The sequence below is a fragment of the Poecilia mexicana genome, unplaced genomic scaffold (assembly GCF_051168715.1).
Source record: "Poecilia mexicana isolate PSO_F unplaced genomic scaffold, ASM5116871v1 scaffold_2, whole genome shotgun sequence".
Lineage (NCBI taxonomy): Eukaryota > Metazoa > Chordata > Actinopteri > Cyprinodontiformes > Poeciliidae > Poecilia > Poecilia mexicana.
In genome coordinates, this window is record NW_028263371.1 from 39,324,985 (window position 1) to 39,469,163 (window position 144,179).

Here is a 144,179-nt window from a genome sequence, read left to right on the forward strand (position 1 = left end):
CAGATAACAACAGCTGCTACTGGAAGCAAATGGGTGGGTGTAGGACTGACTTCTATTATATTTTAGTTTATTTATTACCTTTATTGGTTATTTACAATCATGGAGACAGTTTTTAATATTGATTGGATTGGTGTCTGATACAATTTTTCAATGTGATGCTTTCTGAATCTTGTGCTGTAGACTAAATGACAGTAAAAGGCTTTTGACCTTTTTTTTTATCTAAATATTGGAGACAATTTAGTATCCAAGATTTTGAGAAACATACAAAGCCATTCAATAAATTAGAATCTTGAAAATGTAATTTATTTCTTTGACTCAAATCACTAAGTGAAACACAAACTTAATTGATTAATGTGTTAACAGCTCTATTTTTGTTAATGATGATCTTCTTACAGTTAATGGAAACACAACATTTAGAATTAGTGCAAAATAAAACATCTTACAGCATTGTGGATAGGTTTTCCTATGAAATAAACAAGGGAATGAGGAAATGAAACCAGCAGTGATCGATGAAAATCTAGGATCTTACTTACTTAGTGAATAAAAATTAAATTGCACAGAGAACACCCCACAAGAAATAGCTGAGAAAGTCGACGCAAATGAACAAACTGATAAGGCAAGACCTTAATGACAATAACAAATAGCCGTAAGTGATAAAAATACAAATGTAAGTGAAAATCAAAACACAACACCAGTGGTTAATGAGACCCTAATGTAACTGCTGGCTGGGATGTTTCAAAATGCAGATCCTGATATTTGTCTTTTTATCTCACTCAGAGAAAACTTAATGAGTTTAACAGTATGTTTTGCGGCGAGCCATTGCTCACCTTCAAAACGGAGCCAGCAGAGCCAAAGCCATCCCACTCTGATTTCCCCTGGCAAGCACAAGCTGAGCGGCGCAGAGAGACGCTGCAGCAACTGGCTGGGTGAGTAAAGTCAGCAGTTTCGCTCTGAATTGCCACAGTTTAGCCATGTTTTTTCTGTGTCCTGCTTGATTCTGAGTTATCTCTTTGACAGGATTAAGCCGAATCCTCAAACTTTCCTTGTGACTGGAGCTGACTACTGGAAATACTATAAACGGTTTGGTTTGCAACCACACATTTTAATATTTTGATTTATATATTTAACTTGCACGTAGACATTTAAAAAAAAATGAAGACAGTATTTCTTGAGGTCAGACCCACCAATTCCACTGCTAATGGATGCATATTTTGATCCATCACAATAACATATATAAGGAAAAACAATTGTGGTGGTTTTCTTTCTTGATAGATGGGGCTTAGATTTGAGTCCAGTGAAAAATGAAGTTTATATAATTACCTCAGCATGCCAGTTTAAGCATCAGTCTTTACATCAATCATCTCTATCCGATTCCTACAAAACTCTAAAAGCAAAAAAAAGTGCATCACAGTTCTTGCTTTTGGCTGATGTGGTTATAGGTCTTAGTTTTAATTTAGTCAATGTTTAGTTGCTAATCTGCCAATCATAGATTAAGGCCGTTCAAAGAAAGATGGCTGATTTCAGTTTCTGACAGTGACTGCTTCTGTAAACACTGATATGACGTATAATCATATTTGTTTTCTCTCATTTAGGCCTTTGATTCCATTTGAACAAAAGTTCCCAACAGATGTTGTCTTTGAATTTGCAGAGTAAGTTGCCCAAGTTGCTCGAGTTAGATTTTTTTTTTTTGTTCCATCTGTGTCAGTGGCTTGTTTTTGTTTTAGCAGTAAGCATGCGCTCTTTTTTATTGAAAAATCACTGCAGGGAAGATTTTACAATCACTGCTAAGGAGCAACTGCCCGCTAATCGCTCTCTGGGGGTTCAGACGGACTTCAGAGAAAGCGAAACCCAGACTGACCCATTCAGTCCTGAGTATGTGGTGCAGCGTGGGATGACGCCCACAGAGCTCCTGCAACTGGCAACATTGACTTGGGGTATTAGATCAACTAACACCCTCCTAACGCCGCAGGTTTTCATTCTCAGAGCCGCACAATCAGCTTACCTCTGCCTCGTAGGTCATGGCTTGCCAGCAGGCCTTGCTGAGGTGGAAATGATAGAGCGAGCGCGTGAAAAGCGAATTTGGGAGACCATGCTGCCTCCTCGCCAGGACCTGAGCCAGATCGACAAGAGGAGGCGCATGATGGAGGAAATGGAAGCCAAGGAGTGGGCTTTCAGGGAAAGCGAGATCGAGAAGTGAGTTGCTGTTTTCTTAAAATGTGTTTTCGTTTTTTTTCACCTGGCAATATGAACAGTAACCAGAAGATCCAACGTGAGGCGTTATTTTGTTTTTCTTTTTTTAATTAAAAAAATCTGTATTTCAAAAAATATATATTAAAACCTACAAACTGATGTGTCCCTGAAAGATAGATGGAAATGTTTCATAGGCAGTTTCTGCTAAACAGTGATGTCAGAAAGAGTGTACGCCCTCTTACCAGTTTGTGCAGTTATGTAGTCCTGACATCTCCTCTACAAAAACGCAACAAACTTCTCATCTGTTGTTATCCGTAGTACAAACATGAAGCCAAAATGGGAAAAACTACACTCCACGATTTAATAGCATTTTAGAATCACCAAATGGCTTTAAGTGGTTTCTAATTATAAATAATCTTTATCATTGTGAAATAATGAATTCCAGAAATGTTTAGACCATATGCCCCTTTCCAGATAGTCAGAGTTACTTCTCGGAACATATTGCTGATGTCTTTCTGTCTTGGCTATGTGTTAGCACACAGGTGTGTTTACACACACCTGTGTGTTAGCACAGGTGTGTGTTAACACACAGGTGTGCTAACCTGTGTGTTCCTCACGATCTAAGGCTCAAACCTGCCTTCAGAGAGGTGGCCACGCAGAGAATGATCAGTTCATGAAATGCGGTCAATTAGCACCACCTGGCTGCTACTTCCACTCAAATATGAGAGTAGAAAATGTGTACTTCATTATTATTATTATTATTATTATTATTATTATTATGTACGTATGTTATACCATCTTGCCATTATTTTCTTGAGTCTGCATTTCAGAACTAGATCTGTTTAGGTTCTCATGCAGAAAAGTCTGAGTTTGAAAGAGGATGTACTTTCTTTTTCTATGAAAAGTTTAGTTATTCGAAGTGACTTTCCCAACTCAGGGTTTCTTTCGGGCTTGTTTTTGATGCTCTCTAGTTTTCAGAAAGAAAAAAAAGCTCCCTAATCTCTTTGTATTTCACGTAAAACCAAACCCAGAGTTATTTCTTTGCTGAGCAGAGTGCAGGAGACGCGCCTTGCTGTGCTGGAGGAGCTGCTGAGGCAGAGAGATGAAGCTCAAAAGGATGTTGCATATGACCGACTAACCCAATTGTACGCTAAGCACCTGAAGGACAGGGAGCTCGAGCTCAAGAAAAACCACCACAAATACATGAGATGTAAGACATCCCATAGTGTTGATGAGATCTACGCATTAATGAAGGCTTTTCCTCATTCTTCACACTCACTCTTATGTCTGCAGCTCTTAGAAAACTGGAAAAAAAGAGGAAGAATGTGGAGGGAAAACTGCAGCGACAGGACATCGTTGCTGATTTTCAGACTCACAATGACAAGTTCCCTTATGGCAACATGAAAATGTTCAACAGTGACTACATAAACACATATGAAGGTCTGATTAAGAATCTTAGCAAATTGCTACTGCAGACCCACAGAGCTGGTATATTGTTACAGTCTCTGCATTTGATCATACACAGGCTTACAAGAGCTAGAGACAGGACTAAAGGCGTCACTGAAACAAGTGACGATACAATGGAGAGACATTAAGAGCAGAAAGAAGTCTCCCGCACAAATAGCAGTGGAGCTACTGGAGGATTACAAGGTAAAAGTAAAGCTTAGTGAGCGCATCATCTAGCATCTGCTTCCATACTCATTACAAATTGTGGTTAAACAGGCCGTCAGGGACGAGGAGAGCCGGGAGATTACAGTGAAGGACCACCGTTTTCCGTTTCGAAAAGAGAAGCCACTTCCTACTCCTCCTCCCACTCCAGCAGTGGAAGTCCCCTCAGAGGTCAGTTAATCAGTTTGTAATCACTTTTTTTTTTTTACTTGTCAATTAAGAAATTGCAAAAGTCTTTCAAACATCTTCAACATTTGTTTGGTTGCAACCACAAACTTTAATGTTTGTCATTGGGGTTTTGTGTGAGAGAACAACAACAAGTGCTGGCAAACTGGGAGTGGAAGTAAAACAATTTGTGAATTTTTTAATTATTATTTTTAGACATTTTAATTCGAGTGTGCATATTGGTTCATGCCCTTTTATTCTGGTGCTCCTACATTAGTACGTCCAGTCTAACCAAGTGCTTTCAAAAGTCACCCAGTTGTTAAAAAAACAAAACCTTGACCAACCTATTTAATAGCTTCATTAAACCGTACAGGGTAAAAAAAGCAAACGTTTGGAAGAAGATGATCAGTTAGATGAGACAAAAATTTAGCTTTCTCACCTACGTACATGAGACACAAGTAAAACTGTATTAGAAATTGTACTTGTGAACTGACTCGTCATTCTTCATCAAGGAGGATGAGAACACAGAGATTGCCGTCATCTTTTTGCAGAAGCTACTCCGGGGAAGAAGCATCCAGTTTGAGGTCGGTATGAGCTGGCATCATGGCTCGTGATTTTTTCAAAGTTCCTCTAGAAACATTTGCATGTGTCTTAATATACAAAGCATGCAACGCATCCATCTTCTTCAATTTGTGACATCATCTAGATCTTCAAGGGCAAAGAAAACCAGCTGGAGCTCATCAGGGAACTTAGGAAAGTTCACGCTCTGCAGGCTAGGGAGCAGAACCTGCAGAAAGCAGAAAAAGACCGCATACTGGCGCTGAAGAAACTCAGAGATCAGCAGATGGAGCAGGTGAAGCTCATTGCAACCGGTCATAAGCGAGAACAAGCTCAACATTGATCCTGTCGCACCGGGTCTTTCTCCTCCCGTAGGCCGCGACGAGGGAAGCGCGTCAGGCCGCGGTGATCGGCGTGGACCTCGCCCAGGTGTTCTTCATCTTGTCCCAGGAGCTGATTCACCTGCAGGAGGAGCGTAGGATCCACGCTTTCATGCTCCTGGCAGAGAGAGAGCGCCGCCGAAGGGAGGCGGAGGAGAGCGGGAGGCGTCAGGTGGAGGAGCGCAGGCGACAAGAACGAGATGAGATCTTCAGAGAAGTGAGTACCGTCTTGTGTGACCTTATAAGAGAAGACACTATGCTGAGGTCTTGTTTAGTTGTTTGTTTCCATCTGAAATATGTAATAAAACAACATTGAATATCTCTACAGCTTTATATTCACCTAACACATGCAAACTTTGATGTGTCAGATTGTGCAGGTGCACCAGGAAAGTGTGGATATGTATTTAGAGGACATGATTTTGAGAAATGTGGATTATTTGGCCGAACAGCAAGCCAGAGATGAGATCCACAAGAAGGCACAGCAGCTCAATGAAATTGCTTACGCCATGGAGGAAAGGTAAACCATGACTTAAGTTCAAACTTTTTATTCAGAAATTTTAACCAAAAACTAATAAAACGTGTATATATTTTCTGTAGCATGGACAAATGTCAGCCAGAGGAGATTGTGTCAGAGCTGGTATACAGCTTCCTTATCCCCGAGATTGAGAAGATGAGAGTCAGGCGAAGAGGTTCGTGTTCACACATTTGGATGGTAGAAATAATTAAAAAAAGAAACTGATGTGAAAATGTCAGGTAACTTATTTTTTATTTTTTTTCTTGTTTGCTGAACATTCACGTTGTTCTTCAAGTTCAATTGAAGCAGCTGAGACACTTGGAGGCAGCTCGGAGGATCATTCATGGGTTTGAAGTCCCCACGGAGATCCATTCACCCGAAACTCCACAGGAGAGCGCCGCTGATGTAAGCACGTCCGGGCCGGCTGAGGAAGAGATGACGAGCCAAGAGAGCCAAGAGTAGCAGAGGAAACAAGCACAGCAGTCACAAAGAAAGGAGTAAAGGTTCAAATTTAACTTGTGGAGCTTTAATATCTGATGCTAAACTTATTTTCAAGGTTTGTCTGTCAGTCTAATAGAACTCATTCTAGATTTTTTTGGGAAAATGAGTCACGTAGAGAATCATTTGATCTAGAGTGATCAATATGGAGCACGAACTTAATACTTAGTTTAATGAAAACATTATTTTCAGCCCAAGTTTTGACGGAAACCTTGACTAAAACGTGATGGAAAATACAGGTTTGAAGTTTTTGTGTGTTTGTCCACCTTAGCAATTAGTAGCATGTTGGAAATTAATATTTGTTTGAGTCTGTACTACTGAGTGAAACTTGGATTTCATTTTTGTTGCTTGTATCTTTCAAATGTTCCCTCCTACAGAAATCTAGTAATCTTAGGAACAATTTCCCTTTTCTGGGTTTAAGCACCATGTGATTTGTACAAATCATATTTTAAGCCATTTTAAGTTCAGGTCCAAATAATGATTTATGTTAAACTTACTGTAACTACAGATTATTCTGACGATATATTCGATGCTGGAGAACCAAAACCACCACCACCAGATAAATGACATTGATTGAAGTGGCCACTTATGTAAAAAGACAATGCACCGGAAATCTTTTGTTTGCTGCAGATAAAGCTGTTGTGCGACTCATTGATGGGAGCTCTGTTGGCTTCTTTTTAAAAAGTAGTTGCCATGTGGTTATTGGGTAACGACAGATTTATGTAATGTAACTGAAATAGCGCTCAATGTCTGCGGTGCAATAAGTAAACAGAGAACTGAGGATTTCATCAGTTTCCCGGATATGGTTGATCAGGCCACCTTCCAGGTGTGTGTGAACATGTACAGACATTCTCCCCCAGGTTTTCAAAGCATCTCCTCTTTTCTGCCATCATCCACATCATCAGTATGTTCTGGACTTCATTACATCAGTCTGAGACTTCATAATGTAGCACTAATTAAACATTGGATTATTGTGGATTAAGTTATACTAGATTATTCTGGTCTTGGACTAAACCTGACCTTTGTGTAGTAATTGTGTGTCTACAATCTGGAGTTTGGGATTTTAGCCACTAGAGGGCAGAATGTTTTCAGTCTGAGCTCAAAGTGGAAGAGATTGGAGCGGGGAGAGAGAAACTTTTCAGATTCCGCCCTAAGAGGGAATAAAAAGTATGTTAAATATTAAAATAGACACTATGTATCAAACTATATTAACACTTTTTTGTTTGTTTATATATTTAAATATGTTTGCATGTTAAAAAGAAGCATTTTGCCTCATACAGAAATTCAGTGAAGTATTTGATGCAATTACATCTTTTTTTTACGGTTGTTGATGGAAATATACTGCATAAGTATATCGACAAAGAAATTATTTGCAAAAATTCTATATCTAAATGTAAAACTATTCAATAAATTAGAGTGTAACAGTTATTCATCTCTTTTATTTACTGGACAACCGATAAAACATAAGATGCTAAATGCAATTCAGAATTCAAATTAAACTATATTTTAGAATATAGCGAACATGGGCTATAAAGTCCCCAGATGTACCAATAAAACAAGTGTTAAATAGGTATTGATTACACTCTCCGTTTGATTAACTTTAATCTGGTTATCACGGAAAAGAATCCTTTTTTTCACAATGTGTAGATTTTTTTCATTCAGAAATATATCAAATCTAGGATTTCATATTATTTTGGATTGATAAATTCACCAATAATAAATTTCGAGTATAATAAAGATCGGATTGGGGCAAACGCTTTATTGGAGGGATCATCTTGGAAAAACTTTGTTATGAATTTTCATTCGAAACTGTTACATTAATGAACAAAACGATTACATTTTTACCTCTTTCATTTGGTCAAAATAGTAATTTCTTGTCAAACCGGAAACGTATCAGTCAGGAAAAGCCAGATCAGTCCTTTAAATACGGAGCATTTTTACTTCTTGTAAATTGTCACATAATTTACAAGAAATGATGTTGTGTCTTAAGTTCACGTTGACATTATAAGTTTAAAATAAAGCGTAAGTGGGGAAAGACACTATGAGCGTGTACGTGGCATTATAGTCAACACAGCGACTTACTTATACGTCAACACAGCTCCTCTGCCTACAAGTGAACGCAGAGTGGGTACCAAGGTAACAGCTGTAATCGGCGTGGGCGGAGTTAGACCTGTAACTCCGCCCTCCTGAGAAACACTTGTAGGAACCAGCCCCGAACAAAATCTGCAAGGCGAGCAACAGGTCCGACCAGCCGGGATAAACAAGCAGTGGCTCTCACCTGTGGTGCGCCCAGGGAAAAAGTCCTGAAATCCTGCGTGGGTCAGCCGCGGCGAGGCGAGGGTGTCAAGACCGCAACGGGCTGGACATCTGGAAATTCAGGTGAGAAACATGATTGACCCCGACTGTCTGTTTGATTAAAGATCGACCTTTAACCAGGTGAGGGAAATCAGGGTTCACCTCGACATGAACGTCACACACATACACACACACACACGCACATTGTATCGTTATTAAAGTCGAGGTGTTGAACAAATATGAAGCGTTTTGAAGCAACAGTGTGCTTCTGAATCAGTACTTTTACCCAAAACTGAAGCGTCCATGTCTAAACATAGCAGCGCTCGATTGGGTTGGTTATTAACGAATCACAGCATGACAGGGAAATGTGTAAAGTGGGACTGGACTGCAAGACGCGGGTCCAGAGTTGGCGGCTGTATGGTTTCTTTGGTGCGGAGGTATTAAAAAAAATAACAAAGGGGTGGAGAAGAGAAGAGATCTTTATCTTATGCAGGCTTTTGAAACGACTCACAGCATTGTCGTTTCAGTGGGATTATAGACTGGAAACTGTGAAGCAGTTTCACGTGGTGAGAGTGCTCACACTGAGAGCACTGCGTTGGTGAACAAAAGATTCAGAATAAAAGACAATCATCTTAAGTGCTGCACTTCGAGCTATTACTCATGCATTTTTCTATTTAAAGCCAGTCGCAGGTAGTTTTGCTTATCAGATCGGATGTTAATTTTAATTGGCAACAGTGATTATTTCAGTTCAAAACAATAAGACAAAACGTAACAGAAATATGACGAATGAAAACCAAAATAGCTGATTGCAAGACATCTTCTACAGCAATTAACTTTACAAATATCTTATTTCGGGAAATTAAATCCAAACTCAATAAAATTAGAGAGTACAAAACAAACAACAACGTCTCTTTCTCTAAATTAAACTATTTGGCCACACATTACTTTTATTCTGGGTATCTTTAATAACTGTATAATAGTATTTCTTACATGTTGTACATTTTTGCTTGCTCTAAAGCAGTGGTTCCCAAACTTTTTCTTCTGCGCACCCCCAGTGGTTTCCAAACATTTTCTGCCCCCCCCCCCCATGGATTACAAATGGCTGTCTGGTTGAAACGACGCGTGTGACGGGGGCATCGACTTTTTTCGGCGCAAAATGAATGTACGTAGCTGAAAATAGACACCAACATCAGTAGCCTACAAGGTACTTGTTAAGCTTAAGGTTCTGTATTGATATTAGCTAGTCATCTTTTAGCTAACATTACCTGCATCCAACAGCTTTACTCAACTCAGTCGGTTAGTTTGGAGGGAAAAACTGTGAAAAGTTCTTTGCGTTTTGCTGGTTTGCTGCCATGATTCTTACACACCTGTAGCTCTGCACAGCAGCAGCAGGTCTCCTTCACAGGTGGAAACCCAGCGCGAGCGTCGTAGCGCTCATGTTGCGTTTAAAGGCGGCTCGGAAAAACAGGTTACAACATGTTAACAACGGCTTAAACAGTTTTAACTGCTGATAAAAGTGACAGAGGACACATTTATGGGAAGTGTGGAAGCCTCTTCTGTATCAAATTGACATAGGAATAACAGAGAGTTGGCCATTCTAAGGTAAAAACCCAGCGCATACAGTGTTCATGTTTTGTTTTGTTTTCATCCAGACGGCTTCCCGCGCCCCCCCTGCAATGACACGGCGCCCCCCCTAGGGGGCGCGCCCCACAGTTTGGGAACCTCTGCTCTAAAGACTCTTATTTTTGTTTGTATGGATGTTCATGTTCCAACTTAATTTTTCCCCCCCTAATTTGCTACTGGTACATCTAAATTTCCACACCATGGGAAAACTGGACTTCTTATTTGTTTTTCTTGGACGAAAATCTCCCGTAAACCGTTGGACTACAATTTTGTTATCAGAAACTCTTAGAGTAAATAAAATGTAACTATTTCTTAATTTACTAAAAGCCTCCAGGCACACGTCACATTTTGTTCAAATCTACACAGATGGATAAAGCCTACATCGCCTGGAAGTGGAGAGGACTTTACTCTCTTTGAGAGACATAAGAAGTTTTTTTTTTATATTATTGCTCGTGGTCTTTGTGTTTTATGTCAACATATAAAATGTAAATATACCTATTAAAAAAACAAGAATAAAAGATAGATTTTTCTTTTCAGCCGAGAATGAGCAGAGAGGCTGCTGATATCCAATTTGTCTATGAAGCTCTCAACAAGCCACATGAGGAGAGCGAGGAGGAAGAGGATGAGGTGACAGAAGACGAGGAGCCCAAAGCCTGCGGCGTGTGTGGCGATCTGGCGAAGGGTTACCACTTCAACGCTCTGACATGTGAAGGCTGTAAAGGCTTCTTTAGGTAAATTGTAGCTCACATCTTCCTGTTGTGACATTATCTGTGGAAATGATTCTAATGACACATTTTCCTCCTCATAGTCCAGCTTCTGGTAATGAAATGCTGCACTTAGACACACTTTTAACATTGCAATACGATGATTCTCGGTGCAGCAGCTGCCACTGTTGCCTTGCAGCAAGAAGGCTTTGGGTTCTAGTCCTGATCAGTGGGCTTCCATATTGAATTAACATGTTTCCTCATCCACGGGTTATTTTGAGGTGTTCCAGCTTCACCCCTCCATCCAAACACATGCATCTGAGGGTTAGGTGCCTTCAAGTGTGTGCGTGTGTGCATGATTCTCATTGAACCTGTTGAGCTATTGATGGTGTACCCCTTCTTTTGAGAAAACAATCTTGCCCTAATTAAAGGCTTAAAAGGTTTTCCTCTGTACAACTCCTACCATTCTTGAGTTGCGATGCAAATCCTGCACAGAATCATCCACAATCGGCCCCTGCATTGCATTTTTGGCTCCTTCAGGTTGAAGCTCAAAAGCGCCAGAGTTCAGAAATCAGACAAAGTCAGCCGTGGAGTCGGGTCTTTAAGGGCATTGTTCAGAAACAGGTGGGCCATCCACATGACTGCTGACCCCTCTTAATGCATCCTAGCTACAACTCATGCATTTTTGTATAGGCTGCTGTGATTGTTTTTCCTTTGGTGGACGGACCTTCCAAGTCCATCCAGGGACGGTTGTTTTTCTTTTAGATTTTCCTCGATTGATGCCTCTTGTGCCACAGAAAGACGCTGCTCCTTAGCAGAAATTTGTTGCTTTTGTTTCGCCTTTGTGGAATGAACTACTTTAAGGTACATCAGTGTGCTTCTCCATGTGTAGTTGCAGGAACTTCAAAAGATAGGGAGACTGAAAGCTGTTGCTGCTGCCAGCTTTCAAAATGCCCCTGAAGAAGTTTTATTTGTTAGTAGGAATTATAAATTTTCAAAGCAATCATCAAAACTCTGGCACTTTAAAAGTCTATTTTAGTGAGTAAAACAAAATGAAGCATGTTTTTTTTATTTATTGTTTTATCTCTGTAGATGTGTGGCAGCCACCTGGCTCAGGGATGCCTCACAGTGGGGCGTGTTATTAACGTAATACCGTCTTTTACTTTTCTATATGACTTTTGAGATGACCAGTGTAACTATGATGGAACAGTCCAGTTTGTGGAAGTAATTTAGACTTATTTTCTCACTCGGACTCAAAGATTATTGTTCATGATGCTCTCTCATTATGTTGGAAGGCTGTTTCTAATTTGTAATTTTCTTAAAAATCAATTTAGACGTGCTATAAAGAGGTCGACGCAGCTCCGATGTCCGTTCCTGAATAAATGCATCATCACCAAAAACAACCGCCGCTCATGTCAGGCCTGCCGCTTCAGAAAATGCCAGGCCATCGGGATGCGGAAAGACAGTGAGTAACATCCGGTTATAATATTTCCATTGGTTGGTTAACACTTTCTTTTAAACATTTTCTTTGTTTTTAAGTAAGAATACACTCATGGTAAAAAGGATGTCAAAACTCTCTCTTGCACATCTTGGCCTTTAGATATCAAGACATTATATCTTGAACACGATTTTGTCTTCATAAGGATGTCAAATTATTTAAATCTAACATTAAGCATACAAAACCACAACAGATTCTTACAGTCGTGGTTTAATAAATCAAAAACTGAAAGGGCAATGCTGTGAGGAAAGTATAAGTACACAAGTTGTTCTCTCTCTCGCATCATTTTAGAGGAACTTTGTGCCACCCTCCTTCACCACATCATGCCCAACTGCTACTTTCAATCTGGTTGAAGTCTGGACTTTGACTAGGCCAGTGCAGGACCTCTGTTTGTTTCGTTTTCAGCCATTTTCTTTGAGATTTGCAGCTGTTTGTTCTCTTTGTTTGTTCAGGTCCAGCTGTAACTTGAACAGGAATTACAGTCGTTACAGTCGACTCAAAAACTCTGGTGTGAGGAAGAGAATATTGGCTGCAAAATGAGTCCAAATTATCATGTCTTCACCACTAGGATTGGTCATTTCTTTGAGGTCTCTTTGCCAACACTGTGTTTGATCGCTGTGCCTGATGGCAAAAAGAAAATTCACCTTGACTCATATGACCTCTGTCCTTCCAAACAAAACAAACTATTCAGATTTTTTTTCTATCCCATTATTGCCTTTAAATGTTTTGGATTTATTTTTTGCAATTTATGTGGACCCGACATTAATTATCTCTCTCACTATTGATTATTGGACTTCCGATTGTCTGGAAGTGACTCTACAACCCTTTCTAGGTTCATAGACCATAGTAATAATTCCATTTTATGCTCATTGCTGATGGTTTTCCTTCTTGGTGTGAGGCGAACACACATCTTCAGACCTGGAAAAAAAACTCCTGCTTTTGCACCAGTAGTCAAATGCTTTAATTAGTCCAACACAGGCGGATTTATAGAAACAAATTAACGAAAGTAAAAGACTTCAGTAGTAAATACATTCCTTTTCTTTGAAGGTCATGTTTTCATCCATCTTGACTTGCGTTTGACATTTCACTGGGATTTGTAAATCAAAGTACAGGTTGAACACTTCTGACATTGTTTCTTCGCTTCGTGTGCGGATGTGCAGTGGTCATGTCGGAGGAAGCGGTCTTGGAGCGAAGGATCAGAATAAAGAAGAAAAAGATGTGCGACACGTCCGCAGAGCTGTCGACCCAACAGGAACAGGTGGTTGAGGAGCTGCTCTCTGGCCTCCGCAGCACATTTGATTCGTCGTTTTCACGCTTCACCGGCTTTAGGGTGCGTGACTTGGCACGTGCGCTTAATAATGGGCATTGTTCTCGCTGTTGTTTGAGTTATTATTATTATTTTTTATTTTTTTACCAGCCCATGGACAGAGATGTGTTGACGGGGAACCAGCCGTCCAGACTGCGGACCAGCAGCCTGATGAAGAGCTGGTGTACGGCTGAAGAACATGGAGATGATCCTTCAGCGTCCCCTTACCCCTGCTCCCTTTCCGCCGCCTCCTCCTAATCTCTCTCTTCCTCTTCCGCCCACTCTTTCCTTCCCGGTTGCTCTGAAAAAGAAGAGGACAACGTCGGAGACGAAAGCAGCAGCGTTTACACTAACCTCCCGCATCTGGCTGACCTCACGACCTACATGATCCAGGACATCATCAGCTTTTCCAAAAGCCTTCAGGACTTCCGGTAAGCACATCCATGTTCAGGTAGAGATAAACGAGCTTCCCAGAACGGTTTTCCAACACCTTGAGTCTGAAATTATCAAGAAACTTTGATGTATTGAAAAATAGTTTGAAAATATCTTATTTGATAGCTGCAGCACACGACAAATAACCGCTGTGTATTTCCCTGCTAAGTATGAGATTTCTGCTGATTCGCCGACTTTCCATGTAGTTCTGTGATGTTTAATGCTCTACACTTGTTTCAGTAGTTGTGGATTTTAGTACTGCTAGTTATCCTTAAAGCCTAAAAGAAGTTGCTTGTTTTTCCGCTTTTGCTCATAAGAAAGCCTCAGTGGTGTTTCCCCTTGTTGAAACATATAAAGGCAGATTTTAGCCAAAAGTAAACAGAAATGATCCCCTTATTGTTGAAGATGAATGTTTACCTTTTTATCGTCTGAAGCACATGTGACCTCACTGATCATTCTGGCTGTCTGAGAGCTCAAAAGTCATGATCATCCTTCCATGGTTTCGGTTTCTGTTTACACGCAGGCATTTCATACGACTGCCTAAACTTTCTCTGCAACATTCTTCTCTATAGATTGAACAGAGAGCCGAGAGCTTCGGTTGCAGGATTTCCACCTGATTCTGAATTGCATTTACGTCTAGACTTTAATTAGGACGTTCTAACGCATGAATCCAACCATTAAATTGTGCATCCGACTGGGTATTTGGGATTGTTGTCCTGCTGGGTCCACCTTCAGTCCAAGAAGTCTGACAAGAAGTTTGATTTAGCTCCATTTTTCTCCACCATCAACTTTGACCTATTTGCTTGACTCAGCTGCAGCAATGCCCCCCCCCCCCCTCCCGCACCCCCACGCTGCCACCATGATGTTCCCACCACAAAGTTTCATGTGAAAGATGGTATATTAAGGTCAATGTGCTAGTTTTCTGCCACCTTCATGGGCTTATCTTCATACTACAAAGTTTCCATGTAGGTCAAAAATATGTATTTGGTTCTTATCAGAGAACCTTCTTGCATACGTTTGCGGTGTCCCTCAAGGTTTTGAGGCAAACTCTAAATGAGACTTATTGTTCTTTCTACCACTGAACAGTCGTGTCCCGGTAGCTTCACTCTGATTTTCAGATGATTGATTGAACAGAGAAAGTGGAAATGGTTGGAACTTTCTTTAAAAAAAAAAAGATTAACATTTGAAAAGATTTAAAGTCTTCTTCATAAAAGTCCAATAAATTATAGTGAGACGTCTGATTGCAATGGAACAAAATCTAGAAGAAAAAAATAATCCAAGCGTGCAAATATGTGTGCAAGACGAGACTTTAATTTTGACCCAAAGTTTCTGTTCCCGCTACGTCTCATAGAGCGTTTGTGAGAACTGAGGTGTGTGTTTCATCTCTCCTGCAGGTCACTAAGCATTGAGGACCAGATATCTCTGCTGAAGGGAGCCACGTTTGAAATAATGCAGATTCGCTTCAACATGGTGTTCAACACTACGACAAGCAACTGGGAATGCGGCTGCATTACGTACTGCATACACGACGCGTTGCGAGGTGGGGTGAAGCGCTGTTTTAATGTGCTGTAGTTGTTTCCAAACACCTCGGTTGCGAATATTTCCTGAATTTCTTCCTCTTATTTGGCAGTATGCGACGTCTGCTGTTAAGATGGGTAGTCAGGCTGGCTTCCAGATGATGCCGTCTACCTGCTGCAGCAAACGTGACTAGAATGAGTAATAATTTAAGCAAAGTAGCAAAGCATACAAAGAGTTTGATGCTAACTGGAAAAAAAGTAGCTCCCCAAAACAAAACATTTTAGGAATCCACACTGTTCAAGTAACCAAACCAGTTCAAGACATGTCAAAAGCTTCTGATTTTACAGAGGCGGCAGGCATGACACAACATTTTACTTAATTACTCTTTGTGTCGAGTGAATGAGTCACCCAGAATATTTTTTTTTTTTTTTGATCAGATAAGAGTACAACTGGGGGAAATCTGTGTGGTGGTTGTGCTAGTTTTTTTCTTGCCTTTCAGCACTTTGGCATTGCACACAAAACCTGCAAAATGCTTGTGTGCTCATTAGTATCCTGCACGGTCTGCGTGGTGACAGACATGTGTGCACATGCTCTGTCTGCTACTTGGTCTCTAGATTGTGGAATATCCCGACACCTGGAGAGGGAAGCTTTGGTAGAATGCAGTCAAACTGGACCGGTCGCTTTAAGTTTCGTGCCAAATGGAGGTCATACTCACATCTGTTTTGCACGCAAACGGTCTTACAGCAGATGGTTGATCGATATTCTCTGCTTTCTGGAGTCAAGAAAGAATTAGGGGGGCCGGGAGGGAGGGATCCTTTTCAGTTTGGACCCTGTATAAATAAGCAGGTTTAGACAACAACTGGATGACTGAACAGGTCGAACCGGCCTGAGCAGCTATTCTGCGGGTTTTTGAAGGAACAAGAACACCTGAATTTAAAGATTCAGGTTGATTAATTTAGGCCAGTGGTCTCAAACTCCGGTCATTGAAGGCCAGGAGTCGCGCAACTTTTAAATGCGTCCCTTGTTCTACACGCTTGAATTAAATGGTGAAACTGCTTCACTAACATGCAGTTAAGCACGACACAGAGCTCTGCTAATGAACTGATAATGCAGCCAGGTGTGCAGACGCAGAGAGAATCCTCAGTGTTGCATTTACTGGGAATTTGTTGATTTGTACTAATATGTTATACGAGTTACTGTCCAAGACTCTTGTTTTGCAAAACTGAAAATCTAAAATTAAATTAAAAAAATACGTTGCAGAAATGTACATTAATTTTAAGGCATTTTATAGGTGCTGATATGTGAATTTACCAAGTTGCATTGGTGCATTGGTTTCTGCTGCATATTGAAGACAAATGGTAAAACACACTTTTTTTTTTCTTTTTTCCATTAGACGTTACCTTCACTGCTTGTGGTTATGTCTAATCACTGTGACATTTTTGGGATGAGCTTTAAGTAACTATCAACTATCAAGAAAATATCTCTTTAATGTGCCCATCGCTCTGTTTGAATAACAGGAAATGATAAAACCGACGCCACAAAGTACTTCTTTCACTTAAATAAAAGCACTTGTATGCACGTTGAAACTTTCCAATTTGTCTTCCTTTGGTAACTTCTGCTGAATAAATTCAGATATTTTAGAAACGTTAAAACTGCAAGATAAATCATTTTAAAATCTCTTCTGATGAACCTCAGCGAAATGTTCACATCTTGAGTTTTTCTAGATTTTGTCATACTAAAACCAGATCTCTTTGGCTGGATGTAATGGTTCAAATGTGGAGGCGTCCAACATGTTTTACTTCTTTTCCTGGTTCAACTCACCTGAATCAAACGACAATCTCTGCTAAACATTATGGCATGTTTGGGAGGTATTTTGATTTTAAATCGGCTGTGCAACACAGTCTAAAAAAACAGAAGAAAACAATATCTTTAAAAAAAAAAGCTTTCCTACAGAGGTTTAAAGTAAAAAAAAAAAAAAATTTTTAAAATGCTTGAATTACTTTCAATGGAATGTCTATTGTTTATTGTTCCTAAAGGTTTTTTAAAACCACGTCATTTTATACATCCTTTACAAGGCAATTATTATTTTGTTTTTGCTCGATTATATTTCCATGTTTTCATGCAGTTCAGGTTGAATGTGTGCCACCTCGTCGCATCTCGTTGCCGTTCGTTGACCTGTTTTTTTCCTCACGTTCTCCCAGGGGGTTTCCAGCCGCTCCTGCTTGAGCCCCTCTTCAAATTTCACCACAATCTGCGCAAACTGGACCTGCAGGAGGAGGAGTACGCCCTCATCCAGGCCATATCGCTGTTTTCGCCAGGTAGCGGCAGAACCTCTGCTCCAATCAATCATTAATGAGCCCTGTAAATATTTAAACCTTACAAACTGCCTACGCTTGCAGCCGCACAGATGAACGTGAAAATATTTGCATATATTTAGATTTTTCCATTAAAATTCAATCCACCAGATCGTCCCGGAGTGCAGCATCACGCCGCCATCGATAGAGTTCAAGAAAACCTGGCGGAAACTCTGAAAGCCTGGATCGACTGCAAGAAAAAAGGCCCAAAGAAACAGTGAGTGAAAACCCACGGTTAAACATTTTATCTGTCGAACCTCTTCACATATTTGCAAACCTTTCCAGCCTGCAGTATCCCAAAATGATCGCCTGCCTCACGGAGATGAGAACGATGACGGAGGAGTACAGCAAGCAGATTCTGCAGATCCAGGACGTGCAGCCCGACACCATCTCTCCGCTCATCATGGAGGTGGTCAGTAAAAACCCCTGCAACAACGTCTGAGGCCCGACACTGGCCACTTCCAGCATTCGGCTCTTATTTAGCCTTTTGGGGGGGGGGAAACTGAACGTGCCCTTTGATTCGCTGCTATGTGAGGCACACAGGAAACGTGATGAAGCCATCTGCTTTTTGCACAATTTCAAAGCATTCGCTGGGCAGAAGCGAGCTTTACAGACTCACCGATCTGCTGGTTTCAGGTGCTTTTGTTGTGGCATTTTTGAGACGAAACGAGTTTTGATGTTTACGATGATTTTCACTGCACTCAGAATGGAGACTGCTCAGGACGCAAATGGAAACCGTCTTCTGGAAACATTTATACCGTCTCGCTTGTTACCTCAGGTTGTGTTCCGTTTTGTGTTTGTTGTGCTCTGTAAGACAGAAGTTTAACACTTATTGTAAATAGAACTGAACAGTAAAGTTGCTTTTTGAAATCTGTTATTATGTAGCCTGATTAAGATGTGTTAATTTATATTACGGTTCATAAACCCCTCAAAAGTCAGGCTGTCTGGTGATATCGAATCAATCTGAAGAATCTTTTTCACATGAAAAAAACAAAACAAAAAACACAAGTAGCTTTCTGTGCTTTTTTTATTTTTCAGGACATTGATTTGTTTAAGCCACAATTAAGATGTCATTTAAAGGTTAATGAATGAATCAAAGAGAAGTAATAATCAGGGCATAAATGAAACTAATTATTAATCAGATTAATTAGATTTGTTGACTAATTAAATTGGGCAAAGAAAGCCACAAGCAAAAATGCCACACTGCTTCTACTCTACGCGTTGATGAAAAGGACAGACGTTGGATAGAGAGCTTTCAAAATATTATCTAAACTGATTAAAGAGTTAAAGTTCATCATGGGTTTATCTGACTTTGAGTTCTAATGTCCGACTTTCACGTAAGAGGGAAAATTAAAAGGAAGACCAAATTCCAAGTCTTTGAACTACCAGGATCTGTGACCTTTCATGACATGACCTCCAGTAAAGGAAAGAACCAGATCTTCTGCTGTGACTTAAAGTTGCGCCGTTACAGATGCAGGTTGGATCTCGTGTTGTTTTCACACCTCTTTAAACTCCGAAACTGCAAGACGTTTGATTCTGGATGTCATGGTACTTTGAACTGAGTGGGATTCAAAATCAAAATGCTCTTACAGGAAGTGGTGGCTCAACGATTCCTAAACGGAAGAAAGAATGGACACTTGTTCAGCTTTACACGATAGACAAACATAAACTAGATTAAGACACAAACTCAAACATTTAATGTAACCAAATCTCACAGACTGATCAGGCTTTATGTGCTCCAGGGTTCAGACTGTCTGAACACAGCCCAGCTCAGGAGCACACTTCTGGGTACGGAGGGATCAGGAGGTGCTGGTCAGCCAATCACAGGCAGAATTTGGCTTACAAAGGCAGCACATTCTCCTTTAAAATACAGAACAAAACATCCAGGCACAGATTGAGTCTCAGCAACATCAACAAACTGTCATTTCAGACATTGTCTCATGAATTAGGCTTTGTGCTCTTAACAAAAAATATCTGCAACAATAAATACATTAAGCTTGATTATAAATTTTGATTGAACTAGAATTGTTTTTGAATGATTAATTTCTAATCTTGTGAGGTTTTAAATAACTTCTCGTTCATAAGGTTTATTCAGTTCTGAAACTCGGCTTGGAAGAATCGGGCTTATAAACGGTAATCAGAAACAGCCACACTTACAGGACAATAGAGCTCACTGACGTGATCATTAACGAGGTCATGGAGGTCACATTAGTCTGTGACATCAGTGGTCATCTCTATTGCCCTATCACTGTTGTTGTTTCTAAGCTCGACACTTCCAATCCAGGTTTCTGAATCCTTTTGGCTGAAAGATGAAACAAGAAGTCCAGCTGTCTTTACCTAAAGCTCAGAAGATTAACATGTCCCAGGTGACTGAGGATTTAAGCTGTCTTAGTAAAATCTAAATCAGAAAATAAGCTATTTAAAACTCACAAAATCTTTGGGTCTTTTACATTCACCAAGCTCCACTTTTTAACTAAAGCAGTTGGTCCCCTAAAATGGAAAACTCTTCTTTTAATTCACTCAGTTATCCCACATCAATTAACACTTAATTCAGTAAAGCACCCATGCAGAAAACAAAATCTAACTGCATGTTCTAAATGAGGGGGAAATGTGGCGCCACCTGGTGGCTAACTGGGGATGAAGAACCACAGCCGAATTCTACGAACCCCACCTGAAAGCGCCGGTGTCTATTTTAATAGTTTATACAAAGCAAAATTGACTTTTTTTTTTTAACCTTTATATAGTGTTGTGTTATTCCCTCATCAAAAACATAGAAAGTGTTGCTTTCATGCAACCTTTGCAGAAGTTGTCATGTAAGAAATGTTTCATGCAAGAAACATCTCAGTGCCAAGGAAGGTAAACGCAGCTCCTGCTTTGCAAACCTAAGCCAATAGTTTGTCAAGTTGCATTCGTTTCGGCATTTCAGCTGCCCAAGCCACATTTTCTTTCAGATATTTTGTCTCCTACTAAAAAATATGCTAATTTGTCTGCAAAATTTAATTGAATAGGCAGGAGTCTGCTGTAAGAATATTGATTTATGCTGAGAAATATGGAATTAAATATTAATATTGCAATTTTCATGTCCAAATTATTTTAATACAGCTTTATTTAACCCTCCAGCGGACGTAGTTTAAAGCTTCCATCAGACCATCAGTTCCTAAAGCCACGAAAAAACTTGTAAAAGCACACGTGGAGTCAATGTGACCCCGCCAAAGTAAAAAAAAAAACTCATGGGATCCAAATGACCTCCATCTCTTTTTTCCTTAACCAGTGGGCAGGTTCAGGTATTAAAGTACTAAGAGGACAGTTCAGAAAAAATACTTTTTAAATTCAGGGATATTCAACACAACCAAAACGGTTTGATTAAAAGCAAAATGGCACAAAATGTCACAGGGATTTCTTCAGAGTTGAGGAACATTTATACAAAACCACTTATTTTCTCCATGTATTGATTGAGTTTTCCTGTGCCTTGGCGTAAAGCTGCGGAATTTGTTCATGCCTTCTCCTGGCTGATGCCTTTGCAAACCTACTTCAAATTGACTTAAGCTTACTTACCAGTTAATTATACTTAAGATATCTGAGGACAATTTAAATCAATGACTGAGTCCATTAACTCTATCAAAAGGTTCTTGAATTAAGCATCAGATTTTTTTTGTTGTTTCAGTTGATTTGTTCATGTCATGTCAGGCTTTAAAGGTTCCAGTTTGAAGCTTTCCGATCAGGTCGACTGTAGGTGGCAGCAAACCTTGAATTAGGAATATAACTTCTTTAGACTCAGAGAGATTACATTTATTTTTGTACTTAAATTATTGTCCTCTTCTGTTTCACATTAGTAGATATTTTTTTTCCACACAAATACAGCAACGGTTGTAGCCATACTTTCTGGAAGGGTTCTCACGCAGCTGCCTTAAATGAGCCCTTTTATTGTAAAATAATCCAGATTGTCCTGTTCATTTTACTGGTTGTGCCAGAAATACACAGCTAGCACTAAAAGGAAAACCAGGCAGACAAATTCCTTGATCATTTCCAGGCTATCCTACTCTTTATTTGTTGCAAATTACAGTACCAGGGAACTATTCCTCGGAGCACGCAGAGGGAATATTTACAGAGGCGCAACATTTAGCATACCTTCACAGAAACGAAAGGAAAAAAAAAAAAATCAAAACAAAAAAAATTTTCAGTCACAAACAGAGGCATTCAAGTAGTAGTACTGTTATACAGGATGTATTTGTTGTATTTTTTTCTTTTACTGTGTTTCTGTCTCTTTAACCCCAGTTAGCATATGACCAGTATAAATGCTAGTATGACTTATACTAGTAGATATACTTGTTTTTTTTTTCTTTGTTTTTGGTAACCGTTTTGTTTTTATTGAACTGGGTGTTAAGGGTTGGGGTACAGTGGTCAAACCTTCTGGTGGAGGGAAGCAACACGTTCATGAATGCAAAATTACAGCAAGCAGGAGACGTGGGAGATAGGCTACATGACTCGACCCCCCCTTAGGTGCTACCGAGTCCTACCCCAACCCTCCCTGTCTACGTTTCAAGATATGCAGCCCAGAGACGACAGAAACATCCAGACAGAGGGGAGGAGAAAAAGAACAGAGAGTTATTGCCTCTGAGGATGGCTCATCACAACTACGTCAACGTTCGGCTTTGGTAACAGAACCAACACTGTGAGCGATACTGAATCTCTACTGTAGTCTATATTTACAGTAAGCGAGGCCTCCTGCTGCCTCATCGGTCCACGTGCGTGCCCGTGATAAAACATCTATCAAAATAAACACCTGTCTATATTGTATCTTCAGCTGTGGGGTGGAGGTGATGTGGAGGGGGGATCCTTACAATTAATGTCTGTATAATCCAAAAAGTGTGCGATGAAGGACGGGGGCGAGGAGGAGGTGGAGGCTCATGTGGCGGGACGCAGTTCGACAGCACCGAGGGGGGAGTCACGACATCGAGGGACGGGGGTGATGGAGGAGACAAGGCGAAGGTGTATGAAAGCAAAGGCACTCCAAACTATAGTTACACTATACATGACTAGTTCTTGTTACAATAATACAGCTGTCATCTACTGTACTGTACAGGTAAAATTGAACATATGGCTGGATAAAGCTGATCGTCGTCATCTAACAATATCCATAAACAATATCAGTTCAGCCCTGATTCTTTTTTTTTTTTTCTTCTTTTCTTTCCCAACTCTTTGTTTTCGCTCATAAACAGTACATGGGTCAGCATATATACATACCTTAAACACAACATGGGAAGGAAAAAAAGAATAATCCTAACATAAAAAACAAGATACAAGACGTACAAGTCAGAATTTTGGTGAGGAGCATTTATACTGTATATACAATTTTTTTTTTTTTTTTTTTTTTTTTTTTTTTTTTTTTTTATGTAGTGAGTGTTCTTGGTAAATAAACACATCTGGACTGTACCGAGCAGCTCTCTATGCACTACGCTGCGAGGACAAAGGGTGGTTAACACTTTAAGGAGCGCGCTCGCTGGAAAACAAACAAAACAAAACAAACAAACAAAAAAAAACAAACAAAAAAAAAACCTGTGATCATCTGGAAGAGAGAGGCGGATGCTGACAGGAGAACCGGTTCGTCGAGACGCTGCACCGTCGCACCGTTACGGAGTCCAAGGCAAAAAGGAATAAAGCAGGTGCTCTAAATCCACCTACAGCCTTTAATACACGCAACACAGGAGAGGAGCGAAGCTGCTGCTGGACTCCAACGCTTCCAGCAAGAACAGGAGCAACAAACAAAACATCAACTCATCCAGATCCGTCTTTAGGCAGCGGCAAATATTGCCGCTACGCTGCCAGATATGAGCTCACCATAAATGATTTCTGAACCATTGTAGTTATTATACATTTATCTATATATACTTTTTATACAGAAAGAAAAGTATTATATAAACTGTGTGTATGCTCGTTTTGTACTGTATGTATATATTATACAAGCACACAGGAAGCAGATACACATCACATCCGTCGTCGCACACCTCCCCCTCCCCTCCACCAAAACGCTGCCCAGGAGTAGAGAAAAAAAAAAAAATTAAAATAAAAAGATGAGTAAAACAGGCTGCTAGAATTAAAAACCCCAGGCGAAAGAAATAAACCACCCGATCTGCAGAGCTTCTTCCGGCGGACGTCATCATGCATCAACGTGTGCGAGAGGATGAGTGTGTGTCTGAGTGTGTGTAATACGCGTGCATGAGCCTCATGCCTTGTCTGCGGAGGTGAAAGGTCGTGGCAGGCCCCCCCTCTCCGGTTGGTCCTTCTGTACTTGGGTCATGCACTACAGGAGGAACCAGAGGAGGAGGGGGTGGATGCAGAGATGTGGTACGATAACGAGGGAGGGGCAGTCAGGAGGCGACGAGGGGCAGCAAAGGACTTTTTTTTCTTTTTTTTTTTTTTTTTTTACAGATTGTCCTCTTACAAATGTTAGGAGGTTACCATCGAGTATACATGTTTAGTATACTTTTAGTCGGCAACGCTTCTGCCCCTATGATTCCCTGTCGAAGGGAGCACAAGGGGGGTGGAGGACAGTTCAGACAGCTGGGGGTCAGAGGTGGAGGTCAGGGTGGCTGGGTTCGTGTGGTCGTGTCGCCGCTGAGCCCCGGGCCGCTGCAGCATCGCCGTGCCGCCGCCAGGAGCAGAGCTGATCGCAGCTCACCCCCTGGCCAGGGGGGGCGCAATGGAGAGGGGGTTGTGGGCCGGGGGCTGAGACCAGGGCGTGGGGGGCGAGTGGGGTCTGCAGGCTCAAGAGGTGGAGTTGGAGGCTGAGGCGGAGGCGGTGGTGATGTTGGGACCTCGCTCCGTGCTGCTGCCATCTGTGGGCAGGAAGAAGGTCGGTGAATGTTAGCTGAGAGAAACTGAGTAAAAGAAAGAAGAAGAAAAACTGTAGAAATGTGAGTTCTGTTTTTTCTATGTTTAAATGCTTCTTAGAAATAAAACGTATTGTTTTGAAACACCTGTCAAAGCTCAACATGCAGCTCTGCTGCCGACTACTGCTTGGTGTCTCCTTATACTGATCACACACTACTGTGGGACGCTGTCCCATTCTTTATCTGTTATTTTTTTGCAACTTGGTCAGAATGGTTGTGTTGAACTGCACAGGTAGATCCTGTCCCACAGCATGATACTTCCTCCACCACAAGCTTCTGGGAGTTGGCAGAGAGGATTTGCCAATTTTCCTCACTAATGTGAGGAAAATGAATAGATTGAAATAGAAAAGCTTTCCAACATTACCAAGAAGGATCATTACAACTACAAAGTAGCTGACAAACACTAACCAAATGCTTTAATTGACTTTTTAATTAAACATTTTCTACTTATAATTAATCTATCAAAGTGTAGCCTCTGCTCATTATAGCCTCATTTAGCCATAGTATAATAACGTTAAAACAGTAAATAAGGCAGAGACTGACCAGTATGATTATAGCACGTGAAAATTATAACTGATAATCATTAGTTCTGGAGTCATCAATTGTCAACCACAGTCTGACATCTACCTAACCTTACAGGTGCATTTTAATGAATCATTTAAATTTTTATTTCAGTAATTCACTAGAGAATTAGCTTGTAAGTTGCTAATGGTGAGGAAAGTCTGCTGAAAGAAGTGCGGCTCTGACCTGTGGTGGCAGACGCGTTGGTTGGTGTCGAGGCGACAGCCTGGTTGCGGGCGTGGGCAGGGATGAGTATGGAGGCCAGAGAGGGATTACTAGACAGCTCTGAAAGATAATGAACAGAAGTTATCAGGTCATGCTGCTGCACAGCTTCACTAAACCCTGGAGAGACACTCAGATCTGTCAAAAATGAACATTTCCATGAGCAGTGCGCACGGAAGCACGGGATTAACCGGAGGAGAAGCTGAACGCGGAAGAATCAGGAAATAGGAAAACTTCCAGAGAGAGGGGAGGCGGGGAGCGTCTGGAGCGTACCCTGGGTGGTGAAGTTGAAGAGCGAAGGCTTCTCTCTGCCGTTGGGCAGCTTGATGTTGGGGTCACGCAGCTCATCAAAGAAGGAGTGAGCGCAGGCCTCCAGAGGGGTGAGGCGCGCCGTGGGCGTGTACTCCAGCAGGCGAGAGCAGAGGGCGATGGCCTCCGGAGGGGTGCGAGGCCGGAAGACCTGGACAGCGGTCAGAGACAGCATCAACGTGTTAAGACTGGTCGTTATCGCCGTGCAGGCAGACGTCTGGACAGCTAAGGTACAACCAGGGGAAACAATTTAAACGTTTCTGTGATCTGGCACGTTGAGGGCAGCGAATTAAATGCAGCTGCAGAGAACGACCCCAACATGGGTCCCACACGTCCGTGGAGGAATTTATATTATTCTACAATCAATTTCTCAGCGATGAACCTGGAAACATCAGAAACTGGAATTAAGAAAGGAAAGAAGGAAGGAAGGAGACAAGGAAGGAAAGAAAGAAAAGGAAGGAAGTGAGGATTGAAAGACAAGGAAAGAAAGGAAGAAGGGAAGGAAAGCAAGGATAGCAGGAACTAAAGACAGAAGGACATAAGGAAAGAAAGGGCAGGCAGAATATATATATATATATATATATATATATATATATATATATATATATATATATATATATATATATATATATATATATATATATATATATATATATATATATATATATATATATATATATTCTTTTCCTTTATTATCCAGGCTTGGGAAAACACTATAAACGCATTCATTCTATGTTTTTCCAGACTGCGTAGGATCCCTGCAGAACAGAAAGGCCAGCGGCTGCCTGTTGATTGGAGGCTAAATTTATAAAGTAAGAGCTTTGTGTGAGGAATGGAGATAATGTCCACCCACTCCTTACAGCCTCATATTTACCGTCTGTGTCTCACTGTACAAGATAAAAAAGTAAAGAGTCGATCCTTAACCACAACCTGCAGAAATACTGATAGAAACCAGCTGTGTGAAAAGGGTTGCTGATCCAACTTTGCTCACAAAACCATTTTCTTCCCCAACCTGATAGTAATGGTTGTTAATAATAATAATAATAATAATAATGATAATAACCACAATAATAAGAAGTTTCAGTTTTAGCTTAACGAGTGTTTTCTTGTCCTGCTGTTCAAATGGTTTTTCATAAAAAATGATCACAGAATCACATTTTTCAGTTAACATGAAATGCTACACAGTGCATACAGTCCTGAATAATCCCTTATTTCTTTACATTTTGGGCTCAGGGTTTTTAATCAGGTTTGCTTGGCATCTTTAAAAGTCGTCTATCTGAATATCAGACACAATTTCAGCTCATTGTTATCCAAATACTTGCACCTGACCATTTTCAGAAACAACTGATTTCAAGTTTAATAAGCTTCCCGACTTTGACCTGTCAGTTTCTCGCAGATTTAATGCACACGTTTCTTTTTAAGGTCCCAAACTGATCCAGGCTCAACATTTCACATTTTATTCATTAAAATAAAACTACCCCTCTGGGTCAAAGCCAAGCTTTTATTAGCTACACCCTTGAGAAACATTCGTGTGATGTTTATGGTCTTAATCTCTGGATAGCGTGCTCTTCAATGAAACACACTTAAAAAAAAAAAAAACAGCCATCACTTATAATTTAACAAATAAAGTTCACACTCTTACCTTTCTATTTACATTTACTTAGCTCATGTCAGCTCAACATTTCCTGTTTTGTAGTAAACATTTCTTTAGGAAATGTGACGTTATTATAGCTATAATCTTCTATCTAAATGTCTCCATTCAGAGTAGTTGTTAAATTCAACATAGTTACTGATCTTTATTCTATATTTTTTATCATTTTGTCTTACATAATGATGGCTTTATGTAAATTAAAATGGGAACCAGCAAATAATTTAAAAATGTGTTATGTATACTAAATGTCAGCCTTAAAAATCTGTGATATTTACCAAAGAGCCTTTTTATTTACATGGTATGCTACATTTATGCAATGTTTTACATGGGGTTTTTTTTCGTCACACATTTATTATACATTTGTGGCAATAGAGTAAAACTTGGGGTTTGTACATTTTATATATAAGCAATGTGTAAATCACTCTGCTCCATTCTTTGTTCTTTCAATTCAGATTCATTTTTTTGGGAAATGGAACGGGGAAAATCACCTAGAAACTAAAATATTTTCTGATACTTTCTTTTTTTCTTAGTATTTCTCCAGGACAAAACACCAAACTTTTCCAGATTTTAAAATTTAAGGCCAAGAGGGAAGCAGTATTCAGTCTGAACAATATCTGAAAGCCATTAAACAGTCTTCAAGAACAAGATCTGAACCCAGAGATCCATCATCATTTCGCTGATCATCGACTATGTAAGAGGTTTTCAGTAAAGAACACATTATTGGTGATAAATACTATTCTACATTTGTCAAATTGTTCTACTTGATCTTCGCTATAGATTGATCGAAAAGGTGTCGTGTGTCTTGAAAAACAAAAATCATTTCCATGAAAATGGTCAGGAACTGTTCTGAAACGAGAGAAAAATCAGCAAAGCTCCTCAGAAAAACTTATTTCAGAAAGTCTGAAGAAAGATTTGTAACATTTAAAAGACATTTAAAAGACAGCTTATCTCACTGGATCTAACACACCAAGGCATTAGGGATGATTCAAGTCTGTTTGCATAATACACTCAGCTAAATGCTGTACTTATGTTACCAAACACAGGCAAAGGTGAGCAAGACAACAACAGAGCAGGCTTAATATAAAAACACAAATATTCACGGGCCACTTCATTAGGTACATCTGTTTAATCGCTTTCTAACACAAACAGCAATTTAGTCAGTCACATGGCAGAATCAGAACATTTTAGAAATCCAAACGCAGAAGACTTTTGTTCAAAGGGATTTGGGTGACTTTGAATGTGCCATGGTTGTTTGTGTGGATATTTGATCTGCTGGGATTTTCACACGCAAACTTTTATGGTTTGTAGAGAAGGGTTCTTTTTTTTTTTTTTTTTTTTTTAATAGCCAATTAAAAAATTACTAAATCACTTGTTACAAGCAGATGAGCTACAGCAGCAGGGGACAAACACCTGCTGCTCCAGAAATTGGAGTGAACCACAGGAAAGTATGGATGATGGTGTGATTGATATTTCCTTGAGTACTTTAGTACTAAACAAGCACCTACACCAGGTTAATGTTCCATGATATAAACCTCGTAGTCACCCGTTACACTGTTGTTGTAACAGAAGATTTGCATAATGAACATGCAGAAGAGAAATCTGCACCGAAGGGAAAAGGAGGGATCCAGAACTAGCCAGGTGTACCTTATAAAGTGGCCAGTAGATTAACATGTCACAGTCTTATGCATGATGATGTTCAACATGCAATGACAAAAAAACGAAACACAAGAGCAGTAAACTAAAACCTACATTTTAAAAAAATGAGTTTAGTGAATGCGAGCAGCTAAAAGAGGAGCTCTTAAATCAGCATGCGGCTCCGGTGGACGGATGTTAGATGATGGGATGGCAGAACAAAAGCGGTGGGATGTGGCAGCAGAAGAACGTAGAAGTAAAAGTGCTGCTGTACCTGCTGACTCACCTTAGTCCAAGGGTGGGCCTTGATCTGGGGGAATTTGAACTCAGTGTAGTTGGGGTTCATCTCGCGGATCTGTTCTCGAGTTGGAGTACCGAGAACCTGAAAAGAAACAGCGGAGCGTTGTTAACCTCAACAGCCTTTTAGTCCTGGAATCTAAGTGCCGCTCGCTCAAACAGAGTGAGCTCAGCATGGCCGGCTGATTCTCACCTTAATAATTTCCACAAGCTGATCCACCCCACTGTCTCCAGGGAAGATTGGCTGTCCTAACAGCAGCTCTGCCAGGACGCAGCCAGCTGACCACACATCTGCAGGAGTTAGAGGGAGAGACAAGGAGGGGTCAATAATAAGAAAAACAGGTCAGACGCCACAACACACACACAGCCAGATCCCTAAGACTGGCTGGGTCAGCTGGGGTGGGCGTACCTATGCTGGAGGTGTAGTCAGTGGCACCAAAGATGAGCTCGGGGGCCCGGTAGTAGCGAGAGCAGATGTAGGACACGTTGGGCTCTCCACGGACCAGCTGCTTCGCGCTGCACACACAATAAAAGCACATCGTGGTCAGACTCACCACCCACTTCTGCCAAAAAGAGAGGAACATGAAACCAGTGTGATCAGAGTGTATTTATAGGCAAAGGGGCTAAACTGGGATTTGATGTGTGAAGTGGGGGGGGTGTGAGATTTTTTGCAAAGGGAGCAGAGCCCTCAGCAGACATGACGAAATAAGTGAAACAAGCCGACACATCCGTTCCCTAAAGACAGAATGGTAATCCTAGGTTCTTGATGCCCAGATCTTTAACGTAGATAAAAAAAAAAAAAACCCTCTTAGATGTTTCAAGATCTAAACTCAAAATCAGATTAATAAGTCGATTTTCTGGTCATTTGTGAGGTTTTCTGAGCCATTCAGACTTTCTGGTGTCCAAGTGAAAACGAGCTTAAAGGTAAACTGATGGCTGAGGTTTTATGCTAAAGAGGAGAATTATGACCAGTATAGGAACCGCAGACCATCACACTACCACCATGATGTAACCAGAGTGTTCTCTGGTTAGTTTCACACCAGATGTAAAAAGGTCCACTTCTGCCTTGTAACTATATTTCTAAAACAAATTGGAGCTTTAAAAAAAAAAAAAAAAAAAAAGGAAAAAAAAGTTTCTTTAGTGTTGTTTGGGTCAGCAAGGGTTTCACCACAGATTACATTTTTGCTCTCTCTCTCTCTGTTTCTAGTTAAATCATGAACATTAATTTTAATAGATCAATTAGGCCTGCAGTGATTTCTTCAGAGGCCTCCTCCTGGACAAATCACAAATTTGCTCTTGAAGTAATTTCAGTGAGAAAGTTGCCCACTGTTTCATATTTTCTCCACATGAGAATAAAGGCTCTTACTGCGGATTTGATGGCATCCCAAAGCTTCAGAAACAACATTTTAACACATTTCAGACTGATGGATGTGGGTCTCTTTGTTTCTGTTCTTAATTTGTTTAGACCAGGACATGAAGGTTTACATTTTTGAGATGTTTAAACATGCTTCATGTTGTCAGATGGGTTTTCTGTAAGTGATTTCTTTAAGTGACTTCATAATTGATGATTAATTGCATTTAATTAATGGGTCAACAAGGCGACTATTCACACTGGGAATCCTTTTTTTTTTATCATTTGAAAACTGCAATTTATGTGTTCTCTGGTTAAGATATTGCTTGGAGAAATTGAGATGTTTGTATTATGGAAACTGTAAAGGAAACAACTAGTTTCCATACTCTACTTTGTTTTTAACATACTTATTCAGATGTGGAATAAAGACCCCCCACCTCTCCAGTCACACCACTCATACCCAGCTTGACAGCTAAATTGTAACTAATGTGTTTTTCGTCTAATGACTTTATTACCATTTAGTCAGTAGCTTTTTCTTTTCTTTCCGTCCTCACCCTTTGCGTTTGCACTGGTGCATAATATCGTTTACATCTTGATTAGTTAAATTTTCACACACAGCACTTTGGTGCAGCTTGTGCATGTTAACAAAATGCTTTTTAAATTAAATTGACAGTGACAATTCAATCAGCCCAACAGAGCTGCGCTCAGTATGTACTTACACAGAGCAAGTCGGCACTGTGTGCTCAGCTGAGTGACAACAGCATTGTTGATTAGAGCAGCGTGCTGCACCCATCGACCCCCCACTTCATACATAAATGCCAATATGGCTCCGTGACTGCCTCCGTTGCCGACTCAGTGGCACATAACAGGCAGATCAATTTAAACCTTCTCACTGCCTCTGTAGTTTAACAAATGAGGCAGATGTGCGGCAATCAAGTCTAGCCTGAAAGTATTGTTAAAAGATATTTGTTGACACATTAGCAACATTGGAGCGCTGCTTACTTTTGGGTTGAGACAACAGATTGGGTTTCTTTGGTTAACTCTGTATCTTTGTTGTTTTTTGTTGTTTTTTTCCTACAGCGCAGTCTACTCTGTTTCAGACCTGTTAATTCAGTGGACGCGCCGATTAACCTGCATCCATGTTAACAGCATGACTGCGTCTCACCTGCCAAAGTCGCAGAGCTTGAGGACAGCCGTCTCTGGGTCGAGCAGCAGATTCTGGGGCTTAATGTCCCGATGGCAGATCCCAAACGAATGGATGTAAGCCAGGCTCCTGAACAGCTGGTACATGTACAACTACGCAGGGAAGAAGACAAGCAGATGGGTCACAACTGCAGAACAAGCAGCCACCTGACATTACAAGGTTTATAGCAGGTAAAAAAACACACACAGGGATGTTATTTCAGTCCGGTCAAACACAGGACATTTTATTATCCTGTCACGCTGCCTTTTTTAAAGGAACACTGTTAACTGTGCCTTGCAGAGATAAAACAGGACGGGTTTCATCAATTGCAAAGTTGCAGCTGCAGTCAATGTCAATCAACTAATGTTGAATGAAAGAAAATGTGGACATTTACCAGCTTAAATAGAAAAAAACGGAATAAAAAGTTTTTAAAAAACCATGACAAGATAGATCTATCTTTGCTAATTTTGCTACATGTGATCTTAGCAGTATTTTCTGTTACACAAATAATTTTGAACCAAAGCAGAAGTAAAACACATAAATGATGGTACACAATACCTACAAACGATTTAAAGGCTCGACTCTAAACAACACAATGTTCCACTTATTTCCTGTATTTTATCTATTTTTGCATGTTTAACCAATGTGTGTTCTTAGGGAAGTATCACTTTGTTTATATCAGGCTAATTAAGAAATCAGCTGGTAACCAGGTCTAGAGAAAAACAAATACGTTTTGATTTTTAGATCACTAGAAAAATACACACAGCTGCACAGCCGTGTCTTATCCAAAGTCAAATGGTGATTCAAGTAAATCACATAATTTTAGGCCAAATCATGTGTTTTATATTTAAAGCCCCTGATCTCAAAGTATCTCTTAAATGGAGTTAGATTAAACATTTCTGCAAGACCAAGAGTCATCTTGGCCTGAAACAAAAAACAGAATCCACTAAGATTCAAATATGAACATAGCAGTAAAAGAAAATTGATGCTAAGAATAAATGATTATAATAAAATTACCAAATAATAAAGGAAAAAGTCAGAAAAAAAATCCAACTCTGGTTTGAGATCTCCCCTTCAGAGTCTCTGAAAACCAACGACGTCTGCCTCTTCCTGCCATAATGGTAATAAAATCCCAGACTCGGTTATATTTACCTTAACATAAACCATGGGCAGCGTCTGTTTGGCTCGGCTGTAGTGTCTGGCCACTCTGTAGACGGTCTCGGGAACGTAGTCCAAAACCAGATTCAAATACACCTCGTCTTTCTGTTGAAGAGAAGACAAAACAAGGACACTCGAGTTAAAACTCACAATCAGAAAAACCAAACAGACATTAGCGATGTGTATCGACAATATAAAATCATATCCAGGCTCATCTCAGTTGCCTGTTAAATTTTTCAGTGCGTTATCCGTCTCTTTTGCCTTTTACAAGCCGATAAAACAGATTTTAATATCCTATACGAGAATCCATTGCATCTTCCTGAGGGACAGAAACCATCCGGGCGTGAGTCACAACGGCCGGAGCTTCACCAGCGGCCACAGGCAGTGACATCATTTCTTTGCTTCCTGGTTAGAATGAAGCAAGTCTTGGAGGGCAGACGGTTCTCCACCCAGTTATTGTCACACTTCCTTTTTCCGCTGAGTGCGACATCAGCTGCTCAAAACCGAGCCATCGGACCATTAATGGAGACTAATAAATAAAAACTACAAATTATGACTCAGAAATGGAACAGTTGGAGACGGGACAGCAGAGGTCTCCATTTTCCTATTTACCGTCTAAATGCTGAAACACTGAAATCATGACTGAAACAATTCCTCTGAGGTCAGAAACGACGTCACGTTTCATCCCTTCATAGCTTAAGTGACTCAACTCGACTCGCAACGCTTTTGTGACGCTTAAATATTTATTGTGGGTAAGGATCTACATTTCAAGACAAAATATTGCAGAAATTAGCTAAATAAAATATATTACTCATGAACTGAAAACCAATGCAACCTGTGCAGCCCCTGTCCGAGTAATCTGCTTCAGCTGATGCATTTCTGCCACCTTGTGGTAGAAGTAACGCATTACGGCTAGCATGTGAAACCAGACTTTTCATTATCGACGACGCTTTCAATATTTACAGACAAGAGAGACATACGGACGTAAACATAAGATGATTTTATTTACTGGAATTACACTAGAATAAGTATTTGAAACTTCGGCAATCTCTCATCCCTTATCGAGTGAGGGAATAAATTAAAGTTTGACTTCCTATATTTAGCTCTGTGCTTTAAAGATAACTTTCAGAGACTAATGTTTTAGGTTAGTTGATGGAAAAGTTTTTAACTCGACTGTAAGAGTTAAACCTCGGCTGAGCAGGTGGCATCACACAAATGGATGAGAAGCTGCACCAACCACTATAGTCGCCACCACAGTTATTTTTTTGGGAACGTCATTGTAAAGGTTAAGAAAAATATTAGCTATCTGTATGTTTGATTACATCCACATATTAATAAATCCCAAATTATTCTATATTTTAAAGTGAATCCTGGAAGCAGCTGATTTTATAAATAATTGAAATCGTAAATTACACTATTTTAACGATTATTGGGTCAGAAATCAACATTTGAACCAGTTTGACTACCAAGCTGCAAGACATTACGCAGTCAGGTAATCTTAGTAACATGTCTAGCTGTCAGAAAATTCTTAATGTAAAAAAAGCTACAGGAAAACAACCTGTAGGAACCCTGATGGATCTGTGGAAAGAAAGATTAATCTACAGAGACGCCAACATGTGATCTACATAGCTCAAAGAAATCTAACACTACTGTCTCTGTACTGGACATACATTTCTCCTCTCTGTGATTTCTACACAGAGCTCTGTGTTAAATAGACAGTAAATGAAATGAGATGAAGAGCCCAAGAACTCAGAGTCAAGACAACCTGTAGATTAACATTTTCCTACAATTATGTTCACACTTTGGCAGTCAGCGCTTCCCTTTCCCAGGCACACATGCACGTCTGCAGCCATTCCCTCCATTGATAACATTTGTGACGACTGGGGAGCCTTTTCCGCCTCCCGCTAGCGCCATCATTGCTATATTTAGCCTAGCAACAGCAATGACTCACTTCCTGCCTCACTGCAAAGCCACTTCCTTGGCTTCTTCCCAGAGGGATTGCCATGCAAAGCCCTGATTGGCTCCTTGTTAACTCCCAGCTAAATAATAAGGCATCTGATTTTGGGGAGAAAAATGCCCGCAGTCACCTGAACAACTGGGAAAGCTTGTTTTTTTTTTTTCCATCAATAATAATCTCCAGCTATACTTTACTAACGTTGTGCAGAGCTTATTTCAGCAGGTGTGGTTGTGCTTCATGTCATATGGACACGTTGGATAAATCAGTTCTCAGGAAGCAAATGGGAATCCATATGATAAGGAAAATGAGCACAGCAGTACATGTTAATGAGATCAAAAGGACAGGGAGAAGGAAGGACGATGAGTGAGTCTCCACTTTGCCACACACTAATGAAGATGCTTCCAATGTCGCACTTTGTGTGTAAGGATAAATCACTAAACATGAGCAGAGGACACAGTTTGCCTCACACTGTCGTTTACTTGCCTAAGTTAATCTTGTGCCAACTCTACTGGCTTTCTAGACCTCGACTAACCAGAGGTGGTGCTGCTCATTCGCATTCTGTCTGCCAACATCTGGGTTTCTGGAGTAAGAGCTGAGAAAGAGCTGTGGTCTTCTGAAAGCCACAAACGGATTAATCACATCTACCGTGACATGTAGGAGTAATGTGGTGTGACCGGAGGAAATAAGAACAGTTGCATGGTAGCGAAGGTGGCTCGGGGTCTGGCAATAGGAAGGTCGAAAATTTCCCCCGCTGCATATCAAAGTGTCAATATTTACAGTTCAGCTCAAATGAGAGAAGCTTGATAAATTTGGGTTTATAGCAATTTTTACCAACATGCCCAGCCAGAGTTCTGACTTAAATTAAATAAGGAAACAGGATGAGGCGCTAAAGATTAGAGTGATGGTAAGGAAGCCTCCATTCTGGTCAACAAAATCCTAATGAAACATTTTTTTTACTTTATGTTTTTTTATGTTTATCTTACTTGGCTCGATAAATGGAACAAACATTCTGCAGATATATTTTCTAGGTGACAGATGTTCTAACCTGATGTGTAATAAGCCCATTACTACCATGACTCAGTCTCTTTATGACTCAGTATGACTTTAGTCCTTCAATAAACATAAAACATTGCTCCATCCTTATGAGCTAAACATACTTGCATAGCTGATAATTCTATTTAAAAATGTGCCAGTTCTTCTAAATAGGCTGACAAAATAAGCTTTTACTAGTTGTGGGCAACATGACGCCATTAGATCGGGAAGGATTAGAACATGCCGACGATCTGCCAAAGCAGCGAGACGGTAAGTGGCACTGAATGTTCAACGCTCTTGCTCAAATTAATAAATTTTACTTTCCTGCTCTTCCTGTCCTTGTGAGGTAGGGATTAAATGGTTACTGGTTTGAGATGTTTGTCCTGGAAATGGACCTTTCAGATGTTTCTCTTTGGAGACGAGCAGAAGGCAGGGCTATTTCAAACACCAAAAAGCAAGAGTTTAATGTTGAGAATTTTCGTACCAGTACATCCCCATTATCTCACCGGAGTGCCCTTTACCCAAGTGATCGTTGTTGTTTACCTCTTAATGCTGGGATTATAAAAATCTGATCGCTTGTACTTGAAACATGCTGCTAAAAGTATTTTCATTATGCACTTTTGCACATGAGAGAGAGTTGAGATGTGTGATTGTGAGCTGCTCTGCACTCTTAGCTACACTGCAATGATTAATTTGAGGCAGATAACGTTAAGGGCGACCGTTCCACTCGAATGCCGCATTAAAACTTCATATTCTCAGGAGGTAAAAGTCAAGCAACTATTTGCTTACAGCCCACGCTATTTGGAACAGCGGCCTTCATTTTAGATAGTCTTATACAAGAGGTTAAAGGGTAAAAGCTGAAGCACACCATGTGCTCCGGGCCTGCCACATGTCAGTAATTGCATAAGACTACCTGTCCACATAATGACAGCTGTGGCAGCTGTAGTTGCGTGTCTGACAGCTGCCTCCCTGAAAGATGCATCCAGTGTGAACTCTCACTCCATGATTCGGGGTCTTCTTATTAAAGACCCTTCCATCCATCAGCCTGTCTGTAACTTTCCATCCATCGTCTAAGCACTGACTTTACCTTTCGCCTCCTTCATGAGCCCTCCCTTCTTTTTCCCTGCTCACTCTAGGCTCTATGGGTGGTAAATCCTCATACCAACAACATGGTGCCAGTCTCCATAATTAGCCAAGTGACACGATGAGAGGGGATAGAAGGGGGTAGGGGGGGATAAACGAGCAGGAAAGGCAACACGGTAGAACTGAATGTAAGCAGGAATTTTATGGATGTGATGACAAAATCAATTTGAGATAAAAAAAAAAAAAAAAAAAAAAGAAGGTCTTTTTAAGTGTTACATGGAGAGCGGCCGTTTGTTTCTGGTAGCCCAACAGTCTCTGGAAATAAATGATTAGCCATGAATTCCCAGAGGTCACTGAGCACATGAGGTAAGAGGAAGCACTGAGGTGGAGTTTAAAGAATAGAGGGGACAGCTTGAGTAATCTATAATTAACCAACAACCCCTGATCTTACAAAGTTATGCCTCCTCGCCCCATTCCCACCCAACCACCTCAGTCAGCTTTCTTCACACCAAAACTCAACTCAAACCCAAACCCCATAATCCTTTCCTTTAACTTTGGTAGGTGTGCTGCAGAGAGCATTCCGGGTTGCGATGTCATGGGTATAGTCCCCACAGCGTGTGTGCCAAGCCCATGTGTGTCTATATTTGACACGCAGACCTCGGCGGGCCTGTTTGTCAGCCGGCTGAATGACACCTTCCAGCCTCTCAGTCTCCAGGAGACCCCCGACAGGTCGACAGAAATAGAAAGCAAGACAAAGAGGTGACTTTCCTGTCCTGATGGACGCGATCTGCTGTTGGATTTGTCAAATGCACTGCCAGTCAGACACACAACAATTCTAATCGACATAGAGAAAGTAATCAATTAAAAGCTTCAACAACATGTATTTTCCCTGAAAATTAGCACCAGAAGATAAAAGGTCAGTTTTTGATTTTTTTTTTTTTTTGTTTGTTTTTGTTTTAAAGCGCAGGTAAATAAAAGCATAGCAAGTCCACTTTTCAAACTGGTTGCATTAGGACTAATAATATTCAGAGTTTATGTTTTTAGCATATAGATACAGAGATATTGTTAGTTGGCTAATACATTGTTTAATACGTTATCTTCCAAAAGCATTTATACTCTAAATTTTTCCCATTTTGTCACTTGACTCTAAGTTGCCTACTGACCTGTGTGTGTGTGTGTGTGCGTGCGTGCGTGCGTGTGTGTGTTTGTAATACTTTGTGGGGACGATTTTCCTGACATATACTACGTTGTGGGGACCAATTGCTCCTTGTGGGGACCGGAGCCTGGTCCCCACAAGGGGAAACCCTGTTTATGGGTCAGGGGTCAGAGTTAGGTCTAAGGTATGAATTGAGTTTTGGTTAGGGTTAGGTATGTGATGGTTAGGGTTAGGAAAAGGGTAAAGGTAAGGTTTAGGCTGTAGAAATGAATGGAAGTCAATGGAAAGTCCCCACAAAGATAGCCAGACAAGCGTGTGTGTGTGTGTGTGTGTGTGTGCGTGTGTGTGTGTGTGTGTGTGTGTGGATTTGTGAGAGCATCGGGGTGAATCAGGTCAACATGACTAGAAAAGGCCTTTCTCCTCCCTGAGCGGTGCATCTCTGCAGTAGGGCTGTTGTAAACGAATATTTTAGTAATCGAGTAATCTATCGATTATTCTTACGATTAATCGAGTAATCGGATAAAAAAATTATAAAATGAAATATTGGTAAATCTGGCATAATACCGGTGTTACTATCAGATATCAATATCAGTCCAATTTTTCATATTTGAGCATCCCTAACAGTTGCTTTTTTGTAGTTTAGAAAACTAACCTGTAACAATAATAGCTCACTTTCTAAGTTAACCAGAAGAAAAGTTATAGAAAAATCTGAAATTATATTGAATGTAATAACAAAGAGGCAGGCTCACAAATATGCTTATAAAAAATGTCTACAATCCAGCTTTTAGTTTATGTATTCATCTTAAGTGAGTTTAATAGATTAATTAAACTCACCTTGCCACCTAACCTGTCACGCTTTGGGTTTGAAAATACGGGAAATGCCGCCTGGAGTGGGAGGAGAGGGCGAATGAACGAACATGGGGTGGAGGGGAGGAAATAGACCAGCGGACTGACGAACCGTTAGACCGGGGGACGAACACGGGGGGAAGCAATACGGGATATTTACGACACCTTCACTGGTCACACTCAGAAACTCATCTACCAGCCATGTACGATGCGCTCCGCCACCCGTTTCTTCAGACCGGGATATGAAATTTATTGTGCGGTTCGTCGGTAAAGCTACATTTACACGGTAAGCATCAGCTACTCAGTCGCCCGCCCTGTTCAGTCTATCCTCACCTCAGCGCTCTTCCCGCCGTTCGCTTTCAACCAGCAGCCCCGGAGGAGAAATGCTGCCGTACTCCAGGCATTCCCCCAGTCATTTTAAGGATGCTTATTGGTTCCCCAAAAACGATAAAAAGTCGGGCATTATCATCAATCCATAAAATCCCCACGGGCCAATCTTGAAGATTGGACTTTATGCCGCTGAGACTTAGCTTTTGTCAACAACTCAGAGGCGGAAGTGAGAGCTCCGCGCAACGCAAATGAAGTCCCGGCCGGAACACGGTGCGCTAACTAATAAAACATAAATTAACGAAGCTTCGAGGCAGGTAAATTTTCCTCGAGGAATTTTAGTAATCGAGGTACTCGAACCATTCGAGGAATCGTTTCAGCCCTACTCTGCAGCTCCTCCAGTTATCAGGGATCACTTGGCTGTTTTTCCGATCAAAGCTATCCTTGTCGAGCCAGTCTGTCTAGATGAGCGGCTACGTTTTGGAATGTTTGCTGTTGTGCCACGCTCTTTCCGTTTTCAGACGGTTCATTAAGCAGTGCTCAACGTCCTCCCTGGCCTGTCTGCTTTGGCCGTTCATGATGCCGACTGTCCAATAATGTCTGACAAACCTCAGAGTCGCTCACAGAACAGGCAGATTCACACTAAGATTCAATGAAATAAAGTAAACTTTTATTTAATAGAAAACTACTATAGATAACTGGTTGTTCTGCACGTCATTTAGAGTTGGATGAGTAAAGGGGGCTGAATACATAACTCATGCCAGTTTCAGAGTTTTATTTGTCAAATATTGTGAAAACCATGTCTCCCTTTTTTTCCACTTCAGGGAAAATAATCCACCACAAAAGGTAGCAATAAAATACACTGCGGTCTGTTGTAGCGTAGCTGAATGCCAACAAGTTTTAGCGGTGACTATACTTCTGAAAATCACTGAATGTTAAAGATGTGTCCCATTTCTAAAAGAGCACATTTTGAAGTAAACAAATAAAAAATTAAATCAGAAAGTATATTTTAGTGGACTTTAATGCACACTAATAAGAACAGTAGAAACCATCTTAGCACCATCACAGAAGCTTATATCTACAGTTTTTCTTATTTTCTCTCTAGGAGCTACAGCCAATTAGCAAATAATTCAGTTATATTCCACATAAAAATCCAAGAATACTGAATAAACCACGAATAGGCAGGTGTTCACTGAATAGCTAATGACAACAGAATAAAACGACAAGTAGAGGAGATACTTTTCAATGTCCTGAAATCTTCAGAAGTATATATTAAAACCAACTATGGCAAATTCCTTGACTCCTCGAAGAAGAAGCATGCATATGAGTTGTGTTCGCCAACAACTCTGACAGCTACAGGAGGCTACAGACGTGCTTCCCCTCTATGGATCCAACAGACATATCAAACCAGCTTCTTCAACCAGATGAATGGGAGCTGAAATGTTCATCTCTGACTGACCTTGTCTCCACTGGAGTAGAAGAAGTAGCGCAGGCGGACAATGTTGCAGTGGTCCAGCTTCCTCATGATCTGCAGCTCACGATTCTGAGAATAAGAAATAAAACCGTTTTAATGATAACGAATCAGCATGAAGTATCAGGCTTGTTACTTTAATATGTCTTTGGGAAGGTCTGCAGTTTTCAGTTAAACCAGAAATACTCGGCAATAATTTATTTTATGGATAACTACGCAACACAGAGATGGAGCTGTTATATGCCATTGCAGTAGAGTTGAGGTATATACGCAATAACCTTTATGAAAAACTATAAACCCACAAGATACAACATCAGAGAAATGTGCCAGCCAGCAATAGTAGCATACGATGGCAATTGGTTAGCACAGAAGACAATTCTGAGGAGAAGTGCTTCAACAAAGAGAAGCCAACTGGATTCAAAATGTAATCACTGGGTGATTGGGGTATCCCCACAGAAAGTAACTGTACACTCAGAGCATTTCCAAGTGAGGACAAAAATTTAAAATAATAGAAAAAGCGCCAACAGCTCCTTTGCAGATCATACTTTTAGCACAAATCTCCATTTTCCTCTCCTCCTTCCTCCCTTTAATCTCAGGGCTTTGTGGTGGCTTGATCTAAAGTGCTTGTATAACCTTTGCAGGCTGAGAACCCCAGTGCGGAAAAACCCCCACAAATGCAGGGTGGTCGGATTCAGAGAAAACAACCCAAAGACCACACGAGGAAGCTTAGAGCATGAACGAGGTCAGAATCCGGCCGGTTGCATAAAAATCCAGCTTTGATGTCGGAGTCGTATGCAACGGAGCATTTGGCCTGCTGGTTGCTGGGAGACGCATAATAATATCTGAAACTTTATTGATAGTAGTCTTGTATACATGTGAGACTTTGATTCCAACAACAATCTCTAGTGGATTGAAATAACTAAGAGGGTTTTCTCTGCGTTTGTGTTATAAAGTGTCGCAGGACATTTTCACCCACAAGTAGAAGAAACAAACATGGCGTCATTTCATCAGTATTACATGGATGACTAAATGAACAAGGAAATATCTGAGTCCAGACCTAAAGCAATAACTGTTTAAATATAGGGTAGGGTAAAATTGACTTTATGGAAATTTATCACAATATTTTGTGGCACTGTTGTGATAGTAAAAAATATAAAAGAAAAAAAAATAGTTACTTATTTTTTAGGTAACTGAATGGTTGTGACTGAATGTCTGCATTCATAGTGCCACCGACAAATATTCTTTGTGAAAAACTGCCATTTGAAATAGGCTTTATTATAACATTTACCTAAAGAAGTGTGTTTTATGTCTCTAAACTGCCCATATTAAATGTATTTAAAATGTTCAAATTTACTGATATGTTTTCATGCTCTTGTGAGTCAGTGAAGAGCATAATAAAATAATATTTCTGGGGTTTCTAAACATCATTAATTAGAATTTATTGAGACAACGATAAATAAAAATTCTCATCATAAGAAATCTTTTACGATAAATGATAAACAATATGATAAACCACTAATATCACAAATATGGTTCTTACAGATTTTTTATGTCAAAATCTTCCAGAAACAAATTTCCATTTCTCTCAGGGTTGGATGAACAGATGGATATACTAATGATAGGATGGACAGATTAAAAAAGGCATTAAGTCTTGAAATAGAAATACAGGTGCTGGTCATAAAATTAGAATATTGTGTTAAAGTTCATTATTTTCCATAATGTCATGATAAAAATTAAATTGTCATATATTTTAGATTCATTGCACACCAACTGAAATATTTCAGGTCTTTTATTGTTTTAATTTTGATGATTTTGGCAAACAGCTCATGAAAACCCAAAATCCCTGTCTCAAAAAATTAGAATATTATGAAAAGGTTCTCTGAACGAGCAATAAAAATAATCATCTGAATCAACAAAGTAACTCTAAACACCTGAAAAAGATTCCTGAGGCCTTTAAAAACTCCCAGCCTGGTTCATTACTCAAAACCGTAATCATGGGTCAGACTGCTGACCTGACTGCTGTCCAGAAGGCCATCACTGACATCCTCAAGCAAGAGGGTGAGAAACAGAAAGAAATTTCTGAACGAATCGGCTGTTTGCAGAGTGTTATATCAAGGCACCTCAGTGGGAAGTCAGTAGGAAGGAAAAAGTGTGGCAGAAAACGCTGCACAACGAGAAGAGGTGACCGGACCCTGAGGAAGATTGTGGAGAAGGGCCGATTCCAGACCTTGGGGGAAGCAGTGGACTGAGTCTGGAGTAGAAACATCCAGAGCCACTGTGCACAGGCGTGTGCAGGAAATGGGCTACAGGTGCCGCATTCCCCAGGTCAAAGGTCAAGCCACTTTTGAACCAGAAACGGCGGCAGAAGCGCCTGACCTGGGCTACAGAGAAGCAGCACTTTGGACCACTGTTGTTCAGTGGTCCAAAGTACTTTTTTCGGATGAAAGCAAACTTTGCATGTCATTCGGAAATCAAAGTGCCAGACTCTGGAGGAAGACTGGGGAGAAGGAAATGCCAAAATGCCAGAAGTCCAGTGTCAAGTACCCACAGTCAGTGATGGTCTGGGTGCCATGTCAGCTGCTGGTGTTGGTCCACTGTGTTTTATCAAGGGCAGGATCAATGCAGCAGCTATCAGAAGATTTTGGAGCACTTCATGCTTCCATCTGCTGAAAAGTTTTATGGAGATGAAAATTTAATTTGGTCTGGAATCGGCCCTTCTCCACAATCTTCCTCAGGGTCCGGTCACCTCTTCTCGTTGTGTAGCGTTTTCTGCCACACTTTTTCCTTCCTACTGACTTCCCACTGAGGTGCCTTGATATAACACTCTGCAAACAGCCGATTCGTTCAGAAATTTCTTTCTGTTTCTCACCCTCTTGCTTGAGGATGTCAGTGATGGCCTTCTGGACAGCAGTCAGGTCAGCAGTCTGACCCATGATTACGGTTTTGAGTAATGCACCAGGCTGGGAGTTTTTAAAGGCCTCAGGAATCTTTTTCAGGTGTTTAGAGTTACTTTGTTGATTCAGATGATTATTTTTATTGCTCGTTCAGAGAACCTTTTCATAATATTCTAATTTTTTGAGACAGGGATTTTGGGTTTTCATGAGCTGTTTGCCAAAATCATCAAAATTAAAACAATAAAAGACCTGAAATATTTCAGTTGGTGTGCAATGAATCTAAAATATATGACAATTTAATCTTTATCATGACATTATGGAAAATAATGAACTTTATCACAATATTCTAATTTTATGACCAGCACCTGTATGTCTTGTTTTAGTTTTCCATACTAATCCAGACGCGGGACACATTTCATCAAAATTCATAGTTTTCCAGACTGCATAAGAACTCTGCATTTAATCAGAATAAATCAAAAACAAATCGAGTTTCAAGTTAGTGCTAAATCAGAGAAGAGATATCAAAGATGCTGCTTCAAATCAGGATTGGAGCCGTCTCAGTCAGTTTTTCCTTCATAGTTCATCTTTTGTATTGGTCTTCTTTGTGTCAGCAGCAAAGCATTGAAGAGCGTACCATAGCTCAGCAGCCTTGCATAGATAATACTCTGAGTCACTTACAAGCAGACTTAAATTGTCTATAGCCCCCTCCATCCCGCCTCCTGTCTTTCTGACTACGACCAACCCACTCAGAACCCCCCACTACTCCCACCACGACGTGACATCACTGCACATAGGTCACAGACCAGACATCGAACTATTGTGTTCTGCAGCCAACGCCCTCGTCTTCTTGCACTGGACTGTCCCGGGGTGTGTCTTTGTCTGCGTGAGCATGTGTGTGTGCATTATGTGCGGAGGGGTGATGGTAGCATATGGAGGAGGAGCAGGAAGACTGTTGAGTAAAGCCCAGCTCAGCTCTTGTTGTACTGCAGTCTGTCCTCCTGACCCGTCGTCCACCAGAGTCTCAGCAGCGCAGACACAGAGTGGCACAAATGGGAGACGAAGCCGGTGGAAACTGGAGGGGGAAAAAAATGCCCTAATTGCAGGCTGCTAAGGGGTGCTACAGCTGAGCACTTCATGATGCTGATGGGACAAAACCACATCTAGTAGACTGAGCACATAGACCCAAAGCTTATCACCTACACAAACATACTTCAATTTCCTCTTCTGCTTAAGGATTAAACTGAATGCAGCCACAAAATAACTTGAGGGCATCATTTTTTAATACTGTGACTAAAACCTTAAGCATTTCATTTGGTGGTAATAAAGCATCCCACATAGTCATTCGTCTGTTTTTAAATCTATATACCGGTATTTTTTCTGAAGCCCCCAAAAGAGACAGCTAATGCATTTACTGTCCCACATTGTGTTAAGAGTTGAATTAATTAAACAGTTTTCTATCAATGAGACTGATGGGTCAATACCATCTATGGTATGTGACAGATTCTCATTGGCCAAGACCAGCAAGTTCTGGATTTCTTAATCCACTAACGCAATGGCTGATAATAATAATAATAATAATAATAATAATAATAAAAAGACAATTTAATTTCCATTTTATGCTTAAATGTATTAAACTACGGTTTAGAGACATTCAACCCCAATCGTATTAATTTAACTATCAATTATTTCTATGTTCTCTTTCTCCTTCCAGGCTTATCTGAAAGTTTTATAATCCAGTTTAAGTGAATAAAAACAGCTCTTGGTAGGACGGTTGGAAAAAATATATATTTTCAGTGCTGCTCCAATATCTTCTTGTAATACAGTTGAATCAACTTACAAAGAATAAAAATCTGTATCAGCATTACAAACAAACAGCTTCTGATCTCCTGCTTAAATTTAAAAGAAGAGGAAAAACTTCTTAAAAAGCAGAGTGCTGCACTTTGTATCACATCAAAGTAAAAGTAATGGATATTAATGCATTTCCTGGGAAACTATTTTATGTCTGTTGCACATTAATGAACATTTGGGTTTCCATTAAGTATTTACAGCAGCCTCAAAATAACTTGCAGCTTCTGCCCTGGGTGTGATGAAGAAATGCATCTGCAGCCAGGCTCAGAAATGCAATTTTTCCTCATTTCAAACAATCGCATCAAGGGCCTGATGAGGCATTGATCAGATTTCCTGAACTTCAGCTGACCTGGGAGCTAACAGCAAACGCCATTGTTCATTAATGTTGCCAAAGACTAGCTGCCACCACTGATGCTCCAGCTCTTAGTGAGCATTCTGATGTGAGCATCCATTTTCCAATAGGCTGATATGCGATCCCTCAAATGGGAATAGGAGATGGAGCCTATCCCATAATGCACCACAAGCAGACTGTAACCCCCACCAGAACCGTCTCACACTTTGTCTCATCAGCTTCACCCTAATGCAGATCCCACTCATGTGATTACTTCGGCTTTGTTCGCACGTAAGTGGGGGGGGAAAAAAAAAAAAAAACTTTTTAGTCTCGCATGGCAAACAAAAATAAATTGTCAATGAGAAAAAACAAAAATAAAACGTGGGGGAAAAACACTTCTGTAAGATTAATCTGAAGGTGATGGGTTCTGTTTGTGTGTGAAACTTGGTGTGCACACTATAGCGCATGCTTGACAGTCATGTGAAGAGTCTTAGCTCTCATTTGCCTCATATTTCCTCACCAGCTGTTGGCGAGGAGGACAGGGCTGAGTGAGTAGAAGGAAAGGGGGATTCAGAGAGCCAGGAGGGGTGGAGGGCTGATGCAGAGGGTCTGCTTAACATTGGAAACTATACAATACAACAGCATGTGATCTTCAGCTGATCACTGGCCTGCTTCAAGAAGCAACCCACTAACCACAGGCTCACAGAAAGCAGGATATGACTTCATCACAGCCAGTATGCAGAGTCACAAGGAGCGTGCGTGCGTCTCTGAGAAGCGCTGTGAATTCAGCAGCAGATGGTCGACCTCCATATCATTAAGTGACATCATTCTTCTTGTCTGGTTTCAGAGTGTGCTGCACTCGCACAAACCCTCAGAAAGGTTAAAAATAGGCCACGGCTCCGCGGAGGCGTTCAGCTGAACCGGTTGGCTTAAAGCGCCACAGGATTCAGCTAAATTTTAACAGCTACCGTGGCAAATGGAGCTGCAGGTTGGAAAACCTCGGACAGAGCAGTGAGCGCAGATCTACGCCGAGGAGCCGGAGAGGGGAAAAAAAAGGAACAAAGAAATATCTTATATCCATGGTAAAATCAGTAAATTGAATGTTTTTGGAAAATTTCTAATTGTTTCCAGTGTTGTCGTTCTGTTATGTTAAGGTGTAAACTGTTCTGGTAAAACGCATTATAGGACAAAATGTGCCTCCTTTGAACACTATAAAAACAAAAACAAATGATTCCCTCAGTTATTCCCACCAAATATTTACTGGCAGCTGCTGTTTTCAGTCACATTTTTATGGTTAAAATTATCCCATCTCAAAAGCAGTTTAAAACTGTTGACTCACTTATTTAGGTATTTTTAAGGTTTCAAGCAGTTGGTCAGTTGCGTCACTCAGTTTTTGTTCTCTATCTTTATTTTTTTTAAAAAACACCCAAATTTTAATTATTGCATCTTTTAAATGGGGATTGAGAGTTTCTGTTAACATCCCTCTAAAAACAGATTCAAAATTGAATTCAGGTTTGGGCTTTGACTGGACCATTTTAAAACATGAATATCCTTTTATCTAAACTAGTCATTTGTAGCTGTGGTGGCGTGTTTAGGGTCGTTTTTTAAAGATGAAGACGAACCTTCACCTCAGTCTCTACTTTTTTTTGTAGCTTCTAACAGGTTTTCTTCGAGTTTCATCGATCATCTAACACTTTATTACTTCTAACTAGCGTCATTATAACTGCTGAAGAAAATCTGTCAGGCTCCTGAACAAATAAATATTAAAAAGTTAATGTTTGTTAGAGAGAGAGAAAAAAAATCTCCTGGCAATTCCAAACACACAAAAAATACACTCCTTTGACACACATAAGCAATTGTGTTAAACGCACAATGTTTTCTTTGTTGTTTTCTCTGGTTTTGGATGTTTTTTTTTTTAAATCTCCCTGTAAGTGTAAAAGATCAGCATATTCACATTAACACAGCAAGTGTTTGTGTTGGACATGTTGTGCAAGATGGAAAGAAAACATCATGACTAAAGTTAAACCCGAGAGGATGTTTGCACATCCTGCTTTCCTTTGCCTTTTTGTGTGCACATCTTTCATGCATGTCTCACCTTAAACCTCTTATCTTGTAGGACCTTCTTTATCGCCACTAGTTCCCCAGAGTCGCAGAGTTTTGCTTGGTACACGACGCCGAAGGATCCGTTGCCAATGACCTTTGTGTCTGTGTAGCTGACCTCCTGTGGCCTGTCAGGGCCTTGGCCAGGAGTGGCCACTACTGTCGTTACCTTGCTGCCGTCTTTGTCTCCTGCAGAAGGACACAAATGGACATGCGGGAGTTTATGACACAGTGGTGAAGCTTTTACAGAGAGCAAAGAAAGAATATGACGGCTTAGATATGAGAGACAGAATGAAGAAAAAAAAGATTTATTTTAAACAGATTCTGTGACAAAACCTTATGTTACACAAGAACTAAGTCTTTGAGAACAACATCAGCGTTCATGAAGAACCACTGGATGCTGTTGACCTATTTTAATATCGGACAGTCTGCAGAGCCCTTTTTCATGTCAGTGATGCATGATTTGCTGGCTGCCATCACACATTCTCTCCAGTACTCTGATTGGTAAAGATACCAAAACTGTCAAGAACATTGTTTGGCTATTTCAAACGCATAGTAAGCTACATTTCTGAATTTTTCATTACATGTTCTGATGTTTTCCATCATTTCACAACAATTCTTAATAAATTCATGATAACCACCACTCATTTTCTGATCGCTTCTGATTAATTCAGGCAGTTTATAGTATTTTTCTGAGCTGAGCCATATTATTGCTAAAGAGAAAAAAAAACATAATTCCTTAAATTGTTACATGTGTAAGGAGCAGGTAGAAAACCAAATGACAAGAGACAAACAAATAGCATGAATGAAGAAGTGAGCACTTGAAAAATAAGTGGATGTTGAGGAAAACCTGGATCCTGGAGCTGTTACAGGTTATATCAGCTGTTGTTATGGTTACAGCTCCAGAAGAGGACATTGGTGGGTATGAAAGTAATGAACCTAATGATGGTGATGTAGGATGATCTTCGACGGACTTTAAGATTAACATTATGAAGTTGGAGGGCTAGTGTAGCTCAGACTCCACAGTAGGGCCGCACGAAATGGCTGAAAACTTGTCACAAGATAAGCGTTTCATAGCAGACAATGGATAATTATTTGTTTTTTGTTTTAAATATCTGAAATGCTGCCAAACTGGTGGTGTGACATTTCCAGTTTTATCCACAGTTTTCACACCATGCTGTTTTTTGGGGGGGGGGTTTCTAAGCAGTTATGAGGCACGGTGGCGAAACCTGAAACTGCTGGTGGGCAAGTTACTCAACAGGTTGTTGCTAAGTAACCAAAGAGTGAGTGAGTTAGTTGATGCCACCAACCTTACTTGGCTTGCTGTGAGAGGTTGAGCAGCTAAAGCCTTTCCTCTGCCTACATTTCCCAAAATGCTGCAAGGTTCTGGATCGGAGTTCAGTGAATATTCTATACAATAAATATTCTACCAGATGTATCCTCTATTGATTTTGATCACGTGTCTATTGTGATAGATAGATAGAGCTTTATGGTAACTTCTTACAGTTTCAAGTGACGTAACATATTGGTAAATAAAAGTGGTATGATGTCACACTTGTATCTTCACTGTATCTATACTGTACTGTGTAAAGTACAGTATAAAATGTCAGAGGTCTCCACAACAACCACTGTTAAATAAAGACAAATTTAGAGCAGGAGTACATTCTCCAATAAGTTTTAAAAATGTCCTGCCTCAGACACTACCAGGCCTTCCAGTTTGGCAGCTTTAAAGTTTTCACGAAGACTGTAACATCAATAAAAATACCAGGAATCCAAGTCGGTCGTTCCAGATTTCACACGAACTTTGACCAGCTATCTTCTGAGTACAGAGTACAGTCAATATCTGACTGGTGATGAAATGGATCAGCCATAAGGCTCGTTAGCTTGAAATACAACACTGACCTCTGACATTACAGGCACGCCTCGCATACATTTCACCCGACTGTTTTCTGCTGGAAAGAAAACGGCACCCAACTGAAGTAGTCGCCATTAGACATAGTCCAAGTTTGACTTTAACACTTCAATAGCAAAACTGAGATGAGAACTGGAACATAAAGTCAGCAGCTTCAGTTCTTTACAGGTTTGAGTCTTCTGAGAGGTGCTTTATAATCCTGAGGAGACCCGTTTAACTTCAGAATTACCTGAGAGATCTGGAAACATTCAGGTGCTCTTCGATGTTTGTCTTTCTCTGCCAAATCAAACCTATGGAAAAAGCATCCAGTGGGATGCATGACTCTCTAGGCAATTAAGTTTCCACTCAAAAATAATGAGTCAGGCCACTGATGGAAGAAAGTAAAAGTATTGCTGGCAGCTCATACCGGCAGATAAAGGGAGGACAAACTGATCAGGATGCTGACTCAAGCATCCACAGAAGAAATCAAAGAGGAACAAATATTATGTGAGGAAAGTCTTTAATTGGATATAAAACAAATGTTGGGAGAAGACTGACAAACACATGGACTGGTAGAGTCAAACTGAAATAAAGTCAACATATTAAAACCTTTACACCCCTTGTCCACTAATGACAGTAACCACAGAACAAAGTTGTCTAGTAGGTGTGAAGCGGTGGGCAGCACAAGCAGTTATTCATTAAAACTAATGACGTTTGTGTCACTAACGAGCTTTGCGATTTGTGCTAACAACGTGTGGTCATGGGATGTGAGCACCTTGCCTCATTTAGAAAGAGGGGGAAAAAAAATCAGGGGGTTTTCCCCCCTCGTTTGTCCACAGTACACAGCTGACTGACAGCTTACAGATGGCACAGAGGCTGCACTACTCTTATGCTCTTTACAACCAAAGGAAACTCTGCATTGTATATCTGAACAAACAGCAGGAGAATTACCACTTAAGAACTTTTCTAAAATGACTCCTTAAAACTGAGGCATTGCATTAAACTTTAAACAGGCAAATGCTGAAGTTACAATCATGGTCCTCTTCTATGTCTCACCACAAAGACCCAACCACAAAGCCAGTTTGTGTAATAGTGTGATTTGTTGGAGATAAGTCCATCAGTGCCCAGGCCCACTTGAAGTCCACCCCCACCTACAAATAGGGCTGGTACTGCACACATAGATCATTCAGAAACCTCTTTTCACTACAAGCAGATTCAACTGGTTTTCTTTAATTGAATATATAAACCAACAACTTTTACATTTCAAACAGTGCCATTTATGTTGTGTGTAGGTTGTGTGTAATACCATTATGGTGATGATGTATTTGTAAAAGATTGTGTCATTTTCCATCTTAAATTTGGCTGAGAAAGCGTAGAACTAAAAAAGAAAATTGAGGAGTTCCCAATATTTTATTGGTCTCTGGCCTCCAGCTCCTGACGAAAGTGGTTCTTTACTCAGGCCCAGCCAAGAGATAACACCGGTTTCTCTGTCAGAGGTCACGGCGGTGGAAACAGAACTGGCGCTACACAGAGCTGGTGGAAAAACCCTCCTGCGCTGTGCTACGGGGTTTGATTTGAGGTTGAAACTACATTTTTTAGAGAAATTAATATCATACAGAAGGACAAATGTCAAAAGACAACATTTAATTTCAGCTAAGATACAAGACACAGTACACACAAACTGGGAATACATCATTTGATATTCCTGATCCACAGGGGCATCATATCTTGAACAAGTGTTGCTAGGAAGCAGCAAAACAAGCATAAATCTGGTATTAGAAGATAAATGGCCCTTTAAAAGGCCAGTTCAGAGGTTTCTCTCCACCTGCCTCCCACAGTCTTCCCTCACTGCAGCAGAGCTGAGGGGTAAAGTCCACATTAGCTGGCAGTTAAAAGCACATTTATCCACTAGTGGGTTGCAGTACGTGCTGCCTCACACCTGCAGTCTGTGGAAGGACCGAAATTAACCCCAAAATTACCACAAAGGATCCGACCACCGCCGCAGCACATGTTCAGTCCTCTCTTAATCATCTTGCACTGGAAAATGATCGGCTGAAACAAAATCTATTTCACACGCACATAAAAATCAACAATTAAATGTATTACTTCAAAGTAGTGATTATTTATTCCTGATAGTTTTAGTCAATCAAATTGATTCGTTTTACCTCAAATATTCTGAGAATATGTTCAAATTTAAAGAGGAAAAGAAAAAAAAAAAGAGAAAATCAACATTTTTACTGAGACTGTAAGAAGTGCGGATGTTTACTGGTCTTATCATTCACCCTCACTGGCTGGCTGGGGTAATTTTCCAAGAGGGTTATTGATTCTGACACAAACAGGGCCTGCATGGGCAGACTTGCAAATGAGAAAGCAAGTACCAAACAATCTTGTCACATGTGTGTTTTCCTGTTTATGTGTGTGGGTTTGTTTTTGCCAAGGACTGAGCAGTCAGAACATAAAGTCTCAGCGAATGTGACTAAAAATCAAAGTGCGAGAGAATAAAGAAGAAGAAGGGAGGTCAGAAAGACTTCGCTCTCCAGAAAGGAGCCTACAGAGAGTAACTGAAGGCAGATTTTGGAAGAACAGGAGAGTTAGTGTGCGTAAGAGGAAGAAGAAAAAAATTTCTGCCTACGTATTCCAGCAGGGCCATTTCTATGACGCCTCTGCACTTCCTCAAACCGTGAGAAATGTCTGCCGACTCTCACACACACAGACAAGTATGTAGAGCTCACAGTATGATCACACACTGGTGCCAACCAGGGATGACCATGCAATATGACCGCATTTTTCTATAGCTCGTTTTCTGCTTCAGCTTCTTTGACTGACTGGAAGCCTCGATTATGCAACAATAAGAAAAAAAAAAAGCCTGGAGTTACTTTTCCATAACCGCTAAATGAAGGATTGGCCTCACTACTTCTACTAAATTAAATGCCCATTCTGCCAAAGCAATGTTTTCACCAGAAAACCATATGCAAACATCCTGAAATAAATAGAAGTTTCCACAACCCTGAACTTGAAGCATTTCTGCAATCATGTTATAAAAAAGAGAGGAAAAAGAATATCTAAAATATAATTTCATCCACATAAGCCCTACAGCTCTGGTGCTAAGCAACAGGGACGGCCTGTGCAATTTCAGACCAGATCCATCAATAGTCAATTAAGGTCACCAGGCTAGCCCAGGCCACAGCTGGAATCGGCTGACACAGGAGCAGCAGAGCCGCTAGGCTGAGAGACAAAACTGAAGCAGGGTGTCATTCAAAGGCACCACTAGCGTCACAGATGGAAGTGAGTCAAGCTTTCTTCTATTGACCTGAGCCTGTCTACACAGGAGGAAAGTTTCAATCTAATTGCATGTATTGGTTGAGATCAGATCGAGGCGTTTCGCCATCGATCCGTACTGAGGGTCAGAGGGTACGATGTCTCTGATGCATGTTGATTACGACAACCACGACACGATGTAGCTGAAGAGAAAATGATCAAAGAGGTAAAATTAAAGCATTTCTGAAGGTGATAATGGCAGAACTCCATTAAATGCATCCATTAGATACATGTGAGGTCAGAAGGCTGGGCTTTTATTGTGAGTTAATGATACAAAAAACAAAGTTGTGCATATTTTTGAAGTTGGATTAAAATTATACTTATATAAAAATACTACCAAAACATGAGGCTTTCCATTTGTAGTCACCTCATCTTATTCAGAAATCCCAAATTGAAATTCAAGGCAAAGAAGTGCATCATTAACCCAAAGAGCAGCCAAAAAAAAGCCACTAGCAACTCAGGAGGAGCTGCCGAGAACCAAATCTCCAGTTCAGACAACTATTAGTTGCTTATTCTGGGCTTTACAGAATATTGGTATGAAGAAAAATTTACTTGTAAATTAAAGATCTATTTTGGGCTTAAGAGAGCACAAAATACAAATTTCTGGCTTCCCTGCAAAACACTATATGATGCTTTACTGGGAAGAGTATCAGTAGATGGTACAATGGAAGGAGCCATTGTGGAAAACCCCCCATACAGGCTGCAAAGACAGAACTATGGGAAGAGGCTCACATTTCAACTGGACATCTCTAAACATAGAGCCAGACCTACAATGGAAGTGTTTATATTGAAGCATAGTCATGTGCTATAATGGCCTACTCAAAGTCCTAACCCAAAACCCAATCCTAGATTCAGAATCAGTGAAAAGACTTCAAAGCTGATGTTCAAGAAAATCCCTGTCCAGTCTGGCTCAGCGTCAGAAATCCTGCAAAGAAATGGAGAACAGACGTGCAGCTGCAGCTAATTCCAAACAAAGCTTATTTTAAAAAAATGCAGTCTCTCAAATTCTGTACAATACTGCATAAAAAGGGATTCATTCCTCTGATGCACTGAATTTTAATCATTGTTCCATAATGCTGAGCCTCAGCCCTCACTGAATAGATTTGTTACTAGATCAAACAACACCGCTTCCAAGAGACTTTTCTGCATGTCAAGCATCAGTATATGTCAAGAAAATATACAGGAAACATTTGAAATGGCTGAGCAATGGGTGCACTTTATGCAAAGCCAAGAATATAAGCACAAAGTGTGATGATGTTAAAAAAAACTGTTCAACAAGAAAGTTATTCTCACTCTTTTGAAGTGTACCAAGCTGCCAAGAATATACATTCAAGCATTTTTAAAACTATAATGGTAAAAGTGTGAAGTAAAATGCAAATATGGTACTCAGGTCCTGTTACAGCTGAATGTTAAATTATTTAATCAGTTTTAAGTAGATCACAACTGATCAGAATCTGGTCAGATCAGTGTTTGGAAGATTAAAGGCCAAAAATATATGTTTTTTTTTTCTATAAAGATTATGTAAATAGAACAGTACTAAATATTTACATGTCTAATTTCAAAACGCCGGATAAGTGCCAAAATCAGAAGTAGAAATAGGACAAAAATATTCTATTAAAACCCAGATTAAATATCTAACTTTATTTAAATAAAAAAAAGAGTTTAAACCCAAAACTAAATAGTCACAAGAAAACATAAATCAATATCTTTCAACGGCACATTTCTGTGGAAATGATGCAACAAATAAAGTAAAGAATAGTCTCCTGTAATTGCTGTCGTAGCTCTACTGTACGAGGTAATCTGAGCGTAATCCTTCCAAACTGTTAATAAAAAAAATCCACATGGATGTTTTAATCCCCCAAACCTTTGCTCTGGAACCGCGTATGATTTGTGCCACATATGCCATAAACTGTTAAATCATTTGTGCAATGTCAATAGATATTATATTGAAATTAAGATGGTTCTACCTTTAACCTTAAAGGCAAAATCAGGGGTAAATAAGTGTGACAAGGCCAGAGAACTTTGATTTATTAAACCAAACAGATGCTGGATAAAATGAAATAATGAGGGACAATTTTTTTTGGGGGGGTTGTGCAAATATCTAATAAAAACCATTCATTTCATAAAGCAAACAATGATAAAAAGCTAAAAAAAAAAGTCAAAGTACACAAATAATTTGATTGAAATGCATGTCCCTTCTGCCTGGCTTTCTACTCACTAAAGCTTTCATCATCTACTTTCAAGGCGCTGGATGATGCCGAGACTTTCCCACCTGACGTATCGGACTTCAAACCTTTAGCTCACAAGTGGGTGATGATTTACACGCCTGAATTACAGCACGAGCAGACGTGTGCAAACACCATGTTGACGCGTGGAGGCAATCATGTCAAGTTGCCGGTGTCCACCTGATGAGACGATTCACTGCATTCCTGAAACAGGAATGTCAGTTCTGACAACAAAGCAAACATGGTCAGGCCGTACCGAGATGGAGACAGAGAGTTCTGACAAGACATGACGTGGGTGCATAGATTTTTAGATATCGCAGCAATGCACAGCCACCGAGCTGACTGCACCACAAACGCCAAGCTTAACTTGGTCAAGCCAGTTTTTTTTTTTTTGTCTGTTTTCCTGTTTGACGGTAACAGTTCTCATCTTGCCTGTGAGCCCTGCTGTTTCAATCAGAATCAAAGAGTATAATTAGTTCATTTTGTTCTCATTATCACTTGCAAAATGCAAGAGGGGGACAGCAAAGGCAAGGAGGGAAGGGGGAGAGAGCTGCAGCTTTGAAATGCTAAACAGGCCTCTCATTGTTCTTGGCCAGCTGCTTTAGCCCCCCAAAAACAAAAACCTACGCGTGCCCCTGTGAATGTATGCACACATGTATGTGCACGTCTCCATCTGCCCGAGGGGGCGAGGGGGGCAACAGCATTCTCTCCGTGATTATACACACATGCTACGGCTGCTTTAGATCATCTGCCAAAGTATTCACACGAAAGCATGCGCTGTACATGTGTAGCAGTGTGTGCACATGCAGCAGCATGGTGGAGGTCAGGGTAACAGAAATGAGCTAAACGCATCCAGTCAAATAATACACTCTGCTATCGTGCAACTCTGAAGGAGTTTAAGACAACAAGAAACATGAAAAACAGCATCATAAGTTTCCTTTTGGCCACTTGTTACTCAGCACTTTGAGAAAACATTATTTAGATTGATAAACGACTTACTGATGTCTTAAATAAAATGAATCCAACCACTAAATATGGACGTTCTCTGAAAGCGTAGCATCTTGCTAACAAGAGGCAAGCAGATGATATTCCTCATCTAACCCTAATGATGTCTTTTTTTTTTTTTTTTGCACTTTTATCAATACTATATGTGTCAAAGCATTCACAGTACTGAGCAGTGAAAACATCATGAGCCAGCAGAAAAATACAGCAGAAACTCTAAAGCAGCACAGCTAACTACCTGCTCCTGTCACGAACCATCTAACCTGCTTTAGCTGTCCAATCTGGTTTAGCGGTTAGTTATTCTGCGTCTTCAGTTTCTCAATTTATTCTTACTGCCACCACTGCTCGTGGGAATATTCAGTTTCAAGACTTCAACAGAAGTTGCAAGAAATGACATTTATTTTTGCAACTTTGGAGCAGAATGTTGATTTTACTCGACTTTTCTACTACCAATTCTTCAGACCAGAGAAGGGAACTATGCAATACAAGCTCACACACGTGGACAAGATTTTAACGAATAAAAACAATATAATTTGCAGGATCTCATTATTAGCGTTGAAGTTTGACTTCTACTGCATGTGAAAGAATGTAGAGTAATCTAAAGAACCAACCAATGAGGAGAGATTGTTCAACTTTAGAGATGCACTAATCTGGCTTTTACAAGTCACTTCATTTTCAGTATTCTGGAATGCAGATTCCAAATTTGGTCATTTGTGGTTTTTCTTCAGAAGGGATATGAAAACACTGAGGTTTTACCATATGCTTACAAAAAAAATACACTAGAAAGAAAATATTATCTAACAGCATTTACTTAGTGGTATCAAAATATATTTAATATCACAAGTATAAAACTGTCATAAATAAAACATCCTTAATTTGAGCTCTGCACAACATAATGCAGAAAAGGCTATTCATTCTGACTAAAATGTCATAATGTAAAAAAATATTTAAAAATAAATCCTGGAAACTACAAACTCACATTGGAAAATACCTTCACCTTCTGCTTGGTACATTTATCATGAAATAAATGCCTCATAACTACAGCTTATACATACAAGTCTTAGCACCAATTACTTTGTAAAGGACAGAGATAAAACTAAAGATTAACTGAGTGGCAGCCAGTTTGGCTTTGACTGGGAGACGCACTGAGTGACCAGAAAAACAGCACATTCAGAAATCACCATAAACTTCAACAAACCTTAACAATAAATAATCACTGACTGGGGAAAAAATGCAACCATTGATTCTTTATTTCAGCACCCATTGTGTGTTTCCCATTCTGACATTGTGGCGTGTCCCAGGAGGGATTACTGCACTAAAACTCTGAGGTGACCCCCAACCTAACCTTCAGGCCAGATTCTACTAACATACATCCTGATCGCATCTCAGCTGCAAGGCACCTTTAACCTTCCCTAACCGACTCGTTTTCATCCTGACGCATTCCTGAATGAGGAAAAACAGAGCAGGGACAGTTTTATTTTGCATATTCAACATTGCAGATGTCACCATCACAGTCTGGTGTGTGACACACACTCATTTTACATGATATATTATCCATACCCTTAGCACTAAACTGTTCCCCTGTCCCATCGCCATCAACTTAGGCATAACTGGGACACTCCTTTACAAAGCTGACCCATCATCACTCAATCAGAGCATGTCGTTTAACTTGCCTGGTTATCAATCAATAAGATAATATTTTTTTATGCTTCTTAAAGAAAGAGGGATTTATTACAGAATAAAAACTATAACAAGCAAATACCTTTAGGATTATCGAATATGTCTATCAAGAATAATAAAATAAAATAAAAAAAACCCATTTATGTTTATTAATTGTTTCAAAATAGTAAACAGAGTACACAAACCTTTAAAACTTCCCTAATGGGGATGGTGGGAAGACAGGCTGCATCAAAATCATCTGTGTTTACTACATTTATTTCAAGACGAATCGTGAAAACTAGATATTTGTGTTTTTATGCTTTTGTTCTTGTCGTGACATATTTTCAAATGGAAACATTACATTATTTTTGAACAACTAAAACAAGAAACATTTTGGATGCATTTAAGTAAATATTCTAAAGGTTGTCAACATGGCAATTTATTTAAACCGAGAAATATTTGGTATTTGCTGTTTCCTGAAGGCATTAATAATGACAATAAGTCACCACTACTGAAATTACATTGCAAGTTACATTTCTAAGAGTTTTTGCAATGAACGCATAAAAAGTGTGCCTCCGAAAAATCTCTGTTTTCATAAAACCCTGCTCCTACCAAAACCCACCAGTACGTGGGTATTGGTTGCAGATCATTGCAGTGGAAATGATTCCGTGAATAAAGGAGAAATAAATAAAAAAAAAAACCGAAATATCCAGCGTGCAAGATTTATAAATGAAAATTTAACAATTCTTCCTCAGAGTGTGTGCAGCCCTCCATCTCCTCAGTACTACTTCATTTGTCTCGTATATAGAACAACATGCTGGACAGCTCCCCGCCTCCCCTGCTGCTCATGCTGGGCAGCCTTCTTGTCTCAGTAGCTGCTGTTCCAGCATGGCGCTGTCCAGGTGCTTTGGTCCACATTTGAGGTGCTGCACGAAAGAGAACCAAACCAAGCGAAGGTGTGAAATCTTTTGGTATTCCACACCCAAAGGTGCAGGAGGTAAAATGGGATTAAGCCACCGCCTCACCATTGGCTCTCAATGTATTAACAGCTGATATTTTAGCGTTGACGAATCTGCTGCTACGCTTTTCGCCCCAATGGCTCCGTTTGTGATTACGCTAGCGAGTGCAGTGTTCCCTCAAAATCATCTTTAAATTTGCTTTGTGGGCTGCAGTATCAAACATTTTCGATAATAATGCAAAATACAAAAAATATTCTTTTTTTTTTTGCATATGAAGCAACATGGCTGGGCTTATCAAATGGACTTGGTCAAACAAATGTTTAGATTTTTCTGAAAAGTAGAGTATTTTAAACGAATTATGTCTTTAATGTAAAAAAAATAATAATAAAAAAATCAACCAATCAGATCTGTGGTCCCAAACTTAATAATTACCTTGTGCAAAATCCATATTATACCAAAAATTAGAAAGCCATAACTTAAAATAGTATGCTACAGTAATAAACATGACCTTTTGACTTAATATGGAACTATTACAAATCAACAGAGAAATTTAGGTTTATTACTAAAAAGGGGAAAAGAATTAATCACAGATCATCGCTGTTGATGGTTATCTCTATACTCACGAGGGAAATTACTTTGCAATATCAGCTTTTAAAACGCAGTCATCGCCTTAATTTTTAACCTATGCACAAGATCTTGGCATCATTTAAATTGCAGCCAATGCTCCTTCAGAGGAATTTGGTTTTAACACACAGCTCCTCTGCTTGCATACCTGTTTCCCAGCCCTGAAGCACCACATCAACATTCCTTACGGCCTAAATTTTCACCATTACTCATGGTTAAATAGGTGAAAGGTGAAACAGGGGTGTAGTTCAGCATGTAAAAAATTGCTCCAGTCAAGGTTCAACGTTTCAGGTGTGCTGTATAATTTTAGAAGCAAACGACCATGTCATAAACACGTTTTTTAATGCTTTAGTACCCCTTGTTTTTAATGACAGAAGCGCGTAGGTGGATTTATTTTGAGATTCCTGACACACACCAAATTAGATCAAAGCCCTGTGTCTGGATGACCACTGCCAGCCTGACAACCCATGGCAGGTAGGGCTTCATCTCCGCGGCCATGAATCTGATTACTCTGTGTCCACTCGTCGAGGCTGCTAGTTTTTAAACAGGCCCACAGAACCCAGCAAACCTGGATGTTCAGAGACAGAGTCTGTTTCGCTCGAGTCAACTATGGGCGTACCTTCCGCTCTGCACAGACACTTGCGTAATACAGACCGGCCCTACGGCTTTAACTCTGTTGTAGAAAGGAATTCCGCTATATGCTGTGATCTAAATTCAGACATGTATTATACCGGATCTCCGGGAGTAGGAAAGGGCTTGGTTGATTTTTTTTTTTTTCCATCCTGGGTTGGTGCCAAGCCAACGCTTCACTCTCCGGTGGCCCAGCCCAACCCTGCCCCGGTGCGGCCTGCTGCACTGACCGGCCCCCGGTCAGCAGCAGTGTGCGCCGCTGAGCGACATCCAGGCTAAGCTACTCTGTGCTAGCATGACACTTGGACATGTAGAAAAATGAGAGAGAGAGAGAAGGTAGCCCACACCGGGGGCCTATGGTGCATGCAGGGGGGGGAAGCAGCTCTAGGATTACAGTAAGGTGTACTCACGGCTGACTTTCATGCTGCCGAAAGCAGAGGGCTGCGGCACTGGCTTGCAGCTCTCGGCGAAGGATGTGGTCCTGGGCCGACCCGACATGATCCAATCCCTTTAATTCTTTCGACTTGCTAAACGGCAGGGCTGATCGAGTCGCCGAACCTTCTCATCCAAAGAAAAAATAAAAAAAGGGGGAAAAAAAAGGCTGACGGTAAATTAATATCTGTGTGTCTCGGAATAGGGGCACAGGCAGAAAGAGAGCCCGTTAGAACAGTTTTATAATCACAAAATAAAACTGTCCAATCTTTCCCACCGACGGTCAATCAAAGCATCATTTCCCTCCTTTATAGTCCAGGTTCTTTCAACGGGCCTCAAAAGACACGTCTCCGACTGAAATAGTCATGAATCTGGCCTCTCCCCGTGGCCCCGTGTTTGATAAAAAGTCCTTTTCAGGGTGATTTCCACAAAAATGAACAACGGTCAGCTCGGTTGTCGGTCCAGAAGCAAAACGAGCCGTTTGCTTGCCAATTCAGGGACACATGCAGCTCCTCTTCATATCCCGATGTGGAGCCTCAGTGATCCGACTGCCATGGCGGCTCCCTCACTACACCAGAGCCTAAAGATCTTCTAACGGAAAACCTGTCCGTCGCCGCAGTCTTTATGCGGCTAATTTACACACTTTACGCTGGTGCTAGCTCCGGCCTCACCGTCGTCAAATTTCGGCGTCTGTACCTCGCCCCTGAAGCGGAGAGCCCCTCAGAAAATGATGGTCTTAAGATACAGAATGCGACGATACCGAATATCTTTTTTTTTCACTCCTTCCCCATAGGTTTCAGGCTCGCAGTCTTTGTCGCTGCGTATTTTACGTAAGTAAATTTCGTAAAGAAACACATGTCAAAGAAAGGAGTTCACGCCGTGAACGTAGCTCGCGACGCTGAATACGAAAACCGTGAACGCGCACACGCTGGATCTGGGGTGTTGAGTTTAGCCAATCAGAGACAGTATCCTTCAGAAATGGGTGTCAACCGCGTGCCTGTGGTCCAATAGCAATGTCGGTCTTGAACACCACATGGCATAATTTGCTCGCTGCCCTCCCTCAAGACTTCAAAGGCTTTTTCCAGTGCCATGACGGGGACAATGGGCGGGGTTTTACACAAGATTGATGACCTTTTCGACCAATGGAGCTTGAAAAGCAGGCTGTCAGTTCAAAATCCCCCCCAGCTGTCACAGAGCACCGGTGGTCATGCAGCACTGTTGCTATGTTAGTCACAAAATCCTATCCTCTACCTTTCATGGACAACTTTTTTTAAACGTCCTCTTGGCTCCTTGTTGCCATATTGCCGAGTCATTCTAATGAAGTTCATGCACATGCGTGTATGAATACAGGTTTATTTTACATTTATTTTACGCTTATTTGCAGCGGTATCACAGTTGTATTGTAAAAATCACTATATGTGTTTGCTAGAACTTAATGTTCTGATGATCATATACCATCATGATAAAAATCATGATGGTGATTATTATTATCAATATAATTATTTTGTCCTCTACAGGAATATGTAATGTCCTTTACGACATAAATACAAGCCATAACATGTCATAAAATCATAATAGTCCTAAACTTTTCAGTGTTATCTATTTATATTTCTTCTCTAATTAATCTCACTGTGGTCCGGTATTTTTTATGGATATTTTTCATTAGTTGGATGTGATGATTAATGGTTATTTAACAGTTCCCAATCAAATAATTGCAGAGCTCTGTATAGACTTGCTCTTTGTATTAATAATATAATAAATTATGGTAGGACAAGTAATGAAAGATAATCTTTTTTTAACTCTGAATATTCAGTAAAAAAAATCTGAAACATTAATAAATGATTATCTTTTTCTAATTTTCTTTTGTCCATTAAATCTACATTTATTTATAGAGATTTTAACTTTTAAAATGATCATTTAAACAATGATTAGAAATCTAATCTTGTGAGTAGAGCACAATATCTGATTAAGAAATATTCTAATTGTTTGATGCGAGTATGGCACATCTAAAAGAGAATGCATGCAAATTACTGCTCCTAAGAGGAGAATCTTTCCTTTATGCTGACGTTAGTGTGTCGGCAGTCTATCTTTTGTGTGATCTATTTATACTTTGTTGTGTCATATATCAAAGGGAATTTCTCTGAGGCTGTCCTTCAATGATTCGTGCACAGTAAGATTTTAAATGCAGGCAGCTGAGCAGAAGTAATGAAGGAAACTGCTTTGTCTTCATAGCAACTCATCCCCTGGCAGCACAAGGGGGGGGGGGAAATCACAGAGGAACATAGATAAACAACAGAGAAAGCAAAACCAGTGCTGAGAAGACAAAGTCCAATTAGAAAGAGAAGAATAAGTGTGGTGCTCTGCAAGAGAACAGCCTTAGAACATTTTTTTTAGATATGGACTTTGACATTTTTCATTTTATTTAAGGTGTGGAATTTGACTGAACCATTAGTGCATAGGTATGTGTCTTATTCTAAAACATCACAGTTTTGGTTGTGTGTTTAGAGAGCCATTGTCCTGCGATATGGTAGATCTTATCTGCACTCTCACATTGTTTTGCAGCCACTTAAAGGTTTTCTTCTAGGATTGCCTTGTATTTATCTTCATCCATCTGACCATCAACTCTAATTCTTAATAGCTTTGTTGTCCAGAGTAAAAAAAAAGCACAATACAGCATGATGCTGCCACCAACACAAAATGTAAAGATAATGTGCGGTATTGCTTTTCATCAGACCCATTTATGCATATGAGTCAAAAAGTTCAAATTGAAGGAGAGCGCCTTCTTCCACAAGTTTCCTGTGTCCCCCAGTGGATTCTAGTGAACTGCAAGCAGGAGGTCCCATGGCTTTCTTGCAGAAATTGCACAGATTCTTCCACCTGAGTTGTGGATCTCTGCTGCTCCCCCAGAGTTATCGTGGCCCTATTGTGGCTGTGAAGGGTCATAATGTCCCCAAGTTTAATACAGAAAACAAAAAAGGTTAATGTTTATAACCCAAAAATGCAAGATAGCTCAGGATTCATCTAGACTCAATTACAATAATATTAACAGCAGGCAATAAGCCTAGATATTGTTATGAATTCAAACATCAATTTTAATATTCAAAATAAAGCCCAAATAAAATCAGCCCAATCCCTTCTTAAAAGGTAAGAAATTTTATTATTTTAATGGCTTAAAAGTACTGGTTTCTGGGAAAAAAAAAAAAAAAGTATCTCCAGCTGCTGCAGCTCATCTGACACCCAGCAGCCAGAATCATCTCCAGAATCAGTTCACTACCACAAAAGACTGTTTGTAAAAGGGTCAAATTATTAAATTGCGTCACTGGTCTTGAGTGATCTCAGAGGTTCTTCTCAGGTGATTCATCAGCACTCAGACACTTGCTTACTCAATGATTTTAGGGCCCAAACTAAACAATGGGAGGCAGTGTTTCGTTTCAATACTCCTCAGCTGTGGAATAAATTCCCTGAAAACCTGAAACCTTCAGGAACTGTTGGAGGCTTTAAATCAGGACTGACGACATTTCCATTCACCGCAACTTCCCATCAAGATCAAGTACAGTTTTAGGCATTATTTGTCTCATATTTGTGCATCTTCTTTTTATTTCAAAATTATGAAATGATAACTATGAGAAGTTTGAACTTCTTTTAAGACTTTTCAAGTTTTTTGTCCTCAGCAGTCACACAATTGCTGCACACTGAAAAGTTCACTTTGTGATTCTGCCTGCTGTGATTGGATCATTGATATAGAGAAAACACTTTTTTTATATTAAAGATTTATAAATAAATATAAGAAATTCAGCGTTTACACAAAAGGTAACTGAATGTACATAACCATCTACAAAATTCTATTAATTTTACACCTTTTTATGCTTGTTCTAATGACTGTTTTCTGTGTTAGCATCATGTTTAGAACAATAACTTAAAGGTAGTTAATAACATTATCAAAACATCAGCAGTTTTGGGCAACACATTTTCATAGATCTAAAAATCTTATGAGCAAATAGACAGAATTCAACAATAATGCTTTCTTCATATAAAAATGGAAAAACAAAGCATTTCTTACTGAAATTAGAGCTACATTATCTCCAAGTATAAAAGTTCATCTTCTTTAAATACAATAATCATTAAACTGGTGCTTTAAGAGTCAGTATGCTGTACTGCGAATAAAAGTATTTACTCCCTTAAAGACATATTCTATTTATTTTTGTTGTTTGTTTTTTTTTTATAACACTTAAAGGTTTCAGATCATCAAACAAAGTTTTGATGATCTTAGAGAGTCTAAGTAGCTACAAAACTGAGCTTTCAAATTATGGTTTTGATAAAGGCAAAAATAAATAAATATATAAATATTGTATCCAAAAAAAATATCCTTATTAATGTAATTTACTGCTTTGTTAAACCATGAGAAACTTTGATTAACCAGATTATATGATTCAGTTTCATTAGTCACACCCAGGCCTGATTGCTGTCAGACCTGTAAAATAATGAAACAATTGAAAAACAACCAGTCTGACAAGATATATTACACCAAAAAATCTTTAAAAAAAAAACAACATAATTCCTTAATTTAAAGACTGTTAAAAAAATAGATGAAAAACAAAAGTTCCTGACAAAATATATCAGTCTGGAAAGGCTTACACTTAGACTTTGGGACTCCAGCAATTGAAGCTGAACAGAACCTTTTGTGGTTCCTGTTACATGTGGTGTACATCACAGCAACAGCCAAACATGGCCATGGTTTGATTCTTTGCTGCTTTGGGATAACTTGCCATAATTGAATAAAACATAGATTCTGTACCTAAATGAAGATGTCTGGGCATGAATTTGTGACTCTAAACTCAAACCCACTGCAGCCAAAAGTTAAAGTTTCCCAGTGGTCTAGTCAATATCTGAACTATTGAGACAGAGCAAAGAGACTTTAAATTGGCTTAATCATGATTGAAAGGCCTAAAATGAAGCTGATCAAAACTACTCTGTGAAAAAAAAGTGGTATAAATTCCTTCACGGTGATGAAAAAGACCCAATTTCAGATTTAGCAAACATTTCATGCCTGTTGCTGCTGCAAAGGTTAGCTATGGAACCAGTAGGTAGGTTTAGGGAGAAACTAACCTTTCTCTTATGGCAAGTTTGGGGTTGCTAGTGGGTTTCCTTTAATAAATAAAATTATTCTGTGAAAACTGCATTTTCTGTTTATTCTAGTGTTAGAATGGGTTCAATTATCTGAAACGTTTCAGTGAAAACAAACAAACAAAAGAAATGTATAAGAAAGCAAATGATTCTTCACAGTAAGTTCAAGTGGTGGAAATAATTAAATAACACATAAAGTGCAGTAAACATTTTGTCATACTAAAGTAGGTTTGAGGTCATCTTTAAACACAACGGGCCGCGGGGGGCGACAGAGGTTGGTGTAGTCCTCGTACTCGCTGTCAGACGAGTCCGAGGAGCTGTCTGAGGACAGGAAGGAGCCCCTCTGCAGGCAGGAATCACAGTAAGGACGATGGTAGTAGCAGTAATCCGTGGAGCTGCTGGAGTCTGAGTCCCAGTATCCACTCGAGTCTCTGATGCATCGATGGCGTTGCTTGCCACTGTCGTCTTCTTCCGCACCGTGCTCAGGTGAGCAGTTCTGTCTAGCGCAACGCCAGAGTGGGCAATTGTGAGACCGCGAAGCATGTCTTTGACAGTTTTTCGCTTCCTCCTCTTCCTCTTTATCACCCTCTTTCTCCTCTACTGACTTGTCTAAGTCGGTGACGCTGCAATCAGCACGAAAATGTGTCTCATCTGGGTTTTGGTGTTCACAGGTGTCCCTTTTCAATTCACAAATGGGAACGTCTGAGCCTGTGTAGAAGCAGGACGAGGACAAAGCTCTCCTGGAGGGGTGGAAGGGAGGCCGACGTTTTCTCACGGCGTGCGGAGAGACGCTGGGGTATTGGAAGAGAGAATGAGAGGAACAGAGCGACAGAGGGGACAACGTGTTCAGTCTCGGTTGAGACGACGTCTTAGACGCCTGACCTGGAAATCGAAGCGCTGTCTCCAGGACTGCGTCCATGCTCAGCTCCTGGATGATCTCTTGCAGCTTCTCGCTGCTGACGAAACCAGTCAGTTTGGGATTTGGTCCCACCTGCATTGGCAGGCCACCATGACTGGCAAATTGTTCAACCCGAGAGGGATTCAGTCGTCTGCGGTTTTGAAGAGAGGTGACAAAATGAACAGCCTCCTCCGCTGTCCTTCCTGGAAATGTGGGGGACAGAGGCTGCTTGGCATTCCCTCTCACTGTGGATTGAGCTGTCTCTCTAGTTGCAGAGTTGGGGACATCTTTCCGGCTCCCACTCAGGATGTCATCAGTGAAGGGGGAAGAAGCAGGATGGAGGTCCATTGAGTTTTGACTGGAAGGTATCCGGAGTACATTTGAGGGATCAGGAGGTAGAGTGAGGTTATGAGGGGAAGGAGGAGGCAAACGTCTGGATTTTGTGTCTCCCTGGGATAAACAGGAAGAGGAGCTTCCTTCAGATGGAAGCTCAGTGGTCTGGGTAGAGGAGGAGTTGAGATAAGCAGCAGAGGAATCAACGTCCTGGTCCCCCAGGGGCTGGCTTGCTGTCATGAGCCTCAGGAGTTTATCCTTGGCGTTGTTTACCTGCTCTTGAAGACTGTCAATTGCAGCATTCTTCTGAAAAGTGAAAAGAAAAAGCAGAAGTTTAAATATTTGAAAACAAAAAATGATAGATATTACCACTTAACTGGAGACATTTCCACAACTTGTTCAGATTTTAGTGTTTGGCTCATGTTCCTGTCAGGGCATTTGTAAATAATGGTGTTCGTGAAACTAAAATCCTAACACCCTTCCTTGGTGTACTGTCTTTAATTTCATGCTTGCAGTGAGGCATCAGTGAGCCATGGCACTGCCTTTACAGCAATTTCCATAAATCATAACATGTTTTGTTACTACAGGTTGTAAGACTATAGTGTAGAAGATACACAATCTCACAAATCTGGACTTTTGACCAATAATTTGTTTTTTTACCCTTTACAATAATGTTCACACTGAACATTACTGGAGCAGCTTGGTGTCCATCTGGGAGAATGAAACTATTCAACATCTAAATCAAGTTTATGAGGCAGGAGAGTTCTTCTGTCAAGTTTGGTCCTAGTTGTAAAGAAATGCTTAACAAGTTAGATCAATAGATAGAAAAAGCATGCTAACATTAGCCTAGCACTTCACCAAACTGCTCCATATGAAAACATTGTCAAGAGGAGGAAGATACGAATTTATCAAAGACAGATACATTGTAAATAGTCTGTACTTATAGCACTTTATTAAGTCCAGAGTACACTACATTCAATGGTCACAGGACAAAATCCTGTAACCTGTGGGTAGGAAGGTGGGTACCTTTCTGCCGACCGTTGCTCAGTAAGTGGCTCATACGGTGGCTCAGAAGGTAGCAACGGTGGCTACCTTCTGAGCCACCGTTGCTCCAGATAAATAAAATCGCTTACCATAGCTTTTTTAAACTTAAACACCTGAATCTGCATTTTGAAAGTCATTGTTAGCTGGGTTAAAAGGGACCCATGAGCCCACCGAGACCTCTGACTACGGCAGAAATCGTCAACAATGGGCTCATGAGAGTCAGAGTGGTAATAGTAAATTTATCCTAATTAAAATATTCAATGAATGCTATTTGACACACAAAATCATCTCTCAATATGTAACAAGTTAGTTTAGAAGAGTTTTAACTGATTAAGAGAGGACTGAACGAGCTAAACATAGAGCTTAGAGAGGATGAAACTTGCTAAGGTTACAAATTATGCTTTTACTGGCCTGGATGACCATGAATTTTAAATACTCTGGCCCTAAAAAGGAAGCTGCATTCTGATCAAGTCAGCTAGGTAGTTTTTGTAAAGAGAATTTTAATTTACAGAAGTAGACACACTGATGAGGCACATTATAGCTCAAAGAAAGTGTCTGCATTAAGCAGCAAATCAAAAACCCTCAACAGCTTTTAATTACATCAATACATTTTGTCTTCAGATAATGGCACCGTCTAATTTCTCTGGCTCAGTTTTTAGGGGCCATCCTCTTGTCCTGATATGGTCATAGCTGGCTCCACAAAGTAAAAGACAAAGACAGCCATTTAGAAACCAACTTGTTACATAACGACAGTTAAATTCACTTCTGTCTGACTGCTCGTCCATGAACAGTCCTACACTCTGACAAACTCTAACAAACAAGATGATGCAAATGTTCCCAAAGAACTTTCATCATTTTGACCAAAGGAGACGTTTGGATGACTGGTGCTCACATGCACTGAAATATTAAAACACACATGTAAAGAATATAATCTCTGTTTAAATTAACCACTTTGTGCATTTAAAAAAAAACATTACATTACCTCATTCAAGAGCTTTTTCATTGAGCTGTTCTCCCCCAGCAGGAAGTAGATCTCGTCCTGGCTGTAGACAGATGGCTGACTCTTACTGGGGCTGCTGAAATATTTGGCCATCTGACTCGGGTTGTTCTGATCCTCCTCAAACTGTCGCCATTGGGTCAGCTGCAATAACACAAGTTTGATATTTAGGAGTTTTATGTGCAGCAGCAACACTTAAACCTCTAGGACGAGAAATAAATCCTTTCAGGGATATCTCTACGAGGTGCGCTTTAGAGCACTGCTCATTGTTGAACTATTTCCTTCCCTCTCGCTGCAGACGCATTCCTTTATGTTAACATAAACCTGTTGTTAGACTCTCAGAGTCATAAACCTGTTTGCAGCCTGCAAAGATTTGACTCATTATCAGGACTTCCTTGTGAGTCATCTTCTCCTGACAGACACCGAAACTTCATCCATCAGTGCAACAAGCACATGTCAGGTTTATTGGTTTTACCCTAAACCTTCCTTTCCATCTGTTACAGTTTCTCTTTGTGGGATGGATTTCCTCATGACGGACCTTAAAAAATAAATAAATAAATCTTCTCACATTTTGGGATTTAAGCAATAGATAATGAAAGTGTAACCAAAATTATAGACAACATGACTTTATCTCGTGTTTTTTGTTTAAACTAATTACAATCTAAGCTAATATTATAGCTTAAATTATAGTCAGGGATCTGCTAGGTTTGGTCTCTGACCTGTGGCACAAACAGCATGCAGTTAGTGGCCAGTGTGCAGATGAAGATGGCTCCAGCCACTGTGCTGTAGACCAGGTTGGGCCAGGCGTGCAGGAAGAAGAACACAGGAAAGGCCACAGCAGAGGAAAAGGTGACGAGAGTGACGGCCGTTATGATGGTGGGAGACTGGTTGACTGGAGGGTGGCTGACGTTGCTGGTGAGTCCAGCCAGGTATGTGCCATAAAGGAGGAGGCAACCCTTGATAAAGAAGAGCAGAAGTCGTTATTTTCACATGCTACTGTTTTACTAAATGTACTCTTTTGTTATGCTTTGTTTTTTTATTCACTTTTCATTTTTTAGTATTTATTTAGATTTAGATTTAAACTGTTTTATTTTAGATTTGATTGATCCCATATTGGTGAAATTCCCTTGTCAAAGTTTTCTTGTGTACTGGATGGGGAAATTCAAAATCCCGTCGTGGTAATTTTGACATTCTTTTATCTTGTTGCATGTCAATCACTGGGAACCTATTTTTATTCAGTGGTGAGCTTATTATTCTAGAAATAATGATGCAAATTATCTGCTAATTTGACAGCAGAAGCCTTGTTTGTATATCTAAAAGTAACATTTCAGAAAATAATTTCACTCAGGGATTTGAGCAACTTCCAGGATAATTAGTTCAGAGTTTTAAAAATGTTTCATCAGTGCAAAATACCACATCCCATACTTTTGGTAAATATGTGTAAAAAGCCTTAAAATGAATTCCTTTTTAATTGCACTGGCAGAAACTGTGCTTTTTAATTAAAATGATCATCTTTTTTTTCCACATAATCACTACGCCAAACTTTTGAATACATTATAATTTCAATGGATGTAATTATTTTAGTAAACTATTGTCTGCCACTACGAGTCAATCTGAGTGTCTGGGGACGTTTCAGAAATAATACGACTGCCAGTCTCGGATCTACGTAAACATGACACAAAAGACAATTTATATTTGTCACCCTGTAAAACAGTAAAGAAAAGACAACATGCCATTCAAATTCAGCAAGTGGGTATTAATCTTCAGAGGTCAGGAAGGTAGCTGCTTACCTAAGTGTGCTGCAGTCAGAGTAAAAATTAGAAAGTATAAAACATCTGGAAGATTGCCACTATGAACAATGAAGAGGACTGAAATGGGGGGAAATTTGTCATTTTGAGAATATGTTAAACATAAATTTGCTCATTATTCCCAGAGATACCAGTTACTGTGGATGGAACTGTATCGACCTTTCCAGCTTAGCTTTGGTCTTTATTTCTAAATCTCTGCTGGTTTGTTTTTTTCTAAACTGCAAATGCATTCTTGGAAAATAAATTGCATAAAATATGTCACCATCAAAAAGCATTAAATGTAGTGAGTCAGTGGTGTTGTTGCTGTGTAGAAGCATAAATGAAATTGCTGAAGCTTACTTTCTGAACAGCAATGATGATGAGCCAAATATTTGAGTATTCTGAGGAGCAAGAGTCCAGCTGTGACAAAGAGTAGGAGGTGTCTCTCTCAGTCGCCTACATGAATGGAAACCAAATATTACATCAAACTTGACACATCCACGCAAAAAAAAAAAAAATCACCTTTCGTGTACTCTGTTTAATCAAAACACATCTAAAAGAACAAAAAATTCATACTCAATCATGACTCAGTAATATATTGCATATGAAATCTACCAAACAAATCAATGCAGAGCTTACTAATTATTCTCACCTTGGCAACAGCTCTGACAGATTGCGAGCATCTCACCGGGTCTGTGAGATTCCAGGTGGTGAGAATCAGAATCTCCAGTAGAATCAGCAGAACCACCATGCCAATCAGCTGGATGTCTCGAATGATCTGAGACGGAAAAAGAAGCAGGAATAAAGATGAACTCTTTACACCTTACAGCTTTGCACCATCCACACACAGAAACATGATCAGCAGATAATAAAAAAGAGCTCAGAGTAATTACACACCGAGGCTAATTTAATAAAGGCTCTATCTAAATTTGACAGTATTCAATTATTCAGAGCAATGTGCAGCCATGAATTACTGTTGTCAGGTTAAATTACTCAAAAATACTTCATTAATTACTGAAGAAACAAAATACGTGAGCGTCCGTTGAAATGGTTTATGTGACGCAAACCTTTTATGTGGAATACATGCTGTACAGGGCAACGGAAAACTGAACCAGTAAGGGAAAACTTATATATATATAAAAGGAAAACTCTGTGAGAATCAGGTTGCACAAGTGTGCACACTCCTGAACTAATACTTTGCTGAAACACTTCTTGATTTAATTTTGGCATTTATCACCAGCCACCATCTTGATTTGACAATATTTTGTCATTGTCTTGTAAATTTCCATCAGATTGTCAAGGCTCTTCAGGTGAGCAACACACTTAGTTCAGGATGCTATTGGACTTTCAAAAATGTAAATTTTTCTAACATGATGCCAGTCTTTTGTTTATCTGTATGTTCGATTGGACTTTTTGTGATGCTAAAATCTGAAACCCAGAATCAGTTTAGGGGTATGGATGGAGTGGGATCTCTTCTGCAGTAACGGGGAAATTGCTCTGGTCTGTCGCAGTGAATAAAGAGCTCAGCCAGTGTCTGACCCCTAACTCTGGTAAAAAGATCATAGATCATGACTCAGCTTGGATGACCGAGAGTCGGTTGAAGAGGTTCAAGTATCTGATCAGGATGCTACCTAGGCTTCTCCCTTTGAAAACGTTTTAGGTACTGCTTTCTGGGAGAAGAGCCCATGGGAGAATCAGTACTATACGAGGGACTGCATATCCTTTCTGGCATGGGAATGCCTAGAGATCTATTATGACGAGTTGGAGAATGTTGCTAGGGAGACGAATGTCTGGCTTTTTCCTCTAGACCTGTTACCCTACAACCTGGTCTTTGATAAGCAAAAGGTAAAGAATGGATGGATACAATTTTTTAAAACAGATTTGTTCAGAATATATGTCATATTAAGAGAAAGAATTTTAAATAATTTATCAATAATTTATCAATAAGTTACACAAATTTGGGATTTTGAATCTGGTAACGTAGTGTTTTCAGTAAAAGGACAGTGGATAACAGCCAAAAAGCTGCCTTTTTTATAACCACTTTGCATCTCAGTGTATCATGAGGTGACATGAGATTACATACTAAGACAATCAATTTCTATATTATTAAATTACTTTCAGGTTTGTGTTATTGCGACAGTTTGTTCTCAATACAGTGATACAAAAGAAGAAGACAAGAATGTGCATGCCAACGAGACGAGCACAAGGAAACCAGAAGAGCCTGCCTACCACTCTCTTGTCAGGAACTCGCTGAGTGAAAACTCTGTAGAGCCTCCAGGTCTTTCCCAAAATTGGCCCAAAGACCAGGGTGCTTCCAACGCAAAGCATCCACATCCGAGCCTGGAGGAGGGAAAACCACAAGGATCACCTTAAAATGTATCCTCAACGGTATAAAACTGCAGCTACAAGGATTTTAGATACTTACTTGAAGCAAAGTAATAGACACTTCAGCTTGTGCGTGAGCTCGCTCATCCATTGCAAATAGAAAGCCGCTGATATATGTGAGGACACTTCCAAGGAGAGTCAGAACGTTTAGGTTGGGACTGGACATCTTCACTATCCTGATGGAACAACACAAGCAGACTCCGTTAACATGACAGTTAAATGCTAGCATTTAACTACAAAATTATTATTAAATACACTTCCGAAATTATACACTTTTCAGTCTACCTGTTGTTTTTGAAGCGCAGGGTGAAAACCAGAAAGCAGAACGCCAACAGGATGCCAGACGATAGCATTGTCCAGACAACTGCTCTGAGCGCAGGAGACAGGGACCGCCTTGGGACCTCTGCTGCCAACTACACACACAGACATGGACATTTATTCCCCATAAAGTCCCAGCCCCTTCTGGCACCCCTATGGAAAAGATATTTAATCCTTCAAGTGGTCCAGAGTCCAGGTGTCTTCAAATCCCAGATGTAAAAATTAAAACCAAGCACAAATTCATAAGGCAGAATTTTATTGCAAGGAAAAAAGCATAAAGCATTACAAAACAGATGTGGAACTATAGCTTTAATCAGTAATAAAGTTTGCTGAAACATCTGGCAGCATCGTAAAAGATAGTACATTGTGAAAATTTAGATATTCAAAGGCAGGATAATGAGAGGTGCTGAGTTGACCCCACTGTGATTCCGTCGCGGGTTGAAGTAGGGGAAAAGTCTCTCACTGAAAGTGTATCCGGTGTACGTGTAGATATGAGAGTGAGAGTCTGAGTTGTAAAATGAAACCTGCCCTGCTTCCATGTCCACGTACACAAGGACTGTCTGTGGCTTTTCCATCAGTGGCAGTCTAACAGGAGGACTGCTGAGTGCCCAGTAACTTTGATCCTCCCTCATTCCCAGAGTCCAGTAGCCTCTTTCAGGGTTCAGCAGATTCCCTCCTTTTCTATTGACCGACTCGAGTCCCACTCCGATATCCCACTCTGTCTTCCCTTTCACCTGAACCTCATAGGAGAATCTCCTGAAGCAGAAGCCCTCCTTCCCCAAGACACTAACACAAGGGTAAAATCTCGCTGGATTGTCAGGGAGGTTCACAGCCATGTCGCTGTGATAGATCTGCTTCCGGTTTTCTGAAAGAACGAGTTTGGGGTGAGCTGTGTCTGGATCCAGCGTCACATCCACAGCGTAGGCTTTTACTCGCTCAAATTCAACCTTGCAAAGCCTCTTTACCTCTGCCTTGACGGTTTCCTCAAGCTGTGATGCTGCTCTCCTGAGTGCCCTCCTCACCGTTCCCACATAGACTGCACTTTCTACCCAAATCTCAGACCAGTCTTTGATGGGCAGCTTAGTGGAGAAAGCCGGAAAGCTCTGGAGAAGGTAGAGGTCATCGTTTGTCTGTGAGAGCAGCTCCAAATCAGTGTTCCTGGTTGTCAGCTGATTAATCTCTTGCTCAACATCCAATGTAATCTCACTAGCCCTGCTTTCGACACGCCTCTGCTTTGCCAAGATGGCCTCAGCCACTTCAGCTTGGACTGTCTTAACAATTTGAAGCAGTTTGTTGAAGACCAGAAAACTCTCGTCAACCTCTTTTTCAGTGTTTCTTTTGCTAAGCTCAACAGCTTGACCGATCTCACACATTTTCTGTAGCCTACTGTGGATGCCTTCTTTCACTTCCATGTTGATACTTCTGATCTGATCTCTCCTGTCTTGGCTTTCATGCTCTATAGGAGCCATACGATGTGCCTTGTGGTCATCCTCAACACAGACCTGGCACACGTACGTCTGGTCTGTGTGGCAGAACAGGCTCAGGAGGCTCTCGTGTTTCTTGCACAATCTGTCTTGCATGTTCATAATTGGGTTGATCAGGGTGTGTTTCTTTAGGGTGCCTAGAACGTGATGGGGCTCCAGATGTGTCTGGCAAAATGAAGCCAAACAGTCCAGACAGGTTTTAAAAGCTTTCACCCGTTTACCGACACACACATCACAAGCGACTTCTCCCTCATTGCCTGACTTGTCCATACTCCCGAGTCTGTTTTTGTATTTCATTTCCCCATGGTCTTTAAAGTGAGCAGCCACCTCGGATATGAAGGTGTTGACTTTGAGGTCAGGCCTCTTGTACAGCTTGTGTTTACACATGGGACACTGTGGCAGATTGGTACTCTGCCAGTATCTCTGGATGCAGTCACGACAGAAGTTGTGCCCGCACGGAGTGGAGACCGGCTGGTTAAAGACATCCAGACAGATGGGGCAAAGGAGCTGCTCCTTGGACAGAATGCTGGCGGCTGTAGCCATATCTGGGAACACATCCAGAAAGAATAAGAAAACAGGTGGGATTTTATGGAATACGTTGCCTCAGCTTCTTTTATTTTTGGCTTTCCACTATTTTACAAGGCATAAAAATACTTGTGTCCTAGTTAGCCATGAACAGTAACAAATGCACGGTGTTATGTTTCATTACACCGTGTCACATGCTATCAGGGTAGTTCTTATGTTAGCCAGGAACAGCTAGCAACACCAGTGAGGCATTTTATGGACAATGCAATGAAAAAACTAAAACAGAACATTTGCTGGATTTAGATGATGCATTCACACAACAAAGCTCACACAAAATTTGGTTCAAACTGTTGACTTGCTTTAAGGTAATTAATTGCACCAGTTAACATCATGAAGCATGAGAAGATTTCTAAGAGGCACCTCACCTTGCTTCTTTTTGGTCCTTTGAAGAGAGAGAGACTTGATTGTGTTCTTTGTCAAAGTGTTTCTGCTGCTTTATCTTTTATTTGAGAAGTCTGTTTACAGTATCTCCCGTCCGGCTTCTGCTGTTGGTCTGTCCTCCCTCTTCTCTTAAAGGTATCGGGGACAGAGGGGATTCTAAACATAGCTTCAGTCCATGCCCATTACCTTTCCCGATTTCAGCTGTCTCCATCAACTGGAATGGTACCATAGTTCAAACAAGCAAACGCGGTGCATTTAAAGGAAATATGAGGAGGCATAAAGTTGTTGTTAGGACTGCATTTACATAAAACATAACCTTTCTTTGACCCTGTCTTTGGCATAGTTAGAGTCAAATTTTTGTCATGTAGCCTGGTGACCTAAAGATGCCACTTCTTGTTGCAGTTCTCCAACAATGACCTATGGAGAGATTTATATTTTTCTCACCTCCCTTATGTTGCTCAATGTGTCGTACAAGTTTAAGAATAATCAGACCCACCATTTGTGAAAACTCAAAACAGTGACTCAGCATATTTGAAGTTTTTAAGGCCAGTAGGAGGTGGACCAGAATGTTCAGGATAGCTTACAGGTGCTGGTCATAAAATTAGAATATTGTGATAAAGTTCATTATTTTCCATAATGTCATGATAAAAATTAAATTGTCATATATTTTAGATTCATTGCACACCAACTGAAATATTTCAGGTCTTTTATTGTTTTAATTTTGATGATTTTGGCAAACAGCTCTTGAAAACCCAAAATCCCTGTCTCAAAAAATTAGAATATTATGAAAAGGTTCTCTGAACGAGCAATAAAAATAATCATCCGAATCAACAAAGTAACTCTAAACACCTGAAAAAGATTCCTGAGGCCTTTAAAAACTCCCAGCCTGGTTCATTACTCAAAACCGCAATCATGGGTCAGACTGCTGACCTGACTGTTGTCCAGAAGGCCATCACTGACATCCTCAAGCAAGAGGGTGAGAAACAGAAAGAAATTTCTGAACGAATCGGCTGTTTGCAGAGTGTTATATCAAGGCACCTCAGTGGGAAGTCAGTAGGAAGGAAAAAGTGTGGCAGAAAACGCTACACAACGAGAAGAGGTGACCGGACCCTGAGGAAGATTGTGGAGAAAGGCCGATTCCAGACCAAATTAAATTTTCATCTCCATAAAACTTTTCAGCAGATGGAAGCATGAAGTGCTCCAAAATCTTCTGATAGCGGCTGCATTGATCCTGCCCTTGATAAAACCCAGTGGACCAACACCAGCAGCTGACATGGCACCCAGACCATCACTGACTGTGGGTACTTGACACTGGACTTCTGGCATTTTGGCATTTCCTTCTCCCCAGTCTTCCTCCAGAGTCTGGCACTTTGATTTCCGAATGACATGCAAAGTTTGCTTTCATCCGAAAAAAGTACTTTGGACCACTGAACAACAGTGGTCCAAAGTGCTGCTTCTCTGTAGCCCAGGTCAGGCGCTTCTGCCGCTGTTTCTGGTTCAAAAGTGGCTTGACCTTTGACCTGGGGAATGCGGCACCTGTAGCCCATTTCCTGCACACGCCTGTGCACAGTGGCTCTGGATGTTTCTACTCCAGACTCAGTCCACTGCTTCCCCCAAGGTCTGGAATCGGCCCTTCTCCACAATCTTCCTCAGGGTCCGGTCACCTCTTCTCGTTGTGTAGCGTTTTCTGCCACACTTTTTCCTTCCTACTGACTTCCCACTGAGGTGCCTTGATATAACACTCTGCAAACAGCCGATTCGTTCAGAAATTTCTTTCTGTTTCTCACCCTCTTGCTTGAGGATGTCAGTGATGGCCTTCTGGACAGCAGTCAGGTCAGCAATCTGACCCATGACTGCGGTTTTGAGTAATGAACCAGGCTGGGAGTTTTTAAAGGCCTCAGGAATCTTTTTCAGGTGTTTAGAGTTACTTTGTTGATTCGGATGATTATTTTTATTGCTCGTTCAGAGAACCTTTTCATAATATTCTAATTTTTTGAGACAGGGATTTTGGGTTTTCATGAGCTGTTTGCCAAAATCATCAAAATTAAAACAATAAAAGACCTGAAATATTTCAGTTGGTGTGCAATGAATCTAAAATATATGACAATTTAATTTTTATCATGACATTATGGAAAATAATGAACTTTATCACAATATTCTAATTTTATGACCAGCACCTGTATACCGTGTGAATAAACTGAGAACAGAGAGACAGTAGAAGATGTAGGTCAAGAGAAAGATTACCGAGTTTAGGATGCATAGTCTCCGTAGGACGTCCTGGCCTTCCTGCCTGCTGAGTCCAGCCTGGATGAGGCAAAGTGGGGAATCACACACAGAGCTGCAGTTCAGCTCAGGCTCCATGGCTGGCCCCAGTCTGTCCACCATCACAAACACATTCTGTGGGACAATCAAACAACGCAGCTCATAAGGTCACTCTTGGGAAATAAACAATGGACTTTAAACAAAGCAGTAAATGCACTTAAAATTCTTAAATCATGTTTGGTGCTTCAGTTGTTCAGTTTCACTTAAATTGCGTTACTTGAGTTGCAATCATATAAGAATATGTCACAACACATCAGCGGTTGCAAGACCTAGGTACACCACAGTGTGGTGCTATGACAAAAACAAGGAGGAGTGGGGGGGAAGCAGATAATTTTGCATTGTGCTGGTGGCAGAAAACAACCTCAGAAAAACAAGAGAAGCCTTTGAGTTTCTGTTTGTCCTCATTGTTTCACTCTGTCATCATAGAAATGACCTGGTATATAGTCAGCTTTCAATTATGTCGACATATTCTGCAGTCAGCTCAGCTGTTTAGTTAGAGCGTCTGAGACTGACTTTACAGGAACAAAAAATGTCAGTGCTGCCACGGGCGTTTTTTTTTTCTTCTTCTTTTTTTATGAGGCTTCACTTAGGTTGCTCTGACATGCTGGAGATTGGAAAATGAGGCACATCTGATACTCGGAGCTGAACCTAGACTTTAGTATGATGATTGTAATTGCAGATGTGACTCAGCCGCATGATGCCAGGGCGGGTTAAAATCGCTTTTATTGATACATATTGGCAGACAGGTGTGTGTGTTTATGTGAGCAGGGTGAAATCAGACGCAGCACGTCTCATCCACGTCTGCGGAATGACTAACACAGCCAGAATGGCCTCGGATGTGCTGAGTAATTGGACATCCAGAAAAACATGGACTGAAATGTTCAAAATGAAATGACCCAAAGTGAGAGAAATTCAAAGATATAAACTGTTAACTCAACACAGCAGCCCTACTTGTTTGGGAAACGTCTGAAGTTCCTGCTCATGTCCTGTCGTCACTTTCCCAGTATAGATCACAGCCCAGCTTCTTCCCGCAGGAAAAGCCAGAGGAGTAAGGCATTTCCTCTAGCTTTTCAAACCCTCCGCCTGAAACGCTGTTGTTTTTAACTTGGAAAAGAGCCCACCACTGTACAGGTGTCAGCGAGATCTACCCAACATCCAACTTTGGGTGTGGGGCGACAGAAGGGGGTCAGTGTGTGAGCAGAACAAACAGTTTGTGACTTCAAACTGTCTTCCGTTTTTCTGGACATGTTTTGACAGTTCACAAAAGTCATGAGGAGTGTCTTCTAAAGTCCTGAAGGCTAAACCGCAAGTAATACCTGAGCTACCTGTGTGAATGTGTGTGTGCGTGGGATGGGCCTATATCCTGTGTAAAGTTTAGCTTGAATCCCAGCTACTTTATCTTTAACGTAACGACTTATTGCGGAGGGTATACAAATATTGTCATATTTTTGAGGTAGAAAACAAACAATTCTTAAATGCATGGAACACAAATAAATCCCTATCAGTCTTGTAATTGGTTTTTCAAGTAGATGGATCATTTTAAAATGCTGCCACCTCACACAGAAAAAGCCTTTCCAGTATTGCCCTCAAAAGCAGATGCGCTATTCTTTAATTGCTAGTGCCGTAGAATATGTCACCCAACTGTTTCTCATGATAATCATGGCACAAATTGTTTTTTCAACCACAACACAAAAATTTCTTAGTAGGGAAAAATTCAAATGGATGTTTGGTGACTCACTGGCAAGGAGGCAAGGATACAGTTAGCAAATTTGCTACAAAGACAATTGGATTTCTGTGGAAGAAAAAAGATGAAGAGGAAAGACTTCCCCTCAATCAACCAAAGACGGTCTCTATGTCATAGGATTATGAATTGATTTAAATTTGGCTTTAAGGACAGCAATAACTCAAACCTGAGTTCACAAACACAGCATAGTTCACACGCCAAGAGCAGAGGCAGGGCATAAACAGCCAGACCACAGAGGAGACTGTAGTTATTGTAAGAAAAGTTTTTTTTTATTGAAAAGAAAATGCCTTCTTTAATCGTAGCTTTCTTGAGCGGCATGAGAGATGCTATACTACCTAGTTGAAACCTCAAAAGTAAATTATGGACTAATTATATGAGGGAAAGTGTCACTTAACCAACTGATGCCTTGCAGTATCCCAGGCATACTGCAAGACATTAGTATGCCTTGCAGTATGCCAGGGAGTACAGAAGAAACTCTGTACTCTTCTGTACAGAGTTTACATGTTTGCCTGAGTCCAGGCTGTACCCTGCGGCCGCCCCCTTGCAAATCCACCCAAAATAAATGGCGAGAGACAATGGATGGCTGGTGACAACTATTTAGAGAAATGGAAATGTCGGTGAGGACCAAAGCTGAAATTGTGTCTTCTTGAACGCTGCAGTTCATTGTGTCCTGAAATGTGTTTCTTAATCCAAGGGTGGGATGCTGGTTTGTTAGATCTCCACGTTACAGCACTGAGACAACATTACTCCTGATTTCCTCACTGGATAAATCTCTGTATAGATTTCAAGTTATGAACTTAAATTCAAGCTGGGGATTTCCCTATCACTACTTACTTCTTACTTCAAATTTCAGATGTAATGTGATCAATGTTTTTGCTTTAATCTCAAACAGAAAGAAAAAACTTAAACTACCGGTACAATCCAAATTGAAAAAGAAAAGCAAAACTGATGGCATGCGCCCTTATAGGCTTTCCTAACAGGTCGCAAGTCTTCGCAACACTTTTAGGGAAGTTTCTTAAAAATGAATAAAAAAAATAGGAATAAAGAGATTTATTATCCTATCAAACATTAAGAAAAGATTAGAGCTGCAACTGCCAGATTTAGGCCCGATTCAGGGGCCAAAATTGAAACATTCTTTCTGAGTCAGTAATCCGTTTATAAATTTATTCTTTAATCTGAGTTAGAATGCAATTACAGGCAGTCACAAAAAAGAGCTCTTTGGATCTGGTGCACACCACACGCAGAGGATATTAAAGTGTGTTTTAAGCAACTACTAATTTGTAGTAAATTCACCTGGATATGTGTTACACATGCAGTCTATGCGGCGGCGTCGTCGGTGCTGAATGAGACTTCAAGAAATGCAAACTGTACAACTCCCAGAAAAAAAAAAGATTGTTGAATCCCTTTTAATTGTATTTGATGCGAATTTTAGGAGTGATCCCCAGATGCGGATTAACCTGTGTTTAAGCGAGCCTCTTTCTTTTTTTTTTTTTTTTTTTTGGTTGGAAGAAATCTTTACGCACTGCTTTACGCACGCCGGACTACTTCAACTCTGTTGTAAAGCCACTGATTTAAAACCCGAATATAAATAAGAATTTTAAAATATATATATTACAAAATTGTTACGTCTGATTTTAAGAAATTAAAGCTGCAAACCTCGGGCTTCAGTGAAAGAGGACTCCTCCATTGCGACGTCTTGCCTCAAATTCCATCGTTTACGCCTCCAAAAACTTGTGAAAAAAGATACAAATGAACACAAATAAAAGTGATCCAGCATCGCTACATGGTTTCCAAGGCTGCAGACTTGATATGATCCCACTACACTTGACCTCGCCGTCAAAACTGTCCAGCCTGAGGATCCTGTCACTCATGAAAAATTCTCAGCAGACTGCAGGAGTTTCCATTTGAGCATGACGGGAGGGAGGAAGGGCAAGGGTGTGTGTGTCAGGAGAGGAGGTAACTTTTCCCTCTCCAAAAAAACAAAAAAAAAAACAAAAACGCTCCTCCAGCCACTCATAGTGTGATGCGGCCGTGCGGTGCGGGAAGGGATGTCGCAAATAAATTCCTCTGGGGACTCTGGTTGGCGTTTGGGACACGCTGGGCGGCACATCATCTGGGCGCCAACGCAAAGAAACAGGCTGCTTGTTTAAATGGAAACACAAATTATAACTGACTTGTTGTTGTACAGCAGGCGTTTCTGATTCTCCGAGCAAAAAAAAAAAAAAAAAAAAAAAAAGTTTCTGCAGGCTGACAAATCACATCAGAGCGTGAGCTGCTCGCTAATGCACCAACGCAGATATTCGCGCATTTGTTCCGCCGAGCTAGAAGAGGTATAACGTTGTTATTAAGATGTCACAGAGATTTACTGTGGGAGCCTTCACACACACACTGTCATTCCTGATGAGGGAGTGCCACGGCTGACAGCTGTGAAGAGAGGAAACGGAAGATATGCCCGGATTATGACCTACAAAAGAGGACAATATGTGGATTTTCACTCAAACGCTCATCAGTCAACTTTCACTGACTTCTAATGTCTTCCTTCAGTGTTTACCAGAGGGATGTTATTTTTTCAGTTTAGACAAGCATTCAAATGGGTTTTTTTCCCAACACCATAAAAGTTGTGTTATTTAACAGTGAGTATAAAGTCTTAAAATGAACCTATAGCACATATCTGGAGGCATGATGCACCTTGATAAACCTGCTATTCAAAATCTTGCATGTCTTCCCTATAGAGTTGATGGAAGTGTAAAATCTCACATCTACTGCATCGCCTAGAGGAGAATTAAATTAAGAGCATGTACTCTTGGGGACAAATTAGCTGACTGTAAAATCTTTGGCAAATCCTCACCGCCAAGCTCCATCTGTACTTTGTCCAGATTTGTCAGTAAGACCACAACAAAAAGGTCACACATTATCTAGTTTTTCCATCACTGTTCTTATATCAACAATGACTTAAACGTTTCTGATTGACCATCGTCAAAAGGAAACATTTTGATGGCATAGGAGACCCATAAGAAGAGGCCAGAGTTGTCATTAATTGTCAATGTTTTACTTGGGAGTTTCAAATTAGCAAAAGACAGGGACTTAACCTGCTGCAGGTTAAAGTTACTTCGCTACACCAATCAGAGCCTAAAATATGTTTGAGGCATCGCTGATCAGACCACAGGTAACAGTGGAGATGTTGCAAATCCAGTCTCTGAATACAACAGAAGTGTCTCCAACTGAAAACGAGTGTGGAGGTATCACCAATCAGACCCTTGGACTCAGGGATGGAGATATGGGCGATACCATCTTTGCCAGTGAGCCTTGAGCAGGAGCTGAAGGCGTAGTACTGGGTGAGGTTGCTGTGACTGGAGCAGGTGCACAGGATGAGTTTGATTTGGCTCCCGAGACATTGTAGACAAAAATCAAAGCACTTTAATTCCCAATTTCCCTAAGAACCAGACAAAAACCTAAAGGTTATCTGCCAGTTTCCCCTTGAAAAACATCCCTTTGTGCACTGGTGGAGACCAAAAGAGTGGCAGCAGCTGACTGAGAAAACCAAATAACACTAAAAGAAGAGAGAAAGAAGAAGCTAGAAAACTGAACAAGCACAGTTTGAGCTCCTAAAAGACAATAGGAGACAAAGAAGCACAGAAACAGGAGCAACAGGAAACAAGAAGAAAAGAGAACATAAAAAGGGAACAACTACAAAAGAGCGACTCAGTAACTATGACTAAACAAAACAAAAACTAAACAGAACTTTAAATTTAAGCAAGTCCTTAAAACTTGACTGTGCACCCCCACATCTCCACCAAAAGGCAGAGGAGGGGCCACATTTGGCTTAAATTACTGCAATTAGGTTTTAAATTATAAAAAATTCTAACTAACTAACTAACTAACTAACTAACTAACTAACTAACTAACTAACTAACTAACTAACTGAGCTATATTTAGGTCAAATGCTAAGTAGCTATCTACATTTAGCTTTCATTTATTTTACCCCTGCGTCTCTGCTAGCAGCTCTGTTACCCGCTAAGCTTGGCTATCATTCTCGGGTTTCATTTGCGATCAGGTTCAGTTAGACGACAGCAGCAGGAGGCCGACAGCAGTTTTACTCAGATTACTGGGGTCTTAAATATTTTAACTAAGGACAAGGAGATGCTTCTCAGACGGCACAAGTCAAAACACAGAAGCTGCCCGAGGAGGATTGAAACAGGACACATGTAGCTCTACTGAGGTTACCAGAGATCAATCAAACATTTAGACTTTATAATTACCAAATAGAGGTGTCAGTAACAGCCTCTTGTTTCACTGGACAACAAGAGGCTGTTACCTCCAGCCGACATGTGTCAGCTGGAGGTAAACCTAGCAAAAATATGCAGCAAAGCTTTTAGGCTCATCACATGCTGTTTCCTGTTGGGCCACTCCTGGTGGGCTGCACCTCTGCTTCCTGGCATGGAAGCATCTGCAGTTGTAGTTTACCACCCGACCACAGTGCCAGTGAGTCCCACCTCTCTGTGGTGTTTGACTTTGTGTGGGTGGATAGGGGCATTGTTCTGTACATGTCGTGAGACATCACTGAACCCTTTCAGTTTGATGTTGGTTGTTTCTCTGGCATGCCCAGGTTTGTCCACCCTGCACAGAGAAAACAATCCTTCCCTGGAACAAAGCAGTTCTTCCTTCAGTGTTGCTGTGGGTCTTAAGTAGCAACACTTAAATTAAAGCTACCAAGCAACCAGCTTGTTTTTCATTGCACATGATTAACTCACATCAATGTTTGCAAAAGTTATTTTACAGCATGAAGAAGCAGTCTTGCAGATCCCGACGCAAAAACGGCAAGGTAATGAGATGATTGATTTGGAGAGCCGTTTAGGTCCAAGAAGTAGACAGTAATTCAGATGATAGATGTTTGGTTATGCTTATGAGTTTTTGTTCCAAAAGTCCAGAAGTCCTTTACTTTCACCTGTTGGGAACATTTATTATGGTACGTGCCCTTGAACAAGGCACTAACCTCAAGTTGCCTTATTATCTCCATACAGGTGTGAAGGTAAATGCGGCTCTGACCACGTTGAGTGGTCAGTGTGACAAGAAAAGTGCTGTATAAATAAATTCCATTTTGCATTGAAAAGCTCACAGGCTGCATTAAATTTTTTTTAAAAAGTGCTTCAAGTAACTGATTTCCTTACGTAATGTTGCGTTATCTTACCCCCCCCCCAAAAAAAAAAAAAATCTAATATGTAAATCTGAATTTAAGAATCTGTTGTCTATTGTTATACAAAATTGCTTTTGTTTTCAGTGATGCTAATTTGGATTTGCAGACTGACTCAGCAGATTTGGATGGTTACTCGATAAAGCAGTTTTCCAATATTTTCAGATTAATTGCTTTGAAACTCCAGTCCTTAAGGACTGGTGTCCTGCAACTTTTAGATCTGTCTCTTCTTCAGCACACCTGAGTCAAATAATGAGGTAATTAGCATAATTCTGCCATTTGATTCAGTTACGTTGGACCAGGGACACATCTAACAGTTGCAGAACACCGGCCCTTAAGAACTGGAGTTGCAGACGTCTGGCAAACCATATAGCGATCGCTTGTGAAACCGAAATAGAATAGAGCCACTGTTGAGGACGTAAGGCCAGAAGTTTACTTCAGCTTGTTCACTATAAACATCTCAATTTCTTTTCTCTGATGAAGACTTTATTTTAAAGTTAGTACAATGCTCACGTTCATTTCTTAATGTTAACATGTGTGGCATGGTGCTAGAGCTGGAAGCGGAGGGACATAAAAACGGGGCACCCAGGAGAGAACATAAACACCAGATCCTCTAGATTTACCCAGAAATGGTTTCTAAATAGTTTCCTGTCGGTAATTCTCTAAAGGCTGTTTTTGTTTACCTTGTGTGTTCAGATACTGCGGCTCCTTCAATCTACATCGTGTTATTTACGTTGACCATTTATTTTTCTTCGTATTTGTTGAGCATCTTTATGTATTGTTGCATATTTGCTAATATTTCTGATTATTGCTATGGGTAGTATTTTCTTTTTTTTGTTAAATGTTGCTCAAATTTAAATTGCTCTATCAAAGTCAATAGTTGATGCATCCGCTTGAAGCTAAGAGATAAGTTTGCTACTTTGCCATAACATAAGAGCTTAATGAGATAGTAGATGCAGATAGACTGGGATTCGAACCCTGGACCTTCTTGCTGCAAGGCGTCAGTGTTATAAATTTCACTTTCATCATCATCTAAGTTTGCACATTGTAAACAGAGAATGTGTATGTAAAGTTATCCCTCTTCCACTCACTTCATCAGCCCTCATTAATTAAATTAAAATGACTTTTTGCCAGAAATACATTCTCGCACAGAGAAAAACATCCAGCTTTTAACTTCAGTGTCCAAAAATAGCACACACCAGGAAAACCTGTATGAGCCACACGTATTGTAACTCTTATTAATTTCCCTATTTCCAGCCTTGCTGTGCTTATAGTATTTTTTCTTGAAAGAGAAAAAATAAAATCCCAAAGCATCACAGATCCTCTCCCATGCTTACCAGTAGCCTTTTGGAAAACTCAACCTTGGTGTAATGTAACTAAAGCACACAGTCCCAGCAAAAGCCCCGTGCTACATTTGTGCACCACTAAATCCTCTACTTTTCCAAAGTGTGTAGACTGTCTTTATTGTAAATGAGTGCTATAAAATGTCTATACATTATAAATACTGTTGTTATGGTATATCTCTGTTAAAGCTCTTGTACAGGCAAAGTGAAGGTGTTCACAAAAACAGCGACACGAATGCTCCACATATAGACAAGAATAGACATATTAAACTGTGTCTTTTTTTTTTTCTTTTCCTGGTTGCTTTTTCACCCCATACTCCACCTCCTCCTCCCAGTTTGCGATATAGAGTTTCTCCCTGAAGGATTAGCAGAATAACTTTAAGGACAAGGCCTGATTGTTGTCAGGGTGTCTGCAGTGTGTGGCTGTCGTATGTAGTGAGCTTGAATTCGAAGCTAAGTCATGTGTGAGGTCTGGCAGGCATGTCAACGCACACTGGCAAAGTGAGCTAATAAGAGCTGGTATGCCTCTGACTTAGGATGATAAGAGGATTACAGTATCAGTACATCAAAGAGTTTCCCTGCAGCTCTCTGATCACCTGAAATACTGTATGCATTGGTACCGTCAAGGTCAAGACAGGTCACACCCACCAGGCATGTAGCGAGTATTAAGCAGTTTCCAAATTCTTGGCATTTAAAGGTGCAGTACGCATCTGTATGCCTCCTGACAGATTTCTTCACTCTCTGAAGGCAGCTGATTTTCTAATTAGTTTCTAATGATCAAAATAAATAAAATCAGAAAACATGATCTGACTTCTTAAAAATTAAGTTTTCAAATATAAGTGCTAAAAACCTTTCCAAAACAAAATGTTTGGTCTCTTAAACATATTAGCTGATTATGCCACACTGGGAGCAACAACTCTTCACAGACTGAGACATCATCATCTCTGTTCCTCATTTGTTCCTGAATTGCTTCTTGCTGACGCGAGGTGTGCTACTCTTTCAGATCGTTTAGCCTACTTCATGTTGTCAGACAGGTTCCAATTAAGTCATTTCCTGAATCTTCAAGTTTGACAATAATCATTTCTGGTTGTGGCTTATTAATAAAGTAAAAAAAAAAAAAAAAAGATTAATCAAAGTAAATTTATAATTTAACAATACAAAATATAACTTTTGTACTTACTAAAGTTATATTTCATACACAAGTGTTTAAAAAACAAAAACAGAGGAAATCTGGAAGGGTGCAAATACTTTTTGACAGCGCTGTAAGTTCCAGGTTCCCAGTGGGACGATAATATATTATTTAGTTTACTACGTGACCACAGCAGAAGGTGAAATTACTCTCTTCGCTTGCACACCGTAGCGGTTCATCTTCAGGTTGCACTTGTAGCAACGTCTTCCTGTTTAACATGCAAACCAAGCCAAGTGGACAGAGAAGTGATGTCCATGGTGGGGAATGTTTCTGTGGTGTCTGACTTTTCTGAGGACAAGAAGAAAAACAGTAGAACAGAAGAACACAGCTGTGATTTGGAAAAAGACCATTGAAAACAAGTAGAACGCTCCAACCATTATGCATTTTTAACCACTAAAGCTAAACAGAAACTGTGAAATAAAAAGAAAATTCAATGAAAGGAGAGTACAGGGACAGATATGGGAAAAAAAAGCTCTCAAAGAAAAGGAAACAAATGAGTTTCTGGTTCTTGGCAGGAAATCTGAAGGGATTAATGGACTGTGTGAGGTAGAACAAGCGTGTTATTGAGTCTATTAGTTCTGGGTTAATGAAAAGGTCAGACTGGAGACTGAACTTCATTTACAAATGAAATCACTTGAGCCAAGATGTGGTGGAACTCGTGCAAAATACACAATCAAACAAACATCCCAGAGTTTGTGTGTCTGCAGAGAAGAGTGAGCTGGCTTCTGTACGTCTAACTGGAACCTGGGGAGTTTGGAGGCTTCATTAAAATATCCAACTGTGTTGACAGCGGGACTTTTACTGTTGTTGCCATGCAGGCTGGAGATTAGTGTGAAAAAAGGATGCAAAACTAGTTGTTACTCAGTATGAGCGAAAACCTTGAGCAAGTTTTCAGACACTGTGAGATTTTCCCCCAACCCCCGTCAGAAACCACTTAGTTCTGACATGCGTCAACCTGGCAGACAACTGAAGGGTGAATCACGTCACAGGTCTTGTTGGGTATTTGTCGGAGTTTTTGTTTTTTTCTGTCTTGTCAAAGTCAGTCAAAACATTATTTACACACCATTTAAGATTACTAACACCCCTTAAGTCTGTTCACATTCTGTCAATCAATGTCCTTTAACATGAGGAATGATGCTAAAGAACATTAGCGGAGAAACATCTTCAGCACCAATGAACACGGCCTTGTTTGAAGATAAGTTGGTGGATATTCTCATTTAGTTTAAAATGAAGGAAACTAGGCTCATCTTATCTTAAACACTTCAACTCTAATTCTAGAGATTTTGATAGTTCCTTTATTAAAAAAAAAAAAGGCAAGTAGAAAGTAGTACGTGTTCCTAATTTATTTTAAGAAAACAACACACAATGTGCTGTATATGAATGTGAGATAATGAAAGAAGTCCAAAATAAAATGTTGGATAGATTTTGAGAATGTATGTGATAAGATATCTGAAAAGAAACAATTGGGCTTAACCATCTACAGAAAGTGACAAGAAAATAAATCTGATGCATTATAATCTTTAAACTGAAAATTTAACATATTTTCCACATTTCACAGGCTGCAGATCAAAATAATCACAGTCAGACTGAATCAAAATCCATTAGCAACATAAGGCAATAAACCGTTTTATTCCTTTCTGTTCACTTACATCATGTTAGGAGTAAACCCACATACACTCTATAGGTCAAGAGATTCTGAAGGACATTTAAATTGTGATAGTTTGACATTACAGAATGCTTTTATAAAAGCTCGTTTCGTTACAAAATGTTTTTCACTGGTTAATTCATGTTCATAATACCTCTTAATATTAGGTCCATCACATTTTAGGGTGAATATGTAGTCACAGCTTTTATTTCTCGGATTACTTGTTAGAAATCAGCATTAATAAGGCACATTATTAAAAATATTGGTGCGGTTGTAACAGAGTTCTTCTGTTTTTAGTTTTTAAAAATAAAGAATAAAAAAAAAAAAGAAAGCGTGTGAGATAAAAAAAGATTTCTCAACACAAAGCTTTTAGAAAAAAATTGTAAACAGAAGACCATCATCTGACATAAAACAAAAACAATGAGATGTGTCCGAATGTGTCGAACAAGAGAAAGCCAACCGCCCTGAACGCACATGAAGGCTGAAACTCTTCAATAGCTATTGTTTCCGTGCTCACATAGTTTTCCCTGGTCCACCCCACGTCCACTTCCTGTAAGTAAGCCTGTACAAGCACACTACTGTACGACTGTGTTAATATAATAAAACTAAGCCTCTGTGCTTCCAAAACACGGTGTATGAAAATATCGCATTGCTAAAAAAAAAGAAAAAATTGCAAAGAGCTTAAAAACAGGTAGGATACCATTAGGTTTATAAAGGTCATCTTCCGTACTTTAGTGCCAGAACTTGGTAAATACGTCCTGACCAAACATGTTGATCATTTGGTCGCAGAAATGGAGATCAACTGCAGCTCCTACAAGAAAAGATTCAGATCCATTCTTCAAATACAAACTGTGACATATTTACTAAAAAGGTTGCAACAAATTCAGTCCTTCAGTCTTTATAGTCCTATGAGAAATGTTAGCGCCCCCCTGTGTTCAAACACAGGAAAATAGGTTCATGAGGTTGGGACCCGGAGCCCAAATCCTTCTTTTAGTCAAATGTTAATCTGGTGAGATGAAACAGACCAAATCCAAGAATTGAAGCTTCCCAGTCTCAGAAATGACTAATATCCTGTGCGTATAAGCAGCTGAATGTAAAACCTTTACTGTGTGTGTGTGTGTGTGTGTGTGTGTGTGTGTGTGTGTGTGTGTGTGTGTGTGTGTGGAGAGGGTTGATGGATGTATGTGCGGCAAAGTTTGAGGCAAGCTCTGTGTTTTTTTTCCCTTCAGTATTCTCGGTGTGGGATTATCCCAGCAGGACCCTTTGGAGGCGGTCTGCAGGGACGCTGTTCTCCTCCTCAGACTCTGCGTCGCTCTGAGGGTTGGAGCTGCAGGGAGACGTGCACTCTGGGGAGCACAGGTAGTGCATGAGGGGCAGCCGGTACTTTCCACAGAAGTCAACGAATTTGATCTGTCGCACGCATGAATCAAAGTAAACACCTGGGGAGAAACAACAACGAAGTCAAACATAGGACACTCTAGAGTACACAGTGCATCATCGCTCTGCAGTTCAAGGTTTCCGTTTTGTCTTTAATTTTTAGAGTTAATGTTTTTCTGCAGGTTTTAGAATGTTCTAGACATTCGAGTACAAAATATTAACCCTCATTTGTTCGAATTATCATTGTGTCTCATCTGTAAGCACCAGAAATCATAAAACAAACTGATGCTGAAATTGGCTTCAATAACTTCTCAGGATTTGTTCATAAAAATGTGTACATTTGTAGCAAAACTCCACAGATTAGCAGTTTAAATGCTTCATTTGGCATTTTAGATCCACTTCAAGAATCCCAGGTTCAGTTCAACCTCAATTTATAGATACGAGTCTAAATCTGTGAAAAAAGTCTTTGACATTTTTGAAATTAGTGAGCATTCAATCAGTGAGTCCAAGTCCAAAATACTGATGAGTAAAATCTTAACTTCTGATGAGGCAAATTAAAGAAGGTAATTAAAATAAACAGACATTTGTAACATTTACTAAATTCATTAACTATTATTAGATTGTTGCTCTTTAGAAAATGGAAGAGGGAAAATGTTTGGAAAACCAAATACTTTGCTGATTCTGACACAAAATATTAAAAGCATCATCATACCAGCACATTTGGGATTGGGGCATTTGCTGGCAAGGTCCAAGTAGCGCACCAGGTTGGAAGGCATGTCGTATGGAGAGTAGGGAATATTTCTGCTTTTAATGGTACGCCCTGCTAGCTCTAGCAGCGAAGGAGGGTCATACATCATCTCTTTGACAAAGCGCACCACAAGAGGGTTGCCTCTAAGACTGAGCTCCTGCAGGTGCACCAGGCTGAGGATCTCTCTAGGCAGGTAGGTGAGCAGGTTGTTGTGGAGACTTAAAGATCGTAGAGAGTGGAGCCTGGAAAAACAAAGACAGCATGAAATTTCATTTGCAAAGTTCAACCACTGTAACAGGTGTACATAGCAGATGAAGCCTTTCTTAAGCCAGAGGTTCCCAAACTGTTGGGTGCGCCCCCTAGGGGGGGCGCCGTGCCATTGCAGGGGGGGCGCGGGAAGCCGTCTGGATGAAAAAACCTTAGAATGGCCAACTCTCTGTTATTCCTATGTCAATTTGATACAGTAGAGGCTTCCACACTTCCCATATCTGTGTCCTCTGTCACTTTTATCAGCAGTTAAAACTGTTTAATCCGTTGTTAACATGTCGTAACCTGTTTGTCCGAGCCGCCTTTAAACGCAACATGAGCGCTACGACACTCGTGCTGGGTTTACACCTGTGAAGGAGACCTGCTGCTGCTGTGCAGAGCTACAGGTGTGTTAGAATCATGGCAGCAAACCAGCAAAACACAAAGAACTTTTCACAGTTTTTCCCTCCAAACTAACCGACTGTGTTGAGTAAAACTGTTGGATGCAGGTAATGTTAGCTAAAAGATGACTAGCTAGCTAATATCAATACAACACCTTAAGCTTTACAAGTAGCCTGTAGTCAGGTACTGATGTCTATTTTCAGCTACGTACATTAATTTTGCCCCCAAAAAAGTCGATTCCCCCCCCACCTGTTCTTAGAGACAGGGAGTCTCTAAGAACTCCCTGTCTCAACTGTCTGGTTGAACAGTGTCGTTCAACCAGACAGCCATTTGTAATCCATAGTGGGGGTCCAGAAAATGTTTGGAAACCACTGGGGGGGCGGGGGGGGGTGGGGGTGGGGGGGGGGCTCAGAAGGAAAAGTTTGGGAACCACTGTCTTAAGCATAGATTAGGTGGAAGCTGTTAAGATCTGCTGGTAATACCTGGCGAGCTGCGGAGGGACACTTTGGATGCGGTTGTCACATAGCACCAGGTAGGTGAGGTAGGGCAGGTGTGCCAGTTCAGGAGGAATGTCTGAGATGAGGTTTCCACCCAAATACAGCATCTCCAAACTAAAAACGATACATGAACAACAGAGCACTTAGTACTGAAGGGAGAAAACATTTTTTCTTTGTCGTAAAGCACTCGTTTATGATGTTCAACTCAGAGCAACAGTTCTTTAGGTCATCATCTTCAGTTTTTGAAAGTACAAAATGATCAAACTCAGACAAAAATATCTTCATCATTTAAAAAAGAGAAATGTGAAGTAGGTTTTATCAGCTTATTTTTAAGGTGCCCATCATCAGCTTTTCTTTTGGTAACAAGCTTAGAACGAAAAATGTTTACTATTAAAAGTCAAGCTGGCGTTAAATTTAGCCTGCATTAACAATCCACAAGGGGGAGCCAAAGATGCATGAATCTATGTTTCAAGGATATTCATGGATGATGTCTCATTTTTACCTGCTTGCAGGCTGGCTTTCTAAATAAAGTTAGAAAGATAAAAGATATGAAGTCGTAGAAAGAGAAAATGTTCAACATCACAACTCATTCATTATTATGCGGAAGACATGGGAATAATATCTGCAGACATATAGTAGATCTGTTTTGACTTCATTGGCAATAAGGTTAATTTTTTATTTATTTTTTTTTTACTTTTATGCCATCTTTCCCAAACTGCTCTCAAATCAGCCAGGAGTACACACATTTACAGCATTAATAAGAACTGCAGTCAGCTTTCTAGATGTTATTTTGCCATCATTAGTAATCTTGACCACAAATTAAACCTGGCGCTACTATGCCTGCATACAGCTGTAATAATTGTCCGTTTGTGTTAAATATGACACGATCTGGCAAGTTATTGGCGGCACACAATACAAGGTGGTGTAATTAGGAGAAACATGGCGAGAACTATGGATGACTAGTCAGCAAAAGTAAAGGGCCAGACCATCTGCCTGCTGAAACTGATGACACAGCATGTGCTAGTGAGGAGGCCATTATGCTGTCCTGGTGGCAGAGCAGCGAAAAACCCCACTCCTGTGACGGGAAAGGAAATATTCAGGGTCCACTTGCTGCCCAAATCAATGCACAGAAACGAATTATCCCATTAAGTCCGACACCAGTTGGATTTGATGCAGTTTAAGGGACACAATAACATACTGCTTGAAAACCTTCAGAAGCTAAAATCACCTTTACAGCATCATTATTTTTTTTTACCACAGAGATGGGAGTTTCATCAATGATCCATACAGAGCTCTACCAATACTTCAAAATGCCCAACATTTGTTTTCCACACATAATTACAAAGGAAGTCATACTTCATACATAAAAGTCTCCTCTGCAGTATTTTGAAACTGCTTCTAAAAATGACCTACAATAATAGCAAAGGCTGAAGGAAGCCTGCTGCAGTTTTCTTTGCAAGTTTGCTTCTGATACCACATATAAATCGACTCTACAACTGAAAACTCAGCCCTATCTTTCTGATTTGGAGAAGATTGGTCTCAACTAGAGACTGGCCAACTGAAAACAAAAAGGATTTTCAAAAATCCGATGTTTTTACGGAGCTGCCACATCAAGAAAAGTGCTCAAATTTAGCAGATTTTTGTTCCGTTGAGGTGTTTTTAGCACAAGTTAAGTCAGAGAAATCTGACAGTTGATAGTTATTTAGCTTTCACCCTCTAATAAAACGAGCTCGAAATTTTAGAGTTAAAGTAACAGACAGATTAATGTTTACAGTTAATGCTAAATAGCACTTTGTGTTAACTCTGGTCATTTGTCTTGATTTTAAAATGGACTGTTCTCTGAAATTTTATTTTGTAGCGACATGTTAAAAACTTCCAAAAACTGGATTAAGGATGCACAATACATCGAAGATTTCGCCATCACAATAACAGTATATGCAATATTCATAATGCAAATGACCGGTTGGACTGCAGTAATTGTTGGCTAATATATTCCAAGTGTTATAAACTTGCAGTTTTGTGTTGATACAAAATATAACCAGTTGGACAAAAGTCTCAAGGTAGCAGATGCTCAGACTGGACTCAAGTGGCACCGCAGTATTTAGATCCCATTTCTTTTTTATTTATTTTTCTTTTGTTCTCCATTTAAAATCTGCTTCATAGCTAGCTTTAGCAGTAGCCTACAAGAGTCTATTAGAGAAGTAAGGTTAGCCTTAAAAGCTGAAAGTGGCCTCATGTAATTGGGAAGTTAAATAAGGGCAAAAACCACAGCGTCAGAGGTATAAAATGTTTATACAGACCCACACACCTATTGTATCTTGAAGACAAAGACATGGCTTAGATTAGAGGTCAACTCACCCTCTTTATCCTCCACGTGTCTGATAAAATAGTTTGGAGGCTTAATCTTTGTTCTGGTGTTGGGTCACTCTGACATTTTGTCAAATCAACCCAGGATAAGATAGAAACCATCTCATGACCGACTGATATCAACATCTTTGAATGCAGACAAAAATCAAGCATCAAATCCATCAATCATCTATACCCACTAATCTTCACAGGGTCACTGGCGTCCGTCTCCAGTGGTCATTGGGCGAGAGGCTGGGTACACCCCGGACGGCTCCCCAGTCCATCACAAATGTTTTGGGGATTCCTTGTTCTGGCCACCAGTTTTACTTCCAATATGTGAAATTGTGATTTACAAATAAGCTTTTATAGTGCTTTAAGCAGGTTTTCTGTTATTCCCCCGCCCCTCATGAACTATAAATGAGTTTTACATCCTAGTTGCCGGGTAGGTTACTGGCACGGTACGGTACACCAATACTGAATGTATCAGTCAATCATCAGGCTTACAAGTGGAATATAAAACCTATAATTACTGCATCAGGATGCAGATATGGATAATTTAGACCACTAACCAATGCCAAAACCAAATTGATTAATGAACCAATAATGAGGAACACAAAACATGAACTGCACAGCTTCAGCACAGTTTATAGTAGGGTTATGCAGGGTTAGATTTTGCTTTTTAAACACAATTTTCCACAAATCTCTCACGTTTTTCTTTATGTCAAAACTTAATAGAAATAAAATTGAGGTTTCTTTAAAATTAGAACAAATTTCCTCTAGTAGATATTAAAATAATATTTTTTTACAGAACTGCATCACATTTTAATTACTACCCTATGTCAAAGCTTCACCTAAGATAAGGCAAAGATAATTACAATTTTCAAGTGTTTCAACAAATTAAGATTCACAGGTTATAATCTGCAGAGGTTCAAAACCTATTTGAGATCTTTTAAACTGTATTCCATAATTTTATCTTTTGTCTCCATTTCTTTGTTTTTCTATATATAATTGATTTACTTATTTCAAATATGGGGCTCATTCACTACATCTTCTAGTGCCGCCCTGGGCATCTGCCTGTGCTGGTCATACTAAAACTGTCTCTGGTTAAAACTCTTAACATGCAATGTTGCACTCACTGATAACAGTGTGAATGCCATCAGTTGATGCCACCAGATTAAGTAGGTCAAACTGACTCGTGAAGCACCAGGCCCAGTGTGAGGAAAGTGGGTTTACAACACTTTAAATGACAGCTTGTAATTGATGACTGAAAGCAGCAAACAGTCAACTTTGACATAATGTTGACTGTGGAAAAAAAAGAAACCTCAGCAAAACACATTCAACTACTTTTGTCTTGTACCAAAACACAGCATAAGATAGATAAGTGAATGGTTCAAAATGTTCCTCTGTGCAGTCAACATATTTACGTTTAACTGAAGAAAGAAAAAAACAATTCTCAAATGTTTTCACTTAAATTACTTATGTTAAATTACCAATCCTGGTTTTAATTTGTTGACTTTCACAGTAGTTTAGATCTGAAATGTCTACCCGTCTTTATAATCTGACTTAAATAAAGTTCTGATGAAGACATTTTGACCGTGAAGCAGCGAGTTCTTTCAACAGAACCAATGGCTGATGTAAATCAGTAGAGTTGGGGAGCTGGCTAAACTCTGTGACCCCAACACAGGCAATTGTACCATGCATGAAAGGGACCTCTTCTCCCTTAGCGAGAACCCATCCCACCAACAGAGTCGCTTGCAGGAGCTAAAAAAAAAGGAAGCCACTATTATCTTAGATGTTAACCAAATTTATCAGCCTACCATCTTTTCAAGTGTTGGCAATCAGTCTTGACAGGACAACTTTCACAGTTTTTTTTTTTTTTTTCTTTAAAGACTATCCTTTGATAGTACAATGCTGCTGTATTAACACAATGATGTGCAGTACAAAAACAGCTTCTTTTGTGTTATAGTCCTTTATATTTATTTACCTAAACACCAGATGTTATTGTTGGAGAGAAAAAAAGCACATACAATCCCTTTCTTTGGAGAAAAGCATTCAAATATGTTGGCGTTTTGCTAGTTTCAAAGCAGCATTGGGTTTCAGAGCTAAATTATTAAAAACCTTTATAAGAAGGGATTCCTTATTAGCTGCATTTTTATGTTAAATGTTGCCTTGCAGTGTTGGGTATGGTACATAAACAATTTTACAGGGCTGAGAGAGGCTTTACATGCTCCGTTTAAACACAGAAGCTTATGTTTTGCTGAACAAGTGAACTTCACTTCACTCATTATTTAGATATACATGCTAATAAATAGAATCTCCTTTGATATTCTCCTTACAGTTTAATTTACATACCAGCCAAACAGCTGAGAGGTACTTTAACTTTTTGTTCACAATGATTTCCTTAGAAGCAGAACAGGGACAGAGCTTTGGGGAAGCATTTAATGCAGGAGACTCCAACCCCAGTCCTCATGATCTACCGTGAAGTTTGGCAAAGGCCTGGTAAATACAAAATTCATATGATGAAGGGTTCCATCTAAAACCTGCGGGACAGTAGAACCTCGAGGACAAGAGTTGGAGACCTCTGATTTAATGGATGATCGGATTCTACTTTCATTGATAGGCACCATATGCACTGATGTTATCTGTGAACTGCTGAGAAAAGAAAAAAGGGCATAGTTTAAGAGGTGAGAAGACTTGCAGAAGTCCATAACTTCAGTGCATAAGTAAAAAGAAAAAAACCATAATGTGCCATACTGTCTAAGAAATATAAAAAAAATGACATTAATTGTAAAAATGTGTTCTATACAATTATTTTTTTGTGCAAAGCTGATCTTACTTCCAAACATTTGCCCCATTATGTGTGTGTATACAGAATTCAAATACTTTGCTGATTAATTTATATATTCCAGATATATGACTTTAACAACTTTTTAAAGCAAGATTGACCAAAAACCACATGAAATTCATTTGAACATTTTGCATATAAAACGGAATTTCTTGCTAGCAGGTCAATCAGCGCAATAAGCCTTTAGAATAATGGTCACCATAGCAACAGTAGTTCTGTAGTTCTGTTACAAATTAATCTGACTTAAACTGATTACACAATCTCTGCATTTTGGGAAGAAACCAGAGTTTGAACAGCTCAAATACAGGCTGAAGTACACGGATACTGCCATAGGATCGATTGCATTTACAAAAAAAAAAAAAAAAAGAAAAGAAAAAGCTTACATAAACGAGTACCTTGTAAAGCAAACAAAAATGTTACAGCTAGCTGACTGATTTACCTACCTGGTTAAATATTCTATTTCTGCAGGAATACTTTTCAGCCTGTTTCCGCCGATAGAAAGCGACTGCAGGCGCAACAGTTTGGTACACTGGAGCGGGATCTCCTGGAAGCGGTTCCCACTAAAGTTCAACACTTCCAGCTGCAGAGAGCCGAACTCCTTGGGCAGAGAGAACTCGTCCAGGCGGTTGTTCTTGGCTAAGAGGGTTTTTAGCTTGGTGAGTCTGGTGATGCCCTCACAGATGGCCGTCAGCCCGTTGTTGCTAATGTCCAAAAACTCCAGGTTGTAGAATAGGCTGACCGACGAAGGCAGCCAGGATAGTCGGTTGTAGTTTAGGAAGAGCTGCCTGGTGTCCCTCTGTCTATCCTCGCTGACATTGTTAACGTTGAAAGTATTTAAACTGAGACGTGAAAAGTCAAGCACACAGTCTCTGGTTGCTACCGCTGCTGCTGCTGCTGCTGCTGCTGCTCCTTCTTGACTCTCCATTTTGGTTATTTTCTTATTTTCCTAAACTCTTCCCTCAAAATTGGAGTTAGCTCCTAAAGTTTTGTACTTTAAAAAACGAAAAAGGCATTCCTGACTAAACATGGGCTACTCTTAACACAACTAGCTTCTGTAGCCAACATTTAACTACTTTCAATGCAACCCTGCTACAATACTGCCTTTCATTCACTGAGGTTTTACTTCCACGTTTTACGATTGGTTGATTACTGACATAAACCCCGCCCACTGAAACGCTGGTTGGTTACTATTCTTGGCTGTCACATTGTAAAAGTAATGGAGTAGTTTTATAAGTTTTCCAGATTTACTGCTCAATTTTGATAAATCACAGCTACGCAAAATCACGCCAGGGTGTGTTACAACGGTGAAGAGGTTTTTAGGTGTTGTAACAGTGGAACAATGCTGGTTGATGATCCATCATGCCTGGGGGGGCAAACCCTACAGTCATTATGCAACTCCTTTCTTCTGTTGCATTATGCAATGCTCTGCAGATGTGACATGCAGACGAGAAACAAGTATAAGATAATTTAGTCCAAATTAAGTCTTAATATTGTCGCAAAAAAGAAGAAAATATATATATATATATATACGTATGCATACATAATAAAATAGTAATAAAGGGGAGGGTAATTTGTCAAGAACAAATTGGTCTATTTTGCTTTGTTTTCCCCTATGCATGATGCTGCCATCACAATTTTTCAGAGTGTGTATGTGTGTGTGTGTGTACACAGGTTGCTGATATTGCATTAATATAGTGATGCTAAGTTTTAGAAATAGAGCACATCACTTCCAGCCTGAATTAAAATGGAAGAATAATCAACATCACTCATTTAATTAAGAAATTCAAGTAGAAGACCTTTCACTTTTTACAGATTATGTAAAAAGTCAATGCATATTATATAAGACTATTGGTCAAGTTTCTTAACTGCTACTCTGGACTCAGCCAAAAGAGGAAGTTATGGAGCAATAGACTGATGACCCCTGGTTTAGGTGATTATCATGTTTTGGTGTATTTACTTACTCTATTTCCAGACAATGCCTTAACAGTGCTTTATGTGACAAAATAGACTTCTGAAGGCAGTTGGTTGTGGTCGCAAGGTGTCATTTTTGGGGTTGAATAGAAATATATGCCTCAGATTTTGTATTGTGCACCAAGTTATGTATGTTTGTACCAAAGAATCCGATAAAAGAGTGAAATGTGTGGTCCTAACATGAAAAAGTTTAAAGGGAATGAATACTTGTGTAAGGCACACACTAAGCTATTCATTTAATTCAAGCAATATTTATTCATTTATTTTCTTTTCTTTTTTCTTCTGGCAAAGCTCAAAACAAACAGAGAAAGTAGTGTTGTGGTGTAAGGGCTTTATTGGCATACATTCCTTACAGTCTGCATTTTTTGTGGAATAGAAAGATGTATATCACACCTAATAATGCAACATTCACACAATCGTCTATCAGACAGAGTTACAAAGCAGTGGTTTACTGCTAAACTTAAGCAGCACCCACTCTCATTCTTTTTAGAGGCTGATGCTGTTTGCAGGTCTAAGGCACTCGTGTGTATTGGTCGACACCTCAATTTAGATACAAATGAACACATAAAATAAAACCAACTACTCCAAGGTCACAACACACACTCACGCACTCACACAGTTTATTTGCACCCAGATAACTAGTACGTCTATGCTACTTCAGCTGAGGCTAGTCCTTCTGTTAGTGATTTTGAAAGCACAGGTATAGTGTTGTTGCTGGGTCCAGAGTAACGTTTTACCTGGATAACTTTGTACATCATTCATCAAAACACTTCTTCACGGCTTTGGTTTCAGTTCTCACCATGTAACACTCAGATCAGGTCTCCTTGAGGTGCAGCTCGTCGCAAAATAAAAAAAATGTTCAAGCAACAAAAAAATAATAATAATAAAAAATAATAAAAAAATCACATGGTAATACAGGGTGGGTTTCAACACAAGCCAATAACACATTGCACACAGAAACAAACTTTTTTTTTTTTTTTTTTTGCTGAAAAACTATAATGAAAGCATAAAGTTACACATACAGTACTTCTGCTTTTTAGTAAACTAAGGGAAGATCGGAGGAAAGAAAGAAGTGCAATGGTTGTAGCGGTGGCCACTGTCTACGGCAACAAAGTAGCAAGTAGCTTTTACCTTCTTAAAAACCCTTAAACCAGGTGCCCTCATTTCAACAAGTTTAAGTTCCTACCTTTACCACCTTCAATAGCACAAACATATAAATCCCTAAAACAGCTGCTACTTCTTTCTTTTGTAGTAAATGTAAAAAATATATAAAGATAGTAGTAAAAGAAAAAAAAAAGCCCTGGGACTAGTGTTGGGGCGCAGTAATACAGTTGAACGTAACAGCATTGAGCAAAAGGCGATCTGTTTCCATTCAGAATGCCCTTGAAACAAACAGACACAGCAAACACTTAAACACCGCAAAAATGTAGAATAATTAACATATCGGGGAAACATAAAAAATGTCAGTTAGATAAAACTTGTTCGCGAGGGAAGTCAAGTATTAAAGAAGGGCGATGGCACGCATCCTCTTCTTTTTTTTTTTAGTGTCCTCACTCAGACCTCTTTTGTGCTGGCCTTCATCTTCTCAACCGTTTCCTGCGTTTAAAGACAAAAATAACAAGAGAGACAAAAACAAAAATTGAGGTGAGTAGATCTGTGAAGAAAGATTCAATTTATTCTCTCATAATGCAGTTTTTATCCATTCATCACGGGCAGGGATGCCATAATAAATCGGGGCTACATTTTTAGGTAGAATAATGGGCTCATTGGGACACTTAATTGTGTCCCATTTGAAACCGTTTACAGTCCCTTTTGATTGAAAGGGGTTCTGTAGGTTTTTGGAGCAACTAATGTGGTCAATCACACAACTCTAGTTTGGAGAAGACATGAGCGATTTGCAATATCAAACTTTCTTTGACATCTACATAGACAAAAGGTAACGTGTGCTACTTAGTAAATTTAGTCCAACTGTTAAAACTTGAAATCATAAAACAGAACAATTTTTCATTGGAATCAGTAAAAAAAAAGAAGAAAAGAAGGTCACACAAAGACAAAACCTGCCTCTGTCAGGGCTCTACGGCATTCATTTACCACTGCTCTACAACTTTTTTGGAAACACGATTATGTTTGAAAGGTGAGTCCCTCTGTCAGAAATGATTCCCTCAGAGTGACATCTGCTTGCTGTGGCCTTGCAAATCGTTCCTCTGTAGGGTACAGAGCACACGACCCAGCTGACTCAGCAAATGCCTCCAGTCAGATCGCCGGAGGCACCTTTTGAGAATCAGAAGATGATTTACACATGCAAGTAAGCACACACACCACCAACCCAGCTGAATAACATTAACATGGAATTAGTTAAGTGTAGTTTAGCATAGATTGTTACGCAAAACATCAGAAGGCCACAGGAGAAAAAGAAAGGCTAAGGATGATTTTTATCTGCTGTCTGTTATCTGTTTCATATATATGACCCAGTTTTATTGCTCTAATTGAGGTAGCATCGCTTTTTTTCCCCCCAAGTGTTTGATTTATCTTGATATACCTGTGGTGATAAAGCTACTGATAGTGAAATTCACCGCCTCACCAGTGTGTCAGGGTCACTTCATCTATTTTGTGCCAGCGGAGGGTTTGGATTCCTATGTTCTTTGTCCAGACACACACCAAGTTCAGAGTTCACAGAAGGCATATTTGCACACTTTTAGTCTGGTTCTGTGAGCAGCTCGTTTTTGAAGGACAGTCAAAACAACATTGGGTGAAAAAAAAGAAAAAAAAAAAAAACCCAAGTAATGGAGATCATTTTGTTCCAGAGACGACTTGCAATTTTGATAAACATTGTCGCTCATCTGACTCATATACGTTATCAGTCAAAGAGCGATTTCCACATTGGAGATACAAACCTGGTGTTTGTTGAGCTCAGCCACGCGGAGGTTCCACTCCTCCTCCGTCATTTCTGCTTCAGCATCTGCTGACTCACCCACTGCCGCCTGTTTGTCTGGACAGATAAAACAGAAAAGGTCAAGAGGCATGTGTTAGGTAAAGCGGATACCTTGAATCGCTCCAACGATTCTTAGCAGCAAATCAGATCATTACCGCCGCAGGTCATCGCGGTGCAGACCCAGTTGCCGCACGCGCAGACGCAGCGGTTGCATTCAACCTGGGTCTCTGCCCCGTCCTCGAATGTCTCGTCCTCCAGGGCGCATTCTGCAAAAAAAAAAAATGCACGGAGCGATGAGCCACGAGTACAGATTGTGAACGGCTGCAGAGGGATAGCAAAAAAAAAAAAAAGGCATTACAGATATCAGCTTCGACAAACACGACTTGTCAGCGTTTTAGGATGCCGTGTCATCTCGCAACCTTGCTGCAGAATCAAATTTTAGCTTAGTCATGAGTGGTCAGCAGATTTGGTGGCTAAATATGCAGGCCATAAAGTTTAGTGACATGATTATCACAGGATATAAAGCAAAAGCGGATCCAAAAACCTACAGAACTCCTTTCATCAGTGTGAGCGTGAGCAGAAGCCGGAGTTTTAAAATGCTTGTCAGCGAGCCAAAATATGTTTGCGTGCGTTTGCCCTTGAATCTGAAGTAGCCACAGGGATCAGTGCTCCCTCCATGCTGACTGAGTAATGCCTCCGCTTCCTGTGAACTTTATCCCACATACATCCGCACCAGATGACTGACCGAGCAGACGGCATTCCAGATTCTTGAGGAAAAGAAAACACGCACTGGAGGGCTCATTTTCAGAGTTATTTTTGGAATCTTCGGGGATTCAGTGTAGCTTTATGGTTTTTGTTGTTTTTTTTTTAAAGAATCTCTTTTAGCTCACTCTTCTCTGGTGGGTTGAAACCAGGCTTCAGACAGTTGAGGAACTCATCAAAGTTCAGCTTCCAGTCAGCGTTCTCATCAGAGAGCTCAATGAGGGCGTCGATGCAAAGGCTCCTGTATGAGAAACAAACAAGCACGCAAATATTAACATAATATTAGCTCTCACAGACGCATAACAACAGAGCCCTGGGAAAATAAGAAATGTGAAAATGTAATTATAGTATTTAGCAAAAGTGTTATTATATTACCACCACAAATGTTTATGTTTTATTGGGATTTATGTGATGGATCAGCAACAAGTACAGAGTTGTGAAATGATAGAAACTTGTCTATGATTTTATTTTTTTAAACAATTAAGAAATCTGATAGGTTTAGTGGGTGTTAATATTCAGACTCCTTTACTCTGAAAAGCCCAGATAAAATACAGTGAAACAAACGACCAGAAGAAATCACGTTGTTAATAAACCAGCAATCTGTGCATAATTTACTCTTAAAACAGTCGTCTGCTTCTTTAACTGAATCAACACTTTGTATAAACACATTTTGTTGTAATTACATACAGATCATTTGAGGTTTGTTTCTAAATCGATTTTCCAAAAAAAACAAAAAAAAAACAAATCAGGCACAATGACTGAAGAGTTTCTATAAGCATATTTTTAAGCTGTGCTGCAGATTCTCAGCTAATCCTGCATTTAGGTCTGGACCATCCCGACATGAATGTTCTCTAAATCATTCTTTGTGGGTTTGCCTTCATGTTTAGAGTTTTACTCCTGCTGGAAGGTTACTCTTGTTTGCTTTATTTATCTTCCCTTTGTTTCTCACTAACACAGTTGCTCCAGCAGTTTCCAGTTCATGACTTAAAGAAGCTTTCTGCAGCTGTGCTTCTCAGCCTTGCACTGTCTGTGTTTTGCAGCCAATGTTATTGTTATGCAACCTAATCAATCAAACCCAGAGCAGTTTGTAGTAATAAGACAAAATGTGAAACAGCTTAAGAGGAGTACATCATGCTGCAAGGCACTTTAGATGAGAAGGCTTTTATTGTGCAGCGTACAGATGCTGACGCCTCAGTAAGTGACTACATGTGGCCTTCTGTGCTGTTCGCTCCGGTTCTGACAGGTTTCATCAAGCTTTCTCAAACTAGCACCACGGCAAACACAATCTAGCTCAGAGTACCACTACGAGAGCGGATATTTGGCAACACCTGGAAAAAAGAAGTGTTGTTTCTGCCAACCCGACCTCACCGTACAGACTTATGTAAGCGTGCGAATCAACAAACGCCCACTGACCTGAGCAGCTTGTTGCTCTCCTGGTCTGCGTAGGACTGCAGCTCTCCAACCGACTCGTTGTGCTGGATGAATTTGAGCAGCTCGGAGGAGTCAAGCTGAGAATCGCCATTGTCGTACGACTGCAGAAACACGGATGAATGTAATGAATGTAACAGATGAAAGGGACAATCAAGAGCTACATGTGGCCCGGAGCAACCTGGGATGAGCCGCTTTGTGTCCATTTCTGAACATTTTCAGGCACTCGTGCTGTAATTCTGATTTGAAGTGAGCATGTAGCCCCTGAAAGCAGGTGCCTTATGTAAAAGCATGCCTCTTTTCATTTTCTTAAAGATGAGTGGGTTGAGGCTTTTTCTGAATAATACCAATTACTTGAATAAAACGTGATCTTTGCACCAAGACATTGTCAGCCAACAGAGAAGGTTTTGCTTTCCTGTTTCTGCAGGGCAACATAACCAGAACATAAACATCTAAAATCTGGTATTTTCATACGCTGTCGTTTCTTACTGTCCCAAATGAAATACGACTAACCTTTTCCTGTTTAGGTTAGTGAGTGTTACTAAAACCATTTCTATTAATTAAATTTCGAAAGTAACTAATTTACATAAACAAAGATTACTACGCCTTTAAACAATTCGGAAAAGCCCAGATGATGATCATGGCTTTGGAAGCCTCTGATAGATTAGCATAAGTTCCATCAAAGGTTCTGTGAGGCAGAGATGACATTATTTCGTTAAGAAACATCAGCATCAATACTTGGATAAAAAGAAAAGGCACAGTGAAACAAGTCACGCATTGACATGGGTTGAAAAGCTCCTCAGTAATAAATAAGGCTTTACTCCAAAAGCAACGTACAAAGTCAGATTACATTTTGCAAATGCACTCAGGGTCAAGTTCTTCAGTTCGGGAGACTGTCTGGTGCAGATGAAACGGTGACCATTTTTACATTTGAAGGAAAAAGTGGGAAGTTTGCTAGCCTTTGAATCCCAAACAAACAGTGAAGCACAGAGATGGAAGAATCTTGTTTTAGGAGTGTTTGCTGCAGGAGGGACTGGTGCACTTCACAAAACAGGTAGCATCATGAGGAAACTCCAGTGACAGAAGGATATCAAAGACATCTACCCAAGTCAAACAATTTAAATTCAATTGTACCAAATACAAGGAAGATGTATGGAAAATGATGAATTGAAGTCACTTAAAGTCTTTCAATCATTTTTCTGCTTTTTAGCAAATAGAATTAATGTCTGTAAACCAAACGACAGATAAAACAAAAAAAGTGTAAGTTTTGAAAGTTTAATGTCAGATCACAATAGATGTGTATCTAATTAGACTATTGATGTAAATATCAGGTTTTAATTCAATTCAAAATTTTACAAAAATGGCACTGGGACTCATTTTTCACTAGTCAGCCACCGTTAACACAATTAAAGCAACCAAATTTTAAAAAGATTTACCCAATCCAGATAAGAGAGTAAATCCTTTTTGTTTTTTCCAGGAGCCATCTGCTATTAAGCTTCAATGTAATTTAAGTCAGTCAATTAAGAGGCGGGAGGAGTAGGGGGGGTGAGACCTCCTCTGCAGAACAGACGTCCTCATTACACTGAATTATAACCAGTGCTCACGTTTGAAAGGTCTGTAGCAAAAATAATTATATCCAGTCTGAGACGGCAATCGCAATCCGGGAGGTTGGAGAAAGGCAAACATTACGGCTGGGTATGAGAGACGCTTGAACAAACAGAGCAAGACCAGTGATGTGCACAAAAAAAAGCCCACCTTGAAGTATTTGAGGAGGATTTCAGAGAAGTTGGATCCCTTGGCAAACCAGCCGTCAGGGACGACTTCGGTCTGCAGCCACTGGATGACGCGACCCCTCAGCTCATTGCGGTCAGCAGCGTAGCACACCACTGCAGCAGAGGAAGCATTTCCAAAGGTCAAAAGGTTTAATAATCCATGTGAATAATAAATGCTATCTTGAAAGCATTTTCCCAGTTGACTTCTGTCCCACTCCATTAAACTTTAAACTAAAGGAATTGCATTTTACATACGAGGTCAAACTAAAATAAAGACCTTCTGTGAAATACTGTGTGTAGAAATGTAAATCACATGGCTACAAAGAAATATTCCTGATTTTTGAAGAAAATCTTTTGAAGTAAAAAGCCTTCAAATTAATAAATTTTATATTACACTACAGTAGCATAATCACACACAATTGTTTTGAGGATGAATATGCTCTTATTTTATGTTAAGTATTTTTATTTTATATTCATTATTTTATAGAAATCAGTTTTTACTTGGACAATAAAAGTTTTTTTTCTTCCTTTTTTAATCAAAAAAGGCAAATTTTGTTAATTATGATTGTATTGTAAAAGCAATAAGAACGGTAAAACAAGGGGGTAAATATTTTTTATGGGCATTGCAGTGTTTTTTGCTTTTTTTATGTTTTTACCAGGGAAGCCAATAAGTATGCAGTGTTCTGGATGCACACAAACACCAACTCACCTGGGCTGGCAGCTGCTTGGTCTGTTTTCTTTTCTAAAGATTGGGAAAAAAAACAGAAATAAACCACAAAACGTAAAGCAACATTGATGGAGATGAACTTTGTTGCAGCTGAACAATGAACAATGAACCATTAAGGTTAATTGGCCTCCTGAGTGACATAATGATCTTGGGAACCTACTTTGAATCGTCTGGCTCCGGTCAAGGTTCAGGCCGGCAGTAAAACAATGACGCAGTCGTGTGAGAAGCGAAAGGTTCACTCAAGATAAGATGCTGCTGTTTAATGTATTAATAGTAGAGTTAAGGCGTGATCCAGTGCAGCACTGTGTGGTAGCGGTTTATGTTTCACCACGAACTCATTCACCCCACATTATCAGGGCGAAGGATACCAGCCAGTTCAGAGGTCACACATGCTGCTCACCTCAATAACCATGTGCAACAATTATCTGCACCTGCACCATATTCAAAGTCTGCTGAAGAGTCTCTTGCCACCCTGACTATTATCTAACAAATATGTGTAGCATCATATATTAGGTACAGAGTTGTACTTGTAAATAAGTGGACTTTTTTTTTTTTTTTTTTTTTGCTGCTGTCACACTGACTTATTTGGAGAAAGCATCGACATTAAAGAGTGTTTCTTTTCTCATTACACAAAAATATGTGTCAGCTTTAATTGTTTTTAGATATATTTTTTAAGCTTTAACACAGAAATTAGGTGAGCTTAGGAAAACATTTGAACTACAAATGAAACAATTAAAATATCGGAAATTGATTAGAGACCAGAAGGTCAAATCCTGAAACTCTATTTTAAAAGTCTGATAAATATTAGAGGCAGACACTCATAAATACTGATTCCTTTCAACAGAAGCAACTCTGAATGTGTTATTCATAGCTGCAGGGATCCACTTGTAGAGATTTAATGAGAAAACAACTAATCTGCTTTGCGCTGTTCTTTACCCCGACAATGTCCATCATGAGCCACTTGGATCTTCAGGCCGCTCAGACAAGCATCTCTGTGGAGCTCGCAGTGATTCCTGTAGGTCTTACCATTGCTGCCACACACTGACCTCTTATGGGGCTTGCAGCTCTGCAAAGTGAGAAATGAAGATATAAATAAAAACTAAGCAAAATTAAAAAAGATGAGGTTTGTATTTCGACTGTGCTTGCACATGGACGATTGACTCAAGCCGTGAGGCGGCGTTTACCTCAATGCAGAGGCAGCTGGGTTCCCCCTTTTCGTTGACTGCGCACTCTCTGCCGGCCCCGCAGAACACATTGGCACAAACTTTGCCCTTGCTCTGCAGCTCCTGCAATGAGAAACACGGAGCGGACACTTGAGAAATGCGTTCTGCATTCGTGCACTGGGTGGTGCTGTTGCGTTTGTAGGAAGACGCGACGTGCAGAGGGCATTCAAACAAGATTAACGAGCACATTTTGCATTTGGGGAATAAAACACAGTGTCTTGTTTGGAGTGAGAGAGTGTTTTCACTTTGCTTTACAGGCTCTCTGAGATTAAACAACCTTTAAGAAGTCCAGAATAGAGCAATCCTACACATAGGATGCCTCGCTAAAGTAGTACAGTATACAGTATTTTAAAAATCCTTTCATTGTATAGATGTTCTCTACTTTGTGATGGTCTGTTGCATTAAATTCCTGATAAAATGCAGTGAAGTTTGTGCTTGTAAGAAGACAAAGTGTACAAAGTTCTAGGGGTGTGATTATCTCTGCCAGGCACTGTAAAACCGTTCTGTTTTCGTGAAAATAATACTAAAACACAAAAGGATTAGAACAACAGAGATCACTTGGATGAAACGCATTCACTCGTGTGCCCTGGGGTTTTCACTTGCATGAAGTTGCTCTCATTTTCTCATGTTTATTCCTTTCATTTGTTGTTTAAAGTCTTTGTTTCTGAACATTGCCAGCAGGCTAAAGAAATGAGGTCACCTCTGCTGCAGACCAGCCAATCACAAGACGCCATGCGGAGCCTCCAGAACTGGTTGTTGACCCCCGCTACCTCCTTCTCAGTGCGTCTTTGTATGTTTGTGGGCGTATTTAAGCTTACTTGTTTGTGTGCGTCTGCGTGTGTGAGTGTGTGTTTATGCAGGGTGTTTCCACATCTGGAGTCTGAGCTGTGTTTTCCTTCTCCCATACCCTGTGAAATCCTTTCTGCTCTGTTTGTCTCTAGACTCCACTCCCATTCCCCCCCCCCCCCCCCGTTTCCCCACTTCTCCTCCCTAAGCGGCTGTTTCCTGAACGAACGAAGCAGAAAACTTGATGCTCCGACGACACGTGAGCTGGATCCCAAGTTTCCATGACTGAGAATTTATGACAGCCTAGTTTGGTATGTAGGACTGAAAAAAAAAAGAGTAGATTGTTGTCTCAGAGCAAAACGCTCTAACAACGAATGTAGACGGATGGATTCAGAGGCTGGAGAGGGTTTGACACGCAAGCATCACCCTGTACCTTAAAACTGGTGAGAGGATTTGCCCATTTCCTTGTGTAGTTCGCACACACAAACTTGCACTCATAAGATGAGGTCATGGAAAATCTTCAAAGCGATTTGCGAGGCCCTAAAGCATATTGAACTATTGAGTTTGTTCGACACAGATGGGCCGGAGGCCTGTTGAAACCTGTGGAAACACTCACAGGTCATGAATAATGGAGGAGCTCCTCGGATGAAGCTGCTACAAACGTAGATGTGTGTCTGTCGGCCCGTTCCTCTCTGAGCAGAAGATCCCTGACATTTAGCTAATGAACATGGAGGCTTTTGATTATTCAAGTGGGTTGTTGCCATAGTGAGAACATGTGAGGTCTCTTGCTGGGGAGATTTTACAGAGCAGACCGTCAGGCGGCCCTGTCGATGTGACGGCAAAGTGTGGTCACAGCAAAAACGTTGGAGTTTATGGCTGACACAAGTCTCTAGACGACAAAGAACAAAAACGACTGCAATCCGACATTCTCTAGACAAGGAAAGGTGGTCACAAATCTTGCCTGTTTAGATTTCACTGTGCATACAAGAACAAGGACATGGAGTTCTTTATGTCCACTACTGGATTCATGACAGTCTTAGTTTTGAGGGTGTATTTGAATGGTGATATTAAACCCTGTGAACACTGACATACTCCTAAACATCTGTCGTACAGTAAACATGGTGTTTATCAAGAAGGCCCTGGGTTTAAATCCTGACTGGCCTTTCTGCAGTTTGCATGTTCTCCCTGTGCCTGCATGGGTTTCCTCAGTGGTACTCCAACTTCCTCCCACAGTTCAAAAATCATGTTAGGTCAACTGTGTGAATGCCTGTTGGTCTTGTGTTTGTTCCTCCCTGTGACGCCCTACTGACCTAGGGAGTACTTTGGGAGACACTGATCCTTAAGCAGGAATAAAAACATTATTTATGTGTAAATATGATTTTTTTCATAAGCGAGTTTAGTGATTATAATATAGGCATTAAAAATAAAGCTGTACACACAAAAGCTATAGTCACAAAAAATACTTTTAATAAAATTATCTAGCAACAAGATGTTAGTCTTACTATGTGCTGAATTTGTTAGTTTTCTTATTTTCTTAAATCAAGATAAAAATACATAAAGGTTGTTTTATTCTGATTATACCTCAAGAAACCAAAACATGAACCTTGAACAAGTTCATCTTTTAGTTTTAGATTAGAAAAACTTATTTTAGACCCGGAATAATTCCTAAGACGTTAGGATTTTTTTTTTTAGATCATATATTTATTTCAACAAAAAAACCACGACCATATTGCAGGCACATCGTTCCTTATTGCTCACTGTATTACTGTCACATATCAAGCTCGTTTTATAGCAATCACACTTCACTGCTAATACTTTAATTTTACCAATGCCTCAGAATTTCCTGAGCAAATGAAACTCCAAGTTTGTCTTGGTAGCTGTGTAACAATAGAATTATCTCAAGATATTAATAAAGCTGAAAAATAACTAGTTAGAATTTATTTTAACCCTGAAATTATGACTGTGATGCTGGCAGATGGATTAAATAAAAAAACAACAAAAACATCCATTACCAGCCTTCTTCTGCTATAGATCATCCCCGAGTGACAGCAATACTGCATGATGAAACTGGTTGCAACACAATGACGGCTGATTTTTGCACCAGAATCACAAATGCTATTTAAAAAGACGCTTTCCTCTTAAAATAACAACACGTGGTGTGGAGAATCATCACGTCCAAATGTATGACACCACGCACAGTCGTGCTTCGGTTTATATCAGGCACGTCCAATTTTCAAACTATGCTATACTTTAAAATAAAAACAACAAAAAAATGTAAAGCAAATAAGTGGCTGTTCAAAGATGCACTTTGGACGACCTTTGAGCAAATTACAGTCGGCAAAGCTGCGAGCTGCATGAATGTTGGCACCAACTAAACTCCCAGCTAATAGCAGTTTGCTGTACTAGTGTTACTTTTTAAGGAGCAGAAAGACAAACAGGTGAACATAAGCTCTTGAAAACAAGTAAAATTTATGGGTGTTTATATTTTTCATCAAGGCTATGTTTCACCCTAACAATAACAAATGATGCAGGTACATTTATCCTAGCTGTATAAATTAGCATAGATTTTAGCACAAGTAGGGACATTTGGCGCTTTTCTGTGTAAAATAAAAATAATTTTTCTAATTTGAAATTTTTTTTTTAAACTTCTGAATAAACACTCTGCTACAATGAAACAGTTTTATTTAATGGTATCCTATGAGAATCTCATACTTTGTCAAAAATTGCCTTCAGAAAATCTCTGCTCTCTCTTTACTACTCCCAGTCTCACCAGACAACCCTCTGGAAATGGTAATCTGAATTTTAGGCTTTTTCTTCAGCAACTCAAACTGGGATGTTAAATATTTCAATCTTAATGTTTCAATTTTTCCAAAGTAGATGTCTCTAAAGGTTTATCTTTCTTAGTTTTTACAATATCGGTATTAAATTAATCAGAGTGCTTGCAGAGAGGTGCGTGGTTTCACTGAGTGGGAAATAAAAATCATTGACACCTTCCTACTTCACCTACAGACATTGGAGCCTTCAATCTTCTCCTACCCAGTTGTACAGAGGCAAATACTTAAAAAAAAAGATTAATAAATGAAGAATGCAGGGGAGAATCTATTAGTGCAAATGTGACAAAGATCTTCCATAAACATTATTTTGTAAGATATTCTTGAAAGCATTAGTATTAGCTCAATCATCAGCAGAGCAGACCCTGCAAAGAAAGCACAGAGGCAGACAGTTTTAACTACAGGGACTCTGCTACTTCACTCAGTAAATCGTGCTCTCCTCCCATTTAATGTTAATCATAAAGACTGTTGCTCAGTGGATCATAAAAACAATAAAACAAGTCCTTCATAAAGCAAAACCCCCTTGTGCTAATTACTGACTGCACACATAAAGTGCATTGCTGATTTTTCTCAGTTCTGCCACTTTTTAGCGTAAGCAGCAAGAAACTATTTAAAGGCTCTAAGTAGATTAAAATATAAAAAAGTTTCTTTTTATTTTTATACCCAGTGAAACTCCCCAAGAGAGCTTAGAAATGAGACAAGGGAGGAGAATAAGTGAGCTGGAAAAAAAAAAGAGAAAGAAATGGAAGCTGTGATGGGAATATCAATTTCAGTTCTGCCCATATATGAAGCTTAGGAAGGCTTGAGCAAAATATCCTGCTCTGCTGATGAAGATGGAGACAGTGAAACATATGAGGATAAACAAATGTGGTGAGAAAGCCTTTCGTGTATTCTAATATTTTTAGACACGTATACACGAGACAGAGTTACAGTCCAGGTTGGCGCATGTTCTGTGCATCCATGTGTGTCTGAAGGCAGCCGATCAATGTTTCTGTCCTGAGGAAGTGACTCTACAGATGTCACGAATTCAGCCCCACAATGCACCCTGCCTATCATTAGCACAGACAACATTGATCTTGTGACTGTAAGCATCCGGCAGCTCCAGCAAACATGATAATGATAATGATAAAATAAGCTCATTAAATGCTGAGAGAAGCTTTTACGTTGATAATGGAGAGACTCATTTAATCAACTTAAACAGTTTTCTTTTGGCTTTGCCAGCAGCTTGCTGTAATTTAACAAAAGACACTGCAACAAAAATTCAGCTTGTTGCTTTTGTGCACAGTTTAGTAAAGCATCCATATCAATTTAACTATTAAAACACTAACTTGCCCTTGATTTTATTTTGATATTGCATGATAGACCATCTGAGAGTGGTGTGTCCTTTTGGAAAATAAACCAAAATGATATGTGTTTTTTTTATCTAAAAAGTGTGGCAAACATTTTAATTCAGTCCCTTTACTCAGGAATACTCAGAAATGCATTGAAATTGCTCTGTGTGTGGCAGAAAAATAGCCCTGAAAACTGCATTTGTGTGATAAAACATGGTGGTGGCATCATCATGCTGTGGAGATATTCTTCAGAAGGGGACAGAGTTAATGGCAAGTTGGATGGAGCTAAATATAATATAAATATAATGTAATCAACAGGCAACATTAAACATGCAGCAAATAATGCAATCAAATTATTAGAACTTTTCTATGGATTTGAGTGGTCCAGTCAAAACCCAGATCTCAATCTGTTGAGCATTCCTTAAGTGTAGTTCTGACACTTGTTGGGTCAGCTGACTATGAAACATGACAGACTCTGACCATGCAAACCAAATAGCTCTAATTATCCTCCTGCTGGAAGGACATATGTTCTGGTGCTACACAGTCCGTTTTAAAGCAGTGGACTATAAGAAGATTAGAGAAAATTACTTCAAATTCAATCAGTCGTCAGACTGGGTTTGAAACATCTCAAGGTGACACAAAGTTATGCAGTGTATTATGGAAACATCCAGCAGAGTTGACTCTCTTTCATACCCCAGGAGATCAGGTATGAAAAGACCAAAATAATGAAGTGGAGAAAATGGCAAAAATGACCAGCATACAACCCACTCACCCACACAGAACTCCAGTTTTTCACGTTGTGCCTGTTATTTCAAGCTATCGCTTTTTAAAATTTTGTGGTTTTGGATGTTTTTCATGCCCAACCCTTTTTCTTAAAAATAAAAAAAAAGAGAGAACTTTTTGTCATGGGGTCATATCTGCCAGAAAAAACACTTTGCACATCCAAAATAAATATTCTATATTCACTTTATTCACTTTGCACATGTAAAGTAATTTTCTATATTCTGCTTTACTGAAACATGGTGAGATGACTCAGATAAAAAAAATATCTACCGGGACGTGAGAGCTTGCTTGGCTTAGTCATTGTTGTTTTTAAACTCTGAAATTGCCCTAGAGGAGATCAGAACTAGACAAGTGAAAACAGAATGTGATATAAAATGATAAGTTAGCATAAAATTATATTTACTTCTACAAGAGGCTTGAATAATTTTAAAGATTATATACAGTCAATTTAAAAAGAAAGTGAACCCTCTGCTGGGTGGCAGCGCATAAATGACCCGGTTTTAATCAAATTCTTACACTATCAGTATGTAGGCTCAAGTGTCAAAAACCACAGCCTTCATATTCCACTGAGTCATAATTCAATAAACAAAGACGAAACTAAAACTTTATGTCTGCAAAAAAAAACACACACATACTAAAAACCTAAATACATGAAAACCATGAATGTATACTTTTATTTTTTAAACCATGTTTTTAACCATGTTTAAAAAAAAAACTGAAGTGGAAAAAAGAGACAAATAAAATGAAAAAAGAGATTAACTCAGGCAGGAGTTGGGAGAATGAGAACATTGGGTGGGGGTCGCATTCCTGAGCAATGTTTTGCCTCAACTGATGTCCAAAACCGTTCGTCTTGATCCAAAAACTCCTCCGAATCTGGGTCAGATGCTGAGGAAGTGCCTCCTCTCTCCCCCTCTCCAACATTTCCCGTTATTCCCCTTCAGCTCTAAACAATCCAACGCTCGACAGCTTTAGGAGACGTTTGCTCACGCTAACGGAGAACGGGACATTTTAGGGTTAAGCCTGAGCAACGCAAAAGATGCATTAAGACCTCCTTCTCACTTCTCCTGAAGCAGAATTTACCAGAAGTGAAATAGAGCACAGCCAGAAAAAAAAAATTACTTCACACCCTCTGAACTACATTCCAGTTTTCTCCTTTAAGGAATTTATGCGAGTTGTGGCCTAATCCATCACACATGGGAGAAACATGACAAGATTATCATCCGCTCTAGTTAGTAGTTATTACGGAGAGATGTGGCTCAATAATTTACATCCCCACCCTCCCAAACGCTCAGGACCTGAATCTAATCAACTTTATCTGCACTCGACTCACTTTTTCTGTACCAGGGAGCCACTTGAGAACCGACGTACAGTAAAAATCTTTAATCAAACCCCAAAATGACAGAATCCACTGGCACGCTTCCCACGGGCTCAAACTCCTGGTGAGCGTTTGTTGGATTAAACGACAACTGACTGGCAGTTTACAGCGGAAAATACAGGGTATGTCCTTGAATTAATGAGGTCAAAGACTTGAGGGCATTGCGTGATCTCAGCGGGGGATCTCTGCCTTTCTCTCCTGGGTGCGCTAGGTTTGAGATTGAGCCGACAGAAACAAAAGGATGACCGATTTATACTCCTTCGGTCTTCTCGGTTCTTTCTTCGGTGTGAAAGGAATGCACCAACGGACAGGATGATGTCACCTCAGTCTGCAGTCTGTTATTTTACACCCACCCAAGTCTCTGCCTTTTTTTTTTTTTTCAGAGTCGAAACCTGGTGACTGAACCTAGAAAGAAAAAGTCAGAAACTGAAACAAGAATTGAGAGAAAGAGCCATAACGTGGTAAAACTGGAAACAAAGACAGGCTAAACAAAACGGGAAATAAGTCACAGTCTGGGGTGAGCTACATCTGCAAGCAGTTAAAACGTCACCAGGACATAAGAAAGAGCCCTACCCCCAGCCCTGTTCACCCTCCTGTTCGTCAGCTGTCCCTTCTTTCCATATATGCTGTATTTCACCCAAAAAACCTACATCTCTCTCTCTTTCACCAGCCGACCAACTGTTTCTGTCTCTACTTTGTCCCCCTGCAACCTCAATGGACTTCTGCTCTGGTCAGAGCCTTTTTTTACGCTACAAGGAAGGTGAAGTGAGGGTTATGGGAAGGGAGGGCTTAGGCTCAGACTGCAACCCAAGGAATGAACAGACTGTCTACCCTCCTCTCTGAGGCCAATATGAGGGGCTAATGGCTAGAACATGTCTGTAATGGGAAAAGACCCGGCTTACAGGCTGCAGGGTGGATTTAAAAGTTGTGTTGGCCTGCGAGGATGAATCATGCCACACATTCACCGGCTCTAATATACACAGCAGTTTATTGCCAGTTTCCAAAATCCAGTTTTTAAACCAGGAAATACAGACTTCCAAAGTAAAACAGGGTTCAGTGTTTTTAAAACAAATGATTAAACGAAACATTTATCTTAAACTAGTACTAGCTTTAGTAGTACAGCTAGCGTTACGAAAATATATAAGTATATCCTTGACCTACAATGTAGGTTTGAGGTCAGCGACCTCTTGAGTGCAACTGTCCTGCAACCTTTGGATGGATCCCACACACCTGAATCAAAAGGCTGAGATACCTCCTTAGTAGTCAGTAAATTTTTCAAGGTCTTGGTCATTAAACATTCATTTGATTCAAGGTGTGTTAGATCAGAGATCCATCCAAAAGTTTCAGGGCAGTGCCACTCGAGGACGAAAGTTGCAGATCCCTGAAGAAGCACCTTACCATTAACTCTGAGATTTACAGAAGACTGAAAATTCACAACAAATAACTATCATTATTTGTTCTTAAGTTATAGGCTCTTAAGTTTAATGAAAGCCATCCTGTTATCTGTTGTTTTGCTCTCTCAAACTGAATGAAATGTCTCAATGTCTCACGAGTAGGTAGTGCAAATATATTTATTATTCAATTTCAAATCTGCCTCCAGACTATTTAAAAAAATTAAGTAATCATCAGAAATGTATTTTTCAATAAAATGTCTCTGCTTTGGAAACATGCCCTTATTTTGAAATTATTTTTGTTGTATGTTTATCAAATCGCACCCTGATGCCGCAGTGATTGTGTCAATGTTTTTAGTTTGTAGATACTCCGATCCCCCTCTCCGGAGCAGGACACAGGTCAAACTTTGTTCAGGAGTGACTCAAAACACACAATCAGCTGACCCTCCAAACTCTCCAGAACCCAGTTTGATGGCGTCTCAAGCATCCCTGAGAGTTCGGCCTAATCCCACAAACATCACGCCCCAAAGCATCTGTTCAGAACGCCACAGTAGCCACACAACCTATCAGTGCTGCTTTGTTAAATAAGGACAGGGGGAAGGGATTCTACTTTGTCCTGTGTACACAGAAACTAAAGTAATTAAAATGCCTGTCATTTTAGTGTGAAAAGAAAAATACTTGCAGTCAGCATTGTTGGCAGATAACACACAAAGCACAAGCCTGAGCAAATGAAAAATTAACACCTCCCTGCAGCTCCTCAGCATTGTTCTACAGAAGAGTGGTTAAAAGAAACTTTGACTATTACTAACATGGTGCGCTGTCATTACATAAAAGGTCTAAGACAGCTCAAATCTTACACACTTTTTGAAAAAGATACAGAATTTTTTCACATACCACTACTACAACCATTATCTTAGTGCTTTGATGGCAGTAACTTTAACATTAATAATACATAAAAACACAAAAGAAGAACATCTTGAGCACGGCCACAGATAATCCCAACACAAAAGCAGCTCATGCTTTTTGTGGCCAGAGTTTACCGCTTCCTTTGACTGTTATGTTTTTCAGCAAGTTTAAAGTTTAATATTGGCAGCATCAGGAAAAAGCAAGAAGCAGGAAGGTAGAGGAGACCCTCACTCTTTGGTGGATTGTGGAGCAGAACACATTGGAGTGCGCATGTGAAGTAAGCCTGTGTGTTATTGTTGTTTGCCGCAGGCTACTTGGACTTTAATGGAAACGTTTTCACATTAAAGTCCTTTGAAGACTAAAATTTAAAATAAAATGGTAGTTATTTTAGAATTCATATTTATAAATATATCAGTATTATGTTTGATATAAGACTTTGCGTGTGTGAATGAAATTTAAAGAGGGAGACGATGTGGTTTAACGTGGTAGACTAACACAATGTAACACTTAATTTGTAGAAACAAAGAAAAAAAAAATATGAAGTGCATTTGTATCAATATTCTGGGATATCCTTTTTACTGGGATATCCCAGAATAAAGTCCAATAAACTGCCTTGAGAAGACTCTATTTACTGATTATTAAATGAAGTTAAATAGAGAAGACTCTATTTACTGATTATTAAATGAAGTTAAATAGAGAAGACTACACCGAAGATTTTGTCCAACAAGCAAAACCATTGTGTGACAGCGATTAAAAACTGAACATAATCTTGAATATACCTTCCAAACCGTGATTATGGTGGTGGCAGCATCATGCTTTGGGGCTGCACTTCTGCAGCAGGAACGGAATAACTGGTCAGAGGTTGAGGGAAGATGGATGGCAGCTCCGAACAGCGTGATCAAAGAAGAAAGCCTCTACTAACGACTTGGGGCAGGACCACAACTCTAAACATGCAGCCAGAGCTACAATTAAATGGTTTATATTAATGTGGCACTATGGTCTAGTCAAAGTACAAACTAAAATACAATTGAGAACACTGATGTTACCTCTGATCTGACTGAGCTTGAGCTATTTTGTAAAAAAGAAAGGGGTAAAAGTTTTGTGTTAAGAAGTGAAAAGCTGGTAGAAAACAATGGAAGGTGGTTCTACAAAAGTTTAACTTAGAGGGTTTAATGTCAATGCTTGCCAAACATTTCTGACTTTTCCTTTTAAAACCAGAACAGGCCTATGTGAACTGAGCTTAAAAATCACACATGACTAATTATGTCCCTTCTGGATTATATTTAAAGGTGTCAAAGTAAAGGCTGCATAGTTTTTATGTGTGAAAAATGTGAAAACCATGTATCCTTTCATTCCATTTCACAACTCTGCCCTACTTCGGCCTGGCTCGCCATGTAAAAATCCCACTAAAAACAGTAAAGTGTGTGGTTGTCAAAAAAAAAAGATAAATTCAAGAGTTTTGGTTCCTTTTCAAGACACTGAATATATAATGACCCAGTAACTGTAAATAGCTACTAAGAGGTTCAGAACATTATCACAAAGTGGAAAAAGAAATGTGGCTAGGGGGATTTAATGTCTTTTTTTTCTTCTCTACCTCAGATTTTTTTTTTGTGATATTGTTCATGTTAGCTGAGTTTCTTCACACTAGAGCTCACCATCCTGTATAAATATATACTGAATGTGTCTCAGCTGGCCTTGTTTTTATCTCTCCAGCAAAGTTATTGTGCTTTTTCTTACGCGGTCTGTCATTTGAGTGCATACATATATGTGATTGTGTTAATTTCTGAGCGAAGCTCCAGTGAGTACAGAGTGCTCATAATGATAAGACACCAGTACAGCTGGTAAGCTAAATAAGGACTCGTTTCAAGTCAAGCCAAGAAGAGGAGAACAGATACTGCAGGGACACGACACAAAGCGCCAACCCACCTTTTTTCCCTCTTCACACAGCCAAACCTTACCTCACTCCCCTCCTCCCCCACACCCCCTCGTGATAATTGCCTGACAATGGCTCCGTCTCCTCTCTGTTTTACATCAGGCTATCTCACCGGCTGCCCTGCACAATCCCTGCTCGGGATCCATGACCGACTGTTGAGCTCCAGTAATTAGAGCAGGCTGTTACAGGGAGAGGACACGGCGTCCCTCTAATGCTCATGTTCTGTCCACCTGGGCAGATATTTTTAGCCCACCTTGAATGAGCAAGAACAAGCATCAACATGTAAGCAATGTTGGGCGCCCATACCAGGAGCCACAACTCAATTAGGCCTGCTGGAGAGCTAGAACCACTGAAACAGTCAGTTTCAATTCTTCTTTGTCCTTGTCGACGGCAGTGGAGAGTGGAGAATGTGCGCTTTCCTTATTGGGCGTACTTCCTGCTGAAATCTGTTTTTTTTTTTTTTTTTTTTTTTCATTCCAGAGCGCCGATAACAAAATTAACCACTGTGTCATTCCACCCCAGTTTCCTTCCACCCAACACAATCACACTGCATGCCATAAAAACAGTAATCCAAACATTTCTCTCCCTCTATTTATGCGCGAGTGTGTGCGCGCACACGTCCCCCGAGGCTGCAAACTCTTATGACTTTCCCTTTCCCTGCATCTCACCTCCTTTACATATCAGACTCCCGGTGTGCTTTAGTAAAACATCAACATTTTATCCATGAGATGCATATCTCTCTTCCAGCCTGCAGTCAAACACACACACACACACACGCACGCACACGCATACAGAGAGCTTTGCATGAGGCCCGACCCTGGCCACCCAACCACGCTGCATTCTGAGCAGCTTATCTTCAAACGCAGCAATTTCTCACCTCCAGAAGCAAACAGCCATTCTCCTTGATAACAAATGAAGAGGTTGTGTCCTCAGTTGAATAGCCTATGCTCATGGCAGTAAATAAAAACATCAATCAATGCAAAGAAAATTGTGTTTTCATCCATTATTCAAGACTGTTTTTTTTTTCTACTTCACATTCTGGAAATGTAACACCTATAACCCATAACAACCCTGAAAACACCCCCCCTCCCCTTTATTCTGAGGGGACTTTGCTCCAACTTGCTGACCTCTTTCGGACAGCACACTGGTATGTCAGCTCAAGCTATTCCCACGGCAGTCAACAGGCCATATATTATCAAGGTAATTACCTCTGCAGAATGGATGCCTTTCTAATACCTCCCCATTTGCTACGTTCAGTACAGCCGGCTTCTTCATGCTCCGTCTCCTCCGTGCCATACCTCACAGGACACAAGCATGGATCCAATAAAGACAAACACAGAGCCGCATTCAGCAGCCCAGCCGGCAAGAGACAGAAGGAGCAGTGGAAGGTCAGGAGGGAGGGCAACCATGCCAGGCGTCGAGCAAGGCTGTTGCAGCATGTAGTCACTAATTGCCATTTGCAAAATAAGACTATAGCAGCCACTGCAAGAATCTGAAATGTCTCTAATTAGGTAAATGTTCGGCAATTATTCCTTCTTCCTGTAACTGTGCATTTGAACAAAACAGTCAGCACAGAGCCAGGTGTTGAAACAGCTGTGTGCTTCGATGGTATCGCCATCGAGTGCCAACTGGAGGGTGTGGATTTGCACTTCTTCGAGGAATGTGTTGGAAAAACACAACTCATTTTCGTGTTAAGAGTTCGGTAACAAGATCCACACTGTTTGCACCCAAGTACGATAATTGAAAGCTACAGTGAGAAGAAACAGAATCGGAAAACGCTGTTGTCTTATAGGTTGTTTACTTTTTTTCATGGGAAGCTGGAACTAAGCTGCAAAGGAATTGCCAACCAAGATGTAGGTTCTGGCTTTCGGGAAGTTTACAGAGGTGATGCCCGCAACATCTGTTGGTACTTTTATTCCATGGCAACATATGACTTTGGTGAAGTACGTGTAAGATGTTATTGTGGGTCTAGGAAATGAAGGTGGGTCCTTTAACCTTGACATCCTGTTATGATACCAACGTGTCAAAAGTCGGTGGTAAAAGCATTGAAAAAATTCAACAATGGCTGCACAACATCATGTGTTATTCAATAATGTAAGTGAAAGTTCTGATGACATTAGAACATTTGGATCACCACATACTGTACAGTTTCTGCCTGAAATCCACCAGAGGGTTTATCTAGGAGCTGTAGCCGATTTTGGAAATCCCACACAGGGACGCCATCATTTCAGTGGAGATGTCTCATTCGACAGCAGTTGTAAATAGTTTGAACCTCCCTCTGGTGTGCCCTGGATGTCTGGAGAGAACCACAACGCTGGAAGGCAATTTATCTTCTGAATATTTGTCACATCTTCTCTGCAACTCACTTTGTCTTATTTCTTCGATATCTAGTATGTAAACGAACTTAGCGAGCAAGATTTCTACATGGTTTTCATATCAAGCTTCAAGACTTTTTATTGTTTCCCCAGAATTTCTATACATTATGAGATCATTTTTACAGCATGAATAAAAATCTTGGAAACTATGATTGGATGGATGGATGGATGGATGGATGGATGGATGGATGGATGGATGGATGGATGGATGGATGGATGGATGGATGGATGGATGGATAAAACACCTGTAAATATTCTTCAATCAACCATTTGGGACACATACACCCAACTTCCAGGAAATGTTAGTTCGGTTTTAGTTGCTCTTTTTTGCAGTGTAACAAGATTTATTTTTTGCCCATTGCAATTCCACTTCCTAGCACTGATGCTGAAATGAGTCTTATTTGCACTCTAGACTCTGTCGAAAAGTGAATGTTTGTGAATGTCGAAAAGTGAAGTTATGTTTTAATCAGAAATTAAAACATAACTTGCATTTAAAACAATAAATAAAAATGTATAGGGTTGCTCCAAATGAACAAAAATAAATGGAAATTTTCAAAAATAGCACTTCTGACAACCAAGACAGATTTGGCTGCATGAACACATTCATGGTAGCTAAATGCACAAACAGTAAAAGTGTGAAAATAACAGAACCACCACCCATCACTGTTATTAAGCTATCACTTTAAAACTTCACTTGCCAACCTACTAACAGCACGACAGTTAATACCTTTTAATAACGTTTACTATCATTGTGAAAAAATATATTTATCATTAAAGGAATTAGTTGTCCAATGATAATAACAATAAAGTATAGTTGGTTATGTTTGCAAACCCAAAAAACTATTTTTATTATTTGTATAGATTTGCTGTTTAAACCACCCCTCTATTGGATCCTTGAGCTCATCAACGATGTGCTTATGCTTCAAAATGTGACTGAACGCTACTATTACCTACTGCCTACGTTACTCTGAGGATGAAGTACCTATTTTGATATTGGGTAAGTTTCTAAGGCTCTGACTTTTATAAACTGATTGATTTATAGCTAGAAACAGCAATAAAACTTTAATCACTGTTGATTTATAATCACAATAAATCCCAGAACCCTTGTGATTAAAACATAAGTAATTATCACTGTTCCCTAATGTAGTTTCCAGCTGAGCAGATAGCCTGACCAGTGAACTTATTACGCTTGTGAAATTCGACAACAGCGGATACTGCTCTGCAGGAAAAAAGCAGGTTTACTTGAAAGCTACGATTAAATTAGCGTTTAAGTAAATCTTACAGATAATATAATTCTAGCCCTAATGATCTAGTAAGTACATTAGTTATGTCTGTTTCAATTAAAAGCAATTGCAAATAATAACACATGTATTTTTCTGTGTGTAAATACAGTAATACCTTACGTATTATCTTACCGATACCCATGCTGATCCTCGCCTCATTGAATCTATACCCATCCTGTTTTTTCACGTGGTCCCATCAGGCCTCCTAACGGTACATTACCTCTGTGTGTTTACTCAAAGGTTCTACGGCTTAGCGCCGCAGTGTGATACCCAGAAGGTGAGTTTTCTCACAGCTCATTAACATGAAATACATGCTGTTTGGCATACTAGTACAACACAGTGCTGGTGTGCCCTCAGAACAGCTGGCAGCTGGTTTCACAGCAAAACATCCTACAATATTGATAAAGAAGCCCAAGAAGCCATTAGAGAGCCGTCCATCCTTCGATCCTAGTATAAAGCTGAATGCTGTCACTTTGTTGGACTCGTAGAGGGTTTTTCAGAGATGACTGTTGGACAGCTGACCATAGGAGGAGTGTGGCTCACAGCCAAAACAAGAAGGATCATTTTTTTCTCCCCTCAGTTGCACAATTATCAGAATGTCTGTAATAAAAGGCGCTCCCAGTGGTAATTTAGCTAAACCATTAGAGATTGATCACAGTTGTGGTTTTATTGTCCCTCTTGTAGAGAAACACAGATTAAATCTCGCCTAATAATATTTGGACACATTCCAACCTTTTCCAGATGTGTGGACAAGGCCCGGATGTCTTACTTCATGGACCGTTACAAAAGTGGCCAATACAAACTTACAAGCGTCATTTTACAATAATAATAAAAAAAGTTGAAATTCTAAAACTTACCTCTGCTTGACAGAGAGCCACGGCCAGCAGAAGGAGTACAGCGACGCTTCTCAACATCTAGAAGCAAAAGGAGAAAGTGAGGTTTTGGTTTGGTGGATGAGAGAAACGGTACAACGAACGCGTCTTTTTTTCCCCCCCTCCCTCCCGCGTTTTCCAAAGCGAAAACTTGAGGAAAATCTTTGTTCCCCTACCATTTCGATCAAACAACAAAGCGGCCCCGCTCAGGAAGGAAAAAGCGGTGCTGGTCGGAGTATTTTATCCGGATGGAGTCGTTGCTGGAGATCCGCGGTTCGAAGAAATTTGAGGAGAGCCGAGGAATTCCTGCCAGTCCGTCCGTCTCCTCCTCCTCTCTCTCCGCTGCGGCCAATGGGAACACCCGGAGCCCTCCGAGGAGGGGAGCAGAGAAAACTGAGGAGGGGGAGGCAGCAGAGAAACCGTGGGCTCACTGGCGACTGCGTGGGTATTGTTCTCCGACTAATTTGGCCTGCGTTAAGATGCGCATTATTTCTATTTCAATACTTCGCTGCGGATTGTTGAAGAAAAGAGAGGAGGAATCAATATTAAATGGGTAGCAAAAAGCAGCTGATTGGAAAAATAAAACTATTTGGACGGATCAAAAGTTTGTTGAACCTCACAGAAATACGTCTCTCGGAGATGTTTATGATTTAACTTTAACGCAAACATGGTTCCAATTAAACCAGCCCAATAGATTTCCAACCTATTTAACTTTAATGCAAATATGGTTCCAATTAAGCCAACCCAATAGACATAAAAAAGCAAGGCAGACTCATAATAGCGTAACACTGACAGGCTCAGATTTTGGTAGGGGCAAAATGGCGCATTGCCCAAGGGGGCCTGTGGGCAACAAGGAGCCTAAGGGGGAAACATATCAGTCATCTACACTCAACACATTTTCTGTGGCTTATATGTCAGTTCAGTGGGGAAAAGCATATTGTCCACATCATTGAATGACAATTATGCAGTTCATTGCAGCTGGCTAATGAAGCTGCAGATTTTAAAAGATTCAGATTTTAGCTTAAATTCTGGTTTCTGTCACAAATGGGCTTTTTTATGTACTTTGTGTTTTCAATAATTTCCTTGTTTATGTTCTACAGGTCGTGCCTTATTCTGTTAAGTTCTCTGTATTTGTTGTTCTAAATACGATTGTTCATTTTTGTTCTCTGCTCCTTTTACATTTGATTTTCTTAATTCATTGCCAGACCTTCTCTTAATCTGAAGACCAGCTGAGAGCCTTTTCTGTCATGGTGAGTGTTTTTAAGTTAATATTTATTGAAAAATGAAGAGAAAAGCAAAATACAGGAAGCCAGAGTCAAACAACAATAAACCATAACAAAAAGCCAGCCAGGAGACACGAGGAGAACGCAGTGAACCCTGGAAGAAGTAACTGGAGGAACCAGTGAGGAGTGACTGAGAAAGAGGTGCTTAATTAGGTAAATGATTGCAGGTGTGAGGGGAGAGAGCTAAAGGCAGACTGGGGAGAGAGAGAGAGAGAGAGAAAGTGGCACGGGGGACCAGGGACTAAGAAATTAAACAGTAAAACAAACTAAACATAATTAAACTAACGTTAAAATAACGGGACTAAAGAAATAAGCAAACTAGAATCGCTAACAAAGCACTGAACTAAAGAACAAGACTTGTCTAACCAAAATAAGAAACAAACACACAAAAGAATAATGAAACTAGAATCAAACTACAAAACAACCTAAGATACCAGGATCTCAATATTCTTCAGCTTTTATTGTGGTAATTAATCTTCCTCCCTCAGTTTCCCTGCTGTCTTCCTCTCACAGTTGTTCCACATCTGGCATATCATCATTTTCCACACTTAGTTTCTCCATTCACTACTACCTCAACTACCTGCTCACCCCTGCATCACTTTTATCATTATTATCTCTATAAAGGCACTCAGACTTCAATTTAAATGCCTGACAGTCCAAGTATGTGTTATTTTGAATAAATCAGAGCTTTTTAAAAATATAAATAGCTATGAAAATGTATGAATGAGTATGAAAATGTACGTAGTTCATTTAATTATTAAATACCCTTATTTTATTTGGCAATTTTAATGAAAAAGTTGCCGATTTTATTTGTGAGTGGAGTGGTTGTAGGATTGAGTTTGGTTGTGTCGCAAGAGGAGGCAGAGAAAGACAAGCAATCGCTGAGGGAAACATTTTTGCGAGAATGGCTGCTGTGAGTTTTTCATAATTTGTTTGTACATTTCAGCGTGATTTTACATGATGGGCAGAGAAATGAGAGGAAACAGATTGCTTTCAACTTCTTCTTGTCACAAATGAAAATAGGAAAGTGTCCATATATATTTAGAGTCTGATATCTTTCAAATCTACTGCAACTTCGTCAAAGAGCTCACCTGTGTGTGATTTAATCTCAGTATAAATACAGCTACCAGAACCTCCTCCCCTCCACCTTTTCTTAGTCTTAATTTGAAAGTATGGAGCTACTAAAAAAAAAAAAAGAACTCCCATGACTCTAAGTGGAACCACATGATTTGGTCAGGCGAGGCAAAGTCTGACCTTTTCTACAACAAGCACACAGAAACTTATATGTAAGGCAATGAAAGTCTATATTACAGTTCAGGTTTTCTTATTTGTCACAGCTTTCTGATGCTGTCGGGAATGTTCAATAGAAAAAAAAAAAAAACCTGTATCAAATGATACATTATACAGATTAAGAAGAAATATTATAATGCAAATCCTGAATGAATACCTCACATCAACATAACAGAACCAGAACCAACGCTCATATTAAGATGGGAAAAACCAACAATAATCACTTTTTTAAACTTGAATAGAAATGCCTTTAATTTAGCTGAAGCTCACATTTACCCCCTTGAATTAAAATCAGTAGTGTCAGGTGACTCAGATTTCTGGTTTTAGTGTTTGCAGATCCGTCTTTCTTCTAAATATGTCTGTAGCATTAAATGTTTCAGTTTTAAACAGGCAGCCACATCGTTAATCTTTGAGGCAGCACTTGTCCTCTTCTGCCATCATATTTCAGTTAAATTTCTTTAAAACCATAAAAAAATATTACTAAAATTACTTTTTTTTTTTTTTAAAAAAAAACCCTCATAAACTAGAAGATTCATCCTCAGAGCTTCAAAGCCTGATTTCAGCGTTTCAGGGTTACACACCACCGCTGGTGATCATGCTCCAAAATGAGTAATTAGAGTAATTAGGAAGAACGTCCAAGGCAGAGAACGCAGCGGCACACTAAAGTTTGAATATAAAAAAGAAAATGAATTATTTTTTGAACCGCAAGCCATCAATTACAGTATGACCTCATCCCCTCTCAGTTATTTTTCACCCCAAGGCCTTTTCCATTTGTATGCACAATGTGTGTTCAGGGTGAATAATGATAAACCAATTCTCTTTTGTTATCTGACGTTAGTTTTGTGCTCTCGCGCTCATATTATTGTTGATGGTTATTCTATTTTTTCTCCATACTGTCTCTCTCAATCATTGGACTTTTGTTTGCTTCTCTGCTTTGTTGCCACACATGAAGCTGTGAGAAAAGGTTTCATTTCTAATTTTTATGCTTGCCTTCGGGAGTTGCCACGCTAAAGTTCAAGACTGAATTAAAGCAGCAAGGTAAGACAGATAAGCAAAATGTATCATCATGGTAAGAAATTCGATTATGGAGATTTTTTTTGTCTTGAAGAAAATGCTTTTTCACTGTGTATCTAGGCGCAGAACCCGAATCTAATTCTGAAATGGAGAGTACCACTGCAATGCCAAATCTAATATAAAACAACAGATAAACGTCATGATCCGTGAGTGTTTGGGCTTCATTTAGGGTTGCTCTTTTTCATGTTTTATATTATATAGTCAGCTGTAATTTTCACATCTCTAATTTAAAAGCTAAAAGTAATGACAGCTGTCCAATTTCTTTCTTGAAATTCTGATAAAAGTTACATTTTCATACATTCTGTTATTGAGTTAAATTAAAGCAGTGTTGCAGGAAACAGAAAATACGACCCCCAACATATTTTATGCCTTTTTATAGTTTCACAGGGTTAGAAATGTCACCATGCTCTGTCTCCGATATCTGACTTTTTATTTTTGAGCTTCCTGCCTTTGTGAGGCAAATGTTTACTCAGAACCTGCAGCCATCAAGCATTTTTGCCTTCCAGTAAACTGCTTCACCCATCATTGTTACATTTAGATAATTTTAGAATTTGCTAAAGTCTAAATCATTTAGATTTAGTCTAAATCGTAGAACTGAAAGTTTTTTACTTTATCAGTTCATACCTACAGCTATAAATTTCCTCGTCTTTCCTTGTTCAGGACGGATAATAGCTTGGTTTCCCAATCTAAAATCCGCCCTCATTGTCTAAATTGAGACCACGCTGACTGCTGTCCACTGATAGGACACTCACAATGGTCTTTGGGAAATGTATTTTAGGATTCGGAGTTTGTGCTTAGTTCTGCTTTCTTGGTTTACTTTCCGTAATGTCTTAATTTTTAAATTGACCCTTGTTTCTTTGTTGACGTTACTTCCCGTTTCATTGTCACCTCACCGCTTTTCAGTTTCTAATCAGCTTAATTTAATGTTTGCACTGTGATGTTTATCTTCTTTGGTTTGTACAGTTTCTGTTTTTTCATTGCGTCTGGGCTTCACAACTTTGCTCTGTTACCTCAGGCTGTCAAAGTTTACACATCTTTCTGGCTGTGTTTATGTCTGCTTGTATTCTCATAACAAAACTCAAAGTGCCCAGGCACATCAGCTACAGTGCCATGCAAAAGTATTGATACAACTTGAGTTTCCTACATTTTGTCAAACTTTAATGTTCTCTATTGGGATTTTATATGATTGTCCAACTCAAGGAAAGCATGTTTGTGCATGAATATTAAATACGCTTGCACATTTCTTTGAATATGCATCTGTTATTTATTTTTAGACAAAGTTATTCCGTGGTATATTTGATTTTTATGAGACAATTGCTATTTACTTGTTCCTTGGTGTATTTTTACGTCTGTCTTTGCTTTCATTTCCCTGTCGCTGAGCTGCTGATACAATTGAATTTACCTACAGAGAGACAATAAAGGATTCCATTTCTCATCAAAACATTTTCATATTCATTTTCAAGCAGTCATTCATTTATCTAGTATTAGTTGTAGAGCATTTATAAGGCATTATATCCAGTTTTTTCTGCTGTTTTTCTTTGGAAGACCCCCTGCCTTTGTTCTCCTAAATCTATAAAATGTGAATAGATTAATTTAAAATGCAAGGCAGAATTCATAAAAAAACGATGATAGCAAACACAACTATGATAAAACAGAAAGTACACTTTTATTTAAATCTATGGTTTTTGCACCAGGACATAATAATTACTCCATTAAAGTCAACGTTTGTGTAGTTTAATGATTTTGCAGCAACCAGTTCAAGGAAACCACACAACGGCCTTGGTGCTATGGTGAAGCTTAAACAGAGCTGTGCAAAATGAATGCCTGCAAACCTCAATGAATTTCAGCAATTTAAGCAATATTGAAAAGAACATAAAGCCAAAAGTCCTCAAGACAAGAGATTAACAGTCTTAGTGGATAGTAGTGGAAAGCACTACTAAGTTATTACTGTTAAAATTTTGATCAAACTTGCTTGATCATAACTTGACTTAGTTTCTCACTCGCAGATTTTGCATATTGACTTCATTTTTTCATAATAATTAAACTGAATTTAGCTTGTTTGGGGTCTATTTGGGCATTTTAGGTTAAACATAGAACCTAAGTAATGTCAGACTCTTGCTGTTACATAAATAAGCTATTGAAAAAGGGTGCACAGTTTGACCAGTTTTATTTTGTTTGTTTGTGCCATTCAGTTAGGAAACATCCCCTTAGAGAAGTATAGCAGAGAAGAGAGTCTCAGCTCGTAGTTGCTCCACAGCTTTCTCCTTGAACTTTACACAGCGCTAAACGCCGGAGAACTTGGCCCGTCTTTGAGAACGTCTTGCCTGCAACTTTCCTGTCATCAACCTCTGTTTCCACACCTTGTGCACCCACAAAAATGTGTTGCACTAAGATGAGCTCTCTCACACACCGTCTACCTCTGCACGCTAAATTTATTTTTATCTCAATTTTGCTCTTTTGTAAATAAAGTACATATTTGACCTGATTCGATGTGTGGAAAAGAGAAATATTTCTGTACAGGAGACCTTATCAAATGCTCAGTGAGATGTTCCAAGTTTGGAAAATTGGTTTCTAACCTCATCCTGATTTAAACTTTTCCACTTGTCTGCTGTGAAACTTTGCTAAGATAAAAACCACACACATGATTCTTGTCAGTTACGTCCACCATTCTGAAGACGGATTTTATTGAAGCACACCAGAATAGAGGGGCTGGATTCAAATGTATGACAATGTTTTCAGTGTGTTGGGTTTTTTGAACACCATGTTGTCAGTGTAATATTTTCATCCATTTGAGTCTAAAACATGAAATCATGATGAGGTGCATTGAAGATTGTTATGTGACAAAATAGGCACCATATATAGCATAACTGTTATTTAATGTCTGTTTATTAGACTAAAAACCAATTTTCTGTATAGATTATAAATGTTATCATAGGTTTGTGACTTTTTTCGGTTTGCTGCATGATTTCTTTATTTACCTTTTGTTCTCCTGATAGTCTCTTCAGCCTGCTGCGTTTCTTCTAACCGTTCCTTATCACGGTTATAAGAAACAGATATGTTCCTTTTAACACATGAGAGAAGACATGCACACCTCAATAGATGTCATACCACTTTCTGCCTCTCATTTCTTACTTTTCTGTCTGAACTTCCTGTCTTTGTGATACCTTTTTGCCTGTGTGTGAATAAGGTTTGCTTGAGACCTTCAGTCATCAAACATTTCTTCCACGTCAAACATCACTTTCACCACTAGTCATTTGCAAACCTGGTGCATAACGATTGCTGATAAGCTTCACCTGACAATAGAGTGTCTTTCCCGAACGTTGTGCTGTACAGAAAACTCAGTATTTCCAGGTTTTGCTAGACTGAAAATAAATATTGTGTTTATTGTTCCTACAGAGTTGATTATGATTTACTAAGTGAGCCCAGTCTTTTTGACTCTGGCTTATGCACAAACATGCAGAACAAGAATTTCAATCAAGCAGGAAGCTAACAATGTATCAGTCCCACATCTTTCAGATACAATTGAATTTAATGTGCTGTACGACGCCACTGTGATAAGAGAGGTAGTTTTATCCTTATTCATTCTCATAAGCACATAAATAGGTTTTGTACTGAATAAGGAACAACAGGAAAGCTATTTAGTTCAGGAAGCAGGCTGTTATTGAAATACACAAGCTAATTTTCTATCATTCTACGTTTTTATAGAACACAAGAGCATTTTTGATGAGCGGTGGTTTGTTTCTTTCATAGCCGTTTTTAAGATCTCAAAATCGCTCACATACCATAAACTCTCATTATAAATAAGCAGGAAGACAACTTTTAGTTGTGGTTTAGAGAATGTGTTACAGACAACATCAGCTTCTCTTGGTATTTTTGGCACCTTACAAATGGTTTTGAACGTCTTGTACTTTTCCATGTTTTGTCATATAAAAAAAAAAAATTGCAATTTGACACAGAATGGACCAAAAGAGCACAGTTGTCAGATGTGCAAACCTGGTGGAGATATTATCCAACTCATTTGTAGCTGTAAATGTGTTTCCACAAAATAAACTGAGGATGGCTGAATACATAAGCTCAATATGTTTTTCAGAGTTTTATTAGCAAAAATATCTGAAAATCATCCTTCTCCTTCTCCAATACACTAAATCTCACCCCAAAACACAAAATATTGTTTTTATGATGTGGTAAGATGTGAGAAAGTTCAACGAATTAGATTTTGCAACACACTGTAAACAGTAGAAATATAAAAAGTTCAAAAGTCAGATTTTCATGGAGACCCCAGTAAATTATTTCAAAATGTTCCTACTTTTAATGTGAAGTTTATCTTCTACAGTGTGACTGAAAACTTTGGTTGCAAAGTGTGGACACAGACGATTACGGTACTTTGAAACACTTTTTGAATACATTTCCACATTTACTCTCTTTCTGTCAGCGTCCTAGAGCCTGTTTTGGTGTTGTTTGTCTTCTGTGCCCTGCAAAAGTTTCTTAAACATGATTGTTGAGTTGTCCACTGCCACTTTCTGGGGACCCCACATATTTTCTGTCAGATTCATTTCTGAAAAATAAAAGTTTCTCTGCATCCTCAGCTTTCTTGCAGACACCCGAAGGTTTTGGGTCAAAACTGAAAGTTATTTAGAACAACTCATGATTTGATCCAACAGTCCAATTCAGGCAGCAGAGAACATAAGCAAAGCTTAAACCGGTAGCAGCAGAAACAAAGGACAGACCACGGGAGCTAAACCTACCAGGACTATACAGTTCTACTGGAGGGTTAACAGACTGACATTCGACAACAACTGACAAGGATCTGACAAAGGACAGAGACAACAGGTGGGCTTAAATACACAGGGAGTAATTAGGGAACTAGACACACCTGGGAAACAATTAGGAAGGAGACAGGACTCACAGGGAACAGCATCAAAATAAGACACAGAGAAACCTAAACTAAACATACAGAGAACTCAGAAAAACCTAAATCCTGACAGTAACTGTGCTTAAGGTTTATGTTTATGCGTATACTTAGCGGATTTTATAACAATGCAGAAGTGGGGAGTTCTGAGAAAACCGTTGACTTAACCAGAAGAGCTTGATTTTTAATCAAAGATGATGTGTTTCATCCTCTGTCAGGCCATAGTGATGGTTTTAACAAATAAATGGAAGATAATTTTTTAGAACATTTAAATACTGCATCTATACTGTGAAAGCTAATTATAAGATGATTCTGAAGACTAAAATATGCATGAAAATTTGGAAATTAATAGCTGTGATAAAAATAATCAGCCTACTGAGGACTCAGGAAGAAAAGTAGCAAGTACACCTTGGCCTAAAAATATGTTGTGGTTAATTTGTGCTTCTTTAGGTTTATTTTAGTCTCCGTGTCTTTGCTCTTTGCATGAGCATGCGTTGGTTTTTTCCGGGCCTGTAACCTTTCTCTCACAAACTTCAACCTTGGTAGCACATAACTAATACAAGGCCTCAGCAAACCACAGTCAACAATATGTTCTGATCGGGTTGGACACTCGGATCAGCCTCTCTTTGTGGGCTTTACATTGTTAACATGTTTTCTTTCAGACCGAATTAACTGCATGATGGATGATTTTCTGGATGACATGGTCGTGAAAATAGCAACACGATAATTAATGCAACAGCATCTGTGTTTCCAGCCTACAGAAACTGGCTTTTTTTTTTTTTGTCCCAGTTACCGCAACCTTTCATGACAAATAAGGATTAAACGTGCAAACACGGTTTTCGTCTTTGCAAAACGAAGGATGATTAAAGTTTCCTTGTAGTTTCTGCCAGCAAACATATACATACAGTCTCACACCAATGCAAAACTGGCACAGAAACAAAACACCGCAATCAAGACGTGTTCAGCCCATTGCTCCTTTTGCTGATTTAAATTCATGCACAGAGGACACGTGTATGTGGGAGCAGACGGTGCAGTGTTCACCACACACAACAGAGGTAGAGTAGCTGCTCTGATGTCTCTCTGTGTTCTGCCAGGGGCTTTCTAACAGGCATCTCAAATATTCACAAACATCCATCAATGCCTGTGAGGGTCAGAGACGAGATGCAGCCACCAAGACTCGCCCATCCACACACATTCGTGCAATCAGTGGCTGCTGTGCTCCCTGAGATTTCTGTTATCAATGGGTTTAAAAAATAAAAATAATTATATATATATATATATATATATATATATATATATATATATATATATATATATATATATACACATATAGAATCTGAGATCTACGGAGTAATTCAGAGAGAAGTTGTGTTTGTGTCTGGATTGTGGTTGCAAAGAGGCCCCCATAATGTTAGGCCAATAACGAGGAGTTTGGAGTAATACTCCTAGTTATATAAGTTCGTGGAGTGTGCATTCAGGTGATGGAAACATAGTTGTTGTGTTTGCAGCAAAGCGTGAAAATCTGTGTGGTTGAACGTTGAGGCTTGAGGCTTCCTCTGGTAGGTTCATGTGTGTAAGAGAGCCCTGCAGTAGCAGATAATAGGATCAAGGCTCCTCGTTCAAAGTGTAACATGTATAATGTCTCTCTCTGCCTGCTGGATATGATAAGTGCAAAAAATTCAAAGACAGAGGAGGAGAGATAATAGATGCAATCGAATCAGCTAAGCACTGCTACTCATTGGTTGGCTTTCTTTTTTTTCTGTCATAACGACAACAAACAGGATTATTCACGTTTTTGAGTAAGAACCATCGCTCTCTGTTCAGTGATCTTGTCTGGGCTTGTGCACCTCCTGAATGCTCTCAACCAGGATCCCAGTCATGGAAATCCATCTGAAAACAGTTCTAATTGACAGAATAGACATAAATAAGTGTGGGAGGAGAAGTCAGTGCAAACTCACACGTGTATTACATCAGACATTTGCAGAGAGACGGGTCTTCTTAGTCAACACTCAAGGGCACTCTTTGAAACAAGTTTTCTGTTTGTCAGAGACAAGCAACCCACTGATGCTTACCACCACCCTTTTAAATAGAGCGACACTGGTTATCAAGATCGTACTCACAACTTAGAAAAATAATTTAAGCATTACATTTTCCATTGAATTATTAATGGCACTCATGAAGAAGAGAATGTCACAACAGGAAAAGTCCTAGTAATAGTTAGTGAGAGATTTATTGAGGCCATGACTAATAGTCTGTTAGTTATTCATGAAGAGAGGCAAGAAGAAAGCAATTTTTGAAAGAAAGCCACATTTGCAGTTTGCTATAAGTAATGTAGGGGACACTGCAGATATGTGGAAGTAGGAGATTGGATCAGAAGGCACTAAAATGTAATGTTCTGACCTACAAGTATATGTTGTTTGTTATTGTGGTTTCTTGCATTTTTTTTCTCTCTCTCTCTGCAGGTCTAGAGGCAGACTTCTAGCAAAGAGACTTGTGCCCTCTCTATGCTTCTTTCTCTCCTCTACTCCTTTTTCCTTTCCCTTTAAGCATTTTCTCCACCTTTCTTCTCCCTCTTTCTCTCCTTTTTTCATCCCTGTGTACATTATATTTGAAATAAACCCACCTGTGTAAGCCTTTGATGAAAAAGTAAGACATGTGGTTAAATCGCGGTTACTGTTTTATTAAACCACCCTTGGTCACATATCACCTCAACCCGTTCCTCTTCACAGGTCATTTTTCACATAGAAATCTCATTGCGGTAACTTATCACAATTTTCTCTGTTAATAATGCTACAACAAAGATTTCTAATGGAAACCTCATGATGTGTGTTGCAAACGGTTAATGGGTGACTTTTGACTCAAGCCCCTGCAACACACGTGAGTTTCCTTTTCCTGTTCTTTGACATTTTCTGTGGGCTTTTTGTGAGACAATGTGTCTGTGTGGGCTTTGAGTAAATGAGAAATATACTGAATAGAAGCCACTTCTTCTATAAAGGACAGACGCTGTTTCTAGTATCTGTCCTTTTTTAACCCATATCATAGCACTAGAGCTTCATTAGAGCTTTACTAGAGCATTATTGTGCACAAAGACATACAGGTGATTGAAGCTGACCTTTAGATTTTATCTTCTGGCTTCTTAAATACCATCTCCTTCGTGGTTACACATTTTTAGGAAGCTTACACAGAGAACAGATACTAGTGTTAGCTCATTGTCAGGTGCAGTGTAATAAAACCTCACACACATCAATACATTCTTGAAACTATTTCATATTTCTTATCTGCTCTTGAATTTCCTAAGCTTGGCGAAACTGTTGTTTCTGATGTCTTTCAACCTACTACTTTATGTAGTCAAACAGGTACTACTTCAGTAATGTTTTTTAAATTATTCGTAATGTCTTACGGTAATTAGGCCTGAGTGTGGCATCCGAAACTGAAAACAAAATATATATATAGTTGCAACACTTGTTAAAGGTGCAGTAGGTAAATTATAAAAATATTTACATATTTGTTGAAACTTTCACAACATATAACATGAAAGAGATCTGTTAAAAAAAAGTCTCTGCCTCCTCCCTGTGATTCTGCTGTCATGTGCAATACACTGCTTGGTCAAAAATAACCAATTAGAGCCAGTATCAGGATCTTAGCACTGTCAAACACGCTAGTGTAAGCGCTGCTTAAGATTGCTGGTTTGCTGCAGCTGTGTTGATGGTGCAGACACAACTTAGCATTACAGGAAAACTGTCTTTGGTGGCCATGTTTTTACCAGCCTGCACCTTCACAGTAAACTCCACTTTGAGAACAAGGGCCAGGGTGTGAGCAACGTGTATATGAGCATAATTGACAGTGCTAAGACCCTCCTCCTTTGTGCAGATGGCAGCAGGACCACGGGGAGAAGGCTTTTTTTTTTTTTTTTCGCACATTACGTGTTTCATTTAATACTGTCATAACAAATGTAAAAAAAAAAAAAACATACTTTTTTTAAATAAAAGTTACCCAAAACCTTTAAGGATTTAATATGATCACATATGAACATGTTGGATTGGATAATGTTTTTCACTGCATTTTTGTATTTGATTGGATTATCTGTGTTTGATGTAAATATTTTTTGTACAGAGAAACTCGCTCTTGGCTCATAGGCAACCAGTTTCTCCATGTGGAATGCTTGAAATACACATTACCCAGGGGCATACCAGTCATCTGTCAAAAAGCAAAACAACTTACTCATACCAAAATGATTAACCAAATCCCTGATTCATCCCCAAAACACCAGGTGCAAATTTACCCCGATGGGCCCCAGACTGGTCATAATGAGTCCATGCAGGATGAAAACCTGTGGGAAACCACTCTGTCAGCTTCTGCTGGATTTACATGATGATGTTCTGAAAAGTATTTTGTCCATCATTGCTTTTAAATTTTCATCATTAAGTCTTGTCAAACCAATTTAAAAGCAACAGAATATGTGAAAATATAATCCAGAAGACCAGTCGTCGGTGCAGTCAGTCCATCTGTTCAGTCAACAGATCGAAAGAGAAAAACAATTTGAAAATGTTTCCATCTGCGTGTTTGTTTGCCCCTCAGGCCTCTTCTACAGTTTGCCAGCGAACGTTAAATGATTCAGTGATGAAACTATTGTGGTCAGATGATCGACCTCTTCGGCATGACCTCAGCCTGTCATGTTTAGAGAAAGTTGAAACGTTGCATGCAAGCTAAGATTAAACATTATGACGTGGAACAGTTTCAGCTCTTAGAAGATAGGACATACGTGGTCCTTATTGAAACATCTTAGAGAATAATTCAAAACATGCTGTCAAGGCAATAGACTGGCTGAAGAAAACTAAAGGTCCTGAAGGAGCCTAGCATTTTTGTAGATATCAATCCTACAGAAAATTTATGGATGCAGTTAAAACTTTGACTTACTCAGTGACTGTCAAGAAGCGTAAAGGATTTAAAGTTAAAGGAGTGGGGCTAAATCTATCCTGGCTAGCAACTACAGATAGTTTCTTATTCTTACTGCTTGTGCTTTCCAATAAAGAGTTATCCACCTAATGTCTGCTTAGGTAAGGGATCAAATGATTATTTAACTTGGCGCCAGCATTGTTTGTTTATATCTTTGTATGTCAGCCATTTATCAGATCATCAAGGAGTGAAATGAGTAGTTCTCCCTGTGTATAATGGATTCTATACAACTGGTAACTAAAACCAGAAGAGAACAAAATGTGACCAAACTCTCATCATGAGCACAACTTGTGCGGTCCGTTACTTAACAAAGCTGCCCTTTTTCTAGCAAGCAACGTCTAAAGGGGATCTAACAAAATTGGGCAGATGACTGTGTAATATCTAAATTTGCACAAATTTGCCAGCCTCAATTATTATTATTATTTTTTTTTTTAAGAAATCCTTGCAAGCCTTTACATCAAATCTACCAAAACAGAGAACGCTCCATCATAAAATGCAGCTTTGCCATCAAGCATGCTGATCTTTGAGTGAATCAAATGATATTTTTCCCTTCCTTCTCTCTTATTTAGTTGCTTGATGCATAAGATTATTTTGTGGGTTTTTTTTGCTGTGTGAAAAGTCACACTTGTCGAGGCTCGAAGAACTTTCGCACTACTCTACCCGATATGCACACGGAGTGCTTTACATTCTCTCTAGTAAGCATTTTAGGAACAAAATGAGGACACAAAGTCTTACACCACACTTGGCCAAGCCATGTAAATGATTTTACAATATAAACCACCTTTCACATAACTTACATCATCAAAACTATGCAGAAATGCATACCCCACATGTCATGGTTTACACTCTTGTAACTTCACGTTGCTTCACCAGGTACCACAGTTTGCCATTTCTCACAGGAAGTCTAACCATAATTTGTGTGACAGAAAGGCATCAGAGAAGAAATTCAGATTTGATAAAGAAACTTCCTAATTTAGGTATTAGGAACTGAAACAGATGTAGTTTTTAAAGCCTCACCTGTGGGATGCAAAATGGAACAGAAGTGCAGGTTTTCAAAATTATCTAAAAGAAGAAGCCAAGTTGGACAAGAAAACAAACACTGCTAATCATTTGAATCAGGCTCTTAAAATCTCTATCATCACCTGGTCATAGTGGTTGTAACGTGGTGTAATAAAATTCAAATTAAACCAGCCCACTCTGATGTCTCCCACATCTTTTTGAGCCTAGACTCTGGCTATGTGGTTGATCTGGATATGAATTTTATTTTTATACCTAGAAATAATCTTTCTGAAAAATGAACTCCAATTTTGTTTAGCAGAAAAAAAACAAACAACAAAATCTAAATGATTTAGTTCTGTTTTTAGTTTTTTTTTAAAGAACTGTGCACATGATTCGAACATGACTTTACCTCAACCCTGACAAGGTTATTCGTGCAGCTTTGACTTAAGCTCAGCCAAACAGCAACTAACCACTTCCTTTTCTCAGCACCTCCTCTGCAACAACATTTAAGGCAGACAGTAATGTTCCAGCTAGTCTCTCGCTGACTGATGGTCATCATGTTCAGCCTGAAGCAAGCTGCACTCCTCTTCATTCAGCTGTTACAGACAACCTACGTATTTGCAGGTATAGAGACAATTTCTATTTGTTATGCAAGATTCTTAAATTAGGATGTCTGTTAATTTATTTTTTTTCCCTTCAATGTCAGCGATCGCTACAGCAGACCACTACGATGTGTTGGTGTCCAGAGGAGACTCAGTCCTGCTCACTTGCAATATATCTAATGAAAATGCAACAATAATCCAATGGACCAAAGACAGATGTTTTTTTTCACACTCCTTCTCCAATAATCGAACTTTTTCAAATTTCTCCTCTCATAGACTGAGAATAGACACAAACATTCCTTCTACTCTCAGTATTGATAGTGCTCGGCTTGATGATGCAGGACTTTATACTTGTCAAATAACTGGGAAAAAAGGCCCTCACAACATGTCATGGACCATAACAGTTCTTGAAAATCAAAACGGTATGTAAGCATTTACTGACTCTTTCTGTAACACACAATGTGATATTTAAAATTAATCTGTGTTCCATGTTGATCATCCTTCTTAGGAACCAGTTCATCACAGTACATTATATTCACACTACCATTTGCCTTTGGATTGCTTTTATGTTGTACAGTATTAACTGTCTGCCTCTGCAGGTGAGTGATATTTGATTCTAGATTTGCAACAAACATATGAATTTCACTTTGTTTTGTTCTCCTAAAGAGTTGCACGCATTACTGACACAGCTGATGCCACTATAATGATCATGATCATATATATATATATGTTAAAATCTATATTTTAACATAGATTTCTCTCTTTTTTTATTTTGTATTTCTTGTGTTTTTTGTGACATCTCATTGAGAACACCTTGGATCCTTATTATTTTTCATATTCTCATTGCATAGGACATATATTGAAAATATATCAAATATAAATATCTTATTTTTAAATAGTTTTTTTGAATGATCTATTAACATTACATTTTCTTGTCTTTGTCAAAGCTCTTGATTAACTCACATAAACACATACAGTTTATGTTGCACAAGAAACTGAAATTCTTTTATGTTTAATATTTGTTTGTGGCCAATTGCAAAAACATTGCATCATATTTCTCCACCACAAAAAACAGCTTTGTTTTTTTTAGTTTTGGTGAGTCTGCATCTTGTACGGTACTTTTCAAAATCAGAATATGTCAAATTTGATTATTTTTACTGAGATTACTAAAAAGTATTTTGGTAACACTTTATTTGAAGGTGGTTGAATAAGACTGACATGACACTTTCATAAACATGACATAGCACCTGTCATGAACATGAATAAGCCTTTATGAATATTTATGACTGTTGTCATAAAGTGTCATTTGGTAAATTATGACACTTTTAATACAAAGTTGACATTATTCAAAATGTCTTTGTTATGACAACTTGACATTAACCAAGAAATCATTACTGATATAAATTTGTTATGAAAGTATTACTGATTGCACTTTAAAAATCAGGTAACTTTATGTTATTAAAGGTAAAGATTAAACAGTAATGATTTCCTGGTTAATGTCAAGTTGTCATAACAAAGACATTTTGAATGTCAACTTTGTATTAAAAGTGTCATAATTTACCGAATGACGCTTTATGACAACAGTCATAAATATTCATGAAGGCTTATTCAAGTTCATGACATGTGATATGTCATGTTTATGAAAGAGTCATGACAGTCTTATTCAACCCCCTTCAAATAAAGTGTTACCAGTATTTCTTGTCCAGCACTAGAAATTATACCGCTGCTCCTTGGTAATATCAGAATTAATGTATTTAAGATTAGAGTATTACTTCACACTAATAAAAAAACTAATACAGCAGTATGGGCTTACTGAAAAATATCTTGAATACGTCATTAAAGGTAGTTTTATGTACTTTTAACATGACAAACAATGATCACATGATCTAATTGTGGAATATGACTGCATGTGTAGCTGAGCACACAAAAAGTCAATATAATTGAAAGAAAGACAACTAGAAGACTCATTTTGAAGTTATAATTTGAAAAATATGTACATAACCGGTTAAACAGACAATTTCACCCTTAACCATGTGGGTAGATTTGGGTAACATTCACCTCAGTAGCTTTTTAGAAAAAATAACTTTTAGGAGTATGTTTTCTGAAGAACTGAAACTCAAGAATTTTACTTGAGTAATATATAAAAGTAACTTTACTGTCAGGTATAATTTCTGGCTACTCCAATCAGCTCTTTTGAATCTCACTGAATGACATGCGTAAACATTAATTAATAATTCTTCAGACAGAAATGTCTGCTGAGGCTTTTGGTTTGTAAACAAATGTTATTGTTCTGTTATTTTCTGTCTCCTGAGCCTGGTGTTCCCGTTGAAGATCAAATAAAGGTGCATGTCATGATCTGGGTTTGATGGTGGACCCAAATCCAGAGAGGAGAGACGGAGGCAGCTTTTAAATGAAGAATGTTTAGTAAAAAAAAAAAAAAAAAGATGAAAAAAACTTACAATAAAACCACAGGGAACCAGAGCCAAACTAAAACAGGAATCCAGACCAAAAAGCCAGCAGGATAAAATAGGGAGGTAACAGAACAACAAATCTCCAAAACAACTCACAACAATCCTGACATCAGAGGAAATAGCAAATGAAGTCACTATAACACTTTTCACTGTTAGGTGTAGGTTTTAGAAGTTGTATGTTGTGGAAAACTGAAATTTGGAAATTTATTTATTTATTTATTTATTTGCTCATTTATTATTTTGCATTTATTTTTTAAGCATTTTTATATATATTTTTTTTTTTTTACTTTTTTTACGTACTAAAGCCTCCACTGAATTTAATGTTGTGTCTGTACAACTACATCAATTTCACAAATTAAATCAGATTAAACAGAATTACTCAAGTACTCACTACTTAAGAAACATTTATACAAAATATATTTTTACATTTACTTGAGTAAAATTTATAACTATTCTTCCCAACTCTGCATTTGGTTTTGAACAGACAATCATGTGATTGTAATTTTCAGAACTAGAAATCAGATATTAGAATCTGACTATTAATGAACCATCTGGATGCTTTGTGGACAAGGGTTTTTTTTTTTGTGCTATGTCTGACTTATTACATCTATTACTATGGGAATGCCAGCAATTTCAAAATAGCCTTATTGTGCAACGTGTTACCTGACCTTGTTAGTCTCTTTTACAAAGTAGTACCAGAATAGTTATGAAGATTAATGGTTATTGTTTTATCTCTGCAGAAAATGTGGCACCAGAAAAGAAAGACAGAAACCAGTCCAACACCAGTCTCAGCTTCAATCGGGAGGACAGGTCAGAATAATTTATGTGATTTGCATACTTTTAATTCTGCCTTTCTGACTTGGAGACTAAAGTGTATTTGAAGCCACTGGCCTCACTTCCGTCTTTATTGGACCGTTTTTGTCTGCTTGCACTGATAACTGGCAGAGCTACAGAGATGAGTGTGGCTACTTCTCCAAACAAACACAACTCATCAGAAGTTTTTTTATAGTCATCTCTGACCCCTGACCTCCTCATATTTCATCAGTGCTTGTATTCTTGTCTATTAAACAGTGTGATTTCTTGTTCTTCTGCTTTCTGCGTACTTCCGCTGTTTGGCTCCTCTGACCTCTAACTGTGACTCTGTCTTTTGGCTGCAGGAAGTCCACAATCAGCTGGAAGGTACAGGTCAGTGGAGGAGCAAAAAGCACAGAAGAGACTACATGGAAAGACTGAATTCTGTCTATGGTGAAGTCTGAGCTCAGACTTCTTTAATTTACTTGAAGAAAGAGACCCGGTTTGAAGGACATTATTATTGTTATTTAACAAAGGAGATGTTTAACATGTCAATAAAAGAAAGTCACAAATCAACAACATATATGTCTTTACACATTGTCTATAATATGCAGAATATTTGTCACCACGATGTACTTTATGGGGAAGTTCAACTGTATAAGAGAAGCAACGTAGTTATTAATTCCTGTTCATTTGAATTTATTTCACTGCTTAAATGCAGTGTAGTACAACTTATGCCCAGCAGAGGGCAGGTGGCGTCCTTCTGAACGGCCTGACGGGGAATAAACATTGTGTCGAGTCTTTTTCCACATTCACTCATTTGCAAACACTATTATTACTCTGAGTCTATTTTCTAAACTGGATGCCAGTCTGCCAAACATTGTTTTCTTGTCCATGGTAAGATGAAGGTACATCTAGTCCTCTGATAAGGCATGGTGACAGACAAGTAAACTCATCAGTTTTATTATCAATATGTTGACACTGCTGTGTTGTTAAAAATGCAAAGAAGTTTATGTCCTTAAGATGAAAAATACGTGTGGGAGGCAGATGGAAAGTGAGAAAATGTGTCAGAGAGGAAGAACTGAAACATGAATAATTTCCAGGGAACAGTCAGATGCAGAGCTACTGTGGTCGTGTAAAACCGGTTGC

At 39.5% G+C, this 144,179-nt stretch overlaps 9 protein-coding genes across 14 annotated transcripts in view; 4 read left to right on the forward strand and 5 right to left on the reverse strand.

Annotated features, from left to right (window-relative positions):
• Positions 1-765: 765 nt before the first annotated feature.
• On the forward strand, positions 766-7,401 carry cfap91 (cilia and flagella associated protein 91; the record flags this gene model as incomplete). Its single annotated transcript, XM_088008280.1, has 14 exons — positions 766-926; positions 1,018-1,080; positions 1,593-1,649; positions 1,765-2,193; positions 3,243-3,400; positions 3,484-3,630; positions 3,716-3,840; positions 3,913-4,029; positions 4,536-4,607; positions 4,730-4,876; positions 4,957-5,178; positions 5,330-5,478; positions 5,559-5,650; positions 5,771-7,401. Coding segments are annotated over 14 exons (2,106 nt in total), but the record flags the coding sequence as incomplete, so codon positions are not given.
• Positions 7,402-8,154: 753 nt separating this feature from the next.
• nr1i2 (nuclear receptor subfamily 1, group I, member 2) lies at positions 8,155-18,641 on the forward strand. Of its 4 annotated transcripts, none has more exons than XM_015003228.2 (9): positions 8,167-8,352; positions 10,429-10,622; positions 11,930-12,060; positions 13,254-13,423; positions 13,511-13,830; positions 15,226-15,371; positions 17,551-17,667; positions 17,815-17,920; positions 17,989-18,641. In XM_015003228.2, the coding sequence occupies exons 5-9, from the start codon at positions 13,784-13,786 to the stop codon at positions 18,143-18,145; spliced, it is 573 nt and encodes a 190-aa protein (XP_014858714.2). In that variant the 5' UTR covers positions 8,167-8,352; positions 10,429-10,622; positions 11,930-12,060; positions 13,254-13,423; positions 13,511-13,783; the 3' UTR covers positions 18,146-18,641. The 4 variants fall into 4 exon arrangements, with proteins under 4 accessions (XP_087872375.1, XP_087872370.1, XP_014858714.2 ...); XM_088016241.1 differs by having other exon boundaries at positions 10,475-10,622; XM_088016249.1 differs by lacking the exons at positions 15,226-15,371; positions 17,551-17,667; positions 17,815-17,920; positions 17,989-18,641 and having other exon boundaries at positions 8,155-8,352; positions 13,254-13,351; positions 13,511-13,790.
• A 3,074-nt stretch (positions 18,642-21,715) lies between these two features.
• gsk3ba (glycogen synthase kinase 3 beta, genome duplicate a) lies at positions 21,716-61,599 on the reverse strand. Of its 2 annotated transcripts, none has more exons than XM_015003230.2 (11): positions 60,721-61,599; positions 47,998-48,191; positions 40,818-40,901; positions 32,952-33,062; positions 31,782-31,912; positions 29,675-29,781; positions 29,459-29,556; positions 29,243-29,350; positions 25,650-25,836; positions 25,341-25,439; positions 21,716-24,539 (listed from the first exon to the last, which is right to left on the reverse strand). In XM_015003230.2, exons 1-11 carry the CDS (start codon positions 60,806-60,808, stop codon positions 24,469-24,471), a joined length of 1,278 nt encoding a protein of 425 aa, XP_014858716.2. In that variant the 5' UTR covers positions 60,809-61,599; the 3' UTR covers positions 21,716-24,468. The 2 variants fall into 2 exon arrangements, with proteins under 2 accessions (XP_014858716.2, XP_014858717.2); XM_015003231.2 differs by having other exon boundaries at positions 29,255-29,350; positions 60,721-61,594.
• Positions 61,600-64,307: 2,708 nt separating this feature from the next.
• On the reverse strand, positions 64,308-79,543 carry gpr156 (G protein-coupled receptor 156). Its single transcript, XM_015003234.2, has 9 exons — positions 78,323-79,543; positions 73,596-73,723; positions 73,351-73,486; positions 73,155-73,265; positions 71,578-71,703; positions 71,286-71,381; positions 69,858-70,094; positions 69,124-69,282; positions 64,308-67,403 (listed from the first exon to the last, which is right to left on the reverse strand). The coding sequence occupies exons 1-9, from the start codon at positions 78,461-78,463 to the stop codon at positions 66,081-66,083; spliced, it is 2,457 nt and encodes an 818-aa protein (XP_014858720.1). The 5' UTR covers positions 78,464-79,543; the 3' UTR covers positions 64,308-66,080.
• LOC106927578 (zinc-binding protein A33-like) lies at positions 73,638-75,860 on the reverse strand. The gene has a single exon (XM_015003235.2). The coding sequence runs from the start codon at positions 75,653-75,655 to the stop codon at positions 74,003-74,005; it is 1,653 nt and encodes a 550-aa protein (XP_014858721.2). The 5' UTR covers positions 75,656-75,860; the 3' UTR covers positions 73,638-74,002.
• A 9,921-nt stretch (positions 79,544-89,464) lies between the features above and the next one.
• On the reverse strand, positions 89,465-100,126 carry lrrc58b (leucine rich repeat containing 58b). Its single transcript, XM_015003232.2, has 4 exons — positions 98,417-100,126; positions 92,768-92,896; positions 91,602-91,879; positions 89,465-90,951 (listed from the first exon to the last, which is right to left on the reverse strand). Exons 1-4 carry the CDS (start codon positions 98,896-98,898, stop codon positions 90,758-90,760), a joined length of 1,083 nt encoding a protein of 360 aa, XP_014858718.2. The 5' UTR covers positions 98,899-100,126; the 3' UTR covers positions 89,465-90,757.
• Positions 100,127-100,260: 134 nt separating this feature from the next.
• fstl1b (follistatin-like 1b) lies at positions 100,261-125,003 on the reverse strand. The gene is made up of 11 exons (XM_015003233.2): positions 124,831-125,003; positions 124,640-124,696; positions 108,750-108,851; positions 108,502-108,631; positions 107,548-107,580; positions 106,822-106,952; positions 105,052-105,170; positions 103,767-103,879; positions 103,032-103,142; positions 102,839-102,933; positions 100,261-101,540 (listed from the first exon to the last, which is right to left on the reverse strand). The coding sequence occupies exons 1-11, from the start codon at positions 124,831-124,833 to the stop codon at positions 101,499-101,501; spliced, it is 936 nt and encodes a 311-aa protein (XP_014858719.1). The 5' UTR covers positions 124,834-125,003; the 3' UTR covers positions 100,261-101,498.
• The window catches only part of LOC106909104 (uncharacterized), a 22,281-nt gene continuing 3,004 nt past the window's right edge, over positions 124,903-144,179 (forward strand). Inside the window, exon 1 of the mRNA XM_088008286.1 lies at positions 124,903-125,099. Coding sequence (XP_087864412.1) covers positions 124,903-125,099 — 197 coding nt within the window. The remainder of the gene's footprint in view (positions 125,100-144,179) is intronic.
• Positions 139,534-144,179, forward strand: part of LOC106909107 (uncharacterized) — a 15,633-nt gene continuing 10,987 nt past the window's right edge. For both annotated transcript variants that reach the window (XM_088016288.1, XM_088016287.1), the window contains exons 1-2: positions 139,534-139,789; positions 139,872-140,189. The gene's annotated coding sequence lies outside the window, so the exon portion shown is untranslated. The remainder of the gene's footprint in view (positions 139,790-139,871; positions 140,190-144,179) is intronic.

Excerpts from the sequence above, each read along its gene's own strand:
- gpr156 (XM_015003234.2), bottom strand. The coding sequence starts at position 78,463 with ATGGTGGACAGACTGGGGCCAGCCATGGAGCCTGAGCTGAACTGCAGC. Across the intron at positions 73,724-78,322 it reads GACTATGCATCCTAAACTCG|TTGGCAGCAGAGGTCCCAAG; the intron begins GTAATCTTTCTC and ends CTGTGTGTGTAG. Across the intron at positions 73,266-73,350 it reads TGTCTATTACTTTGCTTCAA|GCTCGGATGTGGATGCTTTG; the intron begins GTAAGTATCTAA and ends TCCCTCCTCCAG.
- nr1i2 (XM_088016244.1), top strand. The coding sequence starts at position 10,435 with ATGAGCAGAGAGGCTGCTGATATCCAATTTGTCTATGAAGCTCTCAAC. Across the intron at positions 12,061-13,253 it reads CATCGGGATGCGGAAAGACA|TGGTCATGTCGGAGGAAGCG; the intron begins GTGAGTAACATC and ends GCGGATGTGCAG. Across the intron at positions 13,424-13,510 it reads CACGCTTCACCGGCTTTAGG|CCCATGGACAGAGATGTGTT; the intron begins GTGCGTGACTTG and ends TTTTTTTACCAG.
- gsk3ba (XM_015003230.2), bottom strand. The coding sequence starts at position 60,808 with ATGTCGGGTCGGCCCAGGACCACATCCTTCGCCGAGAGCTGCAAGCCA. Across the intron at positions 31,913-32,951 it reads TGCCCATGGTTTATGTTAAG|TTGTACATGTACCAGCTGTT; the intron begins GTAAATATAACC and ends TTCCCTGCGTAG. Across the intron at positions 24,540-25,340 it reads CAACGCGTCTGCCACCACAG|ATGGCAGCAGCACGGAGCGA; the intron begins GTCAGAGCCGCA and ends TCCTGCCCACAG.
- lrrc58b (XM_015003232.2), bottom strand. The coding sequence starts at position 98,898 with ATGGAGAGTCAAGAAGGAGCAGCAGCAGCAGCAGCAGCAGCAGCGGTA. Across the intron at positions 92,897-98,416 it reads GAAATAGAATATTTAACCAG|TTTGGAGATGCTGTATTTGG; the intron begins GTAGGTAAATCA and ends TATCGTTTTTAG. Across the intron at positions 90,952-91,601 it reads CCCCAATCCCAAATGTGCTG|GTGTTTACTTTGATTCATGC; the intron begins GTATGATGATGC and ends GTTTCTCCCCAG.
- LOC106927578 (XM_015003235.2), bottom strand. The coding sequence starts at position 75,655 with ATGGCTACAGCCGCCAGCATTCTGTCCAAGGAGCAGCTCCTTTGCCCC.
- fstl1b (XM_015003233.2), bottom strand. Across the intron at positions 105,171-106,821 it reads TCCTCCTCAAATACTTCAAG|TCGTACGACAATGGCGATTC; the intron begins GTGGGCTTTTTT and ends GTGTTTCTGCAG. Across the intron at positions 101,541-102,838 it reads CTGAGCTCAACAAACACCAG|GAAACGGTTGAGAAGATGAA; the intron begins GTTTGTATCTCC and ends CTTTAAACGCAG.